At 40.6% G+C, this 144,179-nt stretch overlaps 2 protein-coding genes and 1 pseudogene across 5 annotated transcripts; 2 read left to right on the top strand and 1 right to left on the bottom strand.

The window, feature by feature from the left end:
• The first annotated feature begins 51,322 nt into the window (after positions 1 to 51,322).
• Positions 51,323 to 115,330, top strand: RMND5A (required for meiotic nuclear division 5 homolog A). 4 transcript variants are annotated; one of them, XM_047744898.1, is made up of 10 exons: positions 51,323 to 51,988; positions 72,848 to 72,990; positions 88,707 to 88,841; positions 90,309 to 90,409; positions 103,407 to 103,573; positions 104,577 to 104,742; positions 107,255 to 107,357; positions 109,319 to 109,473; positions 110,632 to 110,719; positions 111,254 to 115,330. In XM_047744898.1, exons 1-9 carry the CDS (start codon positions 51,847 to 51,849, stop codon positions 110,693 to 110,695), a joined length of 1,176 nt encoding a protein of 391 aa, XP_047600854.1. In that variant the 5' UTR covers positions 51,323 to 51,846; the 3' UTR covers positions 110,696 to 110,719; positions 111,254 to 115,330. The 4 variants fall into 4 exon arrangements, with proteins under 4 accessions (XP_047600854.1, XP_047600853.1, XP_047600852.1 ...); XM_047744897.1 differs by having other exon boundaries at positions 111,203 to 115,330; XM_047744896.1 differs by having other exon boundaries at positions 111,199 to 115,330.
• LOC125110113 (uncharacterized) lies at positions 56,928 to 57,127 on the top strand (annotated as a pseudogene).
• Positions 115,331 to 123,450: 8,120 nt separating the features above from the next.
• On the bottom strand, positions 123,451 to 129,003 carry CD8A (CD8 subunit alpha). The gene is made up of 6 exons (XM_047746685.1): positions 128,527 to 129,003; positions 128,072 to 128,437; positions 127,356 to 127,466; positions 127,012 to 127,122; positions 126,313 to 126,343; positions 123,451 to 124,102 (listed from the first exon to the last, which is right to left on the bottom strand). Exons 1-6 carry the CDS (start codon positions 128,573 to 128,575, stop codon positions 124,051 to 124,053), a joined length of 720 nt encoding a protein of 239 aa, XP_047602641.1. The 5' UTR covers positions 128,576 to 129,003; the 3' UTR covers positions 123,451 to 124,050.
• Positions 129,004 to 144,179: the final 15,176 nt, after the last annotated feature.

Genomic DNA, 144,179 nt, shown 5'->3' with positions numbered 1-144,179 from the left:
TCCTAGGATTGAGCTCAGCGGGAGTCTGATTCTCCCTCTCCCTCTGCCTCTCTCCAAGATCATGCTCTCTCTTTCTCCTACTCACTCTCAAATAAATAAATAAATATTTTTAAAAAACTTAACAAAGTAGGGATAAAGAGAACATACCTCAACATCATAAGACTATATAGGAAGATCCACAGCTAATATCATACTCAATGAAGAACTGAGAGCTTTTTCTCTAAGGTCAGGAACAAGAAAAGGATGTCTATTATCACCACTGTTATTTAACATAGTACTGGAAGTTCTAGTTTCAGCAATCAGACAACAGAAAGAAATGAAAGGCAGGAACCCAAAAAGCCAAATTGGCAAGGGAGAAGTCAAACTTTCACTATTTTGTGGATGACATGATACTCTTTGTAGAAACCTGAAAGACTTCACCAAAAAATTGCTAGAACTGATGCACAAATTCAATAATGGTGCAGGATTAAAAAAAATAAATGTACAGAAATCTGTTGCACTTCTATATACCAATAATGAAGCAACAGAAAGAAATCAAGGAATTGATCCCATTTACAACTGCATCAAAACCATCATAAGATACCTAGAAATAAACCTAACCAAAGACAAAAATGATGTGTACTCTGAAAACTATAGAACACCTTATGAAAGAAATTGAAGAGGACGCAAAGAAATGGAAAAATATCCCATGCTCATGGATTGGAAGAACAATACTTTTAAAATGTCTATATTACAAGCAACCTACACATTTAATGCAATCCTTATTAAAATACCACCAGAATTTTTCACAGAGCTAGAATATACAATCCTAAAACTTGTATGGAACCACAAAAGACCCTGAATGGCCAAGCAATCTTGAAAAGGAAAAGCAAAGCTGGAGGCATCACAATTCTGGACTTCAAGTTATATTACAAAGCTGTGGTGATCAAGACAGTATAGTACTGGCACAAACACAGACATATAGATCAATAGAAAAGAGTAGAGAACCCAGAACCAGACCCACAACCAACTCTATGGTCAATGAATCTTGACAAAGCAGGAAAGAATATCCAATGGAAAAAGACAGTCTCTTTAAGAAATGGTGTTGGGAAAACTAGACAGCAACATGCAGAAGAATGAAACTGGACCACTTTCTATACCATACACAAAAATAAGTTCAAAATGGGTTAAAGACCTAAATGTGAGGCAGGAAGCCATCAAAATTCTAGAGAAGAACACAGGCAGTAACCTCTTTGACATCTTCCATAGCAACTTCTTACTAATACATCTCCTGAGGCAAGGGAAACAAAAACAAAATGAACTATAGGGACTTCATCAAGGAAAGCTTCTGCATGGTGAATGAAACAATCAACAAAACTAAAAAGGCAAACTTCAGAATGGGAGAAGATATTTGCTTCAATGACATATCTGATAAAAGGTTAGTATTCAAAATCTATAAAGAACTTAGTAAACTTAACACCCAAAAAACAAATAATCCAGTTTAAAAATGGGGAGAAGACATGATAGACATTTTTCCAAAGAAGACATAAAGATCGCTAATGGACACATGAAACATGCTCACACAGGAAACAATAGATTTTGGTGAGGATGCAGAGAAAGGGAAACCCTCTTACACTGTTGGTGGGAATGCAAACTGATATGGCCACTCTGAAAAATAGTGTGGAGATTCCTCAAAAAGTTAAAAGTAGAACTAACCATGAATCCAGCTATTGTACCAGTGGGTATTTGCCCAAAGGATACAGAAATAGTGATCTAATGGGATAAATGCACCCTGATGTTTAAAGCAGCATTATCAACAAAGGCCAGAATGAGGAAGGAGCCCAAATGTCCATTGACTGATGATGGATAAAGAAGATGTGGTATATATACAATATATTACCACTCAACTATAAAAATAATGAAATCTTAAAAAAAAAAAAGAAGGAAATCTTGCCTTTGCAACAACACAAATGGAACTAGAGTGTATTATGCTAAGCAAAATAAGTCAGTCAGAGAAAGGCAAATACCGTATCATGTCACTCATATGTGGAATTTAAGAAACAAAACAGATGAACATAGGAGGAAAAAAGAGAGAGGCAAAACATAAAGCAGACTCAACTACAGAGATCAAACTGAGGGTAGCTGGAGGGGAGGAGCGTGGAAAGATGAATTAAATGGGTGATGGGTATTAAGGAGGGCAGTTGTGATGAGCACTGGATGTTATATGTAATGATGAATCACTAAATTCTACACTTTTTTAAAGATTTATTTATTTATTTGACAGAGATCACAAGTAGGCAAGGCAGGCAGAGGAAGAGGTGGGGAAGCAGGCTCCCCATGGACCAGAGAGCCCAACGTGGGGCTCAATCCCAGGACCCTGAGATCATGACCTGAGCTGAAGGCAGAGGCTTTAACCCACTGAGCCACCCAGGTGCCTCCTAAATTCTACTCTTAAAACTAATATTACACTATATGTTAACTAACCGGAATTTTTTTTTTTAATTTTATTTTTTATAAACATATATTTTTATCCCCAGGGGTACAGGTCTGTGAATCGTCAGGTTTACACACTTCACAGCACTCACCATAGCACATACCCTCCCCAATGTCCATAAACCCACCCACCCCTGCCAAACCCCCTCCCCCCAACAACCCTCAGTTTGTTTTGTGAAATTAAGAGTCACTTATGGTTTGTCTCTCTCCCAATCCCATCTTGTTTCACTTATTCTTCTCCTACCCCCTTAACCCCCCATGTTGCATCTCTTCTCCCTCATATCAGGGAGATCATATGATAGTTGTCTTTCGCCGATTGGCTTATTTCGCTAAGCATGATACCCTCTAGTTCCATCCACGTCGTCGCAAATGGCAAGATTTCATTTCTTTTGATGTCTGCATATTATTCCATTGTGTATATATACCACCTCTTCTTTTTTTTTTTTTTTTTTTTAATTTGTCAGAGAGAGAGGGAGAGAGAGCAAGCACAGGCGGACAGAATGGCAGGCAGAGGCAGAGGGAGAAGCAGGCTCCCCGCCAAGCAAGGAGCCCAATGTGGGACTCGATCCCAGGACGCTGGGATCATGACCTGAGCCGAAGGCAGCTGCTTAACCAACTGAGCCACCCAGGCGCCCCCCACCTCTTCTTTATCCATTCGTCTGTTGAGGGACATCTAGGTTCTTTCCATAGTTTGGCTATTGTGGACATTGCTGCTATAAACATTCAGGTGCACGTGCCCCTTCGGATCACTACGTTTGTATCTCTAGGGTAAATACCCGGTAGTACAATTGCTGGGTCATAGGGTAGTTCTATTTTCAACATTTTGAGGAACCTCCGTGCTGTTTTCCAGATTGGTTGCACCAGCTTGCATTCCCACCAACAGTGTAGGAGGGTTCCCCTTTCTCCGCATCCTCGCCAGCATCTGTCATTTCCTGACTTATTAATTTTAGCCATTCTGACTGGTGTGAGATGATATCTCATTGTGGTTTTGATTTGTATTTCCCTGATGCCGAGTGATGTGGAGCACTTTTTCATGTGTCTGTTGGCCATCTGGATGTCTTCTTTGCAGAAATGTCTGTTCATGTCTTCTGCCCATTTCTTGATTGGATTATTTGTTCTGTGGATGTTGAGTTTGCTAAGTTCTTTACAGGTTTTGGACACTAGCCCTTTATCTGATATGTCATTTGCAAATATCTCCTCCCATTCTGTCAGTTGTCTTTTGGTTTTGTTCACTGTTTCCTTTGCTGTGCAAAAGCTTTTGATCTTGATAAAATCCCAATAGCTCATTTTTGCCCTTGCTTCCCTTGCCTTTGGCGATGTTCCTAGGAAGATGTTGCTACAGCTGAGGTCGAAGAGGTTGCTGCCTGTGTTCTCCTCAAGGATTTTGATGGATTCTTTTCTCACATTGAGGTCCTTCATCCGTTTTGAGTCTATTTTCATGTGTAGTGTAAGGAAATGATCCAATTTCATTTTTCTGCATATGGCTGTCCAATTTTCCCAACACCATTTATTGAAGAGGCTGTCTTTTTTCCATTGGACATTCTTTCCTGCTTTGTCGAAGATGAGTTGACCATAGAGTTGAGGGTCTATTTCTGGGCTCTCTATTCTATTCCATTGATCTATGTGTCTGTTTTTGCGCCAGTACCATGCTGTCTTGATGATGACAGCTTTGTAATAGAGCTTGAAGTCCGGAATTGTGATGCCACCAACTTTGGCTTTCTTTTTCAATATTCCTTTGGCTATTCGAGGTCTTTTCTGGTTCCATATGAATTTTAGGATTATTTGTTCCATTTCTTTGAAAAAAATGGATGGTATTTTGATAGGAATTGCATTAAATGTGTAGATTGCTTTAGGTAGCATAGACATTTTCACAATATTTATTCTTCCAATCCAGGAGCATGGAACATTTTCCATTTCTTTGTGTCTTCCTCTATTTCTTTCATGAGTACTTTATAGTTTTCTGTGTATAGATTCTTAGCCTCCTTGGTTAGGTTCATTCCTAGGTATCTTATAGTTTTGGGTGCAATTGTAAATGGAATGGACTCCTTAATTTCTCTTTCTTCTGTCTTGTTGTTGGTGTAGAGAAATGCAACTGATTTCTGTGCATTGATTTTATATCCTGACACTTTACTGAATTCCTGTACAAGTTCTAACAGTTTTGGAGTGCAGTCTTTTGGGTTTTCCACATACAGTATCATATCATCTACGAAGAGTGACAATTTGACTTCTTCTTTGCCTATTTGGATGCCTTTAATTTCCTTTTGTTGTCTGATTGCTGAGGCTAGGACTTCTAGTACTATGTTGAATAGCAGTGGTGATAACGGACATCCCTGCCGTGTTCCTGACCTTAGCGGAAAAGCTTTCAGTTTTTTCTCCATTGAGAATGATATTGCGGTGGGTTTTTCATAGATAGCTTTGATAATATTGAGGTATGTGCCCTCTATCCCTACATTTTGAAGAGTTTTGATCAGGATGGGATGCTGTACTTTGTCAAATGCTTTTTTCAGCATCTATGGAGAGTATCATATGGTTCTTGTTCTTTCTTTATTAATGTGTTGTATCACATTGATTGATTTGCAGATGTTGAACCAGCCTTGCAGCCCTGGAATAAATCCCACTTGGTCGTGGTGGATAATCCTTTTAATGTACTGTTGAATCCTATTGGCTAGTATTTTGGTGAGAATTTTCACATCTGTGTTCATCAAGGATATTGGTCTGTAGTTCTCTTTTTTGATGGGATCCTTGTCTGGTTTTGGGATCAAAGTGATGCTGGCCTCATAAAATGAGTTTGGAAGTTTTCCTTCCATTTCTATTTTTCGGAACAGTTTCAGGAGAATAGGAATTAGTTCTTCTTTAAATGTTTGGTAGAATTCCCCCGGGAAGCCGTCTGGCCCTGGGCTTTTGTTTGTTTGGAGATCTTTGATGACTGTTTCAATCTCCTTACTGGTTATGGGTCTGTTCAGGCTTTCTATTTCTTCCCTGGTTCAGTTGTGGTAGTTTATATGTCTCTAGGAATGCGTCCATTTCTTCCAGATTGTTCAAATTTGTTGGCGTAGAGTTGCTCATAGTATGTTCTTATAATTGTCTGTATTTCTTTGGTGTTAGTTGTGATCTCTCCTCTTTCATTCATGATTTTATTTATTTGGGTCCTTTCTCTTTTCTTTTTGATAAGTCTGGGCCAGGGGTTTATCAATCTTATTAATTCTTTCAGAGAACCAGCTCCTAGTTTCGTTGATTTGTCTACTGTTTTTTTGGTTTCTATTTCATTGATTTCTGCTCTGATCTTTATGATTTCTCTTCTCTTGCTGGGGCTTAGGGTTTCTTTCTTGTTCTTCCTCCAGCTCCTTTAGGTGTAGGGTAGGTTGTGTACTTGAGACCTTTCTTGTTTCTTGAGAAAGGCTTGTATGGCTATATTTTCCTCTCAGAACTGCCTTTGTTGTGTCCCACAGATTTTGAACCGTTGTGTTTTCATTATCATTTGTTTCCATGAATTTTTTCAATTCTTCTTTAATTTCCTGGTTGACCCATTCATTCTTTAGAAGGATGCTGTTTCGTCTCCATGTATTTGGGTTCTTTCCTAATTTCCTCTTGTGATTGAGTTCTAGCTTCAGAGCATTGTGGTCTGAAAATATGCAGGGAATGATCCCAATATTTTGATGCCGGTTGAGACCTGATTTAGGACCTAGGATGTGATCTATTCTGGAGAATGTTCCATGTGCACTAGAGAAGAATGTGTATTCTGTTGCTTTGGGGTGAAATGTTCTGAACATATCTGTGATGTCCATCTGGTCCAGGTGGTCATTTAAGGCCTTTATTTCCTTGTTGATCTTTGCTTGGATGATCTGTCCATTTCAGTGAGGGAGTGTTAAAGTCCCCTACTATTATTGTATTATTGTTGATGTGTTTCTTGATTTTGTTATTAATTGGTTTTATATAGTTGGCTGCCCCCACGTTAGGGGCATAGATATTTAAAATTGTTAGATCTTCTTGTTGGACAGATCCTTTGAGTGTGATATAGTGTCCTTCCTCAACTCTTATTATAGTCTTTGGCTTAAAATCTAATTGATTTGATATAAGGATTGCCACTCCTGCTTTATTCTGATGTCCATTAGCATGGTAAATTGTTTTCCACCCCCTCACTTTAAATCTGGAGGTGTCTCCGGGTTTAAAATGAGTTTCCTGTAGGCAACATATAGATGGGTTTTGTTTTTTTATCCATTCTGATACCCTGTGTCTTTTGATTGGGGCATTTAGCCCATTCACATTCAGGGTAACTATTGAGAGATATGAATTTAGTGCCATTGTATTGCCTGTAAGGTACTGTTACTGTATACTGTCTCTGTTCCTTTCTGATCTACTACTTTTAGGGTCTCTCTTTGCTTAGAGGACCCCTTTCAATATTTCCTGAAGAGCTGGTTTGGTGTTTGCAAATTCTTTTTGTTTGTTTTTGTTTGTCCTGGAAGCTTTTAATCTCTCCTTCTATTTTCAATGATAGCCTAGCTGGATATAGTATTCTTGGCTGCATGTTTTTCTCATTTAGTGCTCTGTATATATCATGCCAGCTTTTTCGGGCCTGCCAGGTCTCTGTGGATAAGTCTGCTGCCCAATCTAATATTTTACCATTGTATGTTACAGACTTCTTTCCCGGGCTGCTTTCAGGATTTTCTCTTTGTCACTAAGGCTTGTAAATTTTACTATTAGGTGACGGGGTGTGGACCTATTCTTATTGATTTGAGGGGGGTTCTCTCTGCACCTCCTGGATTCTGATGCTTGTTCCTTTTGCCATATTGGGGAAATTCTCTCCAATAATTCTCTCCAATATACCTTCTGCTCCCCTCTCTCTTTCTTCTTCTTCTGGAATCCCATTATTCTAATGTTGTTTCATCTTATGTTAGTTCTTTTATTTCTCCAGAAAGGGCTTTTATATCTCCCGAGAGGGTTTCTCTAATATCTTCCATGCCTTTTTTCGAGCCCAGCTAGAACCTTGAGAATCGTCATTCTGAACTCTGGATCTGACATATTACCAATGTCTGTATTGATTAGGTCCCTAGCCTTTGGTACTGCCTCTTGTTCTTTTTTTGTGGTGAATTTTCCCACCTTGTCATTTTGTCCAGATAAGAGTATATGAAGGAAGCAAGTAAGATACTAAAAGGGTGGCAACAACCCAGGAAAATATGCTTTAACCAAATCAGAAGAGATCACAAATCGTGAGGGGGGGAGAAAGGGGATAAAAAGAGGTTCAGAAAGAAAAAAATAAAAAGAAACAATTAAAAAAAGAAAATGAATAAGGAAAAAAATAAAAAAGAAAAAAACATATATATTAGATAAACTAGTTAAAAAAACGTTAAAAAGAAAAGGGCAAAAGTTAAAAAAATTGGCAGACGAAGAGAAAAAAAAATTGAAAAAGAAAAAAAATTAAATTAACTGCAAGGCTAAAAGAATCATGGGGAGAAAGCCATGAGTTTCCATGCTTTGCTTTCTCCTCCTCTGGAATTCCGCTGCTCTCCTTGGTATTGAAACTGCACTCCTTGGTAGGTGAACTTGGTCCTGGCTGGATTTCTTGTTGATCTTCTGGGGGAGGGTCCTGTTGTAGTGATTCTCAAGTGTCTTTGCCCCAGGCGGAATTGCACTGCCCTTACCAGGGTCCGGGCTGAGTAATCCGCTCGGGCTTGCTTTCGGGAGCTTTTGTTCCCTGAGTGCTTTCCGTAGAGTTCTGGAGGACGGGAATGAAGATGGCGGCCTCCCAGTCTCCAGCCTGGAGGAGCCGAGTGCCCGCACTCCTCAGTGCGCCCTCAGAGAACAGCGCCCAATTACTCCTGTCACCCTGGCCTCTGGCCGCTCTCTGAGCTGACCGAGCCTGCAACCGGTTCAAGGTAACCCTGAGCTGAGAGCTCACTCCTCAGCTCTGTCTCTGTAGCCGGCTTCCCCGTTCTAATACCTGTAAGCTCTGCGACACTCAGACACTTCCGATCCTTCTGTCACCCTGCGGGACCTGAGGCCACGCTGACCCCGCGTGGGCTTCACCCCGGTTAAGCCTCTGGAGCGATGTCCCTCAGCGGAACAGACTTGTAAAAGTCCTGATTTTGTGCTCTGTTGCTCCGCCGCTTGCCGGGAGCCGGCTCCTCCCCCCAAGGTCTATCTTCCTGTCGCTTTGGATTCACTTCTCCGCCAGTCCTACCTTTCAGAAAGTGGTTGATCTTCTGTTTCTAGAATTGCTGTTCTTCTTCTCTTCGATCTCCCGTTGGATTTGTAGGTGTTTGCAATCTTTAGATAAGCTATCTAGCTGATCTCCTGCTACCTGAAGTAGTCTCAGCCTGCTACTTCTCCGCCATCTTGACTCCTCCTCCAAATAACTGGAATTTAATAAAAACTTGAAACTGCAATAAAAAAGAAAGTACACTGTATATGAAACTACAAAAAATAAAAAAGAAGAAAGTACACCGAAAAGAAAGAAAGAAATGTTAAAGAAAATCCTAAAACGAGAAGAAAAATGATACCAGATGGAAATATAGATCTACACAAAGAATAAAAAGCACTGGAAATGGCATCTGTATGGTAAACATATCACATTTTCTTATTCGGTCTCTTTAAAAGAGAACTTTTAGGGCACCTGTGTGGCTCAGTTGGTTGGACATCTGCCTTCAGCTCAGGTCATGGTCCTGTGGTCCTGGGATTGAGACCTACATTGGGTTTCCTGCTCAGCGGGAGCCTGTTTCTCCCTCTCCTCCCTGTGTGTTCTCTTTCTCACTATCTCTATCACTATCTTTTTCTCTCTCTCTCTTTCAAATAAATAAATAAATAAATAAATAAATCTAAAAACAAAATAAAAGAAAACTTACTTTTTAGTGAAAATAATGATATAATAAGAAAAGCACATTATGGGGCTTATACCACATGTATTAGTAAATGTAAGACAAAAACAGCATAAAGAGAAAAAGGTGACATTACAACATACTTTACAGATTATATTAAAGGATAAACAGGGATTTCTATAAAAATCTTTTTGCAAATAAATTAAAAAACTTAGAAGAAATTATCAAATTCCTTGAATGACACAAACTACTAAAGTTTATTCAAGAAGAAATAGATGGGCTGAGTAGCCCATATCTGTTAAAGAAATTGAATCTGCAGTTAAAAAATCTTTCCACAAAGAAAACTCCAGATCCAAATTACTTCACTGGTGAATTCTACCAAATATTTAAGAAAGAAATAGTATTATATAAACTCTTCTCTGGTACCAAAACCAAGCAAAGACTTTACAGAAGAAAACCACATAACAATATCCCTTATAAACACACATGTAAAAATTCTAAACAAAATCTTAGTGATTCAAACCAACAAAGAATTAAAAATATAACACATGATGAGCAAGTGGAACTTACCCCAGGAGTGCCAGGCTCATTTAATACTTGAAAACAAGTCAATATAATTTGCCTTATTAATAAACTAAAAAGGAAAAGTCATATCATTATCTAAGTAGATGCAGGAGAAGCATTTGACAAAATCTAACATTAATTCCCAAGAATACAGCAAATGAGAGATAGAAGGGAACCTCCTCTGCATGATGAAGGGCATCCATAAAAAACAAAAACAAAAACAAAAAAACCTGTAATACACTTAATAGTAAAAGACTGAATACTAAAAAAAAAAAAAAGAAAAGAAAGAAAAGACTGAATGCTTTTTTCCCCCTCTCTATTTAACATTATGTTGGATTCTAGCCAGTGCAATAAGGCACAAAAAAGAAATAAAACGCATCGGGGCATCTGGGTGGCATTGTCGGTTAAGAGGTGGACTCTTCCTTTCAGCTCAGGTTGTGATCCCAGGGTTGTGAGATTGAGCCCCACGTCCAGCTCTGTGCTCAGTGCAAAGTCTGCTTAAGACTCTCTCACTCTGCGCCCCCCTAAAATAAATAAATAAATCTTTTTTAGAAAGGCATCCAGATTGGGCAGGAAGAAGTAAAACTATTTTTATTTGAGATAACATGATAGTCTATGTGGGAAATTCAAAAGAATCTTCCAATTCCATTATGGGTTTAGAATATATGAGTTTTGCAAGGTTGTAGAATACAAGACCAATAAACAAAATAAATTGTTGCCCTTTATACTGGCAATAAACAATTGAAAACCAATCGGAGGGTTTTGAAGGGGCGGGGGTGGGAGGTTGGAGGAGCCAGATGGTGGGTATTGGAGAGGGCACAGATTGCATGGAGCACTAAGTGTGGTGCAAAAACAATGAATACTGTTATGCTGAAAATAAATTTAAAAAATTTAAAAAAAAGAAAAACATAGTAAAAATATTACCATTTATAATAACATAAAAATATTGAATAGAGAGACAAAAGATATGAAATATTTGTACACTGAAAATGATAATGCATCACTGAGAGAAATTAAAGAAATTAATAATATGGATATACTGTGTTCATGGCTCAGAAGACTCAATATTATGATATCATTTCTCCAAAAAATTGTTCTATAGTTTTAATGCTATCTTAATGCAAATCCCATCAGATTTTTGGTAGAAATTGACAAACTGATTCTAAAATTCATATGAAAATGAAAAAGACCTAAAAAAGTGAAAACATGATTGAAAAAGTAGAAGATTAAAAACTTACACTGATTTCAAAAATTATTGTAAGACGAAAGTAATCAAGACAGTGTAGTATTAGTACAAAAGTAGAAAAATATCCATGAAACAATAAAGTCCACCAATAAACCATATGTATACAGGAAACTGATTTTTTACAAAGGTACAAGACAATTTAGTGTTTTTAAATGGTACTGGAACAACTGGGTATCAATATACAAAGAAATCTAAATAAAGTATACTTCTGTCCGTATCTGTGCTATATACAAAAATTTACTCAAAATAGATCTTAGATCTGAAACTATGAAATTTTTTAAAGATTTATTTAGTTATTATTTTTGAGAGAGAGAGAACAAGCAGGAGGAGGGGCAGAGGGAGAGGAAGAGGGAAAATCCCAAGCAGACTCCCTGCTGAGTATGGAGCCCAACCCAGGGCTCAATTCCATGACCCTAAGACCATGATCAGAGTTAAAATCAAGAGTTGGATGTTCGTCCAAATGAGCCACCCAGGTACCCCCTGAAACTATAAGACTTTTAAAAGAAAACATATGAGACAATGTTTGTGGCAATGCTTTAGATAAAGATTTCTTAGAGATGCTACCAAAAGTACAGTTCATTAAAAAATTAATAGATTTGGGGCGCCTGGGTGGCTCAGTGGGTTAAAGCCTCTGCCTTTGGCTCAGGTCATGATCCCAGGGTCCTGGGATCGAGCCCCGCATCGAGCCCCGCATCGGGCTCTCTGTTCAGCAGGGAGCCTGCTTCCTCCTCTCTCTCTCTCTGCCTGCCTCTCTGCCTACTTGTGATCTCTGTCTGTCAAATAAATTAAAAAAAAATTAATAGATTTGACTTAGTCAAAATTTAACATTTCTATTCTTCAAAAGACACTGTTAAGAGAATAAAAGTAGTATCCACAGACAAAGAAAATATTTTCAAATCATATCTGATAGAAGTCTTAGATCCAGAATATACAAAAATTTTAAAAACTCAGTTATAAGCAAACCAATAACCCATGATAAGTTGGCAAAAGATTTGAACAGACACTTAATTAAAGAAGATATATAGCTGGCAAATACACATATGAAAAGGTGCTCAGCTTCATTAGCCAATAGGAAACTATAAATTAATATCAATGAGATATTACTACATACTCACTAGAATGGCTAAAATCACTTATTCCAAGTGTTGATGACAATATAAAGAACTTGAACTCACACATTGTTGATGAGGATGTAAAGTGGTATGTCAACTTTGGAGAAACCATCTGGCAGATTATTTTTAAAAGTTAAACATAGGGCCACCTGGGTGGCTCAGTGGGTTAAAGTCTCTGCCTTCAGCTCAGGTCATGATCTCAGGGTCCTGGGATGGAGCCCTGCATTGGGCTATCTGCTCAGCAGGGAGCCTTCTTCCCCTTCTCTCTGCCTGCCTATCTGCTTACTTGTGATCTCTCTCTCTCTGTCTGTCAAATAAATAAATAAAATCTTTTTTAAAAAAAAGTTAAACATATACCAACCATATGAACCAGCCGTTCTACTCATTTATGTTCCCAAGAGAAAACATATCCATACAAAGCCTTGGAAATGAATGTGTATAGCAGCTTTATTTGTGATAGTCATGTATTCACTTATATAAAGCTCATTACCGTCCTATGAATAGATGCTCTCATCATTCCCATTTTCCAGGGTGTTGTTAGGAAATGGGAAGAAAAATCCTGGGTTATCCATTTATACTTGTCTACCACAAGGGCTAATAATTACAAATTATACACATATATATTGTTATATATTTTACATAGTAATAAAAGCATGTGCTTTAAAGTAGGTTGGGAAGTCAAATTAAGTAATACGTATAATATTATATAGTGTGGTGACTAGTGTGTTGTATGTACTCAATAATGTGATTGATAATGATAACAGTTTTATAGTAGGGCAATGATAATCCCAAAACCATGTAGACTGAGACTGTAAATGAGAGAATTTAGGATGTGTGGGATGCTTTGCCAATTTTGCCGTGTATCTTAGAGAAGTTAAATACAGAAAGCTCTTTTTTTTTATGGAAACAGTACCAAATTTTGACAAAATACTAGTTAATTCTGGAGATAGTGAATGAAGTTTGAAGTCTTCATTCCTTTAACAAACAGGCAAATCTGTTGAAATTTGGGCCAAATTGCGTCAGAGCTTCCAGTTGTGAAACCTGTAATTCCTGATAGTACTGCAGTTGCTTGATGGTCAGGGTGTGAAATGCAAAGACTGGTTTTTGAAGACATATTTCCCTTTGCCAGAAGGCCAGACCTACAGTGGAATACTCCTACTTTAGCTGGCCTGGGAGGAGCAGGTGATACCAGACCTCTTGGCCAGGTCATTAACTTTTCACATAACTCTTCCAGCAATCAAAACATCGTTTATTGTTGTCATTGATTGCACAAGTAATTTGTGATCTTCAAAGTAAAATAGAAAAACATGAGCAAGTAAGCAGAGAATATCATAATCATAGTTTCATAATCCCACCTATTTATTAATGCCTTGGTGGAAGTCCTTCCAGAATTTTTCTACACATTCTTAAAAGAAAAAAAAAATGGGATAACAGATCCACATATACTTTTTTAAATAGTTTCCTTCACTTAGCAATATAGTCTGAAAATTTTTTTATTTTAGTTGGTACGTCTCTGCAACATCATTAATACTTGTATGGATATACAATTTTCTATTTAATTGATCCCCTAATTTTAGACATTTCCAATTATTTGAGATTCCAAACAAGACTTTGCTGACCTCTTTGATTCTACCACATGATTCTACAAATTAGGATAAATTCTCTTAAAAGGTGATGAATATTTAAAAGATATTTTGATATATTTTCCAAATTGCCCTTCAAAGAAATAGTACCAATTTACAACTCCCACTGTTAGTGCACATACTATCACTTTAAGACAAGCTCCATAAAAGAAGACTCATGTATTATTAGTATGTCCTTTTTTATCTGTGAACAGCCACATACAATGCAAATGGAGTTGCTTTCTCCTGGGATTAGAGTAGGCAGCTCACAGTAATCAGGGCTAGGCAGATGGATTTCTCCAGGGCTGGGGAGCTTGAAACATTAAACAATGGATAAAAATAGAAGAAATAGAAAAAAGGAAAATCCTACTCAAGGAAAGGCAAAGAAATCAATACTGTATCTTTGCTGTTGATCTTATAAATTGCTTTTATCAATATATTTTTTTTTACAGAAGAACAAAGAGACTTCAGGGAGGTCTGGCCCCATCTTAATATTGGACTCTCAGCTTCCAGAACAGTGAGAAATAAATGTTTGTTGTTTAAGACACCCCATCTATGATTATTTTTGTTATAGCAACCTGGATGGACTAAGATACCAACTATCTTTTACCTGTAGGCAAATAAAATCCTAACTTTTTCAAATGATGAAATAATTTATAAAATTCCTAAGGGTGGGTGTTGCAAGATTTTAGATGAAACTTGGGTAAATCCTGTTAGAAGAGAGTCAGAGAGAGTCGGAAGCACAGGAAATGCTGCTGTGTGCTAATGATAGAGCAGTGGGCAATGCTAATTAACTCAGCGAGAATGTGCACAGTGAAGAAAAGGGCCAGCATCTTAGGGTAGGGCAAGGGCCAGGGTAGAAAGTCCAGAGGGGGAAGAAGGAATGGCTAGATGTCCAGAGAAAACCAGCCAGGGGGGGGTCACTGGCTGGAAAAGGGAAGAAACAAGGGAAACACATGCACTGTTAACATATTTGAAGGTTTTCTTATGAAAAAGAGATCAAACTTATTTATATAACATGTATTTATATAGCAGAAGAGGTAAAACAAAACCCAGAGGATAAAGGGGAAGGTAGGGGAATCTTCCAACTCAACATGGAATAGTATTTAGTGTTCTTATCTATTCAGGATACCTTTGCCTTCCAAGTTTCTTCTGTTAATAACCTGGTGCTTGGGCAATAATATTATTCCATCCCTCTTGCCACAATGACTGGTTCAGGGATAGGCATATGACCTCAGCCAGAACAATTAGATTCCTTGTCCAAACATTTTCTAACTGGGCTGGTTTTCTTTTCTTCGGCTTGGTCACTGAATTCTTTGGCGGAGGGCCCAGAGAAGTTTGAGGGCATGCTCCCTGCTGGGGATGGAGAGTGCATCTGCAAGAGGAGAACTTCAGCACAAGTTTCTAACCTGAATTAGTTATGAGGTGATTGATTAATTAGAGAACACGATATTTGACATGCACCAACTACTGTTGTTATAGGCTCATTTAGAACTAGCAAGCAGAGCAGGAAAAACATTGTTGGAAGCAGCACCCGCTGAAATGTCTGAGTGATTTCATGCTTTGCTTATCAAAGCAGTAGATTTGTAAAGTTGATAAGAATATTTACAGATTGTGCTAATGATAATGATGGTGGAGATAGTCAAAGAAGGTCGCCACTGTTGAGTAAGAGCCATGTATAATATGGAAATAAAAGACAGTTATAAACCTAGAAAGCTTTAGATTCATACAAGGTTAATATAATGATGGGAAGTATTGGAATAAAAGATAATAGGTCACTAAATGCTGTGCTTGTTGGTTATTAAAGAAAGAATCCTATAAGAAACCAAAGAGGACGGGATGCCTGGGTGGCTCAGTTTGTTAAGCCACTGCCTTCAGCTCAGGTCATGATCCTGGAGTTCTGGGATGAGTCCCACATCAGGCTCCCAGCTCTTTGAGGAGTCTGCTTCTCCCTTCTCATGCTCTCTCCCCGTCTCTCAAATAAATAAATAAAATCTTAAAAAAAAAAAAAAGAAACCAAAGAGGTAGGGAAAAGTTTTATTTAAATTCAAATCTATTAGATTACCCATATTAAATGCCATTTTTAAGATTTTGTTTATTTATTTGAGAGAGAGAGCGAGCTAGTGAGCAAATGGAGGAGGGAACAGTGTGAGAGGGAGAGAGAGAATCTGGAGCCAACTCCACCCTGAGTGTGGAGCCCAGCATGGGGCTTAATCCTATGACCCTGAGGTCATGACCTGAGTGGAAATCAAGAGTTGGACACTTAACTGACTAAGCTACCCACGCACCCCTGAAATGCCATTTTTAAGTCAAAACTGTCAAATAACAGCTCTTCCAAATGATTTTTCCCTAATATATAGAGTCTGTCTTTTGCCATGTTGAATAAAAACCAAGACACTTTCTGACTTATTAAACAGCTAATTACAGTTTAATTTTTTTAAAGATTTTATTTATTTATTTGACCCACAGAGATCACAAGTAAGCAGAGAGGCAGGCAGAGAGAGAGGAGGAAGCAGGCCCGATGCGGGGCTCAATCCCGGGAGCCTAGGATCATGACCTGAGCTGAAGGCAGAGGCTTTAACCCACTGAGCCACCAAGGGGTCCCTACAGTTTAATTTTAAAGTGCCTGTTTAATTTCCCAAGAACATAATCTTCCATTGCGATTTGTGAGATTTGGGAAAACTTCAGAGAACCACCCAGGAGCCCCTTCACTATAGAATTTTAAACATAAGATTGATGTAGTAAAATCTTCATGGAAGGGGTAAGAATTTGCTCTGTAACACCTGAATGGCAAGAAATGTTATACTCTTTAGTGTTCCAATATCAAACAAAATTTGCTCATCCCCCATTTGCCAGAGCTGGCAAAAACCCATTTTCTTTGGAGATGGAGAACTCCTCCCCACCAAGTCCCATTAGGAGCATGTAAGAGTTCTGGCAGCTTGTAGGTGTCCTAAAAAGAAAGAGTGAGAGCAGTTTGTACTTGAATTTTGCTCTTTCTTCCTACCCTGGAATAGGACCAGCTCCAAAATTTGCAAGACTCCGTGTGAAATGAAAATGGATAGCCCTTCTTTTCATGTACTTATTGTTCTACCATTTTATGTTTTATTAGTTTGGGGTTTTTAAAAAAGACTACTTATTTATTTATTTGAGAGAGATTGAGAGCACAAGCAGGGGTCAGGGCAAAGGGAGAGGGACTAAGCAGACTCCCCACTGAGCAGGGAGCCCCAACATGGGGCTATATCCCAGTAACCCAAGATCATGACCCAAGCTGAAGTCAGACGTTTAACTGACCGAGCCACCCAGGTACCCCAGTGTTTGTGTTTTTAAACATTTGTGGTTTTCCAGCATGGTCATTTTTATTAAAAAATTTTTTTAACTTATTTTATTTAAATTCAATTAGCTTGGGGCACCTGGGTGGCTCAGTGGGTTAAGCCTCTGCCTTCAGCTCAGGTCATGATCTCAGGGTCCTGGGATGGAGCCCCACATCAAACTCTCTGCTCAACAGGGAGCCTGCTTTCCCCCCCCCCACCCCGCCTGCCTGTCTGCCTACTTGTGATCTCTCTCTGTCAAATAAATAAATAAAATCTTTTTAAAAAATCAATTAACATATAGTATATAATTAATTTCATATGTAGAGTTTAGTAATTCATCAGTTGTATATAATAACCCGTGCTCATTATATCACATGCCCTCTTTAATGTCCATCACCTTATTACCCCATTCCTTCACCCACCTCCCCTCCAGTAACCCTCAGTTTGTTTCCTATGGTTAAGAGTCTCTTATGGTTTGTCTCCTTCTCTGATTTCATTTTATTTTATTTTTCTCTCCCTTCCCCTATGATCCTCTGTTTGTTTCTTAAATTCCACATATGAGTGAGATCATATTGTAATTATCTTTCTGATTGACTTATTTCACTCAACATAATACCATATCCTGCATTTCCATCCACATCAATGTAAATGGTAAGATCTCATCTTTTATGATGGCTGAATAATATTCCACCATATATATAAAAATGTTATATATATGTAATCTCCCAACATGGTGATTTTTAAAGATAAGGGGTGAAATGGAAGAGAACAATACTGGGTTTACATCTATAGATCCTTCTGATACAGTTAATGATGAAGTGTTCCAATCCTTTGAGGTACCTCACTGCACTCAGAGACAAGGGAGTCTGGTAATCCAAGCTGTTCTATTACTTTATGCATTGTGTGTATTAAACAACTTACGCATTAAGCAATGTCACCCCCTAGATTGCAGAGACAGCTCTAAATCAGAGTCATTTGGCAAGTATTTTAAATGGCTATTAGGATCTCAAAGCAGAGTAAGTTCTTTTTTTTTTTTAAGACAACAACAGACTTATTGTCTTATAGTTTCAGAGGGAAATTGTAAAAAAATGTATCTTTTTAAAATTATGTTCAGTTAGCCATTGTATAGTACATCATTAGTTTTTGATGTGGTGTTCAATGATTCATTAGTTGTGTATTAACACCCAGTGCACATCACAACACATGAGAGTAAAATTCTTATTTTTAAAAAAGTCATAATCAGTGACAAGGGTCAGGAAGCAAACTATTTAATAGCACTTATTTATTGTCCAGAAAGTAAAAGGCACCCAGTTGGTGGGAACCTAATAATGCCAGTGTGTAAAATTAGAGGAGTAAAATGGTAGGATAAGATGTAATATGATGATGAAAATGTTACTCGCTAGTAGCCCAATCAGTCAACATACTATTGACATGTAACATTATGCCAAACAAGTTTTGTATAATAAGTTGAACAATTGCTTTTCTATTGAGGTTGATGAATTTGAGGTTGATAAATTCAACAGAATTTACCACTAAATGTCTTATAACATTTGTTAAGATCTGTGAAAATTGAGAACTTTTTTTTTTTTTTTTTTTGCTTTTCTGTTGCAAAGAACTGTGCAAACAAATTAAGACCAAGGTAACATTTAATGTTCAGTCTTCATTGGAAATCAAAAGATCTGTCCTTGGAGGAAGATTGTGGACATCTGTACTGACAGGACCCACCAATAATTGGCTCCAGGAGAGCCATTCATTACCTCTAATGAACAAAGAAAATCTGACTTTGTTCACAACACACTGTTTTCTTCACAGAGAGGTGCTGGTGTTGAAGCCTGTTAACGAAGAAATGTTAAAAGTCCAGATGATGTGACCAAAATGTCAACTTTATTAAGGACAGAACAATTCACAGGAGAATTTTTTTAAAACAATTCACAGGAGAATTTTTTAAAAATGGTGTGAACACCCAGGTTAAAGAGTGCATAAATCTGTTACAAAGAGAAATCTGCTTGCTTAGCAGAGGAAGAATTCTCGGGAGGAGTTTTGGACTAAAAAAAAAAAATAAACCAAAAGCTCAGAGAAAATGTTTTGACCTCAACTGGCAAGATTCTTGGATTTAAAAGAAATGGAATCTTTTGTTAGATTATGTTGCAAAAGGAAATCCTGACATGTCTCCACTGTTTGAGTTTTAAGGTGAGAAGGGCTTTTTCAAATCTCACATCTTACTGAATACCACAGAACCACTGTGATGGTATGTTCCCTCCCTGTCACCACAAGGTAGTGACTTGGATAACGACACTGAAGTTTCTGGTCAGCCTGGAAATAGAGCTTTGAGAGAAGGACTTTGTGAGCTGCAGTCCCAAAATGAGAGTTACTGATCTGCCTCTGGACAAGTTTTGAATTTCTATGCAAAAGTGAGATCCTGTTATTCAAGGGAAAGCAACGGACATTTTGCTGAAGAGTTTAACTTTTTAAAATACGTTAATAAGTTTTTTTTCTTATTTAACAAGCATCAGAATTTGTCTTTTCAGTTAAAAATGAAATCTTTGTGTCGGACCAACAAAAAAACAAGCATAGGTTTTAATAAAAATGTAAATTCCATTCTTTAGTTTTAGTTTCAAAAAGAATACTTTAAATTCTTTTATAGTAGTCTGATAAAAGAGATCAAGAAGTAACACATGTCTATAGGAATTTTGCGATTTTGCAACGGGAGCCTGATCATGTAGATCATTAAGGAAATGCTTTTACATGGTCTTGAATAAAACTGTCTTAGGCCATATTTTTATTCATATTGCTTGTTTTATGATTTAGTAGCTTTTCTTTTCAACATTGTCAACAAATTTCACATTGTAAATAACATTAATTAAAATCTATTTATAACCGTTGTGTAAATTAAATCTACTTCTCTTCCCTTTAAAAAAATTAAGTTTCATTTTGCCTTAAGCAGTTCCTTAACAAAACTGTATTATATTTGTCTTGTGAGTTTTAAATTATATGACAAGGCAATAAAGAAATAAATGTGAAGAAAGCTAAGCTAATCTTAACTATCTGATTCTTTTTCAAGAATAGATGGTTAAAAAGATATTTTAATGGTAAATAAGGAAAATAACTCCTCTTGCATACATCATATACCACATACCAACCTCATTAGACTTTCATTTAGTAGGAATTTGTGATAAGAATTTCAGATCTACACAGACAAGTTTAAAAAAATCAAGCAGGTATTATGAGTTAATATCTCGATTTCAACTTGGTTCGATTTTAGTTCTTTTATTTCTCCAGAAAGGGCTTTTATATCTCCCAAGAGGGTTTCTCTAATGTCTTCCATGCCTTTTTCGAGCCCGGCTAGAACCTTGAGAATCGTCATTCTGAACTCTAGATCTGACATATTACCAATGTCTGTATTGATTAGGTCCCTAGCCTTTGGTACTGCCTCTTGTTCTTTTTTTTGTGGTGAATTTTTCCGCCTTGTCATTTTGTCCAGATAAGAGTATATGAAGGAGCAAGTAAAATACTAAAAGGGTGGCAACAACCCCAGGAAAATATGCTTTAGCCAAATCAGAAGAGATCCTTTCAGAAAGTGGTTGATGTTCTGTTTCTAAAGTTGCTGTTCTTCTTCTCTTTGATCTCCCGTTGGATTTGTAGGTGTTTGCGATATTTAGATAAGCTATCTAGCTGATCTTCCGCTACCTGAAGTAGTCTCAGCCTGCTACTTCTCCGCCATCTTGACTCCTCATGAGTTAATATCTTTTATCAGGAGGAGGAACGACACAAAAGTGTAAGCTAATTAGTTCACCAAAATAAACAGATCCTCAAAAATATATAGATCATTCTCTACTCAGAAGAACACTGGATATTATCATTGAATCTTTATATCATAATTTACTGATCATGCTAATGTACTATGAACTGCTGGTAAAATAATTTTTATACAGAGGTCCTCTGAGACCTGAAAATTATTTCAAGAATTCCTCCAGAGAGAAAAGATTGAGAAAGTCTGCTAGTGAACTCTCTCTATGGTACCAAAAAGTTGCCTTGTGTCTTCCCATATCAATACAAAGTATTATATAGGCCTTATCCTTTAACACTTTTTAAGTAAAATTAATCATGTTCATGATATCCTATAGTAAATGCACTGTGATAGTTCATGATATATAGAAAGAAAAGTGTATCACAGTGTTAAACGATAAGGTAAACACTGAGGAGTTTAATTTGTTGTTTATGGATATATATTTAATCAAATTACATATTACATAATTATATATTACAAATTAAATAAAAATAGTTTAAATCATTTCCTTCTGTAACCTACTAGATCATTTTGAATACTTTTAGGTGTGCATACACTCACTTTAGAGGCTACTATTCCAACCATAGAATTCTAGTCAAAACCCACACATCTGGGGTGCCTGGGTGGCTCAGTGGGTTAAAACCTCTGCCTTCGGTTTGGGTCATGATCCCAGAGTCCTGGGATCGAGCCCTGCATCGGGCTCTCTGCTCAACGGGGAGCCTGCTTCCTCCTCTCTCTCTGCCTGTCTCTCTGCCTGCTTGTGATCTCCATCTGTCAAATAAATAAAATCTTAAAAAAAAAAACACCAAAAAACCCACACACCTACGGTCAATTGATTTTCAACGAAGGTGACAAGACAATTCACAACCGGGAAAAGAACAGTCTTTTTAAGACAGGGAAATTGAAGGACGCCATAAAAATCTTTTTACTCCTTTTCCTGATTCTATTCTTGCTAGGACCTGTATCCCACTGCACTCCACACATGCCTTTTTAACACAAATAGCATTACAAGGGACGAGGAATTAATGATTTCTCTAGAATAGATAACATCTAAGGAAGGACCATGTGAGAATGAATGAAGATGAAGAAATCATATGCATATTTCAGACCACCAGAGCTAGCCAACTTGATGCCATGGCCTCCTGGCTCCTGGGCCCTGTCTTTTTATTCTAACCAGTTCCTGGATGCCTGAGTGGACATGTACACCAGATCACCATTCTCAATTTTAAAAACCCCAGACCCCGAACAAAGATAAGACTCATGCTCCTTTCCTTTCCGAGTCTCCTGGATGCTCTGTATGTTATCTTCCCTCTCTATATCTTCAATAAACTCTGCATTCACCTTCTGCTGGCTCACATCTTATCTCCATCTTGCATGAAGCCAAGGACTCCTGAAGGACCCTCTCTGTTCCCTCCATGTCCTTGGACCCAGCCTGCCAGCATCATCTTCAACAAATGGTGCTGAGAAAACTGGATATCCACATGCAAAAGTTGAACACTTTACTCACACTCCCTTCAAAAACTAACTCAAAATGTACCCAAGACCTAAATATAAGAGATAAGCCTGTAAAACTATTAGAAGAAAATAGGGGTAAATTTTCATGACCTCAATTTGGCAATGGATTCTAGATATGACACCAAAGGCACAAGCAACAAAAGAAAAAAATTCATAAAGTAGATTTCACAAAAAAAAAACACAAACCCATAGAAAGGGAGAAAATATTTGCAAATCATATATCTGATAAAGATCTAGTATCCAGAATACATAAACACTTATAACTTAACAAAAAATAGACAACCAACCCAATTAAAAAATGGGCAAATGCTTAGTGATATCATAAGAAATATATCTGGAGTTTATTCTGGGTTCCAGGTACAAAGCATCTAAAACCCTGGGAATTTCCTGTGTAATAGGAGTGTCTTTTGTTATTCATAAGGCTTCCCTTTAAAGCACACTGGAGTTTATGCTAATGAGGTAATAAGGGTGGAGCCCCTAGATAGCCTTAGGTTGGGACTGATCACCAGAAAGACAGAAGTGATTAGAAGGTTGGAACATTCAGTTCCATCTACCAACCTTGGGGAAGGGATAGCACGGGGGCATAGGAGTGTGGAGCGTGGAGGATCTGCAGATAAAGCTCTATAAAAACTCTTGAACATATAATTTGATGAGCTTCTGTTACTGAAGGGATCCACATGCTGGAGGGTGGCACATGCTACGTCCACAGGGACAAAATCTCCTGTGCATGGGACCCCTCAGGTCTTTGCTCTATGAACCTCTTCATCTGGCTGTTGATCTTTATCCTTTATAATATCCTTATAATATGCTGATAAACCCAAATTAATGTTTCCCTGAGCTCTGCAAGCTGTTCTAACAAATGACTGAACTGGAGGTGGGGGTCGTGGGAACCTCTAGACTTACAGTTGGTATCTGATGGGGGGGAGCAGTCTTGTGCAACTGAGCCTGTGAGATCTGATGCTCTATCCAGGTAGATAGTGTCAGAATTGAGTTAAATTTGTAGGACACTCTGTGAGCATCTGCTGAGAATCAAATTGTTTGATGGTGTTGAAAAACACTTCAGAATGGGCATTTTTCCAAAGAAGATATACAAATGGCCAATAAGCACATGTAACGATGCTTAATGTCATTAGTCATTAGGGAAATGCAAATTAAAACCACAATGTGATACCACTTCACACATGGTGGGATGGCTATAACAATAATTTTAAAAAAGAAACAACAAAAAACAACAAGAAAATAATAAGTGTTGGGAAAATAACAAGTGTTGGCCAAGGATATAGGTAAAGTGGAATCCTTGTACATTGCTGGTGGAATGTAAAATGGTGCAGCTGCTACAAAAAAGAGTTCACAATTCTTCAATAAGTTGAAAATAGAATTGCCATACAACCCAGAAATTCCACTCCTGGGTATATACCCAAAAGAACTGAAAATAGGTGTTCATTCAGAAACTTGCACCTGAATGTTCATAGCAGTACTATTCATGATAGCCAAAAGATAGAGGCAACTCAACTATTCATCAACTGAGGAATGAATAAACAAAATGTGATATATCTATACAATAGAATATAATTCAGCCATCAAAAGGAATGAAGTATTAATACATGTTACAACATAGATGAACTCTGAAAACGTTTTGTTAAGTGAACAAAGCCATTTACAAAAGGCCATATATCGTATGATTACATTTATATGAAATAAAATCCATAGAGACAGAAAGCATATTTACGGTTGTCAGGATCTCTGGAGAAGAGATATAGAGAATGGCTGCTTAGTGAGTACAGGATTTCTTTTTACAGTGAGGAAATTGTCTGGAATTTTCTAGTGGTGAATTGTACAACATTGTGAATGTACCAAATGCTCCTGATTTGTACACTTTAAAGCTGTTAAAATGGTGACTTTTGGGGGTGCTTGGGTGGCTCAGTGGGTTAAAGCCTCTGCCTTTGGCTCAGGTCATGATCTCAGGGTCCTGGGATCGAGCCCCGCGTCGGGCTCTCTGCTCAGTAGGGAGCCTGCTTCCCTTTCTCTCTCTCTGCCTGACTCTCTGCCTACTTGTGAATTCTGTCTGTCAAATAAATAAATAAAATCTTTTAAAAAATGGTGACTTTTATATTATGTGTATTTTAAAATTATATAGGAGGGGCGCCTGGGTCGCTCAGTGGGTTAAAGCCTCTGCCTTCAGCTCAGGTCATGATCTCAGGGTCCTGGAATTGAGCCCCACCTCAGGCTCCCTGCTCACTAGGGAGCCTGCTTCCCTTTCTCTCTCTCTGCCTGCCTCTCTGCCTCCTTGTGATCTCTGTCAAATAAATAAATAAAATCTTTAAAAAAAAATAAAATAAAAATATATAGGAGAAGAGCATTCTAGGCAGAGGCTACGGCAAGTGCCAAGGTCCTGAGGCAGAAATAAACATTGCATATTGGAGGCAGTGCATGAAAGCCAGCAAGGTGGGAAAGGTGTAAGGGTAGAAGGTGTAAGGGTAAAAGATGAGATCAGAGAGGTAGAAGAGATGAAGTCTCTGGATGTAGTGCTAGCTCAAGGGCTCAGGGAAAGAAAGCATCTCCTATGTCTTAGCCAGGCTCCTGCTTTGAGCAGGTCTCATTTGGGACCAGATTTAGGCCCTGCATACTAATGTGCTTGATTGAATCCTGGTACATGGCCACACTCTCATCCAGAAATGCCTCAATGTCAGACAAGGACAACTGACAAACATGCCTGGTGTGCCACCCTCACAGGACAGCAGCTTCTTTGGTTTCACCAATCCTATCCCTGTATTCTCCTCCTCCTGTTCTTCTCAGGTAGTGTTGAAGTCCCAGTACGACTTCAAATCATGAAAGTGTGCTATTCAGGAATGAGCACTACAAGGATATAGCTGCCGAACAGAGTGCCTAAAAGGGTTTTGTTGCAGACAATGACAGAATCAAATGCCAGAGCAGGTGTGATACAGGAGGTGGATAAGCACAGAAGATGTTTGCAGAAAGGGATGAAATGTATTTTAGCAATATACTTTTGGTGGCATTTTGAAGGATGGAGCAGGAAAGGGAAATGGAGAAGAAAAAAAAGATTTCTGATCATAAAATATGTATATGTTCAAACTCTATTAGATATTGCTAAAATGGTGTCTGAGTGATGGTAATGATATTTTTTTTCCCATTGCCACTGTAACAAATCACGACAAACTAAGTAGGTTAAAACACAAATGTATTCTCTTATAGTATTGGAAGCCAGAAGTCTGGAGTCAAGGTGTTGGCAGGGCTGTGTTCCTTCTGGAGGCTTCAGGGGAGAATATGTTTCCTGGCCTTTTTCAGCTTTTAGAGGTTGCTAGCTTTCCTCAGCTGGTGGCTCCTTCCTTACACCTCTACAGCCTCTTGCTTCCATTGTCACGTATCTTACTACTCACCTGATTCTCTGGCCTCTTCTGATAAGGGCCCTCATGATTACAGAGGGCTTGTTCAAATAATCTGGTATAATCTCCCCATCTCAAAATCCTTAAATTAATCACATCTGCAAATTCCTTTTTACCACATAAGGCAATATATTCACAGGTTTATAGTCACAGGTTCCTGGTATTAGGGTTGCACAAATTTGGGAGGCTATTATCTAGGGTAACATAGTACTGTAAGGGCCTACTTAGCCAGAGCGAGCCATTTTGTTGTTCATGCAGTAAACTTAGATTGACCCTGTCCCCCAAGAGCAACTTACTTAGAAACAAGTCTGGGAAACCAGTAAAATATGACTGACCAGCCCCCGATAACAGAGCCCATATACCAGGACATATCAGGTCAGGGGGAGGTAATAGAGCCCAGAATACAAGGATGAGTCAAGCTCATCATTGGATGAGACATCCAATCAGGAAAGCACCTCCCTAACCACCCAAGAATGTGGGCCCTGCCTTTTGGGCGCCAATTTTGACCAGAGCAATAGGCTAGTTCAAATAGCTACTATGGGGTGAATTGTAATTCAATTGGCCACCTGTGTGTGGCCAGGCTCAACCACATGACCTTTACTCTATAAAAGTTAGTCTGTGAGGCTGGGAGGGGTCACCTCTTTGCAAGAGACGGCCCTGACTGGTCAGTTTGATTCTCCATGCTTGGAGCGAAATAAAGCTTTGCTTGACCTTCGCTTTGTATCAGTCTCGCTCCTTTGACCATGGACCCAACAGTACCTATCGTGGATTCTGTGCAGTTCTGCCCAGAACCCCTGGAGGACCAAGGTGCTCATTGCCTCAGCTACTGTTTCATGCTAATGGCTCATAGTTGAGTCTCTCTCTAGAAATTATCCCTGACTGAAAAGAGCCACCTCACTCAGGATTATGTCCCCTCTTCAGGAATAGCCCATATCTAATAAGTGGTCCACACAAAAATACAAAGTCCTGCCCCCTTGCCTTGGGGCCCTTCTAGCTTCCAAAATCCCCATTGGTTTTAGCTGAGGCCTCTTTTGCAATTGAATAGTGGCTCAACTTCTTCCTCTGATGAATGCTACTTTTCTCCTTCTTTAGAAGAGTTTTTCCCAAGCACACTCCCCAATAACCCCTTATACAGATTTCTGTCTCAGAACCTGTTTCCTAGGGAATCAAGATATATAATTACCAGTTTACACTATTGCTAGCAGAATATGAGAATTCTAGGCTTTCATATCCTTGCCAACACATGGCATTATCAGGTTTACTAACTTATGCAAACCCAAAGAGGTAAAATGGTCTTTTTTTTTTTTTAAGATTTTATTTATTTATTTGTCAGAGAGAGTGAGCACAGGCAGACAGAGTGGCAGGCAGAGGCTGAGGGAGAAGCAGGCTCCCTGCTGAGCAGGGAGCCCGATGTGGGACTCCATCCAAGGACGCTGGGATCATGACCTGAGCCGAAGGCAGCCACTTAACCAACTGAACCACCCAGGCGTCCCAATGTAAAATGGTCTTACATTGTTTTATTTTGTGCTCTACTTATTACTTATTATTAGTGAGGCTGAACATCTCTTTCAGCCTTTTATTGGCTGCTCCAATTTCTCCTTTGGTCAATCAACTGGATACATTACATTTTTTTCTTTCTTTCTTTCACTTTAAGTTTTCTAAATCTGGTTGCATAATTTTTTTCCAAACGCTGCTTCTATACAAAGTAGCATATGTTCTTTGCAAAAAATATAAAACACACATTCACCCCTCAGAGAAAGAGATAAATAAAAGTTACCTATAATCCCATCCCCCAATGATAACTATTAAGTAATATTTTGGCTACATCATTTCCTTATGTATGTTTATCAGTGCAATATCTTCTTTCTCATTTGGGTCTTCTTTATTTATGTACTTTCTGTGCCTTCTAAAGATTAGTTGGGCTGGGGCCCCTGGGTGGCTCAGTTGGTTGTGTCTGCCTTTGACTCAGGTCATGATCCCAGGGCCCTGGGATGGAGTCCCTTATCAGACTCCCTGCTCTGCAGGTGGCTTGCTTCTCCCTCTGCCTCTGCCTTTCTCTCTCTCTCTTTCATGAATAAATAAATAAAATCTTTAAAAAAATTAGTTGGGCTGGTGGTTTACTTGCATTTTAATCAGAGTTAATTTGGAGTTCTATTTTTCATACTAAGTTTACTTGCATTTTAATCAGAGTTAATTTGGAGTTTTATTTTTCATACTAAGTTATCACTTTCCTTTTTTAAAAAAAATTTGTTCATTTATTTGACAGAGCAGGAGAGAGAGAGACTGCACAAGCAGGGGGAGCAGCAGGCAGAGGGAGAGGGAGAAGAAGGCTCCCTGTTGAGCAGAGAGCCTGACTCGGGGCTTGACTGTAAGGACCCTGGGATCATGACCTGAGCCAAAGGCAGAGGCTTAACCCACTGAGCCACCCAGGTGCCCCAGTTATCACTTTCTAATACTATACTTGTACTGTTAAATTTATTACTATATCTTCTCAGTTTTCATTTTTCTTTTCTCTTTTTTGGTCAATGTAAGCTTTTTAAACAATACTTATATTTGTTTTTTGCTCTATCCCAAAGATTTTTAAATATTTTGTCTAGGATTTTCATTGTTAAAAATATTCTGTTATTATTTCTGGACTTTCTCCCTGAAGAGAATTCTTTTGAAGGAAATTTTTACCATTTCCTCATATAAACTGGTACTATCAAATTACTAATTATTTTAAAATCACATAGAATTCTCTGCAAAATTTAATCTTATCTAAGGTTTTTGTGTTGCTTTTATAAAAGATTAATGGACTTGAGCTTTTGGCCAACATGGAGCTATGGCAAATGGATTTATCCTCCTACCTGAAACAACAACAACAGAATCAGACAAAATATTTGAAACAATAGTTTTCAACACTGTACCTTGGGCAGTGATCTCTGAGAGATAAGAAATAAATGATATAGGCACTATAATTGCTAGGGACTTGAGTCTAGGATATATAAATACTCTCAAAACCATTGAAGTTTTAAAAAATCTGAAAATCTGAGGAGTGCCTGGATGGCTCAGTTGGATCAAGTCTCATGTTGGGCTCCCTGCTCAGCAGGGACTCTGCTTCTCCCTCTCCTCTTCCCACTTGTACTCTCTCTCAAGTAAATACATAATCTTAAAAAAAAAAAAATCTGACAATCTGACATAGAAATGGGCAAAAGAAGATACTTCACCACCAAAGATCCACAGATGGCAAATAAGCATATGAAAAGATTCTCAAAATCATTGGTCATTAGGGAAATGCAAACTAAAAACCACAGTAAGACACTGCTATACCCCAATAGAATGTTTTAAATTTAGAAAAGTGTTCACACCAACTGTTGGTAAGGATGTGGAGGAAAGATGTAGAGCTAGGAATGAAAAATGGTACAACCACTTTGAAAAACAGTTTGGCACCTTCTTAAAATTTAAATACATATATTTAAAATTTATATATATATATATAAATTTATATATATATATATTACTTACTATATAACCTTCTTAAAATTTAAATACATATATTTAAAATTTATATATATATATAAATTTATATATATATATATATATATATATATATATATATATATTACTTACTATATAACCCATTCATTTTATTTCTGGTATTTACCCAGGAGAAATTAAAGTATACCTCCATACAATAACTTGCACACAAATATAACAGCTTTATTTGTTAATAGTGTCAAACTAGAAATGATCCAAATGTCCATCAATGGGTGGATGGATAAACAAATTGTGGTATATCCATATAATGGAACACTACTAAGCAATAAAAATGGATGAACTATTCATATATGCTCTAACATGGATTAATCTCAAAATAATTATGCTAAGAGGCCAGACAAAAGAGTACATACTATATAATTCCATCTACATAAAGCTCTAGAGTAGCAAAGTAATTTATAATAGCAAAAGGTAGATCATGTAGATGGACAGAAGGTAGGGCAGTGTAGGAGACAGAGATTATCAAGAGGTACAAGAACCTTTTGGGGTGATGACTGCACTCACTGTGTGCATTGTGATGATGGTTTCATGGCTACTATCAAAAAGATAAGAAATAACAAGTGTTGGGAAGGATGTGGAGAATAAGGGACTCTCATACACTGTTGGTGGGAATGTAAATTGGTGCAGTCACTGTGGAAAACAGTATGCAGATCCCTCAAAAAATTAAAAATAGAAATACTATACAATCCAGTAATTCCTTTACTGGGTATTTACCCAAAGAAAATGAAAAAAAAAAAAATTCATTCAAAAAGATAAATGCACCCCTATGTTTATTGCCACATTCTTTACAATAGTCAAGATACAGGAGCAACCCAAGTGTCCATTGATAGATGAATGGGTAAAGATGTGTAATATACATACACTGGAGTATTACTCAGCCAAAAACAAAAAAGAATGAGATCTTACCATTTGTGACAACATGAATAGACCTAGAAGGTATTATACTAAGTGAAATAAGTCAGAGAAAGCCAAATTCCATAAGATTTCACTTTATGTGAAATCTAAAAGACAGAAATAAACAAACAAACACAAAATCTTAAATGCAGAGAACAAACTGGTGTTTGCCAGAAGGGAAGTAGGTGGAGGGGGGAGAGGATGAGATAGATAAAGAGGGTAAGAGGTACAAACTTCCAGTTATAAAATAAATATGTCACAGAGATGAAAAGTACAGCCAAGGGAATATAGTTAATAATATTGTAATGATGTGTAGTGACAGATGGCAACTATACTTATCATGGTGAGCACTGAAAAAGATATAGAATTGTTGAATCAACACTTTGTACACCTGAAACTAATTAACACTGTATGTTAATTATACTTCAATTTAAAAAGATCAGAAATCAATTGAAATGACAATGAAACACATGATACATTCTGACTGGGTATAACATTCATGTAAAATAAAGTGTTCTTGTTTACAATTCTTTTATTTAAATATTTTATTTACTTATTTGAGAGAAAGAGACAGAGATAGCGAGAGAGTGCAAGCCAGAAGGAGAGGGAGAAGCAGGCTCCCTACTGAGCAGGGATCCCAATGAGTGCCTGCATCCCAGGAACATGGAATCATGATCTGAGGTGAGGGCAGACACTTAACCCACTGAGCCACTCAGGCACCCCTCCTTGTTTGCAATTCTATGTATGTATTTAAAAGAATCATGTTTTTCAGATGCTGAGCAAGAATAACCCAGGTAAGCCACTCTTGGATTTCTAAACCTCAGAAACTATGCGAGATAACTAATGTTTGTTGTTTTAAGGTGCTAAGTTTGGGGATAATTTGCTATGCAGCAATAGAAAACCAATATAACAACTCTATCATGACATTTATTCTCAACTAATTCTGGGTTCAAAGGGTTGGATATTGAGAGAGGAAGACCAGTCCAAGAAACTGTTAAAGAGTTTTCAGTCTTGGGAGTTGTTGGATCAATGTTCTATCCCTTCTTCTATTCTATGTTGAGTCATGGATTTTAGGCACTCCATTAATTAATTTTTATTTTTAGGCACTCCATTAAGTCTAAAGAAAGAACTGGGGCTCAGATCATAGCAAGAACATGGGTTGTCTGAGAGACAGCTTTTTTCTCCTTTTTTGTGCATATAGGGCAATGTGTTAAGAAATTAAAGAGTGTCACTGTCTTGAACGCTCATTATCAGATTATTTAAAATGTAATTTGTCAAATTGCTAATTATACATAAGTCTTAAAATTAAAATTTTCATTTAGAGCAAATGAAATTTATAAAATTATGGTTAATATTAATTAATATAGAAGAAGACACCTAAAAAGTTTTTTTTAAAAGATTTTGTTTTTTAAGTAATCTCTATATCAAATGTGGAGCCCGAACTTACAGCCCTGAGATCAAGAGTTGCATGCTCTGCCAACTGAGCCAGCCAGGTGCCCCTAGAACTTTTTTGTAATAGTCAATACTCTGACATATTACAATTTTTGTATTACAAACAGAATATTAGTTCAGTACCACTGTACTACTTAAACACTTGTGCTAAGTTGGGAGAGGTGCAGGAAAGAGAAAATTAAAGAGAAACCTACAATTTAGTCATGGAATGTGATAAAACCAGCTATTTTTCTCTTCCTCTGAAAGGGAGACTGTCACTTTAAATTTAATAGGAAGCAAACTACTGAACCAAGATACACACACACACACACACACACACACACACACACACACACTAATTTGCCAGGTGAAACTGGCAAAAGTTGTTAAATTGGTAACTTAGGTCAGTAAATAAAAATTGCCAAATTGGCTCCCTGCCTGAGATGGCCATGGGAGAGGGTAAAATTAAGATGGATTTTCCTAAGTGGCTTAGTACTATCTTCTGTTTGGTGGAAAATAGACAAGCAATTTTGGCTGCTGACTATAAAAGTGTTCTGTATATTTTATATGGAGAAATAGATGGAGAACAAAGTTAGAGAGATTGGAAAATTATGTGAGAAGCCGCCCAAGGAAGGGTGAAAAAAACCTGTCACTCTTAGTGCAATTTAGTTCAGAAGCACGTAGCTGTTAACTTCCGAGCCTCAGGAGTAGCTGCATAAAATTCTTGCCAGAAAAAGTAGCAAACTTGACAAACTGACCAGAAAAGGACTTAGTTTTAGTCAGTGTTCAGGAAAATCTGAAAGTTAAAGAGGTTTAGAAATAAAATCCATGAGGAAAAGAATCCACATATATCATGAAATACAAACATACAGATCACACACACATGCTCTAAAGATTTATCGCCTTTAGGCAACAGGTAATTGCAAGTTGTTTTAGTTTATTTAGGTACTCTGATTTGAAAGTCTGATTTTATATGAGGTCATGTAGAAAGCCACTATTTAATACGGGAAAAACATATTCTTTGGCTCCTGGACCTTTCAATGTCAAGAATATGCAGCACTGTTTACCACCATTTGGTAGCACTGTACAGCATCTGTGGGAATAACTGATACTTCATAACCCATTCATCTCCAAAGGTCTAAAATTGCATAACAAATATCCTGAGGGTACAGCTTTATGATAGGTGCTCACTCATGAAAAGGTTATATGTTAACTAAAAAGAGGTATTTGGTTAGGAAACAAATTAAGCACTGAACATTTTGTCTATAGGACAGCTCTCATGATGTGGGGGTGCTTTGAAGAAAAATCATCTGGGCTCTGAGGCATAGGATCAGACTTTAGGGGATTGAGAGAAGGGCATTAGATTAGAAGAGGGATGGGGACAGGAGGAAAAACAGTGTGAACAGAGGAAAAGAGGAGACTGATTTAGATTAGAACTGAAAGTTCATGTTAGAAAGTAGTTCTGAGGGGCACCTGGGTGGCTCAGTGGGTTAGGCCGCTGCCTTCGGCTCAGGTCATGATCTCAGGGTCCTGGGATCGAGTCCCGCATCCGGCTCTCTGCTCAGCGGGGAGCCTGCTTCCCTCTCTCTCTTTCTCTGCCTGCCTCTCCGTCTACTTGTGATTTCTCTCTGTCAAATAAATAAATAAAATCTTTAAAAAAAAAAAAAGTAGTTCTGAGAATAAATGGGTCAGTAGTGAGCAGCATAAGAAAGGTTACTAGATTTAATAAGTGGGCCATGCAAAGAGATCCCTAAAAATGTTATTTCAGGAGACTGGTGGCCCAGGGACAGACTATTTTTTCTTTAAACCTTGTTTGATATTTTTTGTGAATAATATCCTTCATAGTTTCTCATGAAAAATAATACTAGTATCCTAAAGATCCTTACAGGGTTTTTTTTTTGTTTTTTTTTTCAGGTTTTTTTTTTTAAATAACATTTTGGGAGCAGGAATAAATAACAGGATCTTTAAATAAGTAATTTAAATTTAAATAAATATAATTTTTATATAATAAATTTATATATATAAATTTATATAATAAATATAATATTATAAATAAATAATTTAAATAAATAAATAAATACCAGGATCTTTAGCCTGATAAATGAAGTAGTTTGAAAACCTCCTGTTATTTAGATAATTTAAATCTAAAAACTTAAGTTAAAATCCCATAGTTTTTAAAGAGAAAAATGTGTTTTCTGGCCCACTGGACTGGGAATAAGAAAATTGATTTTAATTATTTTGCCATCCGAACATACACCTTGTTGCCTCCAGGTTCAACTCCTTTGGTTTTCCTCATGGCGTTGAATCCAGCTCTTCATAAAAAAATCCCCTTCCCCTGTCCCTTCTCCAAATGTCCTGCTCCAAAAGGCTGCTGAGGGTGGAAGGAAAGGCTCCAGGGCAAGGCAGTTGGTTCTGTGGCTTTTGCTTATGCCTCAGAAAAATGTGGATGATAAGAAGAGGGATAGAGACAAAGAGTCACATGGTATGGCATATACCTACTGTGTTCCTTCCAAAATGCACCTATAGTTAGAGATTGGAGAAGTGCCCTAGATATGGCTGGATGAGAAAAGTTCTATTTCAATGCAATGCTGTGTTTTAGTTGGTATTTACCTTATTGGACATCCCCAATTAGGTGCTGATTTGAAAAAAGGAGCTTAAAATATCTATATTCCTTGCTATCATGAATCCAACTGCAAACAGAGAAGATAAACAATATATGGATGAGCTTATAGAAATTTAAGATGCAAGATCAGGTTTTGACTTCTGATTTCTTGAAATATATTTACACTCAAACCGAACATGGAAATGAAATAAAATGATGAATCCTTAAAATCTGTGTAGTTATTAAATTCTCCAAAAATTTCAGGGCATTCAAAATAATAGGTAAGAGATATCTTGTTCTTTATTTTTTTTTAAAGATTTATTTATTTATTTGAGAGAGAGAGAAAGAAAGAGAGTGAGTCAGGGGGAGGGGCGGGGGGAGAGGGAGAGAAAGAATCTCAATAAGATGCCCCATTGAGCATGGAGCCTGATGCAGGGCTCAATCTCATCACCCATGAGATCAAGACCCGAGCCAAAATCAAGAGTCAGACACTTAACCAACTGAGTCACCCAGACGCCCCCAAAATCTTGTTCTTTATTACATTTTTATTTATAGAATTTTATTTGTATAGCTTAAGTTTTAGTGACATAAGATTCTCTTCTTTCCTTACAAAGAAGCGTATTACCCTTTTTTCTCTGATCAAATCAGTAAAAAAAAAAAAAAGTGGCTGTAGTTACAAATATGAATAAGATATAGTCCCTGCCTGGGGCGCCTGGGTGGCTCAGTCATTAAGTTTCTACCTTCGGCTCAGGTCGACCCAGAGTCCTGGGACTGAGCCCTGCATTGGGCTTCCTGCTCAGCAGGAGACCTGCTTCCCCATCTCCTACTCCCCCTGCTTATGTTCCCTCTCTCACTGTGTCTCTCTGTCAAATAAATAAATAATCTTAAAAAAAAAAAAAAAAAAAAGAAAGATATAGTCCCTACCTATACTGAGATGAGACTTTTGGGAACTTTGGAGCTAATGAGTATATTTTGCATGTGGGAGGAATGAGAATAATGGGAATAATTGGGAGGCAGCCTCTTACATGGCTCCTAATGATCCTGCCTCCTCTTATTCTTGCTCTTATATAATCCCTTCGCCTTTACTGTGGGCTGGACCTAGTGACTCATTTCTAACAAACAGAATGCAGGAAAGGTGAGGGATGAAGTAAGGTTATTAAAATAGGGTGACTTCTGTCCTGCTCAACCTCCTGCTTGTTCATTCAAGGGAAGCCAGCTGCCATGTTGTGAGCTACCTTATGGAGGGGCCCACTGGCAAGAAACTGAGGGTAGTCTCTGAGCAACTGGGGTCTCAGTCCAACAATCCATGAGGAATTTAATCCTGCCGGCAACCGTGTGATCCTTCCTTAGCTGAGCCTTCAGATAACTAGCCTAGGTAACACCGGGATTGCAGTCTTGTAAGAAACCCTGAACCAGAGGACTCAACTAAGTGATCCTGGATTTTTGATCCACAAAAACCAGGAGATAATGTTTGCTGTTTTAGTCATTAATTTTGTAATAATTCAAATATAGCAATAGATAATTTATACTGCCCTTAAGTAGTTTATGGTCTAATTAAGTGAAATAAACCTAAAAATAAAGAGTTAATACTTATGTAGTGCTTATTATATACCAGGTATCTTTCCAAGCACTTTACATATATTAATTTAATCCTTACAATAAATCTATGAAGTATTATTACTATTGCCATTTTACAGATGAGGAAATTGAGGGAACAAGAGATTAAATAACTTTCTCACTGTCACACAGCCAGTGGAGCTGGGATTCAAACTCAGTTTGGTGTCAGAGTTCAAGTTCTTTTCTTTTCTTTTTTTTTTTAAGAGTTTAAGTTCTTAATCACTATATTGTACTGTTTCTTTCCATCTTATATACCATAATAGAATTATATACTCTTCATAGAAATAGTACAGCAGGGTGCCTGGGTGGCTCAGTGGGTTAAGCCTCTGCCTTTGACTCAGGTCATGATCCCAGGGTCCTGGGATCAAGTCCCGCATCGGGCTCTCTGCTCAGCGGAGAGCCTGGCCTGCTTCCCCCTCTCCCTCTGCCTGCCTCTCTGCCTACTTGTGATTTCTCTCTCTGTGTGTCAAGTAAATAAATAAAATCTTAAAAAAAAAAAGAAATAGTACAGCATAGTGTATTATTATTTATCTGTAGGATAAAGAGCTCTGAAGAATTCACAGACACCTAAGCAAAATTTGAAACATGGAAAGAAGGCACTCCAGACAGATGGAATAGCATATGCTAAGGTGTGGGTGCTACAAAACAACATTGTACTTGCCAAGGACATATGCTACTATTCCTTTCAGATGTTTGTAATCAGTTATGTGGTCTTCTTCATATTCTGACCTTTATTTCTATTGGTAAACACTATACTCTCTGAATTCTAATAAGCCACAACTCTTTTTAGAAAAGAGTAATGCCTAATTCTCAACCAAGGGCAAAGGCAGCTATGAATGAGTTGAGCAGAAAAATCTCCCCACTCATTTCAACATACAAGGTGATTTAGAGGATTTGTAATGGGGGCATTTGTCTTTTGAAACAACAAAAGCACGCTCCTTACACACATTTTATGTGCTGTCCACCGAGAGTATCCAAAATCCATAATGCTCTCCCTGCCCTTGGGATGATGAGGAAGACCAGTCATAGGTTTGAGAAACACAAATCTCTATACTGAAATGTAACTCTAAATAATCTTGCATCAGACCAAAATAACCTATTGATTGTTTGACAAGAAAAATGGAGAGGAGAGAAAAAGGGGGATTAAACATAAGTTAGAATTAACCACTAGAAAAAGTAAACCAGGTAACCTTAAAAACAAAGAGAAGTGACTGTAGCTATAATAATTATGGACATAGAAGGAGTGGTTGCCTTTCCCCCTTCATTATCATAATTATCCTCAAAAGGCCAATTAAAAAAAAAATAAAAACCTTTTTGGGACGCCTGGGTGGCTCAGTTGGTTAAGCCGGCTGCCTTCGACTCAGGTCATGATCCCAGGATCCTGGGATCGAGTCCTGCATCAGGCTCCTTGCTTGGTGGGGAGCCTGCTTTCTCTGCCTCTCCCTGCCTCTCTGCCTGCTTGTGCTCTCTCTCTGACAAATAAACAAATAAATAAATAAATAAAATCTTGAAAAAAAAAACCACTTTTTGAGACAACTGGAGATTCACACGCAGAGAGATCCTGCATAGTGCAATATTGCACCGAGAAAATTAACATTGGTACACTTCATTGAATTTATTGTTTTCACCAGTTCCACATGCACTTGTGTTTGTGTTCACACAAACTTTGATGCAATTTTATTACATATCAGAATTTCATGGCCACCACAATCAAGATACAGAAGAGTTCCATCACAAAGATCCCTCATGTTACTCTTTTGCAGCCACAGCCAGCCTGTCCCTGCTACTATCCCCAATCCCTGGCAATTTTCAATCTCTTCTTCATCTCTATAATTTCATTATTCAAGAATGTGATATAAATGGAAAGTTTTGAGACTGGCTTTTTTCTTCCACTCAATGTAATTCCCCTAAGATTCATCCAGGGCACTGTGTATTAGTACTTCATTCCTTTTTATTACTGAGTAGTACTCTCTGGTATGACTGTACCCGTTTTTTTTTTTTTTAAAGATTTTATTTATTTATTTGACAGACAGAGATCACAAGTAGGCAGAGAGGTAGGCAGAGAGAGAGGAGGAAGCAGGCTCCCCGCTGAGCAGAGAGCCCGATGCGGGGATCGATCCCAGAACCCTGAGATCACGACCCGAGCCAAAGGCAGAGGCTTAACCCACTGAGCCACCCAGGTGCCCCTGTACCAGTTTTTTTCAACCAGTCACCTGGTGAAGGACCTTGGTGCTGTTTCCTATTTAGGGCTATCACAAATAAAACGTCTGTGAACGTTTGTGTACAGGTTTTTGTGTGAACATAAATTCTCATATCTCTGGCATAAATGCCCAAAAGTGCACTTTCTGGGTTGTATGGCAAGTGCATGTGCAGTTTTGTATAAAACTGCCACACTCTGCTCCAAAATGGCTGTATCTTTTTACGTCCCCACCAGCAATGTATGAGTGATCCAGTTTCTCTGCATCCCTACCTGCATTTGGTATATCACTATATTTTATTGTAGCCATCTTGACGGGTGTGTAGTGATACCTCATTATTGTTTAAACTCTTTATTTTGCTAATTGCTAAAAGTTGGTAAGCTTTTTATGTGCTTATTTGCCATCTGTATACGATCTTCAGTGGTAAGTATGTTCACATCCTTTGCCTTTTTCTGATTAGATTGTTTAGTTTTTTACTATTGAGTTTTGAGAGTTCTTTATATATTCTAGATACAAATGCTTTGGCAGATCTACGGCTTGCAAATTTCTCTGTCTACGCTTTGCCTTTTCCATTCTCTTTATAGGATCTTTCATAGAGCACAAGTTCTCAATTCTGATGAGGTTCAACTAATCAATTTTTCATTTTATGGACTGTGTTTTTGGTGTCAAATCTGAAAATTCTTTGCTTAGCTCTAAGTCCCAATGATTTTTGTCCATTTTTTAAAATTTTTGTCCATTTTTTAAAGTTTCTTTTTAAGATTTATTTATTTATATGACAGAGAGAGAAAGAGTGAGTACAAGCAGGAGAAGTGGTAGGGAGAGGGAGAACCAGGCTGCCTGTTGAGCAGGGAACCCAATGCAGGACTCTATCCCAGGATGCTGGGATCATGATCTGAGCTGAAACCAGATGCTTAACCGACTGAGCCACCCAGGTGCCCCAATTTTTGCCTACTTTTTAAAGCTTTACATCTTATTTTACCTGTTGGACATCTAAGTCAGTAATCTATTTTGAGATAATTTTTGTAAAAAGTTTGAGACTTAATGTTGTTTCTCCCCCCCGCCCCCTGCCACCCATGAACACCCAATTACTTGATGACCCTATTTCTTGAAAAGGCTATCCTTCCTCTATTGATTTCTTTTGCACCAAGTGTTAAAATCACTTGGGCATATTTCTGTCAGCTTATTTCTGGGTTCTCTATTCTATTACATATATGTATTTCCCTGGGCCAATACCATACAGTGACCACTGTCAATATATATTGAGATTTTAACTGGATAGAATGATTCCTCCTATTTTACTCTCTTTAAAATTTTAGTTATTAGAGTTCCTGTACCTTTACACATAAATTTTATAGTAAAATTGCATACGTTACAAAATACCTTACTGAGATTTCGATTAGAATTGCACTAAATCCGTAGCAATCTATCTGGGGACAATTGACATCTTTACTGTACTGTGTCTTCCAAATCACTACACAGTATATTTGTCCATTTATTTAGGTATTCTTTTCTTTCTTTCATCAGTATTTTGTGACTTTCAGAATATAGATCTTGAATATGTTTCATAAGATTTATACCTATGCATTTTTCTTTGGAGCAATTATAAATATTATGTTTTTGATTTCACTTTCCTCAACTAATGTTGTTACCATATAAAAATATAATTGGTTTTGTGTGTTAATCTTGCATCTTGCATCTTGCTGAACTCATTTATTAAGTTCTGGGATTGTGTGTGTGTGTGTGTGTGTGTGTACAGGTTCCTTGGAATTTTCTACATAACCACTAATGTAATCAGTAAATAGGGACAACATTATTTCCTCCTTTCCAATCTGTAGGCCATGCCTTTTCTTTTTCTTGCCTTACTGAACTGGCTAAAACTTCCTGCTACTTCACTAGGTAGTGAGAGTAGACACTCCAGGACATCATAGGGAAAAGCAATTAGGATGGCACCAGTATTTATGAAGTTAACTGTAGGTTTTTGTAGATATTCTTTAACAAGTTGAGGAGTACTCCCTTATTCCTAGCTTACTAAGGCTTTTAATCATGAATGGATGTTATCAAATGCCTTTTCTGCAACAATTGATATGTTCATATGATTTTTCTCCTTTAGCCTGTTGATATGATCGATTACATTTTGCTTTTGAACATTGAACCAGCCATATATTCCTGAAATAAAACCATCTACATTATGATATATAATCTTTTTATATATTGCTGGAATCAGTTTATGATTCTGTATTTTTGCAACTAAGTTCATGAGATAGATTGACCCATAGTTTTCTTTTGGCTTACCATCATTATCTGGTTTTGGTGTCAGGGTAAGACTAGCTTCAGAGAATGAATTGGAAAGTAGTCTCTCATATTTTAAACTGGAAGAGACTGTACAGAATTGGTGTTAATTGGTCCTGAAAGGTTTGGCAGAATCTCCAGTGAAACTATGTGAGTCTAGAGATTTCTTTTTTGAGAGCTTCAAAATTATGAATTCAATTTCCTTAATAGCCTTAGGACCTTTCAAATAACCTATTTCATATTGAGCGAGTTGGGTGTTTTTTGGGAAACCAGTTCATATAACTTGTTGAATTTGTATGTACAGAATTGTAGTAGTATGTCCTTGTTATCTTTTTGATGTCTGCAGGGTCTATTGTGATATTCCCTGTTTCATTCCTGGTATTTCTAATTAGTATCTTCTTTTATACTTTGTCAATCTTGATAGAGGTTAATTTTCTTTACAGATTTTCTCTGTTGTTTTCCTATTTTCAATTTTATTGCTCTCTGCTTTTATATTTATTATTTCTTTACTCTGCTTGCTTTGAGTCTGTTTTGCACTCATTTTCTGAGTCTCTTGAGGTGAGACTTTCTCTTTGACCCATGCATTCTTCAGAAATGTGTTGTTTAATTCCAAGTGTTTGGATATTTTCCTATTACCTTTCTGTTATTTATTTCTAGTTTGATTCCATTGTGCTTGGATGACATACTCAGTATGATTTGTTTAAGTGAGAATTGTTTTATGGCTCAGGAAATTATCTATCTTGGTATATGTCCATGAGCACTTGATAAGCATGTGTATTTTGCTGTTATTGGGTCAAGTATTCAATAGATACAGACAAGATCCTGCTGGTTGTTGGCGTTGAGCTCTTTTATATCCTTGCTGATTTTTTGGCTAGTTGTTCCATCAGTTGCTGAGAAAGGGGTGTTGAAGTCTCCAACTATTATTGTGGATTTGTCTATTTCTTCTAGTTCTTTCAGTTTTCGTTTCACATTTTGTTTGCAGCTCTCTTGTCTGGTGCATACCTATTTTGAATAGCCATGCCATCTTGGTGGACTGACATTTTTATCACAATGTGGCCATCTCTATCTTTGATAATTTTCTTTGCTCTTAGATCTTATATATGTAAAATTAATATAATATCAGCCACTCATGTTTTCCTTTAATTAATGTTTGTGTGCTAGATCTTCTTAAATCCTTTTCATTGCCTATATCATTATATTTGAAATGAGCTTATTGTAGACATCATGTAATTAGGTCATGGTTTTAAATTCATTCTGCCAATTTTAACTTTTAAGTGGCATATTTAGGCTGTTAATATTTTATGTAACTATTGATATGTTACAACTTCAGTGTGCTATTTTATTTATTTTCTCTGTGTACTCTTTGTTTTCCATCTGTAGTTTCTTTTTCCTGCCATCCTGTGAGTTACTTGAAGATTTTTGAAAATTGTTTTGAAAATTCTATTTTATTTATAGTGTTTCCCCCCAACTTTATTGAGATTCAATTGACATATAACATTGTGTAAGTTTAAGGTGTACAATTGTTTGATTTGATACAATTACATATTGCAAAATTGATTACCATTTCTATTTTTTTTTAACTTACATATTTTTTTCCATTTTGGTAAAATAAGCATAACATAAAATTTACCATTTTTAAACATTTCTATGTGTATAATTCAGGAGCATTAAGTGCATTCACAATGTTGTGTAAACATCATAGCTATCCATTTCTGGAATCTTTCACCTCAAACAGAAATGCTGTACCACTTAAAGAATAATTCCCCACTTCCCCCTTATCTGTGGTACTTTTAAATTTTACCTGTTGTATAGTTCTTTTTGGTTGCTCTAGGTATTACATTATGAATATATATATATCATAGTCTACTACAGTAGTATCATTGTTTTACCAGTGCACATTAAATATAGAAACTTTAACTTCCTTTATGTCTCTCTCCTCCCTGTTTATAGTATAATTGTCTTAAATATTTACACACATTTAGAAAAATATAGTGTTATAATTTTTGCTTCAACTATCATTTTAGAAATTTATAAAACTCAAGAAGAAAAAGAGTCTGTTGTATATATCAATATTTTTGCTTATTGTGTTCTTTCTTTCTTCCTGATGTTCCAAGTTTCCTTTTTTTAATCATTTTCTTTCTGTTTAGAAAATATGCTTGGGGTACCTGTGTGGCTCAGCTGGTTAAGCGTTTCACTCTTGATCTCAGCTCAAGTCTTGATCTCAGGGTTTATGAGTTCAAGCCCCATAGAGTCAACTTAAAAAAAAAAAAAGCTGGGTGTGGAGTCCACTTAAAAAAAATGCTTTTTGGTGTGACAAATTCCCTTAGTTTTCCTTCATCTGAGAATTTCTTGATTTCCTTTTTATCATTGAAGAATATTTCACTGGACATAGGATTCTTGGTTGACAATTCTTTTAATACTTGAAAATATTGTGTTACTTCCTTTTGGCCTACACAGGATATTAGGTGATTCATATTGGTGTTCCCCTATAAGTACTGTCATTTCTCACTGGCTGCTTTCAAAATACTTTCTTTGTGATTAGTTTTCAGAAATTTAATTGTTGCATATTTTGGAGTGGGTTTCTTTGGGCTTGTCTTTTTTGCGATTTAATTTCTTGAATTTGCAGGTGTATGTCTTTTGCCAAGTTAGGGAAGTTTTCAGCTATTATTTCTTTCAATATTTTTTCAGTTCTTTTGTCATTCTCTTCCAGTGACTATAGTGATGTGATTGTTACTTTTTTTTTTTATATCCTATAGTCTCTGAGATTCCATTCATTTTATTTCAGACAATTTTCTCCAGTTGTTCAACTTGAGTAAGTTCCACTGTCTGTTCCTCAAGTTCAATGATTCTATCATCTGTTATCTTTACTCTTTTATTGAGCCCTTAGGGTAAGTTTTTAATTTTACTTATGTATTTTTCAGTTCTATAATTTACATTTAGTTTTTTTGATAATTTCTATTTTTTTCCTGAAGTATTTATTTCCAATTTGTTTCAAGAGTATTTGTAAATGATTGATGAAATGATTTATGATTGCTGCTTTAACACAATTATCAGACAATTCCAACATTTGATTCATCTCATTATTGGAATCTGTTGATTATCTTTTCTCATGCATGTTGTGATTTTTTTGGTTCTTGGATTAGTAATTTTTTAGCATCTTGGACATTTTAGATATTAGATTATGAAGCTTTGGATCCTATTTAATCAATCAATCCATCAATCAATCATTTATTTATTTTTAAAGCAGGAAGTCTCCTGTTGAGATTTAGCACATGGGGTATGTATGTTTAACTTCTCTCTGGGCCCTGCCAACACCACCTGGCAAAAGTGGAGCAGTGACTCACCCTGCCTTGTTGCAAATGGGTGTGGTGGAAGTCCAGCTCCCCCCTTACTCCACTTACAACTTCACAGTGAAAGTGGGCTGCCAACTCCCTCTGTCTTGTTGCATCTGAGTGAGGGTATAAACTCAGTTCCTCTCTCAATCTGCTGATACCACCTGCTGGGGGAACTGGAGCACCACCTGCTTTTACCAGGCAGAAGATAGAAGGTCAGCTCCCTACTCCAACCCTGCCAAAACCATTCTGCAGGGGAATTGGAATGCTGCCTCTCATGTCCATGGATTAGGGAAGGTTGAATGGAACATTAACTCCTTGCTCAGCTCTGCTGAAACCATGCTGTGATTAGAGGGTGCAGTTTTTCTGTAGTTGGCTGGAGTAGAGCAGAATTGCCAATAAGCTTTCCATTTTTGGTCATTCTTTTTTCCATCCTTTGGGTAGGAAAAGCAGACTTTTCTTTGAGCTTTTATTATCTATGCCTGTTTGTACTGGTGGGTTGGAGGATTTGGCATTGCCCTGAGATATGAGAAGAAATAAGGAAACCTGGAAATTTACCATCATGTCACTCAAGTCTCCAGATTCCTATGTGGCCCAACTTCTTTCCCTCTTCCAAAGTATTACTATGCTTGTTTTTTGTACTATGTTTAGGGCTTTTTAGGGACAACCTAAAAGAATGGGATTACTTCATCTTAGTTGAACTGGAAGTGTCCTTAAAAGGCCATTTTTAAACATTAGTTTAGTTTACTACCTGGAATCTCCCCAGGTTGTCAAAAGTCATGAATCTTGTATTTTAGCAATTTACAACCTAGACCCTGCACTGAACAGATGCACAGAAAGATCCATAAACAGATAACTCAAATGCATACCTAATAAGAGGAAGTAAGAGCACCCTAAGTTTTTATAGGGCTTAATGGTTTACAGAGCACTTTGCATATATAATGTATATACACAATGCTCTTATATATTTACTAATTAAATATACACATTTATTATATAAAGCATATTCATATTACTTTATAAATATATATGTATATATTACTCTCAACAATGTTGCAAGGTAGGTGGATCAGATAATGTTATTTAAAAAAAATAAAGTCTGGGGCACCTGGGTGGCTCAGTGGGGTAAAGCCTCTGCCTTCAGCTCAGGTCATGGTCCCAGTGTCCTGGGATCGAGCCCCACATCAGGCTCTGTGCTCTGCAGGGAGCCTGCTTCCTCCTCTCTCTCTATCTGTCTGCCTCTCTGCCTACTTGTGATCTCTGTCTGTCAAATAAATAAATAAAATCTTTAAAAAAAAAAAATAAAGTCTGGGTTACCTGGGTGGCTCAGTGGGTTAAAGCCTCTGCCTTCAGCTCAGGTCATGATCCCAGGGTCCTGGGATCTAGCCCCGCATGGGGCTCACTGCTCGGCAGGGAGCCTGCTTCCTCCTCTCTCTCTGCCTGCCTCTCTGCCTACTTGAGATCTCTGTCTGTCAAATAAATAAATAAAATCTTTAAAAAAAAATAAAGTCTGTTTGGTTAAGGTTCTTGCCTAAGGTTGAAAAGCTGGTAAGTAGAAGTGTTATAATTTTTGTGAATCTTAGCCCTGAGCTCCTGATACCAAACCACACTACCTAGGGTAAATAACCTTCTGTTCTAGTAGAAAGCCTATGCTTAACAAGTAATCACAAAACATAATTTTGCCTTTTTGAGGGTTAGTGGCTTGTGAGTTAGAGAGTCAGATTCAAATTCAAATTCTAGCTCCACCATGCCTTATTAGTGTAATCTTGGAGAAATTACTTAACCCCTCAATACCTCAGCTTCTTCATCTATAAAATGGGAACAACTATTTACTTCAAAAGGTTGCTTTGGATAATCACACATTTAAAGCAAAACACCTGGCATATTGTAAGGACTCAATAAATACAAATAGCTATTATTATAATTAGGGATAAATAAAGCAAAACAAAACAAAACAAAACCCCTAACCAAAACAACACTGCATTTCCATGAGGAAATAATGATTCAGACTCAAAGCTTTCAAAAGCAGAGAGGGTGCATCTGTTCATTCCTGTTTGGTTGTGTCACACCTCACATGTTGCTTAATAAACATTGGCATCTCTATCATTTTAAAACTGGAAGGACCTAAAAGATCATCTATTTCAAGCTTCTCATTTTATAGACAAGGAAACTTGGGTTGGGAAAGGGTTGAAAGAATTACTTCAGTATTACCACCCTTCTTGCTGCACCTAGTAAAGCACACAAAAGAGTGAGCAGGAAATAAACTACAGGAAGACACCCCAGATTCCAGAAAGGAAAAGATTTGGGTCCATAAAACCTGGGGAGGTGGGGAACAGGTCCAAAAGGTATAAATACTTCCCTACAGGTTGGGTGTTATATATGACGGCAATGTCTGCGTATCATCCTCATAGAAATCTCTAAGGGGGTAGCTTGATGGCCACTTAAATTCAGATTGCACTCTGCATTTAGGTGCAGTCTGCCCCAAACCACACAGGAGACATAAATGAAGGGGAAAACATTCACGACAATATTTCTTGCTTGTAGTTGTACTTTTCCTCATTTGTTAAACCAGTCTTAGTAACAATTTCCAGAAAAGTATGGAGATTTTGTTTTGTTTGAAAATGATGAAAACTGACTTTTTTAAGTGATGAGAAGGAATATATTTTGTAATCTAGTATTTCATTACACATTTTTTCAGTTCACTCTTATTTTATATTAGCTGTGAGCTAGAACAGTCGTAAATTAATAAGCTCTTTTCCACAAGGTCTTTTTTAATAAAGTCTTTTTTAGCCTTATCAAGAGTATATTTTGCATAAAAGTACATTTTTAAGGCCGTTTTTAAAAATTGACTATCAAATCTGAAAGAAGAAATTTTGAGTTTTTCTATCTTCCCTCTGTGTAGTTTCAGATTTCTAAGAATAAATGAAAGCAAAAAGTATAAATATGCAATATGTTGAATAAGGGTGAGTGCTAAGTTCTAGTAATGTGCAACAGCTATTAAGCATTTCAAAGGATGTCCAAAGCAGTTCTAGGGGTGCCTGGTTGGCTCAGGCAGAAAAGCATGTGCTTCCTGATTTTGGGGTTGTGAGTTCGAGCCCCACACTGGGTGTAGAGATTACTTAAAAAAAAAAACAAAACAACAGTTCTAAAGACTTTTTGTTGTTGTTGTTAGAGAACAAAAACAGTTTAAAAAATGTACATAAAAAGAGCTATCTTTTATGAAAATGCACATATGGGTATATGTGTATACACAGGAAAAACTCTGGAAATTCACCCCAAATGTTAAAATCCATTTTTTCTGGCTTCTGGGATTTCATGAGATTTTTACTTCTTTATGTACTGTTTCTTTTTTCTTTTTTTTTTTTAAAGATTTTATTTATTTATTTGTCAAAGAGAGAGCACAAGCAGGCAGAGTAGCAGGCAGAGGCAGAGAGGGAAGCAGGCTCCCTGCTGGACAAGGAGCCCGATGTGGGACTCCATCCCAGGACCCTGGGATCATGAACTGAACTGAAGGCAGAGGCTTAACTGACTAAGCCACCCAAGCATCCCTTTTTTCTAATTGCCTTATGATGAATGTGCATTTTAGTCAGAAGACAAAGGGTTTCCTCTTTTCTTTCTTCCAATTAATATTGGTTAAATGTTACAAAGAATTGAACTTAAAGTTAAGGGAAGGACCGGAGCAAAGTCCAGAATGATTACAAATTGAGAGGTTCTCCAGATTGAACAGAATATGGGGGGGTCCATTTGATACTGGAGTGTGGTTCTGTGTTTTTGTGTGAATTTTTTGTTGTATAGTGAAAATACAATAATTTGTGGTTGTTCTGAAAACTGATTTTTCCTCCCTTTTGCTTCTAGAGACCCTCCTCTGGGAAATCAAGGTAGGAGCTTAGAGCAATCGTGCACTAGATAGGCAGGGCCAATACAAACTAAAGAGGGAACATAAAGATCTCTGCCCTAACAAGCACTAGTTTTCTCTACTCTGTTAAATTGAAAACCTCTTCTTTCTCTCTTTTTAAGATTTTAAGTAATCTCTAAACTCAACATGGGGCTCAAACTCATAACCTTGAGATCAAGAGTCCCCCATTCTAACTACTGAGCCAGTCAGGTGTTCTGAAGTCTCTTCTATTATTATGCTCTTTCCTTTAACAATTACCTACAGCAGTTTTTCTATGCTGGTTAAATCCCCTGAGAGAAAAAGAACAGTCACCCCAGACCTAGGAGCTAACAATCTAACTGAGTAAACAAACTAGAAAAGTTAACCAAGAGAGCACTATGCACTTCGGAATTAAATGACTTTTAACGCAGAGAAGTCCTATAGCAGGTCAAGGAATGGCTGGTAACTGAACTGTTATTAACTTCTCAGTGATTGTTTAGCATAGTAGCCACTAGTCACATGTGGTTAATGAGTACTTGAAATGTGGTCTGTACAATTGAGGATTTTAATTTTTAATTTTATTTAATTTAAAAGGCTACATAGAGTTGGTGACTTACCATATTGAAGAATGCAGGCCAAGATCTAGAAGGTATCAAAAAAGTAGGACTTGTCTTGTTACTTGAAGAAAGGGGAGGATTTGAATGGCTTTGGACAAAGAAAGGCATTCTAGGAGAGGAAAAAGCACATATGAACTCTGCTCACTTCACCCTGAAAATGTGAAAGTGTCTGGAGTTTGGATGGGGGATTATGATGGGTTGCTACACTGGGGAGACCATGTAGCTGAGAGTTATGATTTGAAGCTGTTTGTAATGGGGAGTAATTAGTTTTTTCTTAACTGAGGTATAATTGGTATATAACATTACGTTAGTGTCAGATGTACAACATGATTTGATATTTGCATGATTATTTCTGATCAGTGGATAATAATAGCTCTTACCATGTGTCAGGCATTATGTTGAGTGCTTTAGATGGATTATCTCATCTAATTATAACAATATTTTGAAGGGAATGAAGATTTATTTGGTGCCATGGTAGGGGTAAGAGAAGCAATTATAATCCTGGAAATATCTCAAGGTACTGATGATGACGATGTAGAAGTTAAAAAGCCTCATTAGGACATGAGGAAGTCAGACTCAATAGAACTTGATGTCTGACTTCATGTGGAGGATGAATGAAAAAGGGACAAGACAATCTGCATCCCTAGGGATACTGCTGAGGACAAAATCCTGGGGAATACCAATGATTCTGGGGTGAATGAAGGCAGTTGAATTAGCAAAGGGATCTTAGGAAGGATGTAGATGGGTGGCAATGGAAACAAGTTAGTAGAATTGAGGAATTTGATAAAGGCTTTTTGAGAGTCCTTTAGGTAAGTTAAAGATGAGTATGGAGGAGCATCCAGCTTTAGTTGATGGAGCATGTGATTTTTGATCTTAGGGTTGTGAGTTCGAGCCCCATGTTGGGTGTAGAGATTACTCAAAAATAAAATCTTAAAAAAGATAAGGATGGAAAAGTCGCAGCTGTAGCTGGGAGTTAAGGTAGTGCTGACAAAAATAAAGGAGTCAAAGGGAGGAAAGTCAATTTTGAAAGGAAATGTGAACTTTTTTTTTGACATGGTGACTAGAGGTAATGAGTCTCTCTATATGATAATGTCTTACTAGTAAGACAGAATGGGAAACTAGAGCTTATGAGGCAGATCAAGGCTGGAGACGTGTGATTGTAAAGTGCTGTCCCAGGACAGCAGGTAAAGGGAAAAGAGAGGTTGAGGATAAAACCTGGAGCAAATGCCCACTCACATAGAGGGCTTAATAAGAAGAGCCAGCAAGGGAGAAGGGGTGGCTGAACTATACTAAGGCAATGTCAAGGAAGAATTGTACAGATGAAAATGAGTCAGAATTTTCTCCTGTGGCAGTAAGGTCAAGGTAAAACAAAAAAACAAAAAAACAAAACAAAAAAAAAAACACAAGACTTAGAAAAGAATGAGTTTATCAAGGAGATCAGGGAGGAAAAAGTATAAAAAATTTGGGCAGTCTGGCAGTAAAGGGACTGAGAGAAAAAGGGAAACAGCTTGAGAAGGGATAAATAAAGATCATCTCCCACTTAGGTGGTCCGGAGGGAGGTGACATGAAGCCAGCAAGCCAAGGGTTGGCAACTTAGAAGGGGGAAGAGACTCTGTTCCTTTAGGTACTTGACAACAGTTCATGGAAATGGATGGTAGAGACAGAAATACTTTAAGAGTGGTGGAGGATGCTGGAACTGGATTTTTTTAATCTTCTCAGAGAAAAAGCAATTAGGGCCATCTGCCGAGAAAGAGGAGAAAGGAGATTTATCACACCAACAGCTAGGGCAGCCCTTGACTATCACGTGAATGAAAGGATTGGGGACTAGACCAACGCGATTCCACTTTAGGCAGCCATCTCTGATTTACTTCTGGGAACAGACAATACTAGCAACAGCCACCATCCTTTATCATGTGACTATTCCCTGCTTACTATGAATGTTAACATATATTATCTCACTTAATTTCCCAAGAATCCAATGAAGTATTATTATTCGCAATTATTTCCAAATTATAAACTTGGAATATATTTCCAAATTATAAAAAAGGAAATTGAGACTCAAAAAGATTTAGCCCTAATTTAAAAAAAAAAAAAAAAAAGTCTACTATGTCGCCAGGCACCACTCTCGGGGACGGAATGAGACAGGCAAAGATTTATGGATATTTACAGAAAAGTAAACGAATAAATGAACCAGATCACTTCAGTTTTTAATAAATGGTGTGAAAATAAGAAAACTGGTGATATGGTTATTATAGTAAATTTGACACGACACTGGAGGAGTGCGGGAAGATAGAGGCTCTGTTAGTGTGGTCAGGGGAGGGCCCTCTGAGGGGACTAGTGAGCTCTAGCTCTCTCCGGTCGAGAGAGGTTCCAAGCGCCGGAGCCTAGGGGCTTGAGGCCCGTGGCGGATGGGGAGTGTGACCTCCCCGCGGCGCCAGCGTCCCGGGGACACAGACCTTCGCACCGGGCCCGTCCCCGCCCGGGCCCCGCGCCGCTGGGAGCAGCCCTCCTCCCGCACCCTCCAGGATCTCCCCCGCCTGGAATTCTCGTCAGCGACCCCCTCCCGCTGCACTATCCGCTCCTCCGGGCTTGGTTTTTCGTCTGGGGCGGCGAGTCCGTCTTTCAAAACTTCGGAATGACACTAGTCTCAGGAGTAATGGGGCGATGACATCAGTTACGACCAGGGCGAACTCCTATAGAGAACACACCTTTTAATCTCTGCCCTGTTTTCCCTCACGGCTTTCCAGAAATAACTTGCTTCCCAGTATGCACTCTAAGTCACCCCCTCCAACAGCGAGACGGTTGGTTTGGTCCCTAAACTCCGATTGGCTTAAGGTTTACGCCTCGGTCAGGGATTGGAGAACGTTGGTTCCTTACGTATTCCCCGCGCCCATTGGTTCTTTCCCCCCGTTTCTGGGCGGAGTGGTTAGGGACGGTTTCCACCCTCTTGTTTACGGAGAGCGTAGTTGTAGCGCTCTCCGAGCGCCGGGGCTGTCTCTAAAGTTCCCTATTTAGCTCCTCGGACCAATTGGGTTCTTGCTCCACCCTCGCCCTCTCCCTTGCACGCTTCCCGCGTGGTACTGCCCACACCTTAAGAGCGGAGGCGCGCTCGCACGGCGGTCGCGTTCCTCAGCCCGCTCTCGCCAGGCTGCTCCCCCTCGAGGGCGCGCTTGGTACGGCCCGCGCCGCCTCTTTCCCCTGCTGGGGTGGCTACCCCCCCCCCCGGGTCGGCGGCGCTTGGTGCCGCCCGGGAGAACCAGGTCATCGGTCGGTTCGCGTGAAAACAAAAACAATCGGCGGCGCCGCCGCGGGCAGCCGAACTCGGCGAGTGAGGACCAGGGGCGCGGGACCGGGTGGGGAGAGCTAGCGGGAGCGGCGGCCAGTGTCCGGGGGCCGGGGGGGGGGGGCATGGGGCAGGCGGGCACGGGCTGCGCGGGGCTTCCCCGGCGCCGCGGCTAGCGCGCCCGCTGTCTCGGCCGCCTCAGCCACCCGCGCCGCCCGCCTGGGGGACGAGGAGCAGGACGCGGCCTCGGCCGGGCCCGGGCCGAACGGCTGCGGACACCCGGACACCAGGGAGCCGAGCGCCGCCGCCGCCGCCGCCGCCTCCGGGATGGATCAGTGCGTGACGGTGGAGCGCGAGCTGGAGAAGGTGCTGCACAAGTTCTCGGGCTACGGGCAGCTGTGCGAGCGCGGCCTGGAGGAGCTCATCGACTATACGGGCGGCCTCAAGCACGAGATCCTGCAGAGCCACGGTAGGGCGGCCCGGGTGGGCGCGCGGGGCAGGGCCCGGCCCCTCGGGCCACGGCGAGCCAGCAGGAGTGTCCCGGCGTTTCCGCCGAGGTGCGGAGACCCCCTCCCCCGCCGCAGCCCCCTGTGACTTCTCCCCCTCCCGATTTGCCTCGAACCTGTACCTACTTCGTTGTCGATTAAGAGCGAGCGCGATCCACCCGGAAACCGAGCCCGGAACCACGGGTTCCAGCCGGGTTAAACGTGCGTGGGGGCCGGTCGGTGGCACCTGCAAACTGCCGCCGCCCCGGGGTGGGCGCCCCTTGCCCCCGCCCGGTCCGGTGCTTTCTGGTCCCTGCGGGCTGAAGGTGCGCTGATTGCGTTGGACCGGAGGATCTGGGCGATAAGAGGGTCAGTGCTGGAAGCCCCTTTTTTTCTCTCCTACCCCAGATCCTTGGCCCGGGGACTGACTTTCCAAGTCTTTCTTTTTTCTTCTTTCCGTTCTTTTTTTAAATTAGAAAGTCGAGTGTTATTCTTAGCTGTGGGTTAACAGAACAGCCGCTGCTGCAACTTCACGATTTGACTTCTGTGTGGAAGCAGCTCTTCCTCAACTCCGCAGCCGCACAGACATGATTCCTAGGAAACCAGCTGAATTGAAATGTTGAGCTCTCCTGGTGTAGCCTGAGGAAGAACAGGCAACTTTCCTGAAGCAAATTGTGGCACAAGTAAAATTAGTTACTTGCCTTACCTGGCCAAGTTTTTACTTGTTTTTCTTTCAGGAGACAGATTTTTTATACAAGGTGCTTTACCTAGATTATTTCATGATTGCCCGAGGACCTGGGGGCAGATGCTCTGCTGAGGTTATCTTGTGGAAGCTGGTTGGGAAGGGGTTTTGGTTTTGTTTTTTTTTTAGTAACATTTGAAGGTCTGGTATCCTCAGATTAATGTATTCATAGTGGTGATTCCTCCTGATCAAGAAAGAAAAGACTTTATTTAATGGATTTGTTCAAGTTGGGGAAGCCTTATCAAGCTCCTAGGCTGAACAGCAGTTTATGGAAAGGAAAGTTTGGTAGCTGGGGTGAAATGCGGTTACTTGGGCAGGTGAGGTGAAGGCAGGGCCTCATTGGAGCTTCTCCCCTCTTCTCTTTCTCCTCCTACACCTTTCTTTCCACACGCCTTTCAGTGGGGAATAAGTGCTAGCCGGGAATAAGGGAGTCTTAAAACATACTATTCTGAACATGGCAGTCACTTTTGAGCTCTGGGGAAGAAGCAAGCCTGCAACCGTAGTGGGAATAGGAGTTAGAATATTAATATGGAAAAATAAGCAGACCTGGATGGCTGCCTGTGAAGGGGAAGAGGAGGTGGAGTTGGATGGGAATCTTGGGAACGCTCTGGTGAATTTGGTTTTGGGGCATGCAAGATAAAGCTGAAGGGCTATGTGTACTGGTGGCTAAAGATGCAGTTTGAATTTGGGGCAAAAGTAAGGTCTCAGATGGTTTCCTAGTATAATTTCTACTGAGGAGAGTGAAGGAGATCCCATAGGCTGTAGGGAGGGAACAACGTAGGGTCTAACCACACCTCGAACCTCCTCTTGGAGAGTGGAGGGCCATGGAGGAACCAGCGGAAACAGAAAAGGCAGGAGCTTAGGAAAAGAGAAGTTGGTTGGCTGGTTGGAGTCAGTAACCCTCTGCTTACAGCTTCATGGAGTTAAAATAAACTCAGTTAGTGGGAATTAAGAAAAATATGCAAACTGAAGTATAAGGAGGCACAAGGCTGTTTAAGTACAGGGGTAGGAGGTGTGTGTATGTGTGTGGGGAATGTGTGTGCGTGGGTGGGTGTGTGTCTCTGTCCCTCTGTCTCTTCCTGCCTGTCCACCCACCTTTCCGTTCCAGGAAATCTATATCTTGTTCAAGGCTGAAAGGAAAAGAATGAGTGAAGGGTCTAGACTTGAAGAGGTGGAAGGAGCACATCCTTTTTAGGGACCAGGTCAGAGATTGAGGGGTTGGATAGGCAGAATATGAGAGAAGATGGAAAGTAAAATACCTTCTTATAAGAGAGCAGGGGGTATTAGTTGATGGGGGAAAGTGTGATTGCAAGCCTCATTTTAGGGAATTTGGGGCTCATCTCCGATGGATAAAATAATTGCCAGAAATTGCTGAAGCATGAGTTTGCTTTAGACAAATTGTTTTTGCTCGGTATCGGGGAACTTTGTAAGGAATATATGGTGTGAGGGTATTAGCCACACATAATGTCATGCTATTCAAATGATCTGACTTGGTGAATTGCATATGTTTCTTTCTCAGCCTCCTATTTTTTACCTTCTGGTCTACCAGATTGCAGTTTGATATTGGTATTTCTTTGATTTTCTTTAATTCTTAAATAATAGGATTAAGTGACTAAAGGCAGTTATGAAACGTGAAAGAAAAATAAATACCAGAAGTGCCAGGTCTAGTTTCCCAAGTAAATTCTTTTCTCTTACGGGGTTCTTATGTGTGGAGGTAAACATCATGGTTTGTTATCTAGGTTATGGTAATTTTCAAAGCAGATAATTTCTAATGTTCTTTGCCAGCAATGTGGTGGGTATTACATTTGTATTTTAAATATACCCTTCCTAAAGTTGTGTCTCCTGAAATCTGAGTTTGGAGCTCCATTTTCAAGTTTGAATGTACTTGTTTGGGCAATTGATCTTGTGGGCTCCTATGACTTGAGAGAGGGGCTCCAATTGGGACCATCTGTCAGGGCTTTGGATCTCATTCTCTGGGGTTATTTGTGGTAATAGTCTTGTAAGAATGTGATGTGAATAAAGTAGGATCTTGGGAATTGTATAGCTCTCCAACATGGCATCATACTGATGGTGAGTAACTGCCTGATTCAGAAGTATCTTTTTAGCTAGGGTCAGGAGATCACTTTTGGGGGATGATTTATGTTTTCTTATGTTTAAATATCTCTTTTCTATTTTTTTTTTTTTTTTTTAAGATTTTACTTACTTATTTGGCAGAGGCAGGCGGGGAATACACAAGCAGGGGGAGTGGGAGAGGGAGAAGCAGGCTTCCCGCTGAGCCCGATGCGGGGCTCAATCCTAGGACCCTGGGATCATGACCTGAGCTGAAGGCAGTTGCTTAACGACTGAGCAACCCAGGCGCCCGAAGTATCTTTTTTCTAAAGCGAGTGAAGGACTATACTAAATGAGGACAGTTAGAATAGTTTGTGGTGGAAACATCATACGTAAATGAAGATTAATTGGTAAGCCTGTTGACAACCCATTTCCACTCTAACTACTTTTATTCCAGATTGTGAAAGTGCTCAAAGGGGGCTCGCCTGGCAACTGGCCTGGAAGTAGTCCTGTAGTGAGCCCTAACATTTCTTTCATCTGTTCTGAATTGCCTCTATGTAGCCTGAAATTCTTTCATATAAACTTTCCCTAATTATTTCATTAAAAATGCATTTTTCTTAATTCAAATACCTTTGGGAGAATGCAGGCTTTGACTAAGTCATAGCCAGGCATGGAGGTTTGGTGATAAAGGGGCAGTGTAGCAGAGCAAAGGGGCAGTAAAGAATCACAGAAAATACTAAACAGAAGTTCTGTGGAAGCCTGATTCATTCCTCTTCTAGAGGCTGACTTAACGGCTTTCTTCAGGTCCGAGGTTTAAGGTCTTTAAGGCCTAAGGTTTGCCTGGGAAACCTTAGGGTGGTAGATTGGACGATGGGAGAGTGATCTGGAGCCTGATCTGAGGTAAAAGGGATTGGAGATGACTGTCCACAGTTAATGAAAGGTCTGTGCTCAGGTGTTTGGGCTGGGAAAGGGATACCATTTTTAAGCTTAATTTGCCAGAAATTCAAGGATTGTACCAAGCTCTGAGTCTTACCTTTAGTTGCTCTGATTAAATTTCAAGTTCACTTAATTTTCTCAACTCTTAGGAAGGAGGAGAGCACTGTTGTCACTTAGTTGTACCAGCTTTTCAGTGAGTTTCCATGTGCACATGAAGTTTGGTCTGATTTAAGATTCTATATGGTTGATGCTGTTTGGTGATCATTGCTGGTGTGCCCTTGATCAATTTGGGTAAGGCGCTAGTGCTTCTCAGATTTCACTCATGCATGTGTGCTCTTATTTTTTCAGATGGATTCATGATTTCACTTAAGTAGATTTATCCTTATGATAGGCACTGATATTTGTGAAATCGTAAGTTTGGTGTATTAGGTATAATAAACTATTAAAAGCAAATTCATAACTATTAAAATATTATTTCACATACAGCTAAAATCACTATTCACATCAGTGTTGTGGGAACCACACCTTGGGTAACCCTCACTTAACAGGCAGATAGTATGGATAAATGTTCCTGATTTGACTTGTGATTGTTTATATGCTTTTTAGCATTTTTTTTTCCTATTGGCAAATATATTTTGTTTCTCATTAGCACCTCTGTGGTGGGAGGGAGAACAGAAAAGAACTATATATCACATATTGCTGATACTCTAATTTCACATTTGGTAAATGGAGATTAGAAAGGGTAGCATTTATGACATGGGAAAATTACAATTTTTGTAGGAGTCAAGGGTATGCAGTATTTTGTAAAAGTGATTTCTCTGAAATCTTGCCATTTGCAACAATGTGGATGGAACTAGAGGATATTATGTGGAGTGAAATAAGTCAATCAGAGCAAGACAGTTATCATGTGATTTCCGTGATACAAGGAATTTGAGAGGCAGGGTGGGGGTTTGGGGGTAGGGAAGGAAAAAACGAAGCAAGATGGGATCGGGAGGGAGACAAACCATAATATACTCTTAATCTCACAAAACAAACTGAGGATTGTAGGCGAAAGGGAGTAGGGAGAGGGTGGTTGGGTTATGGACATGGGGAGGGTATGTGATGTGATGAGTGCTGTGAAATGTGTAAGCCTAAGGATTCACAGACCTGTACCCCTGGGGCAAATAATACATTACATGTTAATAAGAATAATTAACAGCGTTGCGCAGTGGCAGTATCGTAGCCAATGAGGTTTATCCGAGGCGCGATTATTGCTAATAAGAATAATTTAAAAAAAAAGAAAAAAAAATGTGATTTCTAGGCTAAGGGCCCCTGGGTGGCTCAGTTAGTTAAGTATCCAACTCTTGATCTCAGCTCAGGTCTTGATCTCAGGGTGGTGAGTTCAAGGCCCATGCTGGGTATGGAGCCTCCTTTTAAAAAATTTATTTTTAGGGGCACCTGGGTGGCTCAGTGGGTTAAAGCCTCTGCCTTCGGCCCGGGTCATGATCCCAGGGTCCTGGGATTGAGCCCCACATCAGGCTCTCTGCTCAGCGGGGAGCCTGCTTACCTTCCTCTCTCTCTGCCTGCCTCTTTGCCTACTTGTGATCTCTGTCTGTCAAATAAATAAATAAAAAAATCTAAAAAAAAATTTATTTTTAGGCTATTATAGGGAGTAGTATTGTATTTTTTTAAAGACTTTATTTATTTGAGAGAGAGAGAGTGAGTGAGAGAGTGTGCATGCAGGGGGAGGGGCAGGCAGAGGGAGAGGGAGAAGCAGTGCAGGGCTCCCTGATGCGGGGCTTGATCCTAGGACCCTGGGATCATGACCTGAGCTAAAGGCAGATGCTTAACTGACTGAGCCACTGGTTCCCCTGTATTGTAGTTTCTGAAAATGATTCTCAGTGACTTTTTAAAAATGAATTTTGTAAATTTAAATTTTGTTTCGAGTAGATAAATCGTTCAGATGGTATAAATTAAAATGACAGAAAAAGGATACCCAGTAAGAAGTCTCCCTTTTACTCTTTCTTATTTATGGGCCACCTAGTTGTCCACTTCACATAGATGCTAGCTTCCAGGAAAATTTTTAAGAAAAATCAGGTAAATAATAATTTCTCATTATTCATTTTTACTTTGAGGCATTGGACATGTAGTTCTACTTACTTCGATTTAGGTTTAGTTTTATTGCAATTTACAAGTTGGTAAAGACAGCTTAATTTGTAGGAGTGGTCAACACATGCATTAGCTTCCAAAACTCCATTTTTTGTGTGTGTTTGTGGTCTGACTGCCAGTTGTAAAACTCATTTAAACCATAATCCTCCCTCTTTCTTTGGTGAATCAAGGAGAATTTAGTTACTCGTTGCACAACTGCTTCCAGTTTTTAAAATTTGAAGGTAACAAATGACAAGGTAAATAGGCAATTAAGCATGGAAGAGAAAGCAAATTGTGGCCACGTTTTAAATTAATTTTTGTAGTATGGTTTTTATTAGTAGACAGAAAACAGAGATTCAGAGTCATATGGTATGTATAACTCTTCATTATAGAATTTGAGTTGTATATATTATATATACTTAGTGAAAAGTATGCTTATTTATATATATGAGTCCTTGTTCTTTTCACAGCCTACCAGGCTTGAATGTCTATTCATCCTTTAATGAGTATTAAAGGATCAGGGTTTGGTAGACCAGTGGTTTGCTTATTCAACCTTATTGTTCGGTGTAGTTGGAGTAGGCTTCAATATCTGGTGTCTCAGTTGCCAATGCAACTTTCTGCTAAATATTAACAAGACACTATTGAGAGAGAAAAGAAGGACTTATTTATTTTACTTTTTACTATTATTATTATGTTAGCCACTGGATAGTATATCATTAGTTTTAGAAAGAAGAAAGACTTTAAATTTTGAATTGAATAAAATTTGGTATCTACATTTAACATCTAGTCTGGAAAGTAGCAGATAAGTAGTAGGTCAGAAAAGTTCGGGTGGATAACAGTAGTCATTGTTGAAATACTCCAAGAGAAGAATAGATGAGTTAGCAAGCTACTTGGGCTGTTTTAGATGGTGAGAAAAATAGGTTAGTGTGTGCATTTCCAGTTAGGTTTAGAAACTGATTTAACTTTGTCAGCCATTCCTTTCTAGGCTCTTTTAGGAGGCAATTTTTTGTTATTTGGCATCTTATTCATTCAGACTAGTATATTACTCGGGATTCTTTTGATTGCAGGTGGCAGAATAGTTTTAATTAAAATGGACTTCATTGATTCACTACTAAATAGGCTGAGGTAAGGCCAGCCGGCTCCAGAAGCAGAGAGGATGTTATAAGGACTGATCTTTTTCTCTTCCTCACTCAACTGTGCTTTCCATGGTTGGTTCATTCTTGGAGGAGCTTTTTCCACATGGAACTAAGATGGCCAGGGGAGTTCATTATCATTCTTATATTGCTAGTGATCCCAAAGACAGGAACATACCTTTTTTTCTGCATTTTCAAACATAAAATTACCAGGGAGTATTCTGTGCTCTCTTGGTTTGGGGTCATAATCCTCTCCCTGAATCAGTAACTGAGGTCAGGGCATGGAGTCCATTGGCTACCTTGGGGCTACATGCTTTGGCCATGTCAGGAGATGTACGGCCATGTGATCATAGAGAGGAGAGAGTTCTAGAAAGGAAAACTTGTACCCAGACGAAAGTGATAGATGTCTATTATAATTGAGCAGCTACAAGTTACACCAAAACAATGTTGAGGTGTTTTTCTTTCTTTCTTTCTTCTTTTTTTAAAGATTTTATTTATTTATTTGACAGAGAGAGAGAGATCACAAGTAGGCAGAGAGGCAGGCAGAGAGAGAGGAGGAAGCAGGCTCCCTGCTAAGCAGAGAGACTGATGCGGGGCTCCATCCCAGGACCCTGGGATCATGACCTGAGCTGAAGGCAGAGGCTTTAACCTACTGAGCCACCCAGGTGCCCCTTTGAGATGTTTTCTTGACCATCCCAAACTTTATTTCAGTTTTTGCGTAGCCTCCTAACTATAACATTCATACGATTCAAATAATGAGTTGTGAGTGCAACTTGATTTGGAGACTAAAAAAAATACAGTTTGGTTCATGTTACCTTTGGGAAGTTACTTGAAGTTGCTTGTGTGCTTGGCATAGTAAAATCATTTTACTAAGGTTATTTTATCTTTTACATAGTTTCTAACTCTGGATAATAATATTGGTGAGGGAGAAACTTGCCAACACTTCTATGATATAATACTAGGGTATTTAAAGAAATTTCCCTTCTTTCCAGTCTTAGTCTCTTAGTTGTTAGGATAGTGAAAATCATGTTTTGGTAAACTGTTCACTTGGGATGTTAAAACTGACTTGTTTTATTTGGGGTCCTGCTTCTTCAGCTATAAAATCTTTGAAAGTGACCCCAAAATGTGATATAGGGGAGAATTATAGAGGGCTCTGGTCCTGAGCTACATACTGGAGTCCCGTTGTGCTCCAGGTAATCCCTAGAAGTTGATAGGTATCAGGGACCTGATGCTCTCTAAACTGGGCATTGTTTTGAAAACTTCAAGAGTTTGTAGAATGGCAGAAATGCCTGGTCTTTTAGATTAGATGCTAGTTTAATCCCTCAGAGAACAGACACCAGAATCTGCAGCAGGACTTGAGACTTTTAGAAATAACACTGTCACCTTATTTGGGTTTGGTGATTTTTATGACTCAGCTCAGAATGGTTCTTAAAGAACATTGTTCTGGAAGTCCATAAAGCTATACTGCAAAGTCTTTAACACTTAAGATTGAGCCTGAATGCTTTCTTCTCATTTTGTGTTATAGCATCTGGCTGTGTATTTTCTTTGATGAGTTTGCTATATCTGTGGGATCCATCTAGATTTAATATCTCATTATCGATTACATGAAGGTATTCAGGAGGAGGTAAGGAATGTCTTAAAAGAAACATTATACATGACTTCAGCCCTTCAGGAACATGGAAACTAGTTAGGGAGATAAGAAGGTGAGTCTCCCACTTGGAGAGCAGACGACAAAATTTTGTCCTTGAGCTCAGGAGATCTGAGTTTGAGTCCTTGCTCTGCCACTTTACTTGTTCTATAATCTTGTTTAACCTCTTTCCTCTTCAATAAACTTGGAATTTATATCACAGAATTATGGGAATGAAAACAGTAAGTAGTAGATGGAAACTGGCTTTAAAATCTGAAAACAAGGGGCGCCTGGGTGGCTCAGTGGGTTAAGCCGCTGCCTTCGGCTCAGGTCATGATCTCAGGGTCCTGGGATCGAGTCCCACATCGGGCTCTCTGCTCAGCAAGAAGCCTGCTTCCCCCTCTCTCTCTCTCTCTCTGCCTTCCTCTCCGTCTACTTGTGATCTCTCTCTGTCAAATAAATAAATAAAATCTTTAAAAAATAAAAAATAAAAAATAAAATCTGAAAACAAGGTATATTTGTTATTTTTAATGTCTGTGTCTTTTTTGTTTTTATTTTTTTTTAAAGTCTGTGCCTTTAAGCAGCAGTTAAGCACTATGGAAACACTTGACTGTTAGGTATCTTTTATACTGGTGTATGTTAGTTACCATTCTGTGCCCTGTGGTCTGCCTAATACCATAGGGAATATTCCAGAGACATAAATACAGTCTTCAAGAAACTTTAGTTGGGTAATGAGACCAGACTTTTATATTTGGGAGGGGGAAAAAGCCATGGCCATGGCACAGTATAAATAGCAGTGCTTCTGGTTGGTACAAATACTAACAGTTCAGGGAAATAGTAAAGAAGAATCCCTTCCTTAGAAAGAACTGCTGAGGGTGTGTGTGTGTGTGTGTGTGTGTGTGTGTGTGAGATTTCAGTTGAACTTCAGAGCACTTGGTCAATAGTTATTAATTGCCAATTAAATGTAGAACTAGGCATAATCTTGTGGGAGTTAACAAAGGGCAGGCAATCGTTCTCACGCTCTAATAACTTTCTGTCCAGTTAGGGAGATGCCATTGGTGTGTTTTTAAGCAACAGTGCCTGGTAATGGAAGGCCATATAGATAGGGCCAATGCTGACTGAGTGGTACAGGCAAGAAGGGGTGGGATTTGAGACAGAGCCCTCTAACCTGTCATGTTTCAGTAACAGAGATTGAATGTGGACAGTAGGAAGATAAGATGGGGTGCCAGCAGTGGTGGTTGGCAAGAACAAAGGTGCAGAGGAGTGAGAATACAGGAGGCATTCTGGGAAGAGGGAAGGACCAGACCAGAGAGAAGTAGGATGGAAGAATTAAAATTAAATTGGAATCAGGGTTTTTAGAGTCACAGGGAAAATAGTAGACTGGGAAGATGTGGAATGACTTGGGTGGGGAGTACATTTTGAACAGGGACTGGACAGGGACATTATCTTGAGACCAGTTAGCAGCATTTAGGTTGATTAGAGTTGGGAGTGCAGTTTGTCTAGAGGCAAGATGACTAGTTAAGTGTCAACTTAGACCTGATGAAAGAGGGACCTGTCTTTGGGTAGTGGTGGTAGAAATGTACAGGGACCCATGCATGGGATCTCCGGAGGGAAGGAGTTACCAGGACGTGGTGTGTGGATGTAATCTGGCAGGATGGGAGAGAAGCATCAGAAAAATCAAAGCTTAATCTAAGGTTTGAGCATGAGTGACAGGTAGACAATTACAGAACCAGGAAGAAAATAAGTTTATGAGAGGAGAAGGTAGAAATCTGAGTTTGATTTGTAAGTCTGAAATTTACATTTAAAGACTAAAAGAAACCTTACCTGATTGAGCCATTCATTTCAGAGATACAGAAGGAGATAGCTCGAGATTAATTCTCTATATTTTGAATTTGAAGGGAATGAATAGGCTCTCTAAAGTGGGACTGTCTAGCAGACATTCGAAAGCTGGTGCTATGTATCCTCTTTTTCTTCTGTCATCTCTCTCAGTTCTTGTCTCATCGTGTATTTTTGAAGCCTTCCCTTTCTTCCCTGTGCCAGTCATTTTGGTCTAGCTCTCTGCTCTAGGAGCACTATTAGTCTGTACCATGTAATTTAGCTTTTAAATAGAAACTTTCTTTCTTTTTTCCCCTTATGGTTGATTTTGCAGCACCCTAGGCTATGATTTGGTGCAGTGGATCGGAACACACTTGTCTGAATCTGCGTTCTGTTCTGGAAGGTCACGGGTTACCCCCAAAATATTGTGCTTTGTAGATTTAGCACCTATTAATATACTGAAAAGAGTTTGTTTTGTTTTCAGTGATTTACTACTGCCCCTAGAAAAAAACGAGTGAGTTGTATTTGTACCTTTTGCTTCCTCCTCTAAGTGAATCTCTGTTGAGCAGCTGCTGTGTCCTAGGTGCTGAAGTAGCTCCTAAGAAGCCCCAAACTCCAACAGGCCACAATTTAATTTGCCACTCACAGTATGAGACAGTCCTTTTATTATTATTTTTAATATGAACCTTACCTTTTCAAGTTTCAAGTTTTTCTATTTTAATGTTTTGCAGTCTTTTCCGTGTTCACCTTGCCAGTAACTTCTTTAGAATCAGTCTTAGACCCTTTTATTCTTTGTCTTCTTTTATTCCCATCCTGAATTTCTTAATCTATCTAACATACTTGATCTGTACCCTGAACACTGCCGACAGAGGCATTCAGCGCTCAGTAACCTGACTCTAAATCATGGTTCTCCTTTCCTTTTGACTTTAGTCTTTTTGCCCCTGTTTTGTCTTTGTCTAGTCTCATTTTATTTATTTTAAAATAATAAAATCTGAGGCGCCTGGGTGGCTCAGTGGGTTAAGGCCTCTGCCTTCGGCTCAGGTCATGATCTCAGGGTCCTGGGATCGAACCCCACATCTGGCTGTCTGCTCAGCAGGGAGCCTGCTTCCTCCTCTCTCTGCCTACTTTTAAAATATTTAAAAAAATAAAATAAAATAATAAAATTTATAAAAATGTAAGAGTGGGATAAGGGAGCCAGGGTGGCTCAGTCGGTTACGTGTCCGACTCTTGATTTCAGCTCAGGTCCTGATCTCAGCATTGTGAAATTAAGCCCTGTGTCTGGTTAAGGTGGGGGCTGGAGAGCCTGCTTAAGATTCTCTCTCTCCCTCTAGCTCTCCCCCTCTTAGAAAGAGTGGGATAATGTAGAATTCTTTTTCCCCTTACAGCCTTCCTTTGACTTTTTCTATTTTAACTTTTTTTTTTTTAAAAGGAATTAATCTAGAATGAATTCTGGATATAGCTCTAGGAGGCCTTGGTTTTCATTTAGGTATAGTTAGGATTATGTTTACTAAATGGATTTTTTTGCTTTCACTTCAAAACTTGCATGCCATTTTGTTTTCTACTTAATTCCAAATTTAAGATCTCTGTCCATTTTATGAAGTGGAGTTAACTTTTAATAATGCAAAAGAACTCAAGTGCAATATGTGTAATATTTGTAAGCTTGGATATTTAAAATTTTTTCTGCCTCCATGATATTCATAAGATTGTTAAGTCAGGTCTTAGTGATTTCTAGGGAATGCTACTCTTTGTTTCTACCAGAATATTCTAGGCCTAGGTGGTGATGTTTTCAGCCAGTTTTGACATCTGAATAATAATCATCATGGTAATCACCTTCCTGTGTTGTGCCTCCCGTTTTTTATAGAGTTTTCTTAATTATAGGGGTCTCATCTCTCATGTGGTTGACTCTTAGGCAGCGTGTACTCATGGTGTAATTGACATGTTTAAACTGCCTCTTATAGGCCAGGTTAGAACTTTTGATTATCTGTCCATGAGCAGATGTATCAAGCTACACCACTATAGTGCTGCCTACCAACCAGCTGTTTAGTTTGAGCAGTATTATCTTTCTTTAATAGTGCGTACAATTATTTGAGGGTTTTCTTCCCTTCTGATAGCCTAAAAATAAGTGGCAAATGAAATTGCAAATGCGAACACTGAGTAAGGATGAGAACATCGTTTTCAGTCTTAATATCTTTGTCTCGATTATGTTAGATGAGCCAAAATGGTGAGTAGATCTTGTCACATAATTGGACATATGGTTGTCTTAAGCCATGTGATTATAAAGGAAAATAATTGAATGAATGTACAAAATGATACAGCTGTATTGAAAAGTTATTTATAAAACCAAGGTATGATTAGGAATTTTGTAATTTTTTCCCTTTGTGGGAATTGGGCACTCCTTACATTGTGTAAGTTTGTTCTATCTTCCTACATTCTGACTTGGGGTATAATTTTATAAAAACACATTATGTACTAAAGTTGAAATGTATTTCATTTTTTTTTTTTTTACACATTTTGGCATAGTTTTGTTTTACAAACACAGAAACTGCTCAAAACACAAGCCTGTTAATTTTCTTCCCCCAGTCTTTACCTATATATTTAAGATTTTTGAGGGAAGGAAATGGTCATTATTTGGGAAAGGGAAGTAACTCATAACTGGGGGGACTCTATCCTATGAGTGTGTCTTATTTGGACATTGGTGTGTGCGCGCGCGCGTGTGTGTGTGCGTGTGTGTATTATTTATTTGGTATTTGAAAAATTTAGGCCATAATGCTTTGTGTAGTACACATGAGATATCCTGGAAGGGCATAGAAGATCAGTGAGCTGCTGAGTGTGAAACTGCTGGCAGTCAGAGGGTATTGGTTCAGGGTGTTGGTAGTGCCAGAGTTTCCAGTGCTGGGGTTGAAAATGAGAATATGTAATTTACTAGGGACCCTTGGGTGGCTCAGTCAGTAGAGCACGTGACTCTTGATCTGGGGGTTGTGAGGTCAAGCCCCACATTGGGCGTGGAGCCTAAACACTGAAGATTAAACAGTCATATTGCCTGTCTTCAAGTAATTTCATGAGGGTGATAAATATTTCTAATCAAGTGTGAAACTCTGATAGAGAAGTCCAGGATGCTATGGAAATAAACAATTTATTGTTTCTTTGAAACTAATGGACATAGATCCTGAAATGGCTAGGCAGCGAAGCTCAAGGGCAGAGCTTGAAGTGTTAGCTGGGCTCTCTAAAAAATGGTTTAGGAGTTAACTCAAATGAAAAAAGCCAATCTGAAAATGCTACATGCTATAGGATTCTGACTATACAGCATTCTGAGGAAGGCAGAACTATGGAGACAAAAGGATCGGTGGTTGTGGGGGGTGAGGTGGAGGAGAAAGATGGATAGAGAGAGCACAGAGGATTTTTAGGGCTGTGACAAGACTCTGTAAGATACTATAGTGATATATGCTGTTTGTTACCCATTTGTCAGAATCCATGGTATAGCACCAAGGGTGAACTCTCAGGTAACTATGGACTTTGGGTGATAAATGATGTGTCAGTGTAGGCTCATTCTTGGTTTAAAAAAAAAAAAAAGTACCATTCTGGGGGGTGATATTGATAATGGGAGAGGCTGTGCTTGTTGTGAGGGGGTAGTAGGTATATGGGGAATGTCTGCACCTCCCTCAATTTTGTTGTAAACCTAAAACTACTCTTAAAAAAAAAAAAGCAACAACAACAACAAAAAAAAACCACCCACAATCTTTGGGGCACCTGGGTGTCTCAGTCGGTTAAGCATCTGCCTTTGTCCAGGTCATGATCCCAGAATCCTGGCATTGAACCCTGCAGTGGACTCCCTGCTCAGCCGGAGTTTGCTTCTCCCTCTGCCTCTTCCCCTGACTTGTGCTCTCACTCACGCTCTCTCGCTCTTAAATAAATAAATCAATAAATAATTAAAAAAAAAAAACAACTTGAAAAGTACATGTGGTCACTGTACGGATGAGTACTGCCTCAGAACTACTCCTTTCATGGTCATGTATGATAGGTCATGAGTCTAGGGAGGTTTATTGCATTGAAAGACACAGCTGGGGGTTCCTGGGTGGCTCAGACTCTTAGTTTCAACTCAGGTAATGTTCTCAGTCATGATCTCAGGGTTGTGAGATCCAGCCCTATGTTGGGTTCCATGCTGGGCATGGAGCCTGTTTGGGATGCTCCACCACCACCCCACTCTCTTTTGCTCTCTCTCTTCCTCTTAAGGAAAAAAAAGAAAAAGAAAAAGACACCGTTGGCACAGGACTTCGTCCTGGGTAAAAAGTGACCACCACTGTGGCCAACTAGGATTCTAACATTTACCTCACATCTAGTTTAGTTATGGCAGAGAAGGCTGTTAGTAATTCCCCAGCTTTATTTCTAGGAAATGAATCCATTTAGATTTGTTTCACAGAAAGTTTCTTCTAGAAGCAGGTTTTGTTTTCAGACAGAGAAATCAGAAGAACATTAGAACTCTCCCTTTAGGACTTAGAGGTTTGGTCTCACTCAGTTTGCTTGTTACAGTGATTTCTAAACCTGTTTTTACCTTTGGCCGCTTTCCACTAAATCCATTTGAAAATGCATTAGTGGGATCTTTCTCTTTGAACAGGGCTTTCCCAGGGTTCTCTTTCAGATTATTCCATTATACTTTTCTTATACTTCCAAATACATTATAGAAATTATTTTTCCTTGGGGCATACTGAGAACTCTCAATGTTAATTAATTGACTTTCCACTACTAGAATCTGTCCTTTATAAACTTAAAGACCAAAAAGTGTAGGGTCTTGAAGAATTGACAGCAGCACCAAATTTCAGACATTTAAGTTGCTGAGATTTGAAAATACCATGAATTTCAAGGTTGGGTTGTAGAAGTTCAGTTAGTAAATTCCAGATGACCTCTGTCCTCCAGCTTGGCCTCTGCTTTTTTGTTCTTTAACCTTGTGTTTACTTTGTTGTCTACTGACTGTAGAAACAAACATGCTAGGATGGATAGGACTTATGGCTTGCATTTTTAAGATTTTTAAGATTGAGAAATTGCTCACATACCATAGAAGTCACCCTTTTAAAGGCTGTTATTCACTAGCTTTTAATATATTCAGAAATGTGCAGCCATAACCATTATCTAATCCTAGAACATTTTCATCACTCCCAAAGAAACCTCATACTTATTAACATTCACTCTCAGTTCTACCCTTTGCTAGCCTCTGGCCCCGGTGAATCTACTACTGTCTTTGGATTTAGAGATTTCATATAAGTGAATCATATACTTACGGCCTTTTGTATCTGGCTTATTCCAATCAACACAGTCTTTTCAAGGTTCGTCTGTGTTTAGCATGTATCAGTGCTTTGTTCCTTTTTATGGCTGAATAAATATTCCATTATGTGGCTATGCCACATTTATCCAGTCACCATTTGGACATTGGGATTGTTTCCACTTTTTGGCTAGTATGAATAATGCTGCTGTGAACATTCCTATACAAGTTTGTGTCTGGACATACGTTTTCATTTCTCTCAGGTATGTACCTAGCAGTGGAATTCCTGTTTCATATGGTTATTATGTTATTATATGTTATTATTAACTTTCTGAGGAATTGTCAGATTGTTTTCTTTAGTCACTGCACCATATGACATCCCACCAGCAATGTGTGAGGGTTCTAAATTCTCCGCATCCTCTCCGACTCTTTTTGTTGTCCATCGTTTTCATTATAGCTATCCCAGTGGGTGTTAAGTAGTTTCAATTTGCATTTTTCTTTTGACTAATAATGTTGAACATCTTTTCCTGTGTTTATTGGTTATTTGTCTTTCCTCTTTGGGGAAAAAATGTTCAAATTCTTTGCCCATTTTTATTTTTTAAGAATTTATTTGTGCAAATGCACAGGTGAGCAGGCGGAAAAGCACAGAGAGAGGGGCAAGCAGATTTCCATGCTGAGTGCACAGCCCCACGTGGGGCTTGATCCCAGGACCCTGAGATCATGACCTGAGCCGAAATCAAAGAGTCAGACACTTAACTGACTGAGTCACCCAGTTGCCTCTGCTCATTTTTAAATGGGGTTGTCTTGTTAGATTGTAACAGTTCTCTGTCATTCTAGGAGTTATTTATTTATCTATCTCTCTACCTGTTTATTTATTTTTGTTACTTGTGCTTTTGGTATCATACCTAAGAAACCATTGTCCAATACAAGGTTGAGAATACACCCACTTTCTTCTAAGAATTTGATAGTTTTGGCTCTTACCTTTAGGTGTTCATTCCGTTTTGAGTTAATTTTTTTATATGGTATGATTCTTTTGCATGTGGATATCTGCTTATTCCAGCACCATTTGTTAAATATGGCATTCTTTTTAACTGTTCTTTCCTTGCTTTAGTTACTGTCAATCCACATACTTATATTAATAGTGTATGAAACTGTGCAAGGCAGGGTGCCTGGATGGCTCAGTCCTTAAGCATCTGCCTTCGGCTCAGGTCATGATTGCAGGATCCTGAGATTGAGCCCCACATCAGGCTCCCTGCTCAGCTGGAAGCCTGCTTCTCCCTCTCGTACTCCTCCTGCTTGTGTTCCCTCTCTTGTTGTGTCTCTCTGTCAAATAAATAAGTAAAATCTTTAAAAAAAAAAAAAAAAAGAAAGAAAGAAAGAAAAAACTGTGCAAGGCATGTGGTAAGACGGGAATATTTAGTTTAGAATAAGAACCTGTCTTTGCTCAGGACTTATATATCTAATTGATACTGGTGATGGAATTATACATGATATTGTTGAGTGGGTTTCAATTAAGTGCTAGAGGAAAGGTGGAGAGAACAGGATTCATTAGGAATTGAGAAGACTGAGTAAATCTATGAGCAGAGAGGTTCATAGAGGAGATGAAGGTATTGAGGTTAGGTAAGGTTTAGATACAGAAATGACCAGAGTAGAGCTACTGAAGCAGTTAAATTCATTTGGCTCAAAGTATGTATGGAATACCTTTTATAGAGATTTTGAAATTTTTCCTGAATTACCAAGTCTTCTCTTAGCCTAAATTATGTTATTAGAAGTTGGAAGCACCTGAAACATACTTTGTGCAATTGTATCTAGAGAAGAGGACAGTTTTTATTTTGGTTACATCATATTGCATTGGGTATCTTATGGTATTTTGTATCTATCTTCTGTTTGCTTATCTTTTTACATCTCCCAGTGGTTGTCACTGAACTAGACTTGTATTCCCTCTTCACAGTCCTTACAACTTCCTGGGTTTTTTTTTTTTCCCTTCAAACTGTAGAGAAACTGTTCTGTCATGATCACTCATAACTTCCACATTTTAAATCCAGTGGTCTGTTCTCAGTCTATATCTTACTTGACATAGCAGAGTACTTAACACAGTTGGTTACTCCCATCTTTTATCACTTTTTTTTGTTGTTGTTTGTACTGACTCTTTTGATGTCTTCATTTAGTCTCATGGCTTTATTATTTTTTTAAATATTTGTTTGTTTTAGAGAGAGAGTGCAAGACAGGGAGGGGGACAAAGGAAGAGGGAGAGAGAATCTCAAGCAGACTCATCACTGAGCTCAAAGCCCAACATGGGTCTTGATCCCAGGACCCATAAGATCATGACCTGAGCCAAAACAAAGACTTGGACGCTCAACTGACTGAGCCACCCAGCCACCTCATGGCTTGAAACATCACCTACATGCCAGTGACTCACAAATTTATATATCCAGCCCTGTGTTTGCTCTTGAACTCCAGGTTTATAAATCTAACACACTCTACATGTGCGCTGAAGTGACTACTTACATATCAAGTTTAACAAGCCCCAAACTGAACTCCTTATCTCTTCCTCTCATACCTGCTCAGCTTTTAATCTTTATCATTCTAATTTAAGACAATTCCATCTTTCTACTTGACTTAAACTAAAAAAACAAGTTTGGAATCATCTGGGAGTCCTTCTCTTCCTTCATACTCAGTCTGGAAATCCTGTTGGCTTTGCCCTCAGAATATATCCAGAATCCAGACACTTCTCACCACCTCCGCATCTTACACCCTGGGCTGAGCCACTGCCCTCTTACCTGGATTGCTGCCACAGCTTCCTAACTTCTCTTCCTGCTTCTATTCTTGTATTCCTGTCTTGAGTCAGAAAGACCATACTAAAATGTGTCAGTTTATGTACCTGCTCTGCTCAAAACCTTGCAGTGGTACCCTTTCATGCAGAATAAAAGCTAAAGTCTTTACAGTGCCAGAAACGCCCTGCAAGATCAGGACCCCCATTATCTCTTACAGTTTTTCTCCTCCTGTTTTTCTTTGCCAGACATCTGCTTTAGCCACACTGGCTTTTTGGCTATTCTTTAAATAATCTTGGTATATTCCTGTAAGGGCTTTTATCCTCTCAGCCTGGAATGCTTTCCCCCTGAAAGGGAGGAGAAATACTTTTTCTTTTAATCTTGTGAGTTCTTGACTGAGACCCCTGTAATAAAAGGCAGATTAACAAGAGAAAAACAGTTTATTAACATGTATACTTTATGTAAACATGGGAGGTTCTCAGAGAAAAGTGAGTAACTCAAACAAGTGATTTAGAGTTCAAGCTTAAGTACCATCTTTAGCTAAAGATGAAAGAAAGGTGGGGAAGCCAGTTTATCAGGAAATGCACAGTAAACAAAAGGTTTGTTATGCAGATATAAGTCTGAACCTTCTTCACTGATAAGTTTCTTATGATTTAGAGCCATTCTTCTCTACGTGGGTGGAGAGGGAGACTTATGAATGGAATTTCCCTCATAATTGTAAATTTCCCTTACAAAAGGGTGACTTCTGATCTGTTTTTAGAACTTTTCCTGTATCTGCTGTTTCTCATAATAATATGCTCAAAATAATCCTTATGGCAAAGAAGCATATTTTGGAGTGGCAAATTCTGCCACCTTTCATCCCCACAGTATCCTCATGGCTGCTTTCTATCCTATCCACTGTGTTTAAGATTATAATTGTTTAGCTCACATACACTCCCCATCTCTTTTACAGTGCTTCCCCCGCCAATGGAATATACCCTCTTTTGTTCTACTATATATAATTGACTTATTTTGTGTTGCTCACCGGAAGGTATCTTGCTCAATAAGTATTTGTTGGATGAATGGACATCCTAGGGCTGCTGTCATTTTGGGTGGTTCTTGTTCAGATTCTTCAGCCCCATCCCAGACCTCTTGAATTAAATACAAGGGATGGAGGTCTAACTCCTTTGTTTTAACTTAGACCTTCAGGTGATTCTGATGTAAATTTGAGTTTAAGAACCACTGCTGTAGTTCAGAAGCCAGACCTGTTGCTCACAGGTGGGGATATGTAGATATATGAGGTAATTAACAAATGTTCACTCTTCTCCCACCTTCTTCTCTCCTTTTCCTGAGGAGGTAGCGCTGGGAAAGATGATATAAACTGTAGTAACTTTCAGTTGATTTACTGTGTGTATCAAGGTCCCCAAGACCACCTTTATGTTCCATTGATCACTAGGAGGATGCATAGGAATCAGCATGTAGTCACACTCATGGCTAAGATTTACTACAGCAAAAAGGACACAAAGCAAAATCGGCCAAGGGGAAAGGCTCATGGGGCAAAGTGCAGAGGAAGCAGGAGAAAATTTCCAAGAGTTTTCTCTCAGCGGAGTGTCAGTCGCACAAGCAGGGCACATTTAATTCCTCCAGCATCAAATTGTAACAAGTGTGAAGTGTTGTCTACCAGGGAAGCTCATTAGAGGCATAGTGCTCAGGGTGTTCACTGGGGACTGATCATATAGGCACCGTCAGCGTAGCACATACTAAAATTCCAGAGTCTCAAAAGGAAAGCAGGAATTCAGCATGAGCCTCATTGTACAGTTTAGGAATAGTGAGCCACTCTTACCAGTTAGGGTGGTGGGGAACCCTGATAAGAATGGCTCACTGTGCCATATAGATGGGGATATGTTAACTCTTTTTCTGCTGTATCCACTCTTTCAACATGGCATCCACGGAAGTTTGTTGGGTTTTCTTTTCTACTTCTTTATACAGAATATAAAGCATTTAGACTAAATCTCTCTTTTAGGAAATTGAATAACAATGAAAATGTATTGAGAATGACTTGAACAGCTTAAGTGGTTGGGATAACTGAGTTTATTCAGTAAGGCATATTTTCTGAAAAATGCCTTGGCAGTATCATTCACAGTCTGTGCTATTTTGGTAATTACAAAAGTGGCTTATTTCATAGTAAAGTTTTCTTATTTATTCCAAAAAATAAATTAAGATAACTTTCTTAGCATTCACTTGAAAAATGTTATCTATGAATGTGACCATCTGCTTCAAAGCAGATATTTGTTTTTCTTCACTTTTCTTCCAACTTTCATGTTCTAAACGGCCTGTTTGAATTTTGCCATCTTTGGGTTTGCTTTCGTCAGTAACCAGTCTTTCTCTTTATTTCTTTATTTTTTTATAGGCCAAGATGCTGAATTATCAGGGACACTTTCACTTGTTTTGACACAATGCTGTAAGAGAATAAAGGACACTGTTCAAAAACTGGCCTCAGACCACAAAGACATCCACAGCAGTGTTTCTCGTGTTGGAAAAGCCATTGATAAGGTATGGTGTTGAAGGAAGTGTCTGGGATTTTTTTTAACATCATCCGTCTTCTCCTAGCACTGCTTTGATAATAATTCTTTTATGCTAGTCCTTTCATCCTGGCTTTAACTTTTTCAGATTTGGTTTTATTATATTACTCTTAGAGTTTTCTTTTGCTATTTAAAAAAACAAAAATAAAAACATTTGTTTATATGACTACAGTTCCTTGTATCAAGGTGAGTAAATTTCCAAAGAAACTTTAACTACTCTGAGAGAGTATGTTTACAGAAGTAACTTCCTACTTCCTGAATAGTTCATTGGCAGTGACTGTCTCTCTTGTGGGGTTATTAGAACACCCTTGCATCATCCTAACTATTGTCTTCCTGTGTACATGCTAGTTGCTTTTCTCCATTGTTGCTTTCTGTGTGAGTGAGTGGGTTGGTTGCTAGCTGCAGGGCCAGTCCACTTCTGTTGGGCGATTGTTCTGGTGACATCTCTTGAATCTGTGACTTAGTGGTTTACTTATAAGTGGTTATTTTTAGCACTGGGCCAGTTTTGCCCTTGGAGTTCATAGTGGGGCCTAAGAGACAGGGCATAAGGTTACTGTGTGATACCTCTGACTACATCAGCCATTGGAGAATTTGTAATTGTTTATGGATTTATTTTTTTATGGATTTTTTTTGACACATTGTAAACTTGTGGGAAGGTAGGAAGAACTTTTGGGAGAGCTCTTTGTAAAAGCAAAACCAGTCCTAAGATTTGCTTCTTAGTCTGAATGTAGGAGAACTAGTAGCTATGATGTAAACAGAAACTCATGGAATCCAGGGGGTGACTTTGTCTAACTCATGGGTAAGCTTACCTTTTAGAAATTACCCTGTAGAGCAGTAGTCTTGAAGGGCTAGACTCGAGGCAGTCTAAGGCAGAACTATCTGCTTCTAAGGAGGTTTTGTTAACTGGTCAGGTACAGTGTAGCCAGACTGTGTGTGGCAGGGGCTCTAAGGATTGTTTGGGTAAGCTGTGGTTTACAGAAGTGTTAGTGACCTTTCAGAGAGCTTTCACCATTCCCATAATGCTGAGGGTTTCAACTTGGCAAAAGAGGCCTGAGAAGTAGTCCTAGCAGCAGCAACACCATCTTTGGATTAGTGATGGCATTTGCTAGCAAAGGCTGGGAAAGCATTGCGTATTCTCTGAAAGAACTTTGATGTTGTGCTGCCTGTTTGGTGACCCCAAGAGAGTGCACACAGCTTTGGAAGTGGCTTTGGCATCAGACCTTCTGGGGGCTATGGCATTGGAAGCCTTCAGTTGGTATGTACTAGCTTAAGGGCTCACTGGAATGGTGGTGGGGCACTTTAGAGAGGGTCTTAAGTCACTGTGGGTGAGGGACCTTCAGCTGCTCTAGGTGGTGTCTAGGAAGCTTCAGGTTTTGATGGCTGACAGTGACCAAGGCAATCTGGTGATTCTGATGGTTGAAACCCTTGGAGGTAACAGAAGGCATCTGCTTGACCATCAGGCTGCTTGTAGTTAATGACAGAGGGTGGGGACAGCAAGACCAGAAGATGCCATGATAGTGGGAAGAGCTGAAGTTTTCATGGCAGCTAATCAGAGAAAGTATCGGAGGAGAGATCCCAGATTCGAGAGAGGTGAGGATGGCCGCAGCCATATCTCAAGTGTGTGGACTGCTGGCCACTAGGATCCAGAGCATGGGCGCCAGCGATTCACCAAATTTGTGTTCTGTCACTGATAGGTAACTGTGTGTCCCCATTTCCTAGATTGTGCCTATTGTCCTGTCAGATTATTAGAACCTTCTTTTTACTCTTATCCACCTAACTAATGGTGACTTGTAAAGCATGTCTTCCTGATCTAGCAAGTCTTTACAAATATTCATAATTGTTGTCAGGTATTTTGGCTAATCTTTGAGACAAAGCATTTAAGTGTATTTGGTGCTAGAAACAGAAGAATCCCTTTGAGAATGGATACCAAGGGAATGCATAATGCATAATCTACATTCTGGCTTTTTTGGTGGGGGTATGTTTGAGGTGAATGTTCCTAATTATGTATTTTAATTTACTCATTTCTCTTTTGAGGACATTTTTGTCATGTTAAGTAATAAGGGCTTTTTTAAGTAAAAAGTTTTTTGTGTGTGGTTTTATGTTGCTGTGAAAGTAGTTTAGGTTCTAGGTGACCTGGATTCCAGATTCTTCTGATCCATCCTATGAAACTACATTGTTAAGTTGATACTGGTAAGTGTTTGTTGAATTATGGTTCTGGGACACAGAAGAAAGCCTGGATCTTTTAACTCCCTTCTCTACCATCTTTCAGTGCATCTTTCTCCCTTCCTACCTCCCTCTTTTCTGGGGTAGGAGCATCTCTTTACCCTGAGCTGTAACAGGAAGCTGTTACCCCACTAGAACTACCTAGACACTGTGCTTCTCACATACTTGAGGAATTCTGTGTAGGCTGTTGTCATATAAGACTCCACGGACTTGTAGTCTGGACGGAAAATTTGTACAAGCTTCCAGGGCCACCTGTTGTGACAAGGCTGGGTGGACTCCTGTGGGCTGATGTGAGCTGACAGGATGAAGCTGAAGCCATTGTGGCCCAGGCCTTTAAGTCCCACAAACAGACTTGAGTAATAAACTGGAATGCTGTCCAGCAGCCTGTGAGCAGCACCCTGTTGTGGATCTATGTTCCCACCCTGCCAAGAGAAGGGCAAAGACGCTGGTGATTCCTTTATGAGAGGTTGGTTTTGAGTGAGGAACCGTAGTGAATTTTTGACACGCTTAATGATTTTTTTGTCCTTTAATGTTTTAATGCTTGTTTTAAAGTTCTTTAGTCATCACTTAATGTAAGCAGAAAAGAGATTTGTGGTGTTAGCCAAGGCACTTTCTGGCTTTTAATTTTGTGAACATAAAAAATTATTGAAGATTTCTGCCTTAATGTGTTGACTGTTTTCAGAGGCCCATAGTATGATCACTATTTAAAATAAATAATATCTGATATTGGATTCTGTGGCAGATTATTTTTAGTAAAAACAATGTCTTGGCCTATTTTTAATTTCCTCTTCCATGTTAAGAACATCTAGAATTCTCTCCTGCTTAGGGCTTTTACTTCAGTATTTAAGTCTTTTGAGTTTTCTTGAGTTTACTTCTTCCTAAGTAAGAAAAGTTAATAAAATCATTACTGCTTTAAATACGTATGTGTTATGTTGAAATAAATAGGGCTAAGATTTTAAACTGTCTAAATTTAGACATTGTTATGGGATAGTTGAAAGCAAAATACATAGGCCATGTTCTTTAGAAGAGTATAGTCTAGTTCGGTCATGTAAGAATGCTACTTGTACACATAAAAGAGCTGGGAAAATTCTGAGGCAACATAAGATAAATTCGCATGGGATTCACTCTATTTGTGAAGTAAAGGGAAGATTATTGTGCTCTTTAAGTGTTGTGGAGTTGGTATCTTAAATTTGACTTTGGGGGCACCGGGGTGGCTCAGTTGGTTAAGTGTCCGACTCTTGCTTTTAGTTCAGGTTGTGATCTTTGGGGTCGTGCTCATTGTGGAATCTGCTTCTCTCTTTCTCTCTTCCTCTCTCTCCCCCTCTGCCCTTTCCCCCGCCCACACACATGCTCTCTCTAAATAAATAAATAAATAAAGTCTTAAAAAAAAATTTGACTTGGAACAGGCAAGATTTCAGACAGCAGAGTGAGATGTGGTTTTCTGTAGTACTAAGAAAGAGGCTGAACAACAGAGATGCTGGACGCCTGTGAAAGACCCTTGAGGACTGGCTCTTTTGGATTGGCTGCCTTATCAAGAATAGGGTTGATGGAAGGCCTAAGGATTTGATTAAAGGAGGTTAGGGAAAAAGGGAGTGAATGATATAAAGGGAGAGAATTTGCATGACCTCATTAAATAGGATGAAATTAGACTAAGGAGAAGTCAGAGGAAGGAAGATAATAGCTGTCACTGAGTGTTGACCATGCTCTGACTGTTGAGCTGGGTGCTGTACATATATTTATATTACATGCTGCAGGTACATTATTCCCATTTTAAGACTTAGATATTAAGTAACATACCCCAGGTGAATAGCTTGGAAGTGGTGAATCAGTATTTGGAAAAAGATCTCACTCATGAGTGCTACACTAGGAAATCAGGCCATTGCAGGGCTGGTAGTGCTTTAAGGGGGGAAATAAGTGTTAAAAATAGTTTTTAAAAAACGTCAGCCTAAACTGATCTTCTGCCAGTAGATGGAGCATCTACATGGGTGAGTTAAAATGCTGACTGTTAAAAAATGGAGTAATGCCATAAAAAGCAAAATATAGAATATTTAAGATAGTTCTGGGTGAGCCATCTGGAACTGCCTTTTATGTAGGTATGACTGGGGTATAAGAAGAGAAGAAAATACCAACGGGAGAAAAGGTGTTGGATTTGGCCTTAAATAGTAGCTGAGATACAGAGTGGGTGAGATCAGGTATATACTAGCTCTAAACTTCGGTTATTATGTAATGGATAAATCTTTATATAGTAGAGAGATGTTACTGTTAATGAAGGGAAAAGGAAATTGAAATGACTAGAAATAAAAAATGCACTCTGATTAAAAAAAAGAGCTAAGTTGAGTTCTGAAGTATAGACAGAGAAATTGATAATATACTTTGAGTATTGAATTTTTAGAATTACTGAAAAGGAATGGTTAACAAAGTTATAAAAAAGACAGCAATGATTAAAAAGCCAGGAACATATTCCCTAAGACTAAAATAAAACATGTTCAAACTAACTCTTCTCTGTGAACTACTAGCGAGTAATCTAAGAAAATGCAGTAGACTAGGTGTCTAAATTTTTGCAAGGCATTTAGTAAAGGTCTCCTATCTTTGTGGTCAAGATGGAAGGTGTTGTTTTAAAATTATGTGATTTGGACTAAGAACAGCTACATTCTCTATACTTACTGGGTTTGGCCACAGTTGCATGGTGTGGGGATGGATCTGACCTACCCAAGCTTGGCCACAGTTGTTTGCTCCAGGGTGAGTACCTCAAAGTCCTCTCTTAGGATCTTTCTCTTCAGAGCTCTTATGGGAAGAAGGGCTGGGAATATGTATGCCTAGAAGTGATTAGTAGCCCCTGAAAGAATGTGGTCTGTTGTGGGAAACAAAATTCTTCAGAGAGAAGTAGAGGCAAGAGGTGGGGAGGGAACATCTTTCGAGGTTCAGCTACCTTCATACCTATCCCTGGTTACCTGAGCCTTTCCTCAAATCCAGGGTTTGGGCAAAGGAGATTACTGTTTGTATGAACCAAGAGTCCCGACTCATACAAGCAGCTAGATGCTCTCTGGGTCTCTTCACTTTTATCCGGCTCCAGTTTCTGTGAAACAATATTGGTTTTGTCTTTTTCAGTCTAAAGATCATTCTCAAAAGAAAAGATGAGTTAAGTTCTGTTTTCTTTGCCATCTGTTACACAACATGATTACTCTAAGCTCTGGGCCTATGCTGTTCTTACTCTGCTCTGAGCAGACTGAAACGACATTCTTTAGTTGATAATGATAATTGTTTGCATTATAGTCTAGTTCACAGAAGAAAGCTTAGACCTTTGCAATTAGGTCTCATCTTAGGATAGGATCAGAGAATCCCACTGGGCCTGGAGTTGGTATGGGCCCACTTTTGCCTGAGACTAGCAGGTGAAATAGCTTACTTGATCTAACATCCAAGTCAGGTTTGGTTTGAGAGGGAAAAGGGACCTTATACCCATTAAGTTGTGCCACCTAATACAGTGTGTAATTGTATTCAGGTGATTTTTAAATGAATGAATTTGGTTTTTAATGCCCTGTTAATATTTTTTGTTTAATGTTTTCTAAAATGAAGACTCTTTTCAATGTAGAATCAGAAGATTTGATGGCAGGGCCTGGTTCTCCAATTCAGCTACTGTTGTACTGAAAGCTTACTGTGGCTAAGTCCCAGTAGATATTTTGGTGTACAATATTTAGTTAGTCTTTAGCAACACTTGTTAAGATAGGGATCATTGTCCACAGATACAGATGTGAAAACTTTGATCAAAGAACTAGAAAGCAGATGGAAGAACTGAGTAAATACTTAAGATTTTATGACTTTGAAGAAACTTCCTCAACTGGAGTTCCTTGAGAGAATTAACAACTGGTGAGTGCCCTTGGGCATCCCATGTGTGTATAAATGTCTCTCCTGTGCATCTAGAGTAGGAAGAGGTATGTGCCATCTTTGGGAAAATTAGTAAAGTAGTTCCTCAAATTTCTGCCATCTGTTCAGATAAGGAGGCAGTTGGGACAGCAGATTGACCAGAGCAGAAAGGTATGTGAAACAATATGTAAAATAATTGTGAGGGGTAAGGATGCAAATGTGACAGGTAGTTAGATTACAGCCTGCCTGTTTTTTAACTTTGAAAACCTTCATAAGAATATGAATATCATACAGAAGACAGAATGGAACGTTTTAGAAGGTAGCATCTCCATCTAGAAATGCATCTACAAATGCTGATTATGACACACTACTGAATTTATTTTCCAGCCATAGTTTGCAAGGCACCACTGGCTGGTATATGCCCAAATATGGATTATTTCATTTGAGACCATGTGCCTCATAATCAGCTCTACTAGGTTTGCTAAATTTTTCCCTGAAGGGCTTATAGTAAATTACTGTCCTACCAAACATGTATTAAACAACAGTTCTCTTTTCTCAGTTCTCGCCTACACTTGGTATTATCAGACTTAAAATATTTTGGAATATTTCACAGCCATCTGATTAATTTAGCTAGTTGTGTAAATTTGCATTTCCATCATCATCTTTGGGGTTGAGCATCTTTCCAAGTTTTTTACTCTCAGAATTTCTCCCTTTAGTGAATTTCTTGCTCGTTTTTTGTCCTTTTTTTTTTTTTTTTTTTTTTTTTCAGTTAGGTTGTTTGTCTTTATTACTGTTTGGGAGTAGTTCTGATTATTTTATCCTAATATTGGGAGGAATTTTTTAAAAACCACACCTCTTTTGGATGTATGTTAAGTATGTATGTATGTATGTACGTATATAAAGTAGGTATCTTTTCCCAGACTGAGTGGAACCAGAATCCAGGTTTCTTGATTCCCTGTTAAGTATCCTTTGTGGTCTATCTCTGTCCCTCACTGCTAAACCAGATTAACTGGATGCTTAGCAGGTGCAACAATAGCACATTTTTGGGTTCATACACAAATTTTCCTTCAAAAGTAGGTGGGGGAGGTTTCTTTTTTTTTTTTTTTTTTTTTAAAGAATTGGTAAATTGGTACTTAAGAATTAAAAGAAATACTGAATTTTATCATGTATTGTTACCACTGTCTGCTCAAGAATTATAATTTCAGGGGTGCCTCGTCAGTTGGTTTCGTCAGTTAAGTGTCCGACTCTTGATCTCAGCTCTGGTCTTGATCTCAGGGTTGTGGGTTTGGGCACCATGCTGGGCATGGAGCCTACTAAAAAAAAAAAATTACAATTTCATAAACTATTCCAGAAATGTATTCATTTTGGATGGTGAACTGTCAAAGCCAATCCTCAAACTAACCAGTTTGTCAGTATGTTCATGATGTAGCCAAGGAGATAGGATGATCTGTTTAGATTCCATAGTTTCATAATGTTTTATTAAAGTTATTTACTCCTTCTCTGTCTCACCTTCCAGATTTTATTTATTTGTTTATATATATGTATATTTTTAAAAGGTTGTATTTATTTGTTTATTTGAGAGAGCAGGCGTGTGGGCAGGGGAGATGGGAGAGGCAGAGAATCTCAAGTAGATTCCACACGGAGCACAGACAGATGAGGGGCTTGATCTCATGACTCTGAGGTCACGACCTGAGCCAAAACCAAGAGTCAGACGCTTAACCAGCTAAATCCCCCCAGGCACCCTTCAGCTTCCAGATTTTTAAACTTAAAATAATCAAAAATATAAATGGCATTGAAAGTACATCCATGAGCTGGTGTATGAATTAATGTGTTCTTGAATTTCTTTCTAAGCTATAACAGCCTTGTCAGGCAGACACACCCTTGAATGGGTGCTCTTTTGCTCTTGATTCTTGCTTGGATCCTGCTTTCACATTTAAGAACATCTTTTCAAGTTTTTTCTTTAAAAATGTTAAAGGAAAAAAGTACAGTAAAACAGAAGGACTAATAATAGGTATTTCTTTTTATTAGCCACTTCTTGGCTTGTTTGCAATGCTGCTTATTTCCTGCAGCCATGCAGACGAGTTTGGTCACCTAGCAACGAAAGCTGGAGCTGATCCTAGCACTGATGCAACAGTAAGAACATACAGTTATAACAAAAGGAGTTCTAGCACTACGCTGCATTTCCTCAACCTCTTTATACAATTTTAACTTTTAATTTTTACTACATGTGAGCAGAAAATAAGCTGTGAAAGTAGTTTATTTTTCTACCCTGGTAGTTTAAACTGGAAATCCAGAATGGTAGAAGGGAGCTCAGAAAATTTCATCTAATGCATTGCTTATTCCTATTTAGTTATATTTTCCAAGACTATCGAATAAGCTATAGAATTTTAACGTAGTAAAGATATCCTGAGCTTAAGGTGGTTGAGTTTTTTCCTTGCCCATGTAGCAGTGACGTAGGATGTACCTTTTGGAAATTAAGGTACATGAGGAACATAGTAAGACTGTTTAAATTTTTTAAAATATTAAACTTACATTTTAACATTTTCAGATAGTCAAAATTAATTTTTTTAATGTATAGTAAGGGAAGATTTGAAGGAATTCTTTCCTTGAGCAGTTACTATCTGATGGTAGCTATTAAAATTTGGACTTACTCTATACTGCCAAATAAAATAAGTCTCTTTTAACATGGTCTGTCCTTTGAGATGACAACTTCCAAAGTTGTTTCATTTCTTTCCTGCAGAACAGACAACTTATAAATTTGTTGGGAGTTGATGGGATTAGAGAATAATTATTGAACGAGTAAGTGGAAATCTGAAAGCTATGTTTGGATTGAATGAGGTCGATAGAGCAGTGAGGAATCTTTCTTACGTAGACTGAATGATTCTTACTTGTTGGGTACATTAGACATTTAGAGAAATAAGGAAGATTCTGGAGTTTGTTATAAATTGTGTCATCTTCAGATACCCATTCATTTATTCATTTGAGTGGTCATTTGTCTGGGGCAGAAAATATGGTACAGTGTCTATGCCATCGTCACCCTTATGTCCTCTGCCCTAGTCTGGAAGACGAATGGAGTAGCACCATTTCCATTTCCAGTGTTCTAGTGGGCATGGACGGCATAAAGATATAATAATCTATTCAGAAGCATTGGTGAACTGTTCTAAAGTCATCTCTCAACAGGCAGAATCTGATAATCTGATTTGAAATTAGCCTTATGCAAGCAGTTGTGGCTTTTTCTTCAGGCTAGAGACAGCCTGTTTAGTATGTGTGTAGAAGCTATTGCTTTAGCATCTAGGTACTTTGTGTTATTAATATTCTTTAGCTTAAGTACTAGGCCACTAGACCAAGAAAGAGGTCTATAAAAAGCAAGTAAATAAAAATTTAAGACTCTGACAGTAATTTTGCTTGTTCATTTTTGGTTTTTGTCCAAGTAATTCTGAGTCTTACTATATGTGTTTTGTTTTAGACTGTTGGCTTGACATCCAAAATAAGGGTAGATAGCTCTTTAAAGAAGAATGTGCTCAATTTTGGAGAGGAGAACTCTCCTGCATTATGGTAATTGTAAATGGTGGGTGCTTAGCAGTTTCTGCCTGTTTTTGTATGTGCTATAAAATAATCTTGTGTTTCTTGGTTTGAGTTAAGCAGTGATTACCTAGGATTGTAATATCAGTTAAATCTAAACAGTCTAGTCTCATTAAATTTGCATGCTTAAAAAATACAGGAAGTTTATTGGGGGTAATGCCTATGTAAGATTTAGGGAGTGAAAGTAAAATTTGTTAGGGAAGGCTTTTATTTTTTATTTTATTTTACTTTATTTAAATTGTATTAGTTAACATTTGTGCACTATTGATTTCTGGAGTAGAAATCAGTGATTTATCACTTACACATATGACACCTGGTGCTCATCACAAGTGACCTCTTTAATACCCATCACCTATCTAGCCCATCACTCACCTTCCTCCATCAACCCTCACTTTGTTCTCTGTCACTAAGAGTCACTAATGACTTGTTTCCCTCTCTCCTTTTTTCTTTTCCCCCTTCCCATATGTTCATCTGTTTTCTTAAAGTCCACAAATGAGTGAGATCATATGGTATTTATCTTCTTCTGACTGACTGGCTTCACTCTAGCTCCATCCATGTTGTTGCAAATGGCGAGATTTCATTCTTTTTGGTGGCTTAGTAGTAGTCCATTATGTATATATACCACATATTTATCCATTCATCAGTCACACTTGGGCCCTCTTCATAGTTTGGCTATTGTTGATAATGCTGCTCTAAACATCAGGGTGCATGTACCCCTTTGAATCTGTGTTTTTGTATCCTTTGGGTAAATACCTAGTAGTGCAGTTACTGGATTGTAGGGCAGTTCTATTTTAACTTTTTGAAAAACCTCCAGTGGTTCTCCAGAGTGGCTCCATCAGTTTGTATTCCCGCCAACAGTGTAACAGGGTTCCCCTTTCTATGCATCCTCGCCAACACCTTTGTTTCTTGTGGTGTTAATTTTAGCCATTCTGACAGGTGTGATGCGGTATCTGTTTGGGGAAAGCTTTTAGACCACAAGGTAGACTTGTGCTTTCTTCACTCTTGATGTTCAGAATTTGCTTTTGGTATCATTTCCTTCCTGTTTGAAGAATTTAGAACAGTTCTTTGAGAGCAGGTCTTCTCGCAACAAATTCAGCTTTCTTTCATCTAAGAATGTTTTTATTTCATCTTCATTTGTGCAGAATATTTTTACTTGACATAAAATTCTGGGACCATTCTTTTAGCAATTGAAAAATGTCAAGTAATTTCTTTCTAGTCTCCATGGTTTCTGTGGAGAATTCTATAAGCAGTGCATCACTTTTCTCTAGCCACTTGCAAGATTTTTTTTCTGTCTTTAGTTTTCAGCAGTTTGCTTGTGAGGTGTCTGGGTGTGGATTTCTTTGAGTTTATCCTTTTACGAGTTTACTGAGCTTCTTGAATCTGTAGGCTTATGTCTTTTGCTAAGTTCAGGAAATATTCTTTATTTTTTCTCCATTACTCTCTCTTTTCCTTCTGGTACTGGGATGACATGCATGTTAGATGTCTTGTCCTGTGGGTCTATGAGGCTCTGTTCATTTTTTTCAGTCTATTTTATTAATGTTTCGATTAGATAATTTCTGTTGATACCGACTTTTTCACCTCCATCCTGATCCTGAGTCCATTCAACGAGTTTTTTTCTTTTGATTACTGTGTCTTCTGTCTTTGCTCAGGCTTTCTGTCTTTTGTTTGAAAATGTTTGCTCTTCCTTTATAAAGCAGTTTTTAAAACTTTAAAGTGTTTAATGGGGGCGCCTGGGTGGCTCAGTCAGTTGGGCATCTGCCTTTGGCTCTGGTCATGATCCCAGAGTCCTGGCATTGAGCTCCATGTCAGGCTGCCTGCTCGACGGGGTGTCTGTTTCTCCCTCTCCCACTCCTCCTGCTCATGCTCTTTCTCTCTCACAGTTAAATAAATAAAATCTTGAAAAAAAAATAATGATTTCAAGTATCTTTGTCATCTTGGCATTGATGTCTGTTGAACCATCTATTCACATATGAGATTTTCTTGGTTCTTTGACAGATGATTTTGGCTCATATCTTGGACATTTTTAATACAGTTGACCCTGGAACAACACCCTGCACAGTTGAAAATCCACATAAAACTTTTGACTCCCCCAAAACTTAACTACTGATAACTTACTGTTGGGTGGAAGCCTTACTGATAACATAAACAGTTGATAAACACATATTTTGTATATTTGTTATGTACTGTATTCTTAGAATAAAGTAAGCTAGAGAAGAGAAGATGTTATTAAGAAAATCATAAGAGAAAATACATATACAGTGCTATAGTGAGTTCATCAGAAAAAAAATTCCTGTGGCAGTGGATCTGTGTTCAAACCCAAATTGTTCAAGGGTCACCTGTATTATGTTAGAAGACTCAGGGTCTTGTTTAAATACTATGGAGAATGTTGATATTTTTCTTATAGCAGACAATTAACCTGGTTGAGTTCAGGCTACAAGTTCTGATCAGTCTTCTGTGAGTTGTGGTTTCAGTGTCCAAGCTATTCAGAAATGTCTTGTTTGTGTGCCAACCAGTGGCCATTCTGGCACCTGGAATCTAGTTCTGTCCCCTAATTCAGTTTTTAGGGTCTGGTATGTTGCTTAGGGTCAGCCCATGCATGTGCAACTGGAGAGTGAGCCCAGGAGTTCATAAACAACTTTAAGGGGTCACTTTTCTGAATTCTCCCCTCTCTATGATCTCACTGGGACTTTAGGGTTCTCCGGGGCCACTTTTTTGGTCATTTGGCCAGAAAACTGGGGCTTTGTTTACCCTACTTTTCTGTATATTTACTGTGACTATACCTGTATGTGGGGCTAGGTGGTGGAAGGACAGAAAGCAAAGATGCAGTAGAAGTTTTTTCCCCTTCTTGGGACCACAGCTCCTCTAATTGGAGAGGAAGAACTCCCTGTGCCTGAGTTTTAGGTTGCCTGCTGTAGTAGACTGGTTATTCAAACATTTATCTAGGTACTTTGAAGGGACTTTGCAGGTATAATTAAGGTTACTAAGCAGTCGATCTTAAAATAGGGACATTATCTAGGTGAGCCTGGAATAATTTACAGGAGCCCTTAAAAACAGTAGAGGTTGGTAGAGAAGAAAGCAGATTTAGAGTGTGAGGGATGTCACCTCTGTTGTTGGCTTTTGAAGATAGATGGGGCCGTGAGCAAGGGAATGTGAGTGGCTTCTAGAAGCTGAGAACAAACTCCTACAGCCAGTTAGGAAACAAGGACCCTGGTCTTAAAACTGCATGGAACTGCATTCTGCAACAACCTGAACGAGCCTGGAGGCAGATTCATGTTGTAGTCTCCAGATAAGAGCCTAGGTCACTGGCACCTTGATTTCAGCTTTTTGGGACCTGGAGCAGAGAAACGGTGTGAGCATGTTGATCTTCTGATCTGTCAAGCTGTGAGATAAAATTGTGTTGATTTAAGTTGCAGTAAAAAACTAATGTACCATCAGACTGCTTTGAGCTAGAGGTGTAAGAAAATGGAGGGAAAAACCATGTGATTTCCCTTCCTCTCTGGGTGACAGAAGAAACCCATTCCTGTTTCTCATGCTAGAACTAGAGGGCTTCCCCTGGAACTCTCAGTCCACATTCTGGGTGCCTAGTTCTGTGTTTTGGCTGAATTGCATCCAGGCTGAGAGGTATTAGAGGGAGATAGGTAGTAAACTCACCACTAGTCCTGTGACCCCCTTCCCAATTCACTTAATACTGTAGATGGCCCCTAATTTGGGATGATTAAACTTACAATTTTTTTTACTTTATGATGGTGTGAAAGTGATATGCATTCGGTAGAAACTGCACTTGAAATTTTAAATTTTGATCTTTTTCAGGGCTGGCAATACTGTGTCTGTTACTCTTGGGAATGCTGGGCATCAGCACTGAGCTGTACCTCCCAGTCAGCCATGTGGTTCTAAGGGTAGACAACCAGTACACTTAGAACCATTTTATATTCGTATTCCATTCTGGTTTTCACCTTCATTATAGTATTGAATAGATTACATGAGATAGTCAATACTTTGTTGTAAAAAGGGTTTTGTGTTAGATGATTTTACCCACTGTAGGCTAATGTAAGCATTCTGAGCATGTTTAAGATAGGCTAGGCTAAGCTAGGGTGTTCAGTAGGTTAGCTATATTAAATGCATTTTCAGTTTACATTATTTTCAGTTTACATTATATTTATCAGGATTTAACCCCATCGTAAATGGAGGAAGATCTGTAATCACTTTTTAAGTGTCCTCAAATAGCTGCTGCCTTCATTCTGTCCTGATTTTATAACTGCATTCAGTGGGACAGATAAGGTGGAATGTGCTTACATACTGTACCCAAATTGGAACTCTTTACATAGGTGTTTTTAAAAAAATCTTCTAGTTTATCATAAAAGAAATATTTACTCGTGTGGAAAGTGGTAATCTCCAGTGATAATCTCTGTTAATACTTTAATGTATATTCTTTTGGATTTTCTCCTAACCATTTGCAAGTATTCCCTTTTTAAAAAAAAACAAAAATGGGGTCATAATTTTGTAAAACTTACTTTTTTTCACTGAAGATGTCATGGCCGTTTTTCCATATTAGTAGATATATAGTAATGAACCTCACTTTTTCCTTATGAATACTAATGTTAGAATAGTAGCAACTACCATTTCATTTAACCAATAAAGGAGTATATTAATTTGCTAGGGCTGCTATAACAAAATGCCACAGACTGGGTGGCTTAAACAGACCTTTATTTCTCCACAGCTGTGGAGATTAGAAGTTCAAGATCAAGGTGTTGGCAGGGTTGGTTTCTTCTGAAGTCTGTCTTCTTGGCTGGTAGATAGCCATCTTCTGGTATCTTCACATGGGGTCTTAGTCTGTTTGAGCTGCCAAAACAAAATACCATAGGTTGTTTAAACAATAGAAACTTATTTTTTGCACAGTTCTGGAGGTTGGGAAGTCCAAGATCAAGGTGCTGGCCAATTCATTTCCTATTGAGGGCAGACAACCTCCTTCCTGGCTTATAGATGACTGCCTTCTCACTGTGTCCTCACAGGGTAGAGAGAGAACACTCTGGTGTTTTTCTCTTGTCTTGTAAGAGCACAGGCACTACTGGATTAGGGACGCACCTTTATGACTTCATTTAACCTTTATCTCCTCCTCACAAACCATCTCCAAATATGGCCACATTGGTGGTTAGGGCTTCAGTGTAGGAATTTGAAGTGTGTGTGTTGGGGGGGGTGGATTACATATAGATATTCAGTCCATAACACATGGGTCTTTTTTCTGTACTTATTGTGTCCTAATTTTTTCTTTTTATAAGGATACCAGTCCTGTTGGATTAGGGCCCACCATAATGACCTCATCTTAATTTAATGAGGTACTGGGAATTAAGACTTCAACATGGGAATTTTAAGATGCAGCCCATAATAGGAAGGTATTGTTACTTTCTCCACTTAAGATAAGGCAGGTAAGTCTCAAAAACCTTGACTGATTTGGCCAAGATCACAGAGCTAGTTAGAGAACCCAGGATTCAAACCCAGGTAGATTGGCCTCAGAGCCTGCTCTCTTAATTACCTGGCCATTCTCCCACCCCCAACCTCTACCTTGGCACGACAGTTGTTGGGCTGTGCCTTGATTATTTAATCTGTGTTGGACATAGTGGTTTTCTCTCTTTTCCAGTTAGACAGTGCTGCATTGAATATGTTTTTATAGGTAGCACTGTACACCTGAAAATATTACTGTATTGTGTAGAAGAAACTGGTTTATTCACAGAAATCATTCAATGTATGTATTTTCCCAAAATACCCTCTGAAAATGTACTCCTTTACTCTTCTAACAATGATCAGTCAATGAGAGTGACAAGTTTTAGAAAAGAGCAGTGGAAAAACAACTTCTTTCATAGGCTGCAGATGATTTGAATTGGGTCCTTACTGGGGATATTTGAGTGAAACGAAGGGCACTCTTTCTCTTAGGTGGAGTGAAAATCATATGAAGTGATATATCCTAGTCAACTCATGAATCATTTTCTTTTTTTTTCTTTTCTTTCTTTTTTTTTTTTTTTCCAGAATTTTGATTCTGACATTAGCAGTGTGGGAATAGATGGCTGCTGGCAGGCAGACAGTCAGAGGCTTCTCAATGAGGTGATGGTGGAGCACTTCTTTCGACAAGGAATGCTGGATGTAGCTGAAGAGCTCTGCCAGGTAACTGTGTGCCGGCATGTGAGGAGATGAAACAGAAACGACGGGGCTCCTTGGAGTCTTTGAATCTTCTTCTGGCTGTAGATAGATTTTTAATATTTTAAGTATCCTGACCTCATTTTACTAGGAGGTCTTTTTTTTTTTTTTTTAAATTGGTGAAAATGACAATCCTAAAACTTCTTATTTAAATTGTTTTTTCCTTATTCCTGCCCTATCCACATTGATCCCAGCCCATCAACCACGGGGTCAAAAGTAATACTACTCTCTCCATTTCCTCTTTTAAATAGGGGGAATAGGATAGCAGAGAAGAAAAGAATCTGGCCCAACTTGTAGCATTTTGTGTATCAAATGACTTTTAAGCTAAAACTTACTTCAGGTGAGCAGCTTTTGTCTTTTATTGCTAGTAGACATGAGCTTAGGGATCTCAGAATAGTTTACCAGGATCACCTAGTCATAATGGGGGCAGCTGCCGTGTATTGAGTCCACAAGCCAACCCCTGCCTTTATTCCTCACCACAATCCTGTGAGGTAGAAGTTGCTAGAAATTGCTTCCATTCTGTAGATAAGGAAGCTGAGGTCTGGAGAAGTGGCTTTGCCCAAGACCATACGGGTTCCTTAGTGAAGGAACTAGGATTCAGTCCAAAATTGACATCCTCAGACTCTGTTCTAAGCCACCATGAACTATTGTGTTTTCCATTTAGAAGAATGAAGGACTATAAAGATGAAATAGTTTAAACCCAGTCTGTAAACCAAACCTTTAAGCCTTTTCTATTTTATTTTATTTTTTAAAATATTTTATTTTTATGTAATCTCCATATAGCCAGTGTGGGTCTCAAACTCACAACCCCAAGATCAAGAGTTGAATGCTCTACCAACTGAGCCAGCCAGGCACACCTTCTATTTTAAACAATTCAGAAAAATGGTAACTCAGGTCTTTCTCTGTAAAGTTTATTTATAAGTAACAAAGACCCAAAATACCAGTGACTTTAAAAAAAAAAAAAAGTTTGTTTCTCTTGCAAAGAAATAGGTGGTGGTGAGCCATTCACAGCATATATAGTAGCTATGCTGTAGGAGGCTTTCAGGGCCCTAGCTTCCTTGTAGCTCTGCTGTTCCTTAGGTGTCCACTGTCCTTATGATCCAGGACAGCAGCCATAAATCTAGCTGCACCTTTTGGTATTCCAGAAAGGGGCTAAGAGTACATGTTTATGTTTCACTGGCCAGAATTTACTCTCACAAAGTCATACCCAGCTTTATTCCATACGGTTACGTACTTGACTTTGTATGGAATACATAGGGATTCTACTGCTATTGGAAAGAATGATGGTAGGGCTCAGTCATTAGTCTGTACCATAGAAATACATGTTAAAAAATTATTTTTAATGGCTCAACCCATATTTTGTAATTTAGAATATGTTTTTACCATATCTCTCTACCTATTACTGCTAACAAAAGTTCATTCTATTTTTTTCAGGAATCTGGTCTTTCTGTAGACCCAAGTCAGAAAGAACCATTTGTGGAGTTAAATCGAATATTAGAAGCATTAAAAGTCAGAGTTCTGAGACCTGCTCTGGAGTAAGTTCTATGTTTGTTTTCTTTTGAGTATTTGGGGAGAACTCTCTATAAGAAAATCTAATTAGAAAACACATTTGAGATTTTGAGATACACACATATACATGCGTACGTACATACGTACGTACATCTATACCACTCACTTTCAGAGACTTCAGAGAAAAGCAAGGGAGAAATATTTTCTTCCTTTTAACTAAGAATGGAGGGTGTACAAATAGGAGAAAATGGTTTGAGCTTTCTTTGCTTATCAGTTGATCTGAGTTCCCAAGAGAGGAAAGAGGTTTCCTATATCCAAGCTTATTCTACTACTTTAGACTAGTATTATAACGGGAAGTACTATCGTTCAGGTGGTCTGAGTTTGATATTTGAACTTCCGTACTTTGTGGGGTTCTATGCTAGCATTTTAAAAAAACAACTTAATTGGTTATTGGAACTAAATGATATGCATGAAGACCACAAATATTGTTATGAAGGAGTTTTGTGCTAATTGTCACTGTAAAATGTAATGGTGCATTATGAACTTGCTATTGTTATGAATTATCTTGAATTACTGAGTAAACTGTGGTACCCTAGAGCAGGATCGGCAGAGTTTTTTGTAAAGGGCCAGAGTAAATATTTTGGGTTTTGTGAGCCACATAGGATCTCTGCTGCATATTCTTCTTTGATTTATTTTGTAGCCCTTTAAAAATGTAAAAAAACAAAACAAAACAACAACAAAACCCAAAAAACCCATGTTGGCCATCTGTTGTATAAAATGGGCAGCAAGCCATATTTGGATCTTGGCCATAATTTGCCGACCCCGTCCTAGAATTTTTTAATGTGAGGATTATCAGGTTTTAAAGAAGAAAGAAAAGCTCATAAAATAAAGGAAAGAAACTGGGTGATAGGAACAGTGATACTGGTGTGAGGTTCTAGCGATTGAATTCTGTATTTTAAAATTAGAAGTATTTGAGGTCATTGTTTTCAGGAAATAAAAATAGTTGGGAAGATTCTTGTTGATTTTTATAAAATGCACCAATTTTTTACCGATTTAATTTTTCGTAGCTTAGTTTCTTTCTGATCATTTATCAGTTCTTAAAAAGTTTTCAAAGTTCTGAAACTAGCTCAGATGAACATGTAGAGATAGATTCCTGTGTAAGTTTATAAATGATAAATTCCTGTATAAATTATAAAGATGAGACAAGTAGGTACTGTAGCTTTAAAAGATGTCAAATACTTGGATGGAACTAGAGGGTACTATGCTAAACGAAATAAGTCAATCAGAGAAAGACAGTTACCATATGATCTCTCTGATAAGAGGAATTTGAGAGGCAAGGTGGAGGGTCCTGGGGGGAAGGGAGGGAAAAAAATGAAACAAGATGGGACTGGAGAGGGAGACAAACCGTAAGAGACTCTTAATCTCAGGAAACAAACTGAGGGTTGCTGCGGGGAGGGAGGTAGGGATAGGGTGGCTGGGTTATGGACATTGGGGAGGGTATGTGCTATGGTGAGTGCTGTGAAATGTGTAAACCTGGCGATTCACAGACCTGTACCCCTGGGGCTAATAATACATTATATATTAATTAAAAAAAAACCCTCAAATAGTACCATTGTGTAAGGCGCACATTACCTTTACAGTTATTTTATTTTATTTTATTTTATTTTATTTTATTAGCAGATGTTAGATTTTGACATACTTGGGGGATTAAATTCTGCCAAGTACCACTGATAACTCTTAAACAGAATATGGCAACCACTCTTCTATCTACTTTCATATTTCACCTATACGATTAAACATCTATAGAGAAGAGTAAGGGATCCTAAACAGAGAAATGTATGGGTTTCCCAGTAGTTTGTAGTGATTTGGAAATATATTTGAGCTGTTCAAGGTAATAGTCATTTATCCACAATTTCTCAGGCTCATCAAACTTTTATTGAGTACTTATTGTTTGCCAGAGACTGTGCTGAGCATTTAGACCACCTCAGCTCTCAAAGTACTCGAGGCTTTTTCCTTTTGGAATGAAGAAAATTTATAACACCTTTTCACTTTGTGCTTTTTATGTAAGATCTGTTTCTTACTGATAACTATATCTTATATATCATTTGTTTGTATGAATGTTTTCTGTTATTTGGAGCCTCAAGCAGTGCCTCTCAGGCAAAAGGAGGCCTCATTCTGTCTACTTGGTATTAACAGTGGAAACTCCTGCAAAGTAAAAATTTTTTTCAAAACTTCATTCTTTCGGGAATATTGGCATATTAAATAGTGTCAGCATGGGGAATGTAGTGGCAGTTATAGTCAACTCTTCTTGAGTGCTTATTATGTACTTAGCATTGTTCTCAGCATTTTACATGTATTAACTTATTAAATCCTCATTATAACCCTATGAAATAAGTACTCATTTTACAGAGGAGGGATCAAGGCCTGGAAGTGCTTTGTGGAAGAAAAGGATATGGAATCAAAAGGTTACATGAAAAATGCTTCACATGATGTCCCCTGAATGTTCTTCTCCAAGAGACTTTAGCACATTCCAGGGTCATCAGCAATCCTAAAGAAACTCATTTAACTTGGCCAAACTCTTGATTCCCATGTGTATTTGACCAAAGAATCCTTATTCTTGTCCCCATCCCCCCAACAACACTAAAACCCACAAAATTGGAGTTCTACAGAACCAACGTTTTGAAATGATAGCTTAATAGAAATGTCTCTTACAGCAACTCAGACTTTTCCAGTTCTTGCGCTTTACTGGTAGATACAAAGCAGGTATTTCCTCAGTATCCTTAATGTGCAAGGTATAGAGAATTCAATTCATTCAGCTTGTAGCAAAAGTTGAAAAATAGGGGACATCAGTTTGGAGAATTCTGGGTCAGATACAAGGCAGAGAGTATCTTTCAGTTGTTTGGCACCTTCTGCTGGCACATGCTGGGAGGCAGGTCCTGGAACCCTCAGGAGGGGCTGCAGCTGTTCCATAAGGCAGGCTAGGCCGTTAAGGTTTTAAGGAGGCAGGGGCCAACTATAGAAATTAGTATAGATAGAGGCCATGGAGGAACTTTGGAGAGCATTAACTATCATTTACTAGTAGTAGACAGTGGAAAGAAGGCAGAAAAGAATGGTGTTAAGGCAGAGAGAAGTGGCAGAACAGCTAATTATATACACAGATCTAGTTAGGACACAGCCTACTCTTTTGTTCCTGCCCCTTATATTTCTGAGTTTGTGTACAGATTTTTCTTCTCATCCAGATTGCATTATCTATTTTTTCAGTTCTTCTTGGCACCTAGCATGGTACATACTTAGATAGCTTATTCCATATTTCAATAAATGGTGGAATAGTTTGAAGAAGAACTTGGAACAGACATGACCCCATCCTTCATGGGTAGATAGAACTGTAAAGCCAAAAGTAACTAGTTCAATGAGAGAATAATGGTAAATTAATACAAAGAGATGGAGAAATATTAGAAGAGTAGAAACTGTCCTTGTAGACATGTGCCAGTTACTGACATTTTGAAAGTGCTCTCTATCTTCAGGAGAAGCCAGTTGGTTGCCTTCCTAAAGGTGTTTCAAAGAGTAGTATTATCTTGGTGGATTTGCCATAGCCTAGGATCTGGCTTGCAGACTTGGAAACGTGGTTTTTCAACACTGAGAAGCAGGCCCAAGGGCCTCCTAGCACTCCTGTTTGGAAAGCCTTGGTAGAATGCTCTGAGGGAATAGAAGATGACTGAATGGTTATGAGAAAGAGAGAGAGTGACGTTAAAATAATTTTTCAGAGGAGATAGAGATAATCTTGTTAGTTTAGGCCACAGAAGGATTTTAGATTAGACAGGCCATGAACGGTATCAGGCAGGCTATTGAAAAATGAGAGGACTCCCATTTCCAAGCCTAGTGATTGGTGGGTGGGGGGAGAGGGGCTAGAAATAAAAACCACAGAGGGATGTGGCATGAGCTTGCCATTGTACTGTGGTCTCTTTGTGATGTGAATGTTGGATCTTAGGAGAAGAGAATGCTTGCCAGACTTAAAGAAATTGTAGTATCAGCGAAGAAAACACAGTTTATACATGTAGAAAGGTTTTAGAAAATGAAGATGAAGGGAGCAAGCTGTGGTACCTGATCAGAGAGCCTTGACTATTACTGGAAATGAGGGTGACAGTGATTAAGCAGTTTCTGCTGTCTGTTTTCAGTTTTGGCTTCCAGTAGGTGGGCAGTCTTGCTGACTCAGGCATTTTTTTAATAGCCACATAGAACCACAGAAGAAGGAAGACTCCAATAGATACACCATTGGAGAAAAGTAATCAAAGTTTTGAACAAGTTGGATTATTTCCCAGAGTCTAAGTTTTTGTTTTTGTTCATTTTGTTTTGTTTTGCTGAGGGTGGTTGTTAATTCTGAAAAGGCAGAAGAGTTAAGTTGAGGCATACATTTTTAACTCGCTGTGCCCATTCACTAAGTGTGGTGGAGAAGGAGCTCCTGTATTAAAAAGAAGCTGATTAAAAATGGAGAGAGGTACCCAGTGGAAAGGATACAGAAGAAAGCTCAGTGGACTATAAAGGCCAAAAGGGAAGAAATACATAGGATGATAACATCATTTTCTGTTATCTATTTTGTGTTTATTGCTAGCAAAAGTTTATGTGCAGTTCTAACACAATAGGTATTCTTCAGGAGGTGTAGGGTTTATCCTGACCAAGGACTTGAGCATATTGAAAATGAGTGGGTGAACCATAACTGTAGAGGAATTGGGAATCTTCTTAAAAAGAAGGGCAAAATTGGGGCTGCCTGGGTGGCTCAGTGGGTTAAGCCTCTGCCTTCAGCTCAGGTCATGATCTCAGGGTCCTGGGATCGAGTCCCACATCAGGCTCTCTGCTAGGCAGGGAGCCTGCTTCCTCCCTTCTCTCTCTCTCTCTCTCTCTCTCTCTCTACTTGTGATCTCTCTCTGTCAAATAAATGAAATCTTTAAAAAAAAAAAAAAAAGAAGAAGAAGGGCAAAATGAAACCCAACTGTCCCTGAGGTTAAGTGTTTAAAAGAATAAGGAGCTGAAGTAGGCCAGGAATGGGAACCAAAAGGAAAAAGTCTGGAGTTTGTTTGTAAAATGCTGATCTCTTATTTAGATTGATTTAGGTTGTAAAACCTTTTGGGTTTGTGGTAGGAAATTGGCGGTAAATAAAGCATGTCATATTTAAGTACTTTTTTGCAAAAAGGTTTATTTATTTTATTTTAGAGTGTGAGTTGGGGGAGTGGGAGAGAGAATCCCAAGCCAACTCTGCACCCAGTGCAGAGCCTGACTCAGGGCTTGATCCCACAACCCTGAGATCGTGACCTTAGCCGATATCAAGAGTCAGAGATACTTAACTGACTGAGCCCATAGGTGCCCCATATTTAAGTACTTTTTATTAAAAAAACAAAAAAACAAAAAAACAAAAAACACTAATGTGTAGACCTGCGCTGACCAGTATGGCGGCCCCTTGCCTCATGCAGCTGTTAGAGACTCTTACTGGATGCTGCACTACTGAGAGGCTCAGGTTAGAAATGCGTGTGTGTTGTTTTCTTAAGTAGACCCAAAGGTGTAATACTATAGTTTGTGTTGTTTTTAAAATAGCATGTAAGAAGAACAGAGATTCACACCAGTTCTGAGGTGAGTAAAATGTTTGTAGTTCCAGTGATGGACTCAACCCATATCTGAGAAACTGCCATTTGAAAATATCTCCGAAATGAAATGTTAGCCATTCTTTTTTGGTCTCTAAAGCAAAGTTACAGGATTCTAACTCTTTTGGCTGAACTTTGATTTTTGTCATTTTTGCCGTTCTCTGAATTTTTTAAGCACTTGACTTGGTCACCAGTAACATTCAGCTAAGTCCACATCTTTGGAGTAAAGAAACGTCATTCATTTCCTGGAATTCCCTGCCCCCACCCCGAATATGCCCCTAAAGGAGACCAGAAAAAAGAATATATTTGTGAGCCTTTAAAAATGCAGTGAAAGGTTGTAGTGGAGTATCTGTGGGCATTGACAAGAGGTATTTTTATTTCATTATTACCAGAAATAGACACCAACCCAGATTGGCAAAATTATGAGAGGAGGGGGGTAAACAGATGAGACTGTCAGCTAGGTTCCTGTGGGACAACAGCTAACTGTGGAGGTGGGATCTTGTTTTAATTATTTTTGGAATAACATGGGAATTCTAAATATGGAGCTAACAATATGCCAAGTCTTTTCAGAGGCCTGGCAGTTAAGATAATTAATGCTTAATGCTTTGTGGGATAATTGTGTGGATGTGGGTTGCTTCTAACTTAGTCACCGAAGTCAGTAGTAGTGTTTTGAGGTCATTTTATGGAAGAGGCACAAAAGATCTCTTTATTAGAGAATGCAGTGAACAGAGATAATTGTGACATTAGTGACCTTCCTACAGTGTTTCTTTAAACAAGAAATAGTTCTAAAGTTGATGGTGCTCTCATTGGACACATCGGAGATTTGGGAGCAGAATTAAAAAAAAAACTGATATTATAATTCATTCGAATGTTTAGTTAACTTGTTGGTTGTGGTATCATGCTAGTTGTTTTCTTTTAAAAATTAAAAATTGGAAGTTTTCTTCTGGAAATGCCATTATCCAGAATACAACACTTTATTCCTTAATATTTTCACTAGTTTTTTATGTGTCTTGGTCATGTGTCTTCTGTTGCTTTATAGACAGCGGGTTAAGTTTTGGGAGCCAGTTACATTTCATGCTTTCCTAGTTTCCTGTGCTTGTACTATCTGGATTTGGTTAGTACCAGTTTAATTAAGCCTGTGACTGTCTTCTACCCTTTATTCCTGCTCAGCGAATCAGATACCCAAATATTCAGTGTGAACTTCTAGCTACAAAAACTTGACAAATTTTGGGACACCTGGATGGCTCAATGCATTGGTTAGGCATCTGCCTTCAGGTCAGGTCCTGAAGCTCCTGAGCAAGGAGCCTGCTTCTCCCTCTGCCTGCCAATCCCCCTGCTTGTGCTCTCTCCCTCCCTCTCTGTCAAATAAATAAATAAAACTTGACAATTTTTTGAAGAGGATTAAATGATACATGCATATCATTGTATTCCCACACAGTTGGTCCTATAAAAATCAAAAGAGCCCTGAATATTACATGCAAGTGCCCAAATAATTCTTGTATTTTAAGTATAAATTTCTTATTAAAAAACAATGACTTTGAAGAACCATTAGAGTTCATCCCTTCAGTAAATACAAATTAAGAAGCTTATTGAGTATCTGTGCTTGTCCCTGTGCTCAGTGCTTTAAACTAGCACCCTCATTTGATGCCCACAACCCTTTTGAGGTCCCCCCATTTTACAGTAAGGAAACAGATTTTATTTTATTTTTTTTATTTTATTTTTTTTTAAAGATTTCATTTATTTATTTGACAGAGAGAGAGAGAGATCACAAGTAAGCAGAGAGGCAGGCAGAGAGAGAGAAGAGGAAGCAGGCTTCCTGCCGAGCAGAGAGCCCGATGTGGGGCTCGATCCCAGGACCCTGGGATCATGACCTGAGCTGAAGGCAGAGGCTTTAACCCACTGAGCCACCCAGGCGCCCCAGGAAACAGATTTTAGAGAATTGAGTAACAGATTGCCCAAATTCATACTGCAGAGCTGAGACTGAAGTCCGTGCATAGTTGATTCTGCTAACCTGTACTCTTTATTAGTATTCCCCCTTCAAAGGAAGGGGGTGTGCCAAGATGAGCAAGCCTGAGTTCCTACCATATAGAAAACCAGAAGCTGTCCTACCAAGTAGATTGTGAGATGAGCTGTGTGAGAAGTTCAGATAAAGGACATCTAGAGTTCTGTGGATGGAGAGATTATTTAGGAATGTTTTAAAAATGTGGTAATTGAGCCTGGGCCTTGAAATTTTCAACTCTATTCTCAGCTGCTCACTTTCTGTCTGATTTTGCTTTTGTAAAAATTAACCAGCACTTACACTGGGAGGTAGAATCATTGCTTCTAATGTCATAAAGCAAACAGGTCTTCTATCTAGACTTGCTTTAATTCACCTGGACACGTCACTCTGTGGTTATGAAAGTTGCTAGATCAGGTTATCTGTATGTGTTGTGTGTGTTTTTCTTGGCCAGCGCCTCTATCCGTTCTATTCTCAGCATGGCTATTTTCCTCCTCTAATTCTTCACACCACATGACAAACGCCTCTAGATCATCCTGTTGGCCAACCATTGCTTTCTCCCTCGACACCCACCCTTTTGTTGCATAACTTCCCCTCCTGGCGTAAACCTCTTGGTTTTCCATCCGAGCTCTCTTCCTCTGAGAAAGAAAAGTGGAGGGACAGGGATCTTGGTGAGAAAAGAAAACTAATTCTTTAAGAGTGGTGCCATGGACACATGGACTTGCTCAGTTCCTCAGTCATTGCATCTCTCTCTGTTGTGCTGCTCTGGGCCTTCCTGGTGTCTAGAGAGTAAACTTCTCCCTGTGAAATGTTCTTTCTCCCCCTCTGTCTTCTCTCTTGAGCTTATAGATTTTTGTCTCTGTACAATTTCAGTATGCCTGGATTTCATTTACCACATTTGAGGTAAATAATACCAGTTCCCCCCCCACAAAAAGGTTCAGATTTCAGTTACCACAGTATATTAACTGTAAGTAATTGCATAAACTACAAAGTGTCCTCCCAGCTTTGGGGTCCACAGATCACTGCCTAAATAACAGATGTGCATCACGCTCTCAGCCAGCCACATCACTTTTTTCCAGGTCTGTCCATGATTGGTCACTGAGCACCTGTTACCCTTAGACAACAAGTGTGTAGTTGTCTTGCCTGCTCATCTCCTAGAGGTGAACCCACAATATATTATAGAAATGGATAGTTGAAAGAGGAGCTTGGTCAACAAAGATGAATTGCTAGAAGTGAAATTGAATGTGATTAGAAAGATTTGGAAAATGACAGTGGCCGGGTGAAACTAGGATGAGACGTAGGCCTACATGAAGTTATGATATAAGCCATATTGAAAAAGCCCAATGAATATAAAAACCAAGGTAGAGGCACTTTGACATTTTTTAATGTAAATTGCACAAGGAACAGAAAGCTGCCTGTGATTTGAACAGAACATTTACTACTAGTTCGGATTGAAGATTATTTAAGAAAAAAAAAAAAGGCCTCCATCAGTTTGGCTAACATTCAGATTGTGTTGAAGTTAGTTGCCTCCTTGAAAGAAAACAGTGATTACAAGGGGAGTGAAGAACTTTACTGCCAGAGGTGGTTTCATCATTTCAGAAGTCATCACGAATTGACTAATGTTTAGCTCCCTGGGGAGGCTGCTAGTGTGAATAAAAATGCTGCTGTGAAATAAAAATGCTGCTGTGAGATTCCAAAGATCAGTTAAGGCGGGTGTTATGATTGTCAAGGAAGCAGCCATCAAGAACTGAAAGAACAAAAGATACAGGATTGTGAAGTGATCAGGAAGGATATAAGGGATAGATGAACTTGCTTATAGGCGACAATTATTTTTTTTAATTATTTATTTGACAGAGATCACAAGTATGCGGAGAGGCAGGCTGAGAGAGAGAGGAGGAAGTAGGCTCCCCGCTGAGCAGAGAGCTCGATGCAGGGCTTGATCCCAGGACCCTGAGATCATGACCTGAGCCGAAGGCAGAGGCTTAACCCATTGAGCCACCCAGGCGCCCCAAGAGTGTGACTTTAAAATCCATGTTTACCTGGCCAGTTGGCTGTGGCCAATGAATTGGGGTCAGGAAAATAGTTGTGGGTACCTGGGGGTACAGTCTTGGAGTATGAGGGTAGAGGTGCCAGAACGCCAGGTTTTCTCTTAGTCTTACTTACATGTGCTTACATGTTTGAGGGGCAGAGATCCTTAGTTTAGAAGATGACACTTTTCCAGAAAGGGAGAAGCTTAGAAATCGTTAATCTAATCCCTTGCTTTGTGAGATTTAGGCTTAGTGTAATATTCAGAAGTTAAATGAAGATAATACATTGTTTAAGGATAGAAAGTCAAGAAATATGATTTAAGAAACACATGGTAACTTATGTTCTTGAATTTGGATTTTGCAGTCCTTCATAGTCCTCCAGCTCCTTTTTGTGATGAAATATCTGTTTACTTTCCTAAAATTCTCATGGTGGGGGTGGAGGTCAGGAACTAACCGTGTTAGTTTTTTCCGATTATTTTGTAGCCTTGTTTATAGCTAAATTTGAAGGTGGGTAAAAGTAAGTGATGAATTAGGAACTGCATTGTCTAAGTAAATGCCTCTGCAAGTTAAAGGGATTTCATATAGTTAGAGTTTGCAGAGCTTAAATTCATAATTCTTGGCTTGAATTACTTTTGGGAAATGTAATTTGCAATTACTCAGTAAGCTCTGATGAAAAAAGGAGGAACTTTTGTTTACTTTTGCATTTACTTAAAAATCATTACCTTCTTAATTATAAAAGTAATATATGTTCGTTGTAGAAAATTTAGAAAACATCGGACAGCATAGACTGTTAAATCACTGTCCTGGACGGCTGTTAGCTATTACTCAGCAGTGGCTGTTAGCTATTACTCAGCAGTGTGCCCTCCCGTTGTTTCTAGCCTCCTGGTGCTGCTCTGATAGTTGGTGCCCTGTTGGGTTGTCGTAGTCCATGCCATAGCAGTTGGTAAATAATGTGTGCAATCCAACTTCTCTGGAGTCATTACTGTTAAAAATTCTGGCAACTTGAAGTTAATTTTTTCTGTATATCTTAACTTTCCCCCCCTGTAATGTCATATCCTGAAAATCTATCTAGGAAAGGTGAAATAGATTTTCTTCCTCTGTGAATTGCCCATTTAAGGACTTTGCCCTTTCTTTGCTGGCTTTCACTGTTGATTAAAATTTGTAGTTACTCTATAAGCTCCCTTCTTTTGCTCTATCTTACACATGTATTTCATATCAAAAACAGAAAAAAGAAAAAGCTTGCTGCCTCTCCTTACTTGTTAGTAGGAAAACATACTCTTGCTTTTATGAATGAGAGGGAGCAGGATGAACTTTTGGTACGTAACCTGGTTTAAATGGACTTCTTGCTCCAAGTGTCTGTTGATAGATGAATGGATAAAGAAGATGTGGTATAGGGGCGCCTGGGTGGCTCAGCGGGTTGGGCCGCTGCCTTCGGCTCGGGTCATGATCTCAGCGTCCTGGGATCGAGCCCCGCATCGGGCTCTCTGCTCAGCGGAGAACCTGCTTCCTCCTCCCTCTCTGCCTGCTTGTGATCTCTCTCTGTCAAATAAATTAGTAAAAAATCTTTAAAAAAAAAAATTAAAAAAAAAAGAAGATGTGGTATATATTCATAATGGAATATTGTTCAGCCATAAAAAGAATGAATGAAATCTTGCCATGTGTGACGACATGGATGGAGCTAGAGGGTATAATGCTTTAAGTAAGTCAGAGAAACACAAATATCATGTGTTTTCACTCATGGAATTTAAGAATACAGGCAGAGGAGAAAGAAACAAACCAAAAACAGACTCTTAACTAAAGAGAGAGAACTGATGGTTACCATAGGGGGGTGGGTGGGGGGTGGGTGAATTAAGTGATGGGGATTGAGGAGGGCTCTTATCAAGATGAGCACCAGGTGATGTGGGATTGCTGAATCATTACATTGTACACATGAAACTAATATAACACTGTATGTTAACTGTACTGGAATTAAATTAAAAATAAATAAATAAACGTACTCCTTGGAACCGGAAGTCAAGAAGTTGCCTGACAAACTAGCACAGTACTTTTGGTACTGATGGTTGGTGTTGGGCATTCCTGAAAGATTGCTGCCAAAAGTACCTTGTTGGTGTCGGCAAGATTTACCCCAGAGTTGGTGTTCCAGCTTGACTGTGTTTGTGTTAGTGCCAGGCAACGATTCAAGGCTTACTTACATTTAAATAAATATTTCCAAAGTCCAGGTGATGAATATTTTTAACAATCACTTTTTTAGGTCGGAAAAGCTTCATGATTGGACTCTAAGATGTGGATACATCCATAAGTTGATCAGAATATTCATGTTGCATGTGGAACCCTTAGGGTAGGATCCTGTAAAAATACAGCTCTGTGAGGTCCAGTCCCAGCCGGCTGATCCATTATGCATAACCTGAGACATTTTACTTTCGTCATTTGTAGAAAGCTACTCCAGGTTTATATTCATACCAAGACGGGTTCCAATGGTCCTTGGTGAAATGGGTTAGGTAGGGACTGCTTGTCCAACTAAAGGTCAGATTAAAGGAGAATATGATAATAAGAGCTTCTACATCTTAGTATGTTTACAGAAATAAAGTAATGCTTCCTTACCACTTGGTTACAAAGTTGATTTTAACAGCTGGCCTGGAGTACATTTCTGCTTTAGCATCCACCTGGAGTGGTAGTCCCAGCTCAAGATTGGTTATCCCAGCTGTTTGTACTATAGAGGCCTGAGTTCCTGTACTTTAGATCATTCAGAATGGAACATTGTTCTTTCCCTCATTAGCACTGTTGGTACAAATCATTTTGGCACATATATATGTAGTTTTATGTGCCTGAAAGCAAAAATCTGGGCTGAAAGCAACCTTGAGGCAAATACCAGTGTTTGCTGTTTTTAATCTCAAAGTGTAGCACAAAATGTTGCACCCAACAAAAGTCTAAAAATAGATGGTTCCCATTCGGAGTCTTGTGATCCATTTATAACTATGCCAAGTTTAACAGGAAAAGAGTAGTGGATATGGGCAATTGAGTAGTAGTGAATCTCATGGCTAACACCTGCTTCAAAGTGTGCCCTTGTATAGTGCCAGAAATACCGTGTGACTCATCAGAGTCAGTTTTGTCTTCGTGTAAAACCTTACTAAATATGTAACTGTCATCTGACTTAATAATTTTTTCTTGATTTTACTGGCTGAAGTGCCTCTTTGGGTGTAGTTCTGTTTATTTTCTTTACAAGTCTCTGGGCTGGGGGTTGATAATTACCACCGATTTCCACAAGATGGCACACCAAACCCTTTTATTATATTGCTAGGTTTCAAAGAATTTTTAATACTTGCCTATGCTCTTAATTGCATTAAAATCTTTTCTGCTTTTTCTTTAGATGGGCAGTTTCAAACCGAGAAATGCTTATAGCCCAAAACAGCTCCTTGGAATTTAAACTACACAGACTGTATTTTATTAGCTTATTAATGGGTGGAACTACAAATCAGCGAGAAGCATTACAATATGCTAAAAATTTTCAGCCATTTGCCCTAAATCATCAGAAAGGTGAGTCTGCAGTCAGATGTTTTTGATATTTGCTTTTGTGTTTGGATGTAGAGCCCAACCCAGGGCCTGAACTCACAACCCTGAGATCAAGACCTGAGCTGAAATCGAGTCAGACTGAGCCACCCAGGGACCCTGAATGTTTTTGATATTTGGAACAGACCTATAGCCACTACTGGGATTTAGTTTATCTTAAGGAGATGTGATACGTATTTGCTAATGAACTGAAACAATTGTAGATGATAATCACTTTGGAAAAAGGTCTGATGGGACCTAGAACAAAAAAAAAAATGTAAAACATTGATGCCTCTTGGATAAAAGAGACATTGCATTTTTGGGATTCCATATGTAAAAGATATGAGAAAGAGCAGGATTACCCCCCCATGCTGCTGTTACTGCCCCCACAAAGTGTCTGAGGGTGCACCAGGGTGGCACCAAGGACACTGAGCGCCAGTGTGGGAATACTGGTCTTCTGACCAGTTCTATGGCCAGAGATCAGTGTGGCCTCCTTTATGACATCAGTTTTACTGCTCTAGACAATGGTGGTTATACTGTGCTCTGTATAAGAATAAAGTAACTTGAGGGGCGCCTGGGTGGCTCAGTTGGTTAAGCGACTGCCTTCAGCTGGGGTTATGATCCCAGGGTCCTGGGATTGAGCTCCACAACGGGCTCCCTGCTCAGTGGGGAGCCTGCTTCTCCCTCTCTCTCTGCTGCTCTGCCTGCTTGTGCTCTCTCACTCTCTGTCAAGTAAATAAATAAAATCTTAAAAAAAAGAAAAAAACAATAAAGTAACTTGAGGTTCATATTAAGTGCTTTGTTTTCTTCCCCTTTCTCTCTTTGAAGGGAGAAACCCAGCTTAAGGACGAGAATTTTAAAAAGACATCATTAATGATTTAGGCTCTGTCAGTTGGGGGAATTTTGCCTTTCTCAGCCTCCTACCCCCCAAGCCAGCCCCTGTTTCAGGTGTGATCATTCGCACTTAAAAATTGCTGCTGTTTTTGCGTAGACATTCAGGTTTTGATGGGAAGCCTTGTGTACCTGAGACAAGGGATTGAGAACTCACCGTATGTTCACCTACTTGATGCAAACCAGTGGGCTGACATCTGCGACATCTTCACACGGGATGCCTGTGCCCTCCTGGGACTCTCGGTGGAGTCTCCGCTCAGCGTCAGGTATGCAGATTGGTCGTGCTCTTGGAATACGCATTGCTTTGTGTTGGTTTTCCTTAATTTCTTGTCTAGTTCTTGATGTTAAACCTGAAGAGAACATTTGTCTTTATGAGGAAGAGTATAGTTGGTATTTCAAGAGATCATCACAGTTGGCAGGGAAACAGTTTCAGAGCAGTGTGATCCATGAACCTCTGGTTGTCCCTGAGATCCTTTTCCACTGTGTTGACATTTGCAAAGATGCTGCAGAAATAATAGTGGTTTGAACTGCTTGCGCCTTAGCCAGATCAGTGCAGTGGTCCCAAAGTCCAGAAGGACTCGCTGTATTCCTCACACATTGTACTCTGCCACACACTTGCATTTGAAGACACACTAGCTTTACTTAACACTGTTCTTTAAAAAATGATTGGTTTTATTACATCCTGACCTTTAAGTACACATCTTTTTTTTTTTTAAAGATTTTATTTATTTATTATAGTCTGTGTTACAAAGTGGGAAGTTCTCATAAAGCCCTTCAAGCCAAAGTATCATGCTTATCTTAGAAAACACCTGTATGTGGGGCACCTGGTGGCTCAGTGGGTTAAAGACTCTGCCTTCATCTCAGGTCATGATCCAATGGTCTTGGGATCGAGCCCCGCATAGGGCTCTCTGCTCAGCAGGGAGCCTGCTTCCCTGCCCACCCCTCCCCCCACCCCCGCCTGCCTCTCTGCCTACTTGTGATCTCTATCTATCAAGAATAAATAAAATCTTAAAAAAAAAAAAATCTTTAAAAAAAAGAAAACACCGGTATGTTTTTTGAGTTTTATGAGCCAATAAACTAGTTTTGCTTTTTTTTTTTTTTAATGAAAGAGTTCTTACTTGAAAGAATCACTAAAAGATAAACCAGGGTTAATTACACTTGGGTTTTGGGCAGATATTTTTCCACATGTAGGAAGAGAATCATGTCAAGGAAAGCAACTGTCTTTTTGTATCTTTTAAATTCATGAGTTTAAGCTACAAAAGAAATTTTGGGAAACTTGTACCTGCCACTGTGGGCTTGATAGCTTCCCAATACTTTGCTGATGAAATTGGTGATATTATGAATTTGGGTTTTGGGATTGTATAATGAAATGTGTTAACACTTAGAAGATCTTAATTCACTGAGATCTTACAAAGTCACACATGAGTAGAAGATTCATTCACAGTATGAGACAGCCAACTGGAGTTTTATGTGGCAAGGTACAGAAAGATTCGATGATAAGGCTTCAGATTCCACTTTGCAAATAACCTTAAGAAACTCTTCCTTGTTGAGTTTTGGTGTGGCATTAAAGGGGAAATATCACAATTATCTGAAAGGCAATTAAATGACCATATATCTGTTTAAAGCTAGATTTTCCTTTCCCGTTTACTTCAATCGAAAGAGCACACTGCGGCAGATTGCGGAAGAGCTAGGAATCCATCTGTCTTCTATCAAGCTAGGCATTAAAGAGATTTGTTAAAAATGTAAAGCAGTGCCAGTCTTCTCACAAATTTATTTTTGGTTTGGAAAATATAGAAGTTTTGGGGGGGGTAAGAATGTTACTTAAAACGTAATATATTTATTATTTTAAATGAGTTGATATTTTTGAAAATTTCTTGATTATAATTCCTAGTATAATAATGGTAGCTATAACCCACAAAAACAAGTGTCTTTTGAAGATTCTTAATATCTAAGCATGTAAGTGGGTCCTGAAGCCAAGAAGTTTATGAGCCTGTTTTAAGAAAATAACTTCTTTAGCTCTCTCCTATTTATTTAATTCCTCAAGTGTTTTCAAATCCCCGCTATGTACCAAGTATTTTGTGGGCTCCAGAGATGGGTAAGGTGCAGTCTGCGTCCCACAGGCTGTTCCACCTGAGCATAGGGGACACTGAGGCAGTTAATTTTACACTGTGTGACCAGCCGTAGGCCAGGTCCCAGGGGGAACATATTGTGACGTGGTGGAGACTGACGTGCAGGGGTTTAGGATCGGCCCCAGTAGGGAAATAAAAGCAGCAGGATTGGGCAGAGGGTCAATTGAACTGTGATGCCCCCTCCCTGGAGAGCTCTGGAGCTATGGTGGGCCTGTGGAATTATCCCCAGTTGGGGCAACAGAGCTGGGCTTGTGTGTCCTCACGCAGAGCAGTCATCACATGTGACCCTGGTCAGGTGGCTTGCTTCAAGTGACAACGGTCCTGAAGAGGGGCTCCGCTGAGAGTTGGCTGCCAGTGCTTCCAGATCTGAGAAATGAGCACTTCTGCCCTGGACAGGGCTATCCTAGTCTGTGTGCAAAAACAGTGTCAGAAAGTCATTCATGACTGATAAGCAGAGCCTGTTGAATCTGGTGGTTTTGTAAAATGTAAAGCTTTTTTTTTGGGTGCTAATTCAGCAAAGCAGAGGGCCCTGTGCCGTGTCTAATGGCCAGGGCCCTCGGCACATGGAGTCTGGAGGGACTGACATTTCCTGGGACCAGGGTGTCTGCCACCTGGCCTGGCACTGACACGTCCTCTTCTGCTCTCCCAGTTTCTCAGCAGGTTGTGTGGCGCTGCCGGCTTTAATTAATATCAAAGCTGTGATTGAACAGAGGCAGTGCACTGGAGTTTGGAACCAGAAAGATGAATTGCCCGTGAGTTACACTTCCTATCGGTTGTTTATTTTCTCCTGCCATTAGAAGGACTTGGATGTTAAGTAAGAGTTTAAAATGCTTGTTTTGCCTTTTAACCAGAGAGCAGCATTGTAGCTGTTCAGCCAGGATTCGTTTACGTGTAGACATGATTAAACAATAGAAATGGGAAGCCAGTACATTTTGGAAGCACTGAGTTTGCTTTTTTTAAAATTCTGACTTGGGAAAAAAATAATAAAACGTTGACTTAGAGTGGCAGTGCACGCCCGTGAAGGAAGACCTCCCGGGTGTGTGGGGGATGTATACTATAGCTTGCAAATGTGTTCTCCAGTGTAGTGGACAGACCACTCACACTGGGATTCTTTTAAAATATAAAAGCAGTGAGGTCAGTTGATTAAATTTAGTTTTGTCTTAGGCATTGATATTTGTGAGATTATGGATTTGTTATTAAATTTGTTATGGATTTGTTATTAAAATAGCACATATTTGTTATTAAAATAGCACATAACTGTTAAAGGTTATCCGTGGGACACCTGCAGTCGTTAGTGGCCTTCCTGTGCTTGTGTGTCCACTGCTGCTCATGGAACAGACCATGATTTTAAACATCAGCTCGGATCAGTTGCCAACTCTACTACTTCTCTTAACAGTAGTTGGTCCATCTTTAAAATGGGGACCATCCTTCTCTTTATGGGACTATTAAAGACTAGAAATAACATTGATATGCTTAGGATAACATGGGACACATAGTAGGTACTCCAGTTTTGCTGCCATAGTAGTCATGACACAGAGTGACAAAGGTCACTGCATGTGAGTTTCCACCAGACCTCTGACAGTAGGCACTGAAACTGCCTAGAATTCTCATCCCTGTCGTGGTTATGTCAGAGATCCTAATAGGCTATATGTGCATTGGGTTTTTTGCTTCTTTTCTGCCACACCTGTGCACAGGTTTATCTGCAGTTACCTTCCAGCTGGTAACTGTCATTTGGTTGCCCCAGCTTCTCATTGAAGATCTGGTTTGATTGAAGACACAGGTGCATTCCCAGTGCTGGGTGTGGGCAGGATACTGGCAGCACCCCTGCTTCATGGCTGCTTATTTGAACAAGTGAAAAGAACTTGAGCCTTCACTTGCTTTGCTGAAGCAGGTGCCTGCAAGTCTGGCAGTTTCCCAGCTACATTACGGGCATCTCTGACATTTGGCACTGGCATGGAGCACACTAAAATCTGAATTCACTTATAAAGCGTGTGTGTCAGGGTAGTAAGGCAATGGGAGGTGATGATCTGGCCATTTTTTCTCAGGATTATTCTGTTACACTTTGTCAGCGTTCTTGAAAGAGTCTGGGTAATAGACTTTATATTGATACAACCATTTTAGAAGGAAAGGAAACAAAGAACTGACATTAATAGAGCTTTTGTTTGTTTTGTTCTCTGTGAAGGGTAATAATTGATACACCTGCCTTGGCTCTGAAGGACAGATTGTGAAAGGTCTTCCTGAACTTGAGCTTCAAGTTCTTGTTTCAGCTGGTTTCTCTGGACCATTAAACACAAAACATGAGAAACTCAGATCTGAAAGTTTACACAAAAGTAAACCTTGTCTAGTCTGCCTTTAAAGGAATTACTATTACACTGAATTTTTATTACCTAGCTAAGTGTGCTACAAAACAGGATTTCTGGTGGGTTTTGCTCTTAGGGTATATCCTGACACGTTTTCAAGAGTGTTTGACTTCTAGAGCATTGTCTTCCCTTTGACTCCTCAAACATGAGCATTTGGTTTAAAAAGTAGTGTTATATATAATTTTGAAGGTTAATTAAGATTATGAAGTAAAACTTGGATCCCTAAGACTACCCTTCTTTGAGGTAAGAGTGCTTAAAAAGTTAATTCAGATGAGTAGACTGATGTTTTTGCTGCCCAGTGCATATTAATATGTTTTCTGAAATATAACTTGAGGCTTTTTACTGTTTTTAAGATTGAAGTGGACCTTGGTAAAAAGTGCTGGTATCACTCTATATTTGCCTGTCCCATTCTTCGTCAGCAAACAACAGATAACAATCCACCCATGAAATTGGTCTGTGGTCATATTATATCAAGAGATGCCCTGAATAAAATGTTTAATGGTAGCAAGTAAGTGTCTGACTTTTTAAATGTTGATTAAAAACATTTTTCTTCTGGAACTTAGTGGGAGGGTTGTATCTGATTTTTTTTTTTGTCAGTCTTTTTATTTGTTCATAAATTTGATGGTTAGATTTACAAGCATGTTTTTTAATCTTAACTTTTGGGGTAGGCAGTACATTGTCCTTGTTCCCCCGGGCCTTTACACGAAATGTAACACATTATATATGGTTCTGAACTTTGCTTTTTCTACTTGATGGTATATCTTGGAGGTCTTTTACATGATACAGAGAGAGCCCCCATTCTTTTTTAAACCTGCAGAATAGTCTACTGTATGGAAATGTGATAATTCCTTATCAATGAACCTTTAACTTCTGTTGTTATAAAGTGAAATATTTTATCTACATGTGATATGTAAACTGTAGAATTGGAATTGCTAATTCAAAGACTGTATACATTTATAAGTTTTGTACCCATAAAGGGCACACCTTATTAAAAAAAAATAAAAAGTCTCAAAAGCCTATTTCTAGCTTAGGTAGTTTGAACGTTTTTTCATTGGAGTTCATTTCAGACCTGTTATGGTAAGGTCTTTTTTCTGAAAGAAGGTCCTGGCATGTAACGAAGCTCCCTGTGCCCTTCCCAGACCGTGCAGCAGCCCTGCTGGTGCAGCCGGATGGGCCTGGAGTATGCCACTCTGTGCATGCCCTCCACAGGCTCCGTGCCTTGTTGACGCCACAACTTGGGTCACATTTGCTGCACTTGACTGCCTTGTGTCACCAATACCTTTGAAATTCCTATAAAGACAGGAAAAAACTGAACTTTGGAGGGGAAGAATTGGATTGACTTTTAAAACCACAAAAGCAGTTTTCAAAACCATTGTCTTTGTCTTGTTTACAAAACAGTTTTCACTAATTTCTACAAAAGAGGAGCCTTCAGTTTAGTGTCTGGCTTGATGGGTGTTTATTTGTGACCCTTCAGAGTTTGGCTGTTATATTGGGGGAAAACATAGTTAACCCTCAAAACAAAATACAGATATGTGTGTGTGTGTGTGTGTGTGTGTGTGTGTGTGTGTGTGTGTGTAAGTAATTGTTAGAGATATTCTATAGATGAAAATTGAATGCTCAGTACTGATCCTGTTCCTTGATTCAGTATTTTCTTTCTTGTCTTTAGATTAAAATGTCCATATTGTCCGATGGAACAGAGTCCAGGAGATGCCAAACAGATATTTTTCTGAAGAAATAACTTTAATTTGCAATTTGTAAGTGAAACTGAATTGTGGCGCATTTCAGAAGAGAACGTTCCATTTAATGCAGCTAACTGAGGACTCCCGTGTTTATATAAGCTAATGCTCCAGAAACTTTGCCAACATTTTAGTGTACACACACTGAGGGGAGTGCTCCAGATGAATATTATCATAGGGCTTTATTATATTCTTGGTCTTCATTTTTGATCAAGTAAATACACCAGCAGTTGTCATTCAATGCAGGTTTTTGTACTTAATTATATGGTGATTTTTTTACTTTTTAAGAGCAGAAACAGAAATCAACCTCCCTGCCATGTGTTTAATATTTCTCCTGCTTTTACTTTTGTCATTTCTTGATAATTGTAAGGTTTGAGAATGTTTGTGAAAAAGTTTTACTTCCTGTTATGTATACATAATTAAATGAAAATTCTTCAGAAAAAGTTTGAAAAACTGAATTGTGGTTATAAAACTAATTTGCATTTTTTTTGCTTAAGGAAGAAAGCTGTGATAGATTCCCAATTTGCTTTTTGATGTTTTCCTCTGCTCCAGCTCTCACCGAGAAGTCAGCAGGCCTGCACTTGAGCTCTGCTTGTAGCCTCAGCGGGCTGCCTGTTTCACATTCCATCGTGAATTTAGCAGGTTGGTGTGAGAAGTCTTCCACTAGAACGGAGTGGAAGGAGTACTGTTGTTTCTTTGCTTTTATTGCCAAGAGGTGCTTGTTTTAAAAGTGTGTTCAATAAAATGAAATTCTGAAGTTAGAGGTGTTCTTAAGTTAATATTTACTCTCTTGGTCTTGGTAGCCCTATTCTCTGAAATCTGCCTTCAGGACTTGGCTGTCTGTTTCATTTGTATATCATCGCAGGCACAGTGTTGTTTGTGTGTATATATATATATGTGCACCAGCATCAAACATTGTGTATCTGGAAGGGAAGAAGCATGTTCCAGTCCTAAAATGCAGTTACCAGACTCATTACTTTAAATCCTTAAAGTTAGAAGTTAGCATATTTTCTGTAGTGCAGAATATGTTTATTGCTGTTTTTGTATTTGAATAGTATACTGTTCAATGCCTCTCTTCTTCAAAGTGTATCATCTCATTGGCTGTGAATCTGTATATTACTCTAACGGATACAGATGATGATCTTTTCTCTTGTGAGGTATCTTCATTTAATGCACTGTCCAGAAATAGCCATGTGTAAGAGTCTTTCTCTGTATGATGAACGAACTACATGGAAAGGACTTCTGACTTACACCTGTTAAGTCACTTCGTTATGAGAAGAACGTTATACGAAAATCACCAAATATTTTGCAACTTTATCTCATCTGACTTGGAGCTGAACATCACTGTAGGAAAACTTTGATGAGAAAACAAAGAAGAAAATGCAGAAGGAAAGAGGACCGTGACACTTTGCATTTTAAACTGCAGATTGATTTCTTTTGCAGGGAGGGAGAAAACAGGTTTGGTGCTGAGTTCCCTCGAAAGTGTCAGCATGTGCAGTCATACACCGGCCTGCATGGTTTGTCCTGAAATGTTTATCTGGGAGAGCAGGGATTTGTCTCAAAGGAAAGGGGTGCTGCAGGAAGCCCTGCTTGACTGCTCTGTGTGGTCAGACTCCCTCCGAGTGCTACCGTGCGCGGGGTTGGTTGGCCAGGAATGGCGGCTGGCCTGCTCAGAGTGTTGCTCTGTATGACCTCTGTCTTGTTGGCCCCACCAGGACTCTAGCTCTGTGTTTCGGCTTTCCTGTTGGAACCCTCCCTAAACCTGCTCTCTCCATTAAAGCAGTGAAGGCAGAGAGCAGAGAGAAGCTCCTTGGACTCCGTTAGAGAAGGTAGAGAATTCCAGGCAACTCTGGCTGAGGATGTAAACCTGGTTTATGACCTATATTTCCCTTTGAGTTACAATCCAGAGTACCTTTTTTTTTTTTAACTACTTTTTTTTCTCACTAGGCCAGATTTAGCTTTACTCACAATTTATTCTCACCTTTCCACCTCTAACACTTATGAAACATTTAGGCTTCATGTAAGATTTGTACAACATAGATGTCACACAAGAGGCTGGTGGTAAATCTTTTGGGGGCCAGACACTTCACATGGTCGGCTCAGGCCACTTTGAAGGACAAAAGCCAGAACTCTGCTTTGTCCGTCTCCCAGTGTTGGGAATCCTGTTGACAGTTTTCTGTGCAGCTCCTGAAACTTTAAAAAGAGCATGCTTTTAACTGAAGCGTTTGATTTTAGAGTTTCTTATGTAAGGTCCTTGTAGTCTACTCGGCAGGATAGGGCCAGAAATTTGAAACTCTTGATTTGACAACTTAACATGAAAATTATGTCTTGTGACCTTTAACTGAATGCATGGACTTAAAACATTGGTGGGAAAATGTGAAGGAAAGGTGGGTTTGAAAAGGCCAGACGTTAACCAAAGATGCTGAAATACAACATGTTGTCCTTTCTGCTCTAGAAACACCTTCAGGAGTGGTGTCAGGACCTTGTCGCTGAGGCTGTGTGTGTCCGCGGTGCAGGAGGGTGCTCCTTGTCATGCCCTGCCTCCGTTTGCAAAAGGTCATGATAGAGCCAAGGTTTTTTTTAGAGTCAGACTCATTATAATAATACACATTGCAAACAGAGTTTCAGAGTGGTTTCCTCAGCTTCCTTAGGAACCATTCCATTTATCAGTCGTGGACGAAGGCCATGGGACTATGCTAAACCAATAAAACCTTATTAGAACTTTACATTCTGATTTAGCCAGAGCGCCTGTGCTTTCAAGTACAACCTGAAGGACAGTGGCTAAGTTTGTCTTTCAATCTTTTTTCTCCTTCGTGTGATCATCACAAATACCATTTCTGTTGTTTTGGTGGTGATTATGTGAGACTTCTAATACATAAATGAACGGGTATTGGTGCCTCTTGATGTTAAAAAATGTTGAAGAGAAGAGCCACCTCATATTCATAGGGTGTGTGAGTATTTTATGAGTGTATGAGCATTTAATTGAAAATAAGAAAGGTATGAAGTTAATCTTTTGATTTTTCTGTAGCAGCTGATGTATACAGAGACACTAAACCCCACACCAAATTATGTGGGGAATGAGGATCCTTTTTCTCTCCAGGTAGTCCCACAGGCCTGTATTCGTTCAGTATTCTTTATGCTGTGAGTTATTTCCACCTCAGTGGTTCAGCCTTTGGGACAACAGATACTGCAGAAACCAAGGACTCTTGGTTATTCGCACAAGACAAGCTGCTGGTAGACATTAGCCCTCTGGTTTTCCAGCTCAACTTCTGATTAGCGGACTGACGGTCAAGCTGGTCAGTTTGCTTAGTCAGCAGACTCAGGTTATTTTCAGGGAAGGCATGGTTTGGTTAATTTCGTCACTAGGATATGTAAGGTGAAGACGCAAACCAAATACCTTTCATTACTTAACTCTACGTACATTATCCTTGGTAACACTAGAATGCTGTGGTCTTGAGGGAATGTTGGCAAGGAACGCATACTTGGAAGGCCTGGGGCTCCATACGCCTGTCCGGCTGGAGTGGGCTTTATGGTGGTACAATAGTGTTTACCATAAGCAGGTACAAACTGCATGAACTGTTCTTACTGAGCTATAATTGAATAGATACCAAAAATAGAATGACAAATGTATTTTAATAGCAGATGAGGCGATTAGTTTTAGGGTGAATTTTCTGCTGTTGATTTTACTTCAAGAGATAGGGAGAGAAAACAAAGATTTGTTTTCGAGACGTTTCCCTCTACAGTGCTAAGCTGTAGTGAGCATATGCTTCGTTTACTTCCAAAGAGGCAGCAGCAGCTGGAATGGGCTTACAGCACATGCTTTGTTTCATGTTGTGGGCGAGGACTTACACTCTTATTTCAGTAGTCACTTCACGTTCTCCAGCAAGGCAGATGTGGGGTTCACTAGGATTTAGTGCCTGATCTTTTCTTTTGGGAAGGGGTGGGAGTGAATGTAGTGGGGATGGGAGGAAGCAGAAGAAAATGGGCGTGTGAGTGAGCACGCATGTGTCCAAGACTCACCGTTCCGCCCCCCACCTGTGTCCAGCAAGGAACAGGCATTTAGTGTATTTTGCTCACGACTGCAGCGTGCATGTATTTTTTTTTCCCCTCGTCCGTGTTTTCTAAACTTACACTAAAAGGATTCATCAAATCATCTTGTTCAGATGGCTCAGGATTGTATTTCTTTTGCTTACGCTGTGCTCTTGGGTTCTATAGTATTTCTATAATTATGTAACAAGAATAGTGTTGCACTGTAATCTATCATATAGAGCTATATGTATGGAAAATTTTGATCAGTTTTTTAAGAAATGTATCCTGTTTGCAAAGGCACAATAAAGTTGCATCTTATAGACTATAGGCAATAAAGCTAACAATAAACCTTATTTAACACAAACCATATTCATATTCTCTGTTCATTTGATTTTGGACAAAGTCCACCATATCAAGTAGTTTCAGGGACTTCATTTTGACTTAAAAGTTCTGATATACCTAATTTATAAATTTCAGACTGATATAATAGAGTTTTTGGAAAACTATAACAAATGCTTTGTTAATGTGTGTATTCCTATGTAAAACACATGGCTTCTCCTGTGTATATTTTTAAAAATTAAAGAAATGCACATTTAAAAAGTGTTTTGTGGAACCAGTCTGTGTAAACGTGACAGGTCACAGAGGTACGAGGGAGGGAGTCTGGAGGTATCAGTGGTAAGAAGAGAACGTTGCTGCCTGTATTTGCTAAGAGTCTGGAGAGTCAAGAATTTAAAAAACATCTTTGTCTCCATCCTATCCTGTTTCTGTGCCACCAGCAGTGGAAGGAGAGGTGGGGGAGGGGGAGCACCATCCCTGGTTGCTAGGAGGGGATGGCATTCGTGTGGACAGGCTCCCGCACCCTGTGCGTGCTGCGTCCTCTGGCTGGCTGGGACCCTCGGGCTGGGGTGCCAGTGTATGACGGAAGAGGAGACCTGGGGCCACTGTCCTTGGGCTGCTGGTGGAGTGGGACACCTGCGTTCGGCATTGGCTGGGAAAACGCCAGACTGAGTTGTCGATCCGTTTAGTGACAAGCTAACGTGGTGGAGACCCAGGATCTGTTTGTGCTGCTTTTCTATATATATTTTTAGACTCATTCTTATCTGACATTTTAGAGTGTTTCCTACTTGGGAACAAGCGTGGGAACCACCCAGTTGCATTTGGAGCCAGTGGCTCCGGTGGTAGATGTGAGGTCTGGCCGGCCTGGCCAAAGACCTCACTAACTATCCCTGCAGCATTTGGGACTCTCTAGGACTCAAAAGTGTGATCTCTAGCAGCAGCAGCATCACCCGAGAGCTTGCAAGAAATGCAGAACCTCAGGCCTCAGCCCAGATATGCTGAATCCGAATCTGCATGCTTGTAAGAAAACTGGCTTCCCTTACAAGGGGCCTCTTGGATTTTGTGAAGTATCCTCCCTCGTCAGGGACAGGTGAGGATCACATCTACTGAACAAAATTTACCCTTGATGACTAAGTCCTGAGTCATCAAGAAAGGTTAAATTTAGTGTGCTTTGAACTCTGTTTTAGGACTGTGATTTTTAACACCAGTGCATTTCTTTAGGCATCCAGGCGTTTGAAGGGGTGCTGTATTTGCAGCATGGCAAAATTCGTTTCCCATCCCCTCCCCACCAAAATGGGCAAGGACGATCACCAAGGATATAAAATAATGGATTTTTGTAATGGCAAGATTAAGACTGCAAATGCACATTTAGACCGAACAGTAGCCACCCCCTGGTAGAGGCTTTGGTGATAGTATCCTAGCGGACAGAAAGGTCACTTCACAGAGGACCTACCTGACTTTGTTTTCTGGCAACCAGTAAGAAACTCTCATAACCGTTTACACGAAGTTTATAGTTCTGAAGCACATTTTACAAAATGAATGCTTCTAATGTGTCATAACACTAATATTTTCAATTTGTTAATGTTCATCAAGACTCTAATTTTATGACCTGCTAATGAGTCGAGAGCCACAGTTTAAAAAAACCTTGCATTGGGATACCCGGGTGGCTCAGTCTGTTAAGCATCTGCCTTAGGCTCAGGTCATGATCCCAGGGTGCTGGGATGGAGTCCCACAGCAGGCTTCTTGCTCAGCGGGAAGCCTGCTTCTTCCACTACCTGTCACTCCCCCTGTTTGTGCACTCTCTCTTTCTGACAAAGTATTTTAAGAAATAAAATATGAATGAATGAAATTTAAAAACTTTGCATTAGGGGACAATGGTAAATCCATTCACAAAGCTACTTTGAAGTCTCTGTCAAGATATGTTTGGTAGAAAGTATTTTATTCATTCTTTTAAAAAAATTACTTCCCAAAAAAACCTTATGGTGGAGAGTTTCTTACACTCCTATGAGTCCCCTACACTAACAAATATAACATACCTAACATTAAGTATTGTCTAAGCAAGAGCTCCTGTGCGTCAGCATTTTGAGTTTCCTTGGGAAAGTCAAGGTGCTTCGTGCTAAATACTGCTTAGAATCCTTTCATTTAATAACTCAGATGTGTGTATGTTAAATGCAGAAAACATTTAACATACCATGGTATGGCATCTTTAGTCATTCAACGTGGGATTTTTTTTTTTTTTTTTTTTAAGTGCCAGGCACTGAGAGAAAACAAGGTACTTGGTATCCTGGAGCTTAGGAATTGCTGATAGAGAAAAGTGGAGCACAAGCACCAAGGCCCTTGTAGTGAGGTTAGTTTCCGTTGGTATCCTAACTACTAGAGGATGATGGGAGGGAAGAGAAAGGAGATAAGAATAAGTTGGGTATTTTTAAGGTCCACTCTTGCTATAGTAGCAGATGTGGTTGGGGAGGGGATGAGGTTAGAGCAGAGGAGGCCAAGACAGTAGGTAAAGTGAATGTTGAATATCGCAGGTCCTGAACAGTATTCTGAACAAGACAAGACTTGGTCTCTACTCAGTAAGGACCAAGATAATGTACGAGTGAGAAATACAATGGAAATCTAGCAAGAGAAGTTTTTATCATAAAATGTCAGTGCTCTGAACCCTTCTGCAATTCAGAGAAGCAATAGGGTGGGGTCTCGAGTGATGAGCTTCCTTGATCTGATGTTCTAAAATATATTCCCAAGTCTTCTGTTGTCTCCATTTTCTAGAACTGTGACTTTTTTTTTCCTTTTTTTTTTTTTTAAGATTTTATTTGAGAGCATGCGTGCATAAGAACACAAGTGGTAGGGGAGAGGCAGACCCAGCACTGAGCAGGGAGCCCAATGCAGGCTCTATCCCAGGACCCTGGGGTCATGACCTGAGCTGGAGGTAGACGCTTAACCGACTGAGCCACCCCGGTGCCCCCGGAAGGGTGAAGTTCTAAGCTCATACTTTCCTCCCGTTGATTTCTATACCATGTGGGTTGTGTGATTTTCTGCCAATTTCTAGTCAGGAGGGGTCTTTTTAACTCCCATTTGAGGACTGCATTCAGCCACTGTGCAAGGGCTGCTGTGCAAGTAAAGGGCTTTGATGTTGTTTCCCCTCTAAAAGAAAAGTGTTCTTCAAAAGGAAGCCTGTTATTTGTCAGTGTTCAGGACTAATCATTTCGGGAGCTTTCTCCCCTTCTGAACAGGTTAGAAACGCATTTCGGGTTTCTGTTCATTTTTAAGACCATGCTGCTTTTAGTTGTTTTAGATCCGTGACCTAATCAGCCCTAAAGAGGAATTTCACAGGAATTTATTAAATTATCCTGCAAGCTTTGAGAAGGAGATCAGGAAATCTGGGCGGATGGCCTTTGACTTTACTAGCGGATAGCAGTCAGCCGCCTGTGAATTTATCCAGGGTTTGTAGGGTGGCTTCGTGCTGTCAGGGGCTCGGGCTCCTGTCTGTGTGCACAGCCTTCACGTGTGGCCTGTTGCACCTCTTTGTTAGTTGTAACCATGATCCAGGCAGGGGGGAGGAGGAGGAGGGGAGTGAGGAAAGAAGCAGCTTCCCATTGAGTTAGCTCTTTTGAACAGTCTTTCCCGGAAGCTCCATCCAATGACTTACTAGCCACACTTGGCTGCAGGGAAGTCTGGAAAATGTCTGGGCACAGTGCCACCTGTAGTACCATGAGGGTTCTGCTGGTAAGGAAGAACAGGAGAACAGTTGGAAAAACAACCTGCAGTCTCTACCATGCTTGCCAGTGCCTTGGAGCCAGGAGACAGATGAAATTTCGCTCACGTAAAGGAATTAAGCCACTGGCATCAGCCATTGGTGCAGCCTTCCACCTCCCTGAGACATGACGCAAATGAGGAGGTAGCAGTCGTGGAACCACCTCCTTGAGCTGCATTTCTTGGCCCCTTGTGGTGTTCGCGTTAGAAGCAGGGCCCTCACCCTGACTTCAGACGGGATCCCATTTGTTTGATTTCACAGCAGATGGTGACTTTTGTTTTGTACCTTGGGCTGCATAGGTGTAAAAACTGGTTTTGGGCGCTTACAGTTGTGGCGGCGCAGCGTAACGCACACCGTTGTCAAATCCCTATGTTGTACTGTTGTGTGTCCCGTTGTGTGTCCGCTGTGCTTCAGTTAAAGAGCAGAGCGGCTAGGCATTTGGGCTGTGGGGTTAGACCTGAGCTCCAATCTTGATCCCATCACCAGGCTCTAGAGTGATCTTGGGCAAACGTTCAGAGCTTCCGATGCCTTAGTTTTCTCATCTGTAAAGAAGAATGGTAATCGTTCCTACTTCAGGGTTCTGCTGAAGGCCACATGAGGTGCTGGGCCCATGATGAGTGCTAAATAACTGGTACCTGGTATTTTATTTAAGTCACTAAAACATAAGAACAAATGACACCTACAGATCACAACCATCTAAGGGAGAGTGGAATAGGGGGGTTAGAAACTGACGTGCAGAAGGGAGGTTGTCCAAAGGGATGGGGACCTCGGGAGGTGCTGAGAGGACAGATAGTAGAGCTCATGCTTCTACTCTGCAAGCCTTATCTGGCTGCTCTGAGGATGGTAGACCTCTCTTGCAGGAGAGCAGGGAGGGACCTGGGGGGCTGGCCCTCAGCATGTGAGGCTGACGGGAGCTTCAGTGACAGAGCCAAGGCTGTGTGTATCTGGGACTGAGCTCTCTCAAGGTGAGATGGGTGTGAAGGGTTGTCTTAGCACCGGGAAGCCGAGATCCCTGGGTGTATGCATAATGTGTTTCTGTCAGAAATGGTTACCCTTTCTGAGAACAGAAATTGGGGGAATCAGACAGAATTGGCTGCATTCTGAGTGTAATGGGTTCTATGCTGGTTTTGAAAAATGCAGTATGTTGTTTTCAGTATACGTTTGGTTACTGTGTTCCAGGAGCTCTTCTCGGCACTTAAAAATACATATAAACTCATATATTCTTCCCAACAACCCTTTGAGGTTGGGATTATCATTACCCCCATGTTAAAAGTGGGGAAACCAAGGTTTTGAGACCTGAAGTCACTTGCTAGAGAACACAGGGCCAGGAAGCTGCTTTCAGAACTCTGCATTCAACCTAATCGTAGGCATTTGTGGCCTCCGTCAGTTCCTTTGGTGGAGAAACATAGCTCAAGCCTGCCTTTAGGAGCAGAGTAAGTGTTGCCTGCCCCTGGTGGTCACAATATTAGGGTGGCGATGGTGGGGGGATGTGGGAGATATTTACACACAGCCCTGGGCTGGACGGAGGGGCGGCTTCTTGCTGGTGGAAAAGAGAGACTTCTCCCTGTGCCACTGGCTGAAGAGTCATGCGGGATGTTCAAGTGTGGCATGGGTTCTCCGAAGGGCAGTGTCACAACCGGAGAAACAAATGACAATGTTCTCCGGTTTCTTTCTTCCACAAAAGGAATATGTTTTTTGTTGAGGGAATGAATATTTATTCACTGAACCACCAAGCTAACTGCATGATAGAGAAGTCATTTCTCTACTTCCTGTTTCTCAGGGTCCAAAAAATGTGTTATGGGCATCTTGCCCGTGGGGAAATTTGTAGAGTCAGTACTCGGGCTAGAAGCTGGCAAGTGAAATATGACTTGGACTTGAGTCTTCCAGCTTTGAACTGTTCAAGCCCTGTGCTGGGCTCCACGCTAAGCGTGGAGGCTACTTAAAAACAAAAAACAAAAAACAACAACAACAACATAGAGAAAGGAATTCATCAGAGTTGGCCCTCAGATCCAGGGAGAAAACAGAAAAACAAGCTGCAGGCTGAGGCTGAAAACATGAAAGGTGGCTGTGAATTTAGGCTCAGGGCTTGCCGGTGACCACAAACATCCAACTGTTCATTCTGCATACGCGGAAAGAGCTTAGCGTGGAGCCTAGCACAGGACTTGAACTCACGACCCTGAACTGAGATCAAGAGTTGGACACCCAACCGACTGAGCCACCCAGGCGCCCCCCACCATCTTGATATTTTTAATCTCCAAAATAGTGTTTACCTTTTTAGTTATGGCAAGTGAAACTTCTTTGGGGGTATGAGAAAATCAGTAAGTATTCAACCCTTTCCGAGCCTCCCCAGGGTGGCTTCCCAGCCACTCATTAGCTGTGTTGCAAGTTAAAGAGGAAAAGCCCTTTTCCTCTCTTCATGCTAGCCCGGGTTCTTTAAGATTGGCCTTCCACGGCCATCCTCTCAAGTGTGTCACATAAGGAAGCAAGATGTTCCTTGTCCCCCCCTCCCAGGGAACCCAGGGACAGGCAGCCTCAGAGCCCTGGAGCCTGCTCTAAACTGGGTTCCAGTCCCTGCAGTGGATCCTGGTTCTGTCGCTGGATTGGTTTGGGGAGGAAGGGGACAAGGGCAAGACTTTGTCTCATGGGAACTTTCTTAGCTTTCACTTCTGCTTTTTCGCACCTGAGGCACTTTTTCCTCTTAACTTCTGTTCTTTAAAAGTGTCTTGGTTTTTAAAAGTTAAGGTTGCAAAAGGCAGTTTCAGGGCAGGGAAAGTTCTCTCTTGACCTGGTGCTGGCTATGTGAGTGTATTCGCTTGATGAGGTCTTGGAGCTGCTGTACACTTAGGATTTGGGGACTTTTCAGTATGTATATTTTACCTCAACAAGGGTGAAGATTTTGTGATTTATTACGAGAGAAGTATCAGCTTACCCGTTACCACGAAAGAACAAAAGACAAGGTGATGTCAGGAGAGGCTAATCAGTTCTAGCTGATGGGAAAACATGGAGTCCACAGTGAAAGTAGTGACTGACCTAATAATTTTACATTTAGGGTTTTATCCTAAAGACACAAACGCACGTGCCAAAGTTTTGGCAGTGGTATTAGAGTAGTGAAACACTGGAAACTGGAAAATTAAATGCTGAGTAATAAATAAAAGTTGGCACACTAAAAAATGGCGTGCTATTTTGTCATTAAAAATGATGCCATCCTAAAATTAACAAGTCAGGAAATGACAGATGCTGGCGAGGATGCGGAGAAAGGGGAATCCTCCTACACTGTTGGTGGGAATGCAAGCTGGTGCAACCACTCTGGAAAACAGCATGGAGGTTCCTCAAAAAGTTGAAAATAGAGCTACCCTATGACCCAGCAATTGCACTACTGGGTATTTACCCTAAAGATACAAATGTAGTGATCCGAAGGGGCACGTGCACCCAAACGTTTATAGTAGCAATGTCCACAATAGCCAAACTATGGAAAGAACCTAGATGTCCATCAACAGATGAATGGATAAAGAAGATGTGGCATATATATACAACGAAATACAATGCAGCCATCAAAAGAAATGAAATCTTGCCATTTGCGACGACGTGGATGGAACTAGAGGGTATCATGCTTAGCGAAATAAGTCAATCGGAGAAAGACAACTATCATATGATCTCCCTGATATGAGGAAGTGGAGATGCAACGTGGATGGTTTGGGGAGTAGGAAAGAATAAATGAAACAAGATGGGATCCTGAGGGAGACAAGCCATAAGAGACTCTTAATCTCACAAAACAAACTGAGGGTTGCCGGGGGTAGGGAGGTAGGGAGAGGGTGGTGGGGTTATGGACATTGGGGAGGGTGTGTGCTATGGTGAGTGCTGTGAAGTGTGTAAACCTGGTGATTCACAGACCTGTACCCCTGTGGCTAATAATACACTATGTGTTTATTAAAAAAAAAAAAACCCACAAAAACAAAACTGATGCCATCAATGTTTTTTATTAAAACCATTTATAAAAAGCAGAGCAATTGCATTTTTTAAAAGTCAGAAGTATATACTTCACATATATGCACAGAAAATCATCAGGAAGAATGTACACCATGCTATTAACAATGGATTACACCTGAGGTAAAGAATTATGGGTGATTCTTACTTCTTCATTTGAGTTTTTTCTTCCAGTGAGGACTCGATTCTTGTTCAACTCGGACGAGAGGAAACACGTGTGTGGAGGGCAGCCGGTTTGGCTGGCCGCCTCCTCACCAGAGTGTCTTCCGTCCCAGCCCCTCATCTGCAGGTTGAGGGGAGGCCAGGGCCGTGCTGGCAGCTCTGTAACCATTCCATTCCGCACCATCAGCAGTCATGATGTTCTAGGAGCACGAGCGGATACGGTGTCTCAAGTTCAGAGGCTCAAGAGGACCGCCGTTCCACTGTGCTGATGCTCAGATCATACTTGTCAGAGGGTGGTCTCTCCTCTTTCACGGGCCCCTCTGCACTGCGGGGGGCTGGGAGAGCCATTCGGCCTCCACTGGGGGAGTTCCCACAGATTGTCTTTAGAGGTGGAGTTTCTCATTTTCCAGGATTCAGCTTACCCCTTCCACTTTAGTTGAGGATTTCCCACTCCATGGAGTTCCACATGTTGTTACAAAAAAAAAAAAAAAAAAGTCTGATAGGATTCAACCACCTTAGAGAACTCTGTGAAAGGCAAAAGTTCTCCTAGAACCCCCTTAGGGCTGTGGGTGCAGTTGTGGGCCTAGGGCTGCTGCTCAAGAAATCACCTGTGCTCCTAGGGTTTGAGACACAGCACCCCCACACTGATACAGAAATCTCCAGAAGAAAGACCTGAATGGCTGGAGAACGAGCCCTGAGACTTGCTGTGACTCTGCTCAAGCTGCTCCCCATCCCTGAATGTCAATGAAAGAGGTTTGGACCGCATCTTGCTAAGCAAATCCCCCCCCACACACACCCAGCTCAAACCACCAGATTCTGAGAACACGGCTTGTGGTAGCTCTGGCCTGCCCACCCTTCACCCCAGTGCGAGCACACAATGGTATCAGAGCCCTTGTGGTGTACTGTAGACGTACAGTCTTGTTTTGTGTCAACTAAGGAAAACACATGAAGAAGTCACCCTTCCCACCCCACCCCCACAAAAATAATAATGAGAATGGATATATAAGGAAGGAAGGACTGTTGCTGTTCTCATAGAGAGAATTCTGTTCGGTCTTGTAGTGGCTGTCGCACAGGGCCCATCTCCATGTTAGACGTATTTCTCTGAAGGGCTGGGCTTGCCTCCTGGTCTGGGCATTGGCCTGAAAGAGAGGCAGACGGTAAACCGCGATTGCAGCAAGAACTCCCACAGTGTGCTAACTGCCTCCATCCACATCTGTCCCGCCTGCCCCAGCCTCCCAGCCCCTGCAGGGTCTGCGAATTTGTCCCTGGAATACCATCGTGGAACTGAGTGAATGACGTCAGAAAGTGTCAAGTGCTTCACGTTTGCCATCTTGCTATCACAGCAACCTGGAGGGGAGGCCACTGGGAAATAGATGAGAGAACTTGCCCAAGTTCTAACATAACTAGGAGGTGATGGAGCCAGAATCGGAGCCCAGTTAGTCTGGCTTCCGGGAGCCTTTGTCAGGTGCCCGTGGAGGTGAGAGAGGGAGGCTGATGACCGAAGTTACCAGTTGAGCTGATTCTCGGTCCCCCGGGAGGATGTGAGGAAATGACCACCATCAGCCAAGCAGAGCTACTTTATGCACACAGACGACTCAAATTTGATGTCCCACTAAAAATGTGTGTTAATTCAGGACTGGGCTAACACCTCCTGAATGGGCTGATTCATCATGAATGTCAGGTCTACACACACTGTCCTCCAAACCTCTCCAGAAGCTGAGCTGCCCTCAGTCATCACTGAGTGTGTGATTCTCCTGCCAAAGCTCCCAACTGCACCCCAAGTACTTGCAAATGCTAAAAATCTTTCTCTGTTTTTAAAGGGTCTTTGTCCCCCTTGTTATACCATTCATAATACAGGCATTAGAATACATTATTACAATTCATTACAATATATTCATTACATTTCCGTTAAAAATACTGACACATATTTTAAAAAATAACATTGTATGAGATATTGGAATTGGTTTCCTGCAGAGAGATACCAAGGAGTGGGAAATGCAAACCCTAGGTATAAAATTTGAAGTATTTTCATCCACTGAAAGTAACTGATTATCCTTAAACATCTCCATCCCCCATGCAGGAAGGAGCCTGAGCTTGGATAAAGAAGTCTGAGCTCTGCTATTTGGCATCAGTGTGGCCTTAGATGAGTCACTAAATGTCCTAACTGCCATTTTCCTCATCTGAAAAAGTGGTGGTCATGGCAACTACTTGAAAGATTGTTATGAAACTTGATATTTAAAAAGAAATATATAGGGGTGCCTGGGTGGCTCAGTGGGTTAGAGCCTCTGCCTTTGGCTTGGGTCATGATCTCAGGGTCCTGGGATCAAGCCCCACATGGGGCTCTCTGCTCAGCAGGGAACGTGCTTCTCCCTCTCTCTCTCTCTGCCTGCCTCTCTGCCTACTTGCAATCTCTGTCGAATAAATAAAATATTTAAATAAATAATAAAAAAATATATAAAACAAGGAACTGGTACTCTGTAGACTTTTCTTAAATGTAGTATTATTTTGATAATCTGAGAGTCATCACGTCTCTGCAGGTTTGGGTAGATTTCCCGATCTGAGCTGCTCAGCTGTGAGATGGGACTGTGGCATCTATCACATGGGATTCCTGGAGAAGAGAGAACCTACATGTAACCCCCATCATGGTGCAGGGCCAGAGTGGGGTCAATTAGATGTTAGCACAGGCTGCCTCAGCCTAAGTTCAAAGGACAAAAAAGATTGAGACTTCTCTTCCACGCACTGGTCTTTGTTTTTGTTTGTTTTTTTTTTTTTTTCCTGATCATCTCAGAATGATCACGGGTTGGAATTGGATCGGGGAGTCACTTGGGCTGCCAGATAGCTAACTGCTCCTGCCTCTGTTTCCCTTCTAGTCCTTGGTGGTAAATCAAGGCACTACACTGACACAGGGAAATTAGGAGTCTAGGCATTGCTTATTTGGTTCTCCAATGAAAGACTAATTACTCAAAAATCTAGAACAAACAATAGAAAAAAAAAGTTTTCTTAAGAAAACAATAAAACTCAATTGGAATCATCCAGGTAAGAGACCTCAAGGCTGTGGAGAACTAGGACTAATAGGGGGAATCCTGTTTGGGATTTTTGGAGCCAGGTCAGAGAAAATGGAGACTTACAGAAGTCATACTGCTCTCCCCATGAGCCCAAACCGTGCCTCCCATTTCCTCACCTTGCCAGCCTTGTGTCGCTCTTTGCTCAGAAACTGTGCTGACTCCCTGCCCCCAGAATTCTCCATGGCCTCTCTCTGGGAAAGGTTCCCACCAAAGGCTGCTTGGGAAGCTAGGACCTGTGCAGAGGGCTGGCCAGTGTTAGCAGCCCTAGGGGTTATAAGACTCACCTGGGACATTTGCAAACCCGTCTTCTGTTCCCTGGATAAGAAAAAGAAGAAGTAAAATGACTGCCTCCCCACCACCAATAGTACCCACATAGATTTATTTCCTCCTTCCCTTTTCCTATTTCTTTAGAACTATAACTCTTGAAAACCAAGTAAGAGCTGCTTTTCCATCCCTCTTCTCATCAATTTTAAAAGCATTGCAAATACACATGTGGGCTAAGATGGGTTAGTACAGTCACCTACAGTGGGACCCTAAGTAGTAGGGGGTTCACTGGGAGGTGGCAGAGGGTAAATCTCAACAAGTCATGGTTTTGATCCAGTCTTCCTGAGCACTAGTCCGAGGGCCACAGGGGCACACTCTCTGAGGGGGGGTGTACGGGGGGGGGGTTGTAATAAGCCAGAAACTGTACTCTCTACCACTTTCTCTGTGGCCAATGGAACACAATGCTCCTGCCCATCCTGGAATAAGGGCTCTGTCTCCCTAAGAACGTCCCAGAGAGTGGAAAGAGGAGTGGGAAGGGGTTTCACGAGTTCTGTCTCCAGGAGAGAAATGGGCTGTGCCTGACCCTACAGTACAGCTCAGGGTCCAGAAACCTCCATCCTATCTCCGGGCAAGCTGCCTGGAGCAAGCCGCGAAGGAGGGGGAAGTAGAGCAAACCTTCCCCCGCTTCCCCTGCCACTCCGAGCGGCCCTAGAACTTACTATGGTTGCAGATGACGGTGATGACCAGTGACAGTAGAAGGACCGCGCAGGTTCCAGCCAGCGGTGCCCAGATGTAGATTTCACAGGCAAAGGCAAGCACACTTTTTTCCACTGAAAACACGGAAGACGCCGGCGTTTAGGAACTGGCCGGGATTCTCTAACCCACACCACCAGGTCGGGCCTGTCCCTCGGGTCCGGTCTCGGTTTCCCCACCACTTGGACAGGTTTTGGCTCTATCTTCACGATCAGGGCTGAGCCTGGCGGGGGCTCTCCCCCACCCCCGCGCCTCCTGCCCACACCGCCCCTGGCGGGTCCCCGTCCTGGGACCCCTGCGCGGGTCTCACCTGGCTTGCCAGCCGCCGGCCGGCAGATGCCGGGGCGCTGAGACCCCTGCTGCGACGTGTTGGTGGGCGCCCTCGTGGGTGGTCGCGGCGCGGGCGTAGGGGTAGGCTTGACTGCGGGAGAAACAGAGCGTGGTTGGAGTCGGACAGGGGACATCGACACTAACCCTCCGCACGGCTTGGCGCGCCTTTGCCCGATGGGGCGCCTCCTTCGCCCGCGCCGACCTCTGCACTCAGAGAGAGGAGATGGATTGGGGACCTCCAGGATTCGCGCTCTCCCCTTCGCGGCGCGCGCGGTAGCCTGCTGCGTCCCGGGCGGGGCCGAGCGCACCTGGCGCCTCTGACAGGAACGCAGCAGCCCGCACCCAGTCTCCCAGCCTCTCTCCAGGGCTTAACCTGCTGGCTTGGGGGCTTGGGTTGGTAGCCAAACGCAGGCTCACAGAATTTAAGGAACTGTCCAGGGGCAAACAAGCACCCGAACTCGAGCCCAGATCCGCGGGACCTAAGAAGCCATCTTCAGCCCCGACCCAGCCGCACCTTGGCCTCAGTTCCCTTGTCTGTGAAATGGAAGCAGTATTAAGTAGCCCCCACGCCCCCAAGGGCGCTAAGAGGCTCAAAAGCGGGGTTCCATATAAAAAAAAAAAAAAAAAAAAAAAAACAGGTTCATAGGTGAGCCCTAAACCCCACACCGAGAGGTGCCACGCCCCGGGCGCCCGGACCTGGCAGGAAGACCGGCACGAAGGGGCTGAAGTACAGCACGGAGTTGCTCAGGACAGAGCAGAAATAGTAGCCTTCGTCCTCCTTGCGGAAGTGGTGCAGGGTGAGGCTGTAGACGGTCGCCCTGATCTTCTTGCCCGAAATCTCTTTGGGGTCCAGTCCGTCGGCCGCCTTGCTCCGGATATTGGAGATGTACAGGAGGAAGACGGGGCGGGCGGCAGGTTCGTTCTTCTGGAGGAGCCAGGAACAGCCCGGCGCCGCAGGGGACAGCAGCACCTCGCACTGCAGCTCCACCTTCCCTCCCGGCTGTCCGACCACCTTCGCCGGCGACATGCGGAACCCGCTCTGCCCGACGGCCGCGGCGGCATCTGCGGGCGGCAGGCATTGAGGCTGAGCCGGGAACCCCGCGCTCCTCGTCTGCCCCGTCCCCCGCCCTTCCCGAGGGTCGCTAACTCACGGAGCAGCAGGGCCAGCGGCAGGAGCAGGGAGGTCACCCAGGAGGCCATGGCGCGCTCTGCGCTGCGCGACGTGTGCCGACGAGCGCTGGAGCGGGTGGGACGCGGACGGGGGATGTCGCGCCCTTCGGCCAGCGGAGGAGCCAGATTTCGAGTTGGGAGGATGTGATGTCATCCGAAGCCCCGCAGGGGAGAGTCGCCCTCTTTTTCACGGTTACCACCTTCCAGCCCAGCGAGCAGGCTGGGGTCCATGATCTGGGCCTGGGCCATCGATGCGGGCTTGCAGGGCAGCTGGGGACGGTTAAAACTGCGGGCTTGAGGACAAAGACAGAGGCTCGCAAATGACCTTTGGAATAGGCTCTCCTGTAGGGGCTGCAGAGATAGAGGGTAAGGAGAGTTTACAAGAGGTGAAGAAGGTGAGAGTAAGCAGGAAAGCAGAGTGTCCACTTCCTTTGTTGTCACTCATAATGGCTCTAGCAAGACAGGCGCTGAGGGCTGAGGAGGGAGAGGCGTTGGTGACTTGCACACCACTCCGAAGGGTAGTCTGGGTGCTCAGCAGGAAGGAGAAGACCATGGGGCAGCAACCACCTGCCTTGTGTGGGACTGAAGGTCCTCTGGTGACCACACCCAGTCCTCCCCACTGCCACACATCACCCTACAGCCTCAAGATTTTTTCTTGGGGCTGCTGCAACAGCCTTCACATGAGTCCCTTTCTTGGCCACACCTTCAGCCACCCTGCCATGATCATTATTCTCCTAAAGGGGATCTGACAGTGTCACTCTTGCAGACTTCTATGACTTGCAAGACAGGATGGAAGCGGAAACAGGGCTTGGCTTAGAGCTTTTGGGTGCTAGCTCCTCCTAGCCTCCGCTCAGGCCCCTGGCCCTACATTCTCACTGAACTTGAAACTGTCTAAACCCTGAGCTCCTGTCCTTGCTGTTCCCTTTGCCTGAAATTCCGTTCTATTTAAACCTGGCGACCAGCTTCTGTGCTGTAGAACACGGACCTCATTCCTCTTTATCCTTGGCTTTAGGCACTGGCCGGGGACCTGTGTGAAGCCTGGGTGAATGCCTGGGAGCATTCTTCACTCTTCTCTCTCAGGCTCTGGCGCATCATATCCCCTTCCTTCTTGCCGGTTGCTATCCTGAAGCCTTCCAGCCCCAGTGGATGCCCGCCTCTCATTACTTCAGGGTGCCCTAGCCTTTCCACTTTGAATCCCAGAACAAATAAACCTCACACTGTTGCTACCTGAGTCTAGAGTCAAACCACGTGGCATTATCTGTTCCATGTGTCTGCCCCACCCATGGATTTTGCCTGGTGAGGACTGTGTTGCAGACACCCCTCCCCGCCATGTCATAACATAACTTGGGCTGAGCTGTGTTGGTAGAACTTAAGTGGTGGATGGACTTTAAAAAAATTACTACTATTACTTTGATTTTAATGTGTGCTCCCCAGCCTTCTCAAATCATCCAAGGTACTTACCCCTAGGTGGAACATTTAACATATTTTATTTTAGTTCCAGTGTAGTTAACATATAGTGTTATATTAATTTTCAGTGCACAGTTCAGCCCTTCCATCCATCATCCAGTGTTCATCACATCCTTCATCCCCATCCCCTATTTTGTCCATTACCCTCACCCACCTCCCCTCCAGTAACCACCAATGTATTCTCTATAAAGGAGTCTGTTTCTTGGTTTCTCTCTCTCTCTCTCTTCCTCTCTCTTTTTCCTTTGCTTATTTGTTTTGTTTCTTAAATTCCACATATGGGTGAAATCATATGGTATTTGTCTTTCTCTGATTTATTTCCCTCAGCATTATACTCTGTAGCTCCATCCATGTCATTGCAAATGGTAAGATTTCATTCCTTTTTGTAGTTGAATAATAATCCATGTATAAATGTACCACATCTTCTTTTTCCATTCATCTATCGATGGACATTGGGCTGCTTCCATAATTTGGCTATTGTTAATAACGCTGCTATAAACATAGGGGTGCATGTATCCCTTTGAATTAGTGGTTTTGTATTTTTTTAAAAGATTTTATTTACTTATTTGACAGACAGAGATCACAGGTAGGCAGAAAGGCAGGCAGAGAGAGAGGAAGGGAAGCAGACTCCCCGCTGAGCAGAGAGCCCAATGCAGGGCGCAATCCCATGACCCTGGGATCACGACCTGAGCCGAAGGCAGAGGCTTTAACCCACTGAGCCACCCAGGCGCCCCAGTGTTTTTGTATTTTTTATAAAGATTTTGCTTATTTATTTTAGAGAGAAAGAAAGCATGACTGGGGGGAGGGTCTGAAGGAAAAGGAGAGACAGAATCCCAAGCAGACTCCCCACTGAGCCTGAAGCCCAACATGGGGCTCGATCCCAGGACCCCAAGACCATCACCTGAGCTGGAAATCAAGAGTCAGAGGCTCAACTGACTGAACCACCCAGGTGCCTCTATTTTTGTAATTTTTTTTTGTAAATACTCAACTCAGTAGTTTGATTACTGGAACATAGGATAATTCTATTTTTAACTTTTTGAGGCACCTCCATACTGTTTTCCACTGTGACTATGCCAGGAATCTCCAGCAACTCCCTGCTGAGTGCGGAGTCTGAGGCAGGGCTCCATCTCGCAACCCTGAGATCATGTGAACTGAGAGCAATAGTCGGTTGCTCAATCAACTGACACGAGGTTGTATGACGCCTGCATTTTTTGCAACCTCCCTTTCTTAGCTAATAGTAGAAGAAGGAAAGCTCTTCCTATCAGCACATGTAAATCTATCTCATTCTTCTCAATGGGTGCATTCTTTATGGGTGTTCCAGAATTTAGTTTTCCTGTTAATGGACATTTAAGTGGGCTGCAGTAGATACAATATGTCTACAGCACTGGGGACTTGCTCACTACATGTTAGATTTTCAGATGGAAGATGAGGGAGACCGGGGAAGGAAAACACTTTGTAATGATGGTTATGACTGTGACTTACAGCAGGGCATCCCTGGCATGTAGATGTACACATGTACGGTGTGTCCCCGGCTGTGTAGACACAGGGCTGTCCCTTAACCCACATGACTGAACGTGACAAGGAAACAGTCAAGTCCAGGCCGGCCATCTTGGTCACCTGAAAGAGAGCTGCAGCTGGCTTGGAGGCCTTCCAGCCTTGCAGCTAAGAAAAGTGTCAGCCATGGGGGTGGCAGCCCCTTTGTACAGAGCATGACAGAGGGTGTGGGGTATGCCAAGGCAACATGTGAAACCTACCAAGGAGGCTTTGTGACCCCAATGATATTTTTTACAGAATGTGGTGGATTCTCAATGCAACCACAACGACATCCGCTTTGCAGCAGGTGGGAGAGCAGATGCAATTTGCGAGAATTCTGGGGATGCTTGCTTGCAGTAGGGCCAGGTGTGCAGAGGGCTGGGCGGGGCCCGCTCGTCGCTGCCAGGTGAGCTCCTGTACCCCAAGCTGCGGCACTCACGTGGGATGGCGTGAAGGCACGGGAACAACGGCGATGACTTGCACGCGGTCAAGCAAGTCCCTTATTTTTAAAAGCATCCAGAGAGAGATAAGGTAAGAGAGTCACCAGTATCTGTGCCAAATTTAAGTAAGTCTTTGTTTCTCTCGAAGGTGTTTGTTCTTAAAACATGGAAATAAAGTAATTTTAATTTACATGAATTGAAGGCATTCGGAGCACATTAACTGGACTGGGCATTGGTAAGAAATTCATCAGGGCTCGGTACCATGGCTCATAAGACACTGACTGCAGGGGCGACTTGGAATCAATGGCCTGCTGCCTCCTCTTGCCAATCCTGAACTGTGGAGAAGATACTGTCTCCTTGGAAGGGGTTAGCTTGTCTGGGGCTAGAAAGGCCTTTCTTTGAGCTCTAGAGTTAACAGGGCCTTGCTTTATCTCCATGCAAATACCTGTCAATTCCACCCACCTGTGCCACTCCCACTTTTTCTGGAGAATGTTTCAATGTATAGAAACATTGTCATACCATATGTCTTTGAGTTGTGTTGATACATAGAGATTTAGTTTTTTATTTTAAATGCTGTGTAGTAGGATTGTGAATATTCCACAGTTCAGTGGTCCTCCAACCAGAGGATTCATACCCTGGGGGGGGGGGGGACAAGGAGGCTGGCTGTCTTTGGGGATACACGTTATTTTTAGGGGCTCATTCCCAGATCTTCAGCTCCCATTGGTTCTCTTTTCTAAGACAGATCTGCCCAGGAGCAAATGTCTGTGTCTAGTCTTTGTGCTGATTCGCTTTCCCTGCCTCCCCTTTCATAATCTCTCTTTTCTTGCTTTAAAACAAAAAGGCAGACAGGCCGTCCTGTGGGTTACTGTGGTGCAATGCCTAGGGGGGGTCAAAACTCTATGGGGGCAATAATCAAAGGGAAACACTCAGATAGTTTTCATTTTGCATCCATAGCTGTGGATAAGCATTTCTCCTGGGGAAAGTTCCCAAGATTCTGGCAAATAGGGTGTCTGGGAGAAACGCTGGAGCTAGATTATGGCCAACTCCTGGCCCTCATCACTTTACTCACCTCTCTCTGTAGAGCTAGAATGCAGAAGCCAGAGAGGTATTATGGGATGCATGCTCATTCCTAGCGTGCTCAGCAGCATTGCGAAAGGAACCACACTTTCTTTTTTGACACAAAGTCTGATTTGCTAATTGTTTTGACATTGACGACGGACTTTGCCAAAGCGGTTAGCTGGAAGCCTTTTTATTTGCAATGAATCAAATGAGGTAAAACCTTAGCTCCAAAGTTTTCATGAAAACAAAGTTTAGGGTGCCTGCGTGGCTCAGTTGTTAAGTGTCTGCCTTTGGCTCAGGTCATGATTCCAGGGTCATGGGATCGAGTCCCGAATCAGGATCCCTGCTCCATGGGAAGCCTGCTTCTCCCTCTCCCACTCCCCCCTTTTGTGTTCCCTCTTTCACTGTCTCTTTCTCTGTCAAATAAATAAAATCTTTAGGGGTGCCTAAAGGCTTAGTAGGTTAAGCCTCTGCCTTTGGCTCAGGTCATGATCTCAGGGTGTTGGGATTGAGCCCCACATCCGGCTCTCTGATTGGTGGGGAGCCTGCTTCCCCCACCCCCGACCCGGCCTGCCTCTCTGCCTACTTGTGATCTGTCAAATAAATAAATAAAATCTTTTTAAAAATTTAAAAAAATCTTAAATAAAACCCCCGCAAAGTTTAAAGTCTGATAAAATGAAAACATTAAATTAAAATATTGTTTTGGCAAATTTGTTTTGAAATTAAAAATATTTCTATTTCCCCAACCCCTTCTAAGTTCATCAGTGAAGGCAGTTGCTTCTAGGTGACGTAAGAATGGTACAGTTCATAGCTACCCCATAGACAGTGGTAAAGCCTATTTGAGTCTGCTTCCAGCAACTGAGCAGTGAATAATTCTCACGATGGTAATCAATCCACTTACAGGTTAGTGGTTCCCAAGTCTTTGCTTTCAACACAATTGAAAGAAGACCTACTCTAGTTGGCAACTGTTATGGGTTGAATTGTTTGTGTCCTCCTGAAAATCATATGTTGAAGTCCTAACCCCCAGTACTTCAGAGAGTAACCTTATTTAGAGATTGGGTTCTATCGGAGGTAAAGTCAAGTTAAGATGAGGTCATTAGGACCTTATTATGGCGGGTTGTAATCCGGTATAACTGGTGTCCTTATAAAAAAGGGAAATGTGGACACAGAGACATACCTTGGGGGAGTGTCATGCAGAAATAAAGACAGACATCAGGGTGGTGCTTCCACAAGCCAAGAATCCCAAAGATGGCTGGCAACCTGCTGGAAGCTAGGGGAGAGGGATGGCGCAGATTCTTCCTCATGGTCCTCAGAGGGAACTAACTCAGCCTTTGTCTCTGACTTCTAGCTTCCACACTGTGAGACCATACATTTCTCTTGTTACAGCAGCCCTAGCAAACTAATACAGTAACTAATAGATCACGAAGATGATTTTTTTTTTTAAGATTTTATTTATTTGTCAGAAAGAAAGACAGCACGAACAAGCAGGAGGAGCAGCAGGCAGAGGGAGAAGCAGCTTCCCTGCTGAGTAAGGAGCCTGACACGGAGCTCAATCCCAGGGCCCTGGCATCATGACCTGAGTAGAAGGCAGACGCTTCACTGACTGAGCCATCCGGGCACCCCTAAGGTGAACTTCTGGTGGTAGTTCACCATTGTGGTTTTCTGTTTGGAAAAAAAAAAAAGAAATATATATATATATTATATATGCATATATAATATATATATATATTTAGTTAAAAGATTTAGCGACTCTGCTATAACAAAACCAACTACTTATAGGGACAAAATTTCTCAGTGCTTACATTGTATTTAAAAAGGGGGGGGGCACCTGGGTGGCTCAGTGGTTTAAAGCCTCTGCCTTCTGCTCAGGTCATGATCCCAGGGTCCTGGGATCGAGCCCCACATCGGGCTCTCTGCTCGGCGGGGAGCCTGCTTCCCCTTCTCTCTCTGCCTGCCTCTCTGCCTACTTGTGATTTCTGTCTGTCAAAAAAAAAAAAAAAGTTAAAAAAAAAAAAGGGGGTGGCATCTGGGTGGCTCATTTGTTAAGCATCTGCCTTCGGCTCAGGTCATGATCCCAGGGTCCTGGGATCGAGCCCTGCATCAGGTTGCTTCTCCCTGTCCCAGTCCCCCTGCTTGTGTTCCTTCTCTTGCTGTGTATCTCTCCATTAAAAAAATAAATAAAATCTTTAAAAAATAAAAAAATAAAAGTAGGAAAGTAATTGGTGTTGAACCTTTTTTAGCAATACGTAATAATTTCCTGTGACTTCATTAACTGGGCACTCTCCATCTCATTAAGAGCTAAAATTTCCCTCAAAGTTATTTTTTTTACAAAAATTCTTATTTTGAGATAATTAGAGGTTGATACTGCAGTTATAAGAAGTAATACAGAGCTCTCATACACTCTACCCAGTAACCCCCCAATGGTAACATCTTGCAACTCTAGTACAATATCACCAATGACTACTTTTTTATGTTTAACTCTTAATTTTCAATGTTCATAATTTATGTTCTCTTTGAACCATCTACACTACTCATAGCTGGAATAATGGCATAATCTAAACAAATTTTTCATACTTAGAAATTCATGGTTACAGGAAATTAAAATTGCAATTTATGTGTTTTTCTGGCAGAGAAGTATGATCAATCAAAGATCTTCAAGCATAAAAGCATATTACATTAGAATAAACTTCTAGGCGGGAAGACGGATAGAATTCATAAAGGGGAGAAAGAATGATGAAAAATTTCCAAAAGTTAAAAGAACTTGTTTTTGCTTTTAAAAACAGGTGATGGCTGAAATAAGAATCGATATATTATTTATTTACATTCTATCAGAAACAATTAAAAAGAGTGATGGAAAGGTCTTACCTTTAAACATCAATATTTACAACACATTGGAAACTATATATTTTACAACTATTTATGATGAAAAATGCTTGACGTCAAGTTAAAATGGAGGGAAGGAGTACACCAATGTTCATAGCAACCCAGCTGTCCTCCCCTCCTCCCCCACAGATGAAAGGATAAGGAAATGTGGTATATCCACACAATGGAATATTATTCAACTTTTAAAAAGGAAGGAAGGACATTTTGACCCATACCACAACATGGATAAACCCTGAGAACCTTATGTTGAGTGAGATAAGCCAATGACAAAAAGACAAGTCCTGTGTGATGCCGTTGACATGAGGTACATTGTGTTTTTTATTCACTGGACAGAAAGTAGATTGGCAGTTGCTGGAAGCTGAGGGCCAGGGAGATGGAGAGTTATTATTTAATAGGTGCAGAGTTTCAGTTTTGCAAAATAAGAGTTCTGGAGATGGAGGGTGGTGTTTGTGCAACAATGTGAATGTACTTAATACCACTGAACTGTACACTTAGAAGTGGTTAAGATGGTAGATGTTATATGTATTTTACCACAATAAAAACTTTAAAAAAAATGAGTGAAGGAGCACATAGTCTTTCATATTTGTGGGGGATACAAGAGCAATGAGATGTGATGAGAACTGCCACTGTTTATCCATTCCTTTGTTAATGGATCTTTAGGCTGTTTCTAGTCTTTGCTCTTACAAACAACGCTACAGTGAACACCCTGGTATTTCCTATGGTCCATGTGCAAGATCTTCCCTAGGGTGTCAGCTTGAAAGGAACAGCTTCAAGAGGATATTGACCTTGAGAGCAGTGACTTACTTGGAACATGAGCTTGTCTTCAACCTCCATAGCTATTGGCAAATTTTTCTCCAAAGCAATGGTACCAGTTTATCCTTACACCAGCTGTGTGTGAGTTTTCTTTACCCACATGCTTTATGATTCTTAGTTTTGTCAGTCTTTTCGATTCTGTCACTCTGAATGTCATTTTGTTGTTGCTTAGAGAACCGGATTTATTTCTGACCAGTTGTCCGGTACTAATTTCCACAATAAATGAGGCTTTAGCTCCTTTTTTTGTTTCTGGACTATCCTGGGTTCTGCTATACTCACAATTAAGGCTCTGACAAAAAATACCCAGTCACAAGATAAACCTAAAAAAGGCTCACTTCTCCTTGTTTCCTTCCTCCCTCCCCCGCTTTCTTTCCTTCTCCCTTTTTCTTCCTTCTTTCCTTCCTTTCTCTTTCTTTCTCTCTCCCCCCCCCTCTATTTCTTTCTTTTCCTGCCTTCCTACCTACCTTCCTTCCCTTCTACAACTTGTTGTCTTGATACGGTGTATCCATAATAGAAACTTTAGGTTTTTTTGAAGATTCTAAAAACTTTATTTCAAAGAGAGAGTGAGCGCAAGAGCAAGGTGGGGGGCAGAGGGAGGAGCCGGGAGCAAAAAGTCAGGGGAAATTTTTCTTTCCACAAAGACGGTTCATTCTTTCTTTGGGCGCTGGTGGAGGATCCATGAAGTAACCTCAACTCAACCGTAAAGCTTTCACTCCCACGCTCTATAAACTGTGACATTGCCGGTGCAAGGGTCTGAAGGGATCTTAGCGGTTCTCTTCATGTCCCTGCGGGGTGAGCCGTGGAAGCCAGAGGACGCAGCAATGGAAACAGTGCGAGAGAAGAGGGCGGTTGTTTCCACAGCTCACCACCAACGCCCGAGCGAGCGCGGGCGAAAGGGCCCCGGCTCGACCTGCAGCCCGCTGACCCAGTTAGAAGAGTTTTTTTCCTCCGGGAAGAGGAGGGCCGGATTAGTGAAGGCAGAAAAGGCGAAGCTTGGGAAGGGGAGAAAAGACGGAGAAACCCAAGGCTTTGCTTTCCCTCCTCCTCCAGTCCTCCAGCTCCTCCTCCCTCTGTCTGTTTCGGTGGGGGCGGGATGAAGGGGGTTATAGGGCTTTCCAGGATGGTTTGCACCTTCTCAGTTCAGCAGGAATGAGAGAAATGAGCTGCCTCTCCACACACACCTCAAACACCAGCTGAACTGTCCGTCAGGAATGTTCCTACATGTGCCCAGAGGCAGAACCTGGAGAGAGGACTACCCGCACCCCACCCCCGCCCCGGCCTCAGCTTCTCCCTTGGACTGGGGAGAATGTGTCCATGGCGGTGGAGAGGAGCTACATGGAGCTGGGGTGTGGGTGGGGTGTGCAGTTGGTGTCCTGCCTCAGGGGACCTCTTCCAGTTCTGAGGGTCCCCATGCTGAGAGACACACCAGCAGTGGGGACCGGCAAGGAAACACCTGACTCCTGATGAGGGGGGCGGGGTGCCAGGATGTGGTGGGTGGAGCGAGGACAGGAGCCTAGCCCAAGTCGCCACCCTTAGCAGGGGGTGGAGGGAGGCTGGGGGAGGGCAACCAGGGAGACCTGCGCTGCTGCTGTGCCTGAACCCTGCTTAAAGGAGGCCAGGTGCAGAGCTGGGGAGCCAGGCTGAAGGCACACATTGTTGCAAAGGCACCGTGGCTAGAAGTGGAGCAGTGTGTTTGGGGAACCGGCAACAGCCAGGTCCCTGGAGGCAGAGTTGATGGAGAGGAGGTGGGGTCATTGTAAGGACTGCAAACGGTCCACTCTCCCCGCCCACCCCTACTCCCTTCTCAGTTGCTCATTCAGCACCATTTCTGCGTTAACCCTGGCAGAAGTCTAAAATATCCATCCTGGTTGATCCAGAGACTGAAACCCTCCCACCATCTCCCACAGAATTCATTTTTCTATGCATAGCAAGCCCCTTAACAGGGTAGCCAGCACACTTCCCACTCTTACCCCAAGAAACAGTGGGCCCTAAAGAAGTTCAGGGCCTCATTTTCTTAGACCACACACAAAAATAAACTCAAAATGGATGAAAGACCTCTCAATGTGAGACAGGAATCCATCAAAATCCTGGAGGAGAACACAGGCAGCAACGTCTGTGACCTTGGCCATAGCAACTTCTTGCTAAACACATCTCCAAAGACAAGGGACACAAAAGTGAAAATGAACTATTGGGACTTCATCAAGATAAAATGTTTTTGCACAGCAAAGGAAACAGTCGACAAAACCAACAGACAACCGACACAATGGGAGAAGATATTTGTAAATGTCTTATCAGATAAAGGGTTAGTATCCAAGATCTATAAGGAACTTATCAAACTCAACACCCAAAACCCCCAAATAATCCAGTCCAGTAATGGGCAGACGACATGAGCAGACATTTCTCCAAAGAAGACATCCAAATGGCCAATAGACACATAAAAAACGTGCTGAACATCACTTATCATCAGGGAAATACAAATCAAAACCACAATGAGATACCACCTCACGCCAGTCAGAATGGCTAAAATTAACAAGTCAGGAAATGACAGATGCTTTCAAGGATGTGGAGAAAGGGGAACGCTCATATACTGTTGGTGGGAATGCAAGCTGGTACAGCCACTCTGAAAAACAGCATGGAGGTTCCTCAAAAAGTTGAAAATAGAGCTACCCTCTGACCCACCAATTTCTCCACTGGGTTTTTACCCCAAAGATACAGATGTAGTGATCCGAAAGGGCCCCTGCACTCCAACATTTATAGCAGCAATGTTCACAATAACCAAACTATGGAAAGTGCCCAGATGTCCATTGACAGATGAATGGATAAAGAAGATGTGGTATATATATATACATATATACACAATGGAATATTATTCGGCCATCAAAAAAAAAAAAGGAATCTTGCCATTTGCAATGATGTGGCTGGAACTAGAGGGTATTATGCTAAGCAATATAAGTCAGTTAGAGAAAGACAAGTACCATATGATTTCACTCATATGTGGAATTTAAACAAAACAGATGAGCATAGGGGAAGGAAGGGAAAAATAAAATAAGATGAAAATCAAGAGGGATGCAAACCGTTAAGTAAGAGATTCTGAACTCCAGGAAGCAAACTTTGAGGGTTCTTGGAAGGGAGGTGGGTGGAGGAGTGGGGTAACTGGGTGGTGGGCATTAAGGAAGGCACATGATGTAATGAACACTGGGTGTTCTATACAACTGATGAATCACTAAATTCTACCTCTGAAACTAATAATATATTATATGTTAATTAATTGAATTAAAAAACAATAATGGTCGGGTCCTGGCCTCATGCCCCTGCCCCTGTAGGGCACAGAGCTCAGTGCAGCACAGAAGCTGAAACTGGGGTGCCATAGTGGGGTGGACAGGACCACGAGGTGGGGGTGGGAAGAGGAAGGGGCACGCTCAGGGCCTCCGGGCAGGGGAAGCAGAGAGGAAGGACCTAGAAGGTAGAGTTGGAGATGAACTCAGAAAAGACCCAGTCGAAAGCATTTATGTTACAGAAGTTCCAGAAGGGTGCGCATTTTACTCCAAGTCGCTCAGGGAGGGCCCTGCGGCTCACTCCCCACTAGGCCTACAGGTTGTCCACCTTGAATGAAAGCTCACGGTCACTGGCGATGTTGCTCTAGTTTCCACCCGGTTCGGGGGGTTGGGGTGGGGGTGAGGTGGGGTGGGGTGGGGTGGGGGTGAGGTGGGGTGGGGGTGAGGCTGGGGGGAGGGGGGTAATCCGAAATCAGTCGGCGCTGGACCACTAGCAAAACTGAAGCAGGTGCCAAGTTCCTGCCCAGCCACGCGGTGCCCGGGCCCGTTGAACCTCGCCACCCAGCCCCAGTATCCCGCGGCAGTAGCTCCCGCCCCTGCCTTTCTCAAGATCACCACCCCGACTCCCAAGTCCTCTTTCAGGCTCCTTCCAGCCCCACTTTTCTTTGGTGACCCGGATTACTACAGGGGAGCAGGGTGGGGTGGAGGGCGGGATCTGCCTTTTTACAGCGGACCAAATGACTAGTTAAAGATGGAATTTCTGGCCTTTTGTTGGGCGGGGAGATACCTGGGTAGACTCTTAATCGCCCCCCAGTGCTTGCCACCTTTAGTCTTAAGCCATCTGTGCAATGCCTCATCCCTAGAAATAGCTAGAATGTCAAAGTTACAAAGGAGGGTAGGAATCCCCAATTTGAGAACCCCTCTTCTTTGGGCCAGGCTAGGATTTCTCCCCATTCTCCACCCTGAAAAGGGACCGACTGAAGATCGTGGTGGGCGGGACTGGAGATCCTGGTCCCTTCCAGGAGCCGGGAGTGTCGGCCGGGGGATGGTGGCCTGGTTCCCCGGGAGGGGACGGCATGGCCGAGGCGCGGAGAAGCCGCGGGCGGGGATCCTCTCGCTCTCTCCTTGGGACAGGCAGGCCCGAGAGGGGGTCTGGACCGGTGGGTGGGGGGAAGAGTAGGAAGAGTGCAGCATAGGGCAGGAAGTGGATGGGGTCGGTGGAGCAGGGAGGCGTGTGTGTGGGAGGGGGGCTCAGGGAGTCCTGGGGCAGGTGGAGCATCCGGCCCCCGGCCTCCCGTGCGGGACGCAGAGGTCGCTGTGCGGAGATGGGACCCCGCGGCGGGTGCAGGCTGGCGCGCGCCAGGCTCGGGCGGGTGTGGGGGAGGGGGAAACCTCGGAGCACCAAGGTGGGAGGTTCCTTTGGCATTTCCATTGATTTCATTCCGCGTTTGGTTTTAGTTTACTTGGAAGGCGGTGCTTGGAGCCCAGCCCCATGGTCAAAATGCGTCATGCTGTCAGCCACTAACACGTCACTAGGCCCAGTCTGTTTCTTCTGGTGACAGGAATCCTCGTTTTTTGTTATTCGCGCGGACCCAGAGCTTATTAGACCCGGGGGGCAGGGGCTGCAGTGTGTCTGTGGTGGGCGGAGGGGGGGGGGGGTCCTGCTGCACGGAATTTGTGGTTTGGCAGATCCTAAATCTTTCTCTGCCACAGATGTATACAATCAATATTTAACCTAAAAAGTTTTGCCTTCTTTTCCAGGCTAAAAATATTTTGCAAAATATAAAATAGAAAAGGGAAGGAAAAATAATCACCCATCGTGCTAATACGGAACTATAATAATTCTCAATAGTTCCTCTTCTTCTTCTTCTCTTCTTCTTCTTCTTCTTCTTCTTCTTCTTCTTCTTCTTCTTCTTCTTCTTCTTCTTCTTCTTCTTCTTCTTCTTCTTCTTCTTCTTCTTCTTCTTCTTCTTCTTCTTCTTCTTCTTCTTCTTCTTCTTCTTCTTCTTCTTCTTCTTCTTCTTCTTCTTCTTCTTCTTCTTCTTCTTCTTCTTCTTTTTTGTATTATTTTTTGTCCTTTTGTGTTCTAAGCCTGTACTGATGTGTCTTTTAAATTTTTTCCCCATCATTGTCACCATATTTTCTATTCAGATTTCTAGCCTGCTTTTAAAAATCTTATGCTATACACATTTCTTTTATAACATGTTTGTCATGAATCTCACCTGATACCTGCATAAAAGTCTGCTCATATTTTGCCCAATTAGTCCCCAATTAGTTGGACATTTAGGGTGTGTCTATATTTGTTCATTATGATACAGTGATTTCTAAATAGCATGTAATTTCTTTTTTTAATTCTTTCTTTTTTCTAAATAGTATGTAATCTCAATTTTTATTTCTTAATTACCCCGAGAATTCTTAAAAAGGGTTAACAATTTTTTAAGTGGATAGATTAGTTTTTAATTTTATTTTTAAATTTATTTTTATTTATTTATTTTTAGTTTTAAGTGGTCTGAGAATGTGGCCTATATTTAAGTTTCCTGGAATTTTTTGAGCTTTTGATTGGTGATTGATTTTGTAAATTACTTTAAGCATGGTATTGAATGAATGATTGGGTACAAAATTCTTATACATTAGGTGAAGCTTCATCAAATATGTTATCCATAACTACTATGTCCTTTATTTTTATCTATTTGATCTGCTACTTTCTGAAAGAACTATAAGTTGTCAAACTATGTGGATTTAATATTTCCTTTTTATATTTCTGATAGTTTGTGCTTTACATATTTTACTTATTTATTAAAAAGTTTTCCAGCTTTATTGAGATATAATTGACATGTAACATTGTGTAAGTTTAAGGTGTCCAATATGATGATTTGATATGTGTATTGTGAAATGATTATCACAGTAAGAAGAGTTAACACACCCATCACTTCACATAGTTACATTTTCTTTCTTCTGTGGGAGTTGAGAACATTTAAGATTTATTCTTAGCAACTTTCAAACCTACAACAGTATTGTTGATTATAGTCGCCATGCTGTATATTACATTGCCCAGAACTTATTTATCTGATAACTGGATGTTTATATCTTTTAATCATTTTATTTCCATATTTTAAAGTGATGCTATGTAGTGTGAAAACCACATGGCTGTTACAATGGGAAACAGACAAATTGGCATATGTATCTTTTTTTGGCTTTTAAATTTTTTTCCTTGGGGGGGGCACCTGGGTGGCTCAGTGGGTTAAAGCCTCTGCCTTCAGCTCAGGTCATGATCCCAGGGTCCTGGGATCTAGCCCTGCATCAGGCTCTCTCTCAGCAGGGAGCCTGAACCTCTCTCCCTGCCTGCCTCTCTGCCTACTTGTGATCTCTGTCAAATAAATTTTTTAAAATCTTTAAAAAAAAAATTATTTTCCTGGGGTATTGGGTGGCTCAGTAGGTGGAGCATCTGCCTTCAGCTCAGTCATGATCTCCTGGTCCTGGGATCGAGCCCCGAGTCAGGCTTCCTGCTGAGTGTGGAGTCTGCTCTAGGTTCTCTCTCTCCCTCTGTCCCTCCCCACCGCTTTTTTTTCCCCCTCTCTCTCTCTCAAATGAATAAAGTCTTTAAAAAAATAAAAGAAGAATAAATTATTTTCTTGGTCTGAATTTTGGAGGGAAATGGCGTCAAAAGCCAAATTGGCCTCTAAAGGACTTGACAAACACTCATGGTTGGCTGCCACATGGGAGTGCTTGTTTCATTGAACTTCACTGAACTCCACAGCAGGTGTCAAATTAACAAAGCCAAAAGCAGGACAGGTTTATTTTTGAGATAAGAAATGGGATACTGCAGGGGTGCCTGGGTGGCTCAGTGGGTTATGCCTCTGCCCTTGGCTCAGGTCATGATCTCAGGGTCCCGCATCAGCAGGGAGCCTGCTTCCCTGACCGCCCCCCCACCCCCGCCCCTCCTGCCTCTCTGCCTACTTGTTATCTCTGTCAAATAAATAAATAAATATCTTTAAAAAAAAAGGCAGGATACTGTGAAAAAATTTGCCTTGATTTTTATTGAAGTTGCTTTTCCACCTGCAACTATGATGATTATTGTCTTTGTTGTATGTGGGTTGTTTGTTCTTGTCCTTTTGTACTTCTGTTTTCTGACTTGTAACGTGAGGAGGTTAATCTCTTTCAAGTCTT

The sequence above is a fragment of the Lutra lutra genome, chromosome 9, assembly GCF_902655055.1.
Source record: "Lutra lutra chromosome 9, mLutLut1.2, whole genome shotgun sequence".
Taxonomy (NCBI): Eukaryota; Metazoa; Chordata; class Mammalia; order Carnivora; family Mustelidae; genus Lutra; species Lutra lutra.
This window is presented reverse-complemented; position numbering and strand designations above follow the sequence as displayed.

Bases quoted from the DNA above. Each gene is read 5' to 3' on its own strand.
- CD8A (XM_047746685.1), bottom strand. From the start codon at position 128,575: ATGGCCTCCTGGGTGACCTCCCTGCTCCTGCCGCTGGCCCTGCTGCTC. The intron at 127,467-128,071 runs GTCCGGGCGCCC...TTTCTCCCGCAG, and splicing joins CGTGCCGGTCTTCCTGCCAG to TCAAGCCTACCCCTACGCCC. The intron at 127,123-127,355 runs GTGAGACCCGCG...CCGTGTTTTCAG, and splicing joins GCCGGCGGCTGGCAAGCCAG to TGGAAAAAAGTGTGCTTGCC.
- RMND5A (XM_047744898.1), top strand. From the start codon at position 51,847: ATGGATCAGTGCGTGACGGTGGAGCGCGAGCTGGAGAAGGTGCTGCAC. The intron at 72,991-88,706 runs GTATGGTGTTGA...TTTTTTTTCCAG, and splicing joins TTGGAAAAGCCATTGATAAG to AATTTTGATTCTGACATTAG. The intron at 90,410-103,406 runs GTAAGTTCTATG...CTTTTTCTTTAG, and splicing joins GTTCTGAGACCTGCTCTGGA to ATGGGCAGTTTCAAACCGAG.